Source organism: Xiphias gladius, chromosome 10, assembly GCF_016859285.1.
Source record: "Xiphias gladius isolate SHS-SW01 ecotype Sanya breed wild chromosome 10, ASM1685928v1, whole genome shotgun sequence".
In the NCBI taxonomy this organism is placed as follows: domain Eukaryota; kingdom Metazoa; phylum Chordata; class Actinopteri; order Istiophoriformes; family Xiphiidae; genus Xiphias; species Xiphias gladius.
The window spans coordinates 25567812-25711990 of NC_053409.1; the positions used below are offsets into that span (position 1 = coordinate 25567812).

At 42.2% G+C, this 144179-nt stretch overlaps 2 protein-coding genes and 1 pseudogene across 4 annotated transcripts in view; 2 read left to right on the forward strand and 1 right to left on the reverse strand.

Annotated features, from left to right (window-relative positions):
• Nucleotides 1-6549: 6549 nt before the first annotated feature.
• arhgap5 (Rho GTPase activating protein 5) lies at nt 6550-66033 on the forward strand. Of its 3 annotated transcripts, none has more exons than XM_040137266.1 (7): nt 6550-6593; nt 12228-16178; nt 18017-18170; nt 46962-47039; nt 51719-51850; nt 58668-58773; nt 60885-66033. In XM_040137266.1, the coding sequence occupies exons 2-7, from the start codon at nt 12444-12446 to the stop codon at nt 61201-61203; spliced, it is 4524 nt and encodes a 1507-aa protein (XP_039993200.1). In that variant the 5' UTR covers nt 6550-6593; nt 12228-12443; the 3' UTR covers nt 61204-66033. The 3 variants fall into 3 exon arrangements, with proteins under 3 accessions (XP_039993200.1, XP_039993201.1, XP_039993202.1); XM_040137267.1 differs by lacking the exon at nt 6550-6593 and adding an exon at nt 6616-6718; XM_040137268.1 differs by lacking the exon at nt 6550-6593 and adding an exon at nt 7348-7486.
• Nucleotides 66034-94612: 28579 nt separating this feature from the next.
• On the reverse strand, nt 94613-95266 carry LOC120795495 (annotated as a pseudogene).
• Nucleotides 95267-100560: 5294 nt separating this feature from the next.
• akap6 (A kinase (PRKA) anchor protein 6) overlaps nt 100561-144179 on the forward strand; it is a 190619-nt gene continuing 147000 nt past the window's right edge. The window contains exons 1-10 of the mRNA XM_040137439.1: nt 100561-100799; nt 101893-102064; nt 119680-119789; nt 120477-120618; nt 121088-121735; nt 122962-123318; nt 124282-124422; nt 124591-124734; nt 124846-125106; nt 138610-138732. Coding sequence (XP_039993373.1) covers nt 100561-100799; nt 101893-102064; nt 119680-119789; nt 120477-120618; nt 121088-121735; nt 122962-123318; nt 124282-124422; nt 124591-124734; nt 124846-125106; nt 138610-138732 — 2337 coding nt within the window. The remainder of the gene's footprint in view (nt 100800-101892; nt 102065-119679; nt 119790-120476; nt 120619-121087; nt 121736-122961; nt 123319-124281; nt 124423-124590; nt 124735-124845; nt 125107-138609; nt 138733-144179) is intronic.

The window sequence follows — 144179 nt, forward strand, 5'->3', positions numbered from 1 at the left end:
ACCAGAAAGGTGTGAAAGATGAAAGGCTGACAGAAAGTTAAAAATCTGCAGATTCCATTCGGAGGTGCTGATGGTGCAGGGCCTGCAGCAGGGGTCGCCTGTGGCAGCCACTGACTGCACCGCACACACTCTATAACCCCTCAAATAACACACACACACACACACACAAGTCAACCTCCTCAGCAAGTTCTACTTTTGAGTCGATTTATCAAATTTCCCAAGATGTGAATATCCCTGAGAAGGTGGGTTCACTTGTAACTCCAACCTTCGGACACCAAAGCTGCTCCAGAGCGGGCACCTTACCCGTGTGCTGCAACCCGGAGACGGGACCAGGGGAGACACAAAAGTACACACACTACAACAACATGCTACGCTCCATGGTTCCTGATTTGAGTCTCTGGTGAGGGCTCAGATTCTCTCCTGTGATGTGATTTCGCCCAGAACGCTTTATGGCCAGCGAGTTTTGTGGTTATCCTCCGAAGCGTTTGCTCAAATTGAGGTCGTTATTGTTGTAAAACGTACGTGCAAAACTGAACAGTAAACTATCATCAAGCAAATCAAATGTGTTTTACTACGCACACGCTTTCACTAAAGGCCTCTGGGTGTTACAAAGCCCATGATGCGGCGCATTCAGGGACCCTTTGCATCTTTTTAGTGGCTAAGAGAGTTCAAGTCGAAAGCAGCCCTGCGTTAATACGACAGGGGCCCGTGTTGTTTCAGGTACTGGTGAGGAGAGACATTAAACCTGATTCAGGAAGTCCACATTTGACTAACAGATCCATTCATTTGAAAGTTTATTCAGTGTCAAAACACTGCGCACGGGTGTTAGGCAGGAGTTCACATCTCTGGAAAGTTATCACTACACCAATTATTTTATCTTTTGTTACAACGATCGCCAAGTAAACACTAGAGTAACCTACCAGGAATGTTGGCTTGCGAGTATTTGGTGATGTGTTGTGGCCCGGCAACAGTTGAGTCAGGTTCCACTTTTCTCCATCGTTCCTCCTCCTCAACGTATCGGTTGTCCTGGTTGATGCAGATTCGGCAGGAAATGGTGGTTTCCAGTTCTTGTATTTTCTGTATTCGTCCCTTTTGTGATCAGACGCCACATCTGCTCGACCAGCCACAACTGCCAGCGCTGACACCGGCATATGAAAGTACGTTGAACCTGCAGCGCTCGAACAGGGCCCTCATGTCGTTCCAGGACCTTGTCCCCAAAAGCGGAACTGACCAGACTTCGTCACATTTCGTTGAATTCGTGCAGTGGAGCCGTCCGTCTACATAGCCTGTGTTAAACCTGAACACACGTGCAAAAGGAATGCATGACGACTTCTTTCGTCAGTCAGTTGAAGGCATTTCAGTACGTACACATGGGCCGGTAGGCAGCGTGACACCCTGCAGGCCGTCTGCGGCTGCAGCCGCTCGACCCAAACCCGTCTTCCAGCCGATCCGCATTCTCATCTCTGCTCCATTATAGAAACTGGTCTGTGTTGACACTTCTCTGATGGATTGGTCCCTGTGGGACTGGTTCATCATTGGTGCGAAATAGCGGCCCTAATTTGGTCTTTAATTCCGAAGGACTGAACAGAAAACCAGACACCAATCATCCGTGTTTAGATTACAGAAAGTTTTTTTGATGTCAGGGTCGAGTGAAGCTGGATATATTTAGAGGTGACCTCACCTCACCTCGTTTACATTTGGTCGGGTTGTCCAGAGGAAGAAGAACAATACACAAACCTACTGACTGGAGACAGACACGGAACATCTCCAGAATCTGTTTTGTTTTGTTTATTGTTATTTGTTTTAGGGGATTCTTCACTTTACGATCTCAGGAGGAAGGTCAGCTTTTCTTGGATTAAAAACGTTATCAGAGATTTTAAAGTATTTAATGCCCTATATGTCTTTTCATTTCATCTCGCACTGAGTTAATTTTAGATTTCTGACCCATCCCCACTGCGTCTCTTCGCTGCTTTCTGGGCGAGTGTAGTCTTTCTGAGCTCTGAGGCTCATTAACACACTATTGCACCCGGGGGAATCCACTGGAACCAGCAGCCCATATTGATCCCAGCCCAGAACAACTGAAATATAAATGAAGGATTTACACTGTGGACTCCTTTGTGCATCCATGGCCCACCATTATCTAACAGTGTTGGCAGTGTTTCTTTTCATTACTGTCGGTATTGTGACTGGAACATAAAGGAAATGTTGCGTATTAAGGAAAACGTTTAGGAAGGTATTTTTATAGGCGGTGTGAGATGAAGATCACAGGAAGCTAACCAGGACCCTGGAAGATATAATAGGAAATGGATTAGACACTTTCCTTGCTGGTCAAATGCTGTATTAATTCAAGATGTTTGGACAAATACAGCGTCTAAGGATACGTCATGATAATGATTACAGAGGAATAATGTATGCATCCACTCTCTGAACCTGCATTCCCTATTGAGCAAAATCTGCTCCATTCCTACCAGGCACATTATATAGTACATAATTAAACAATTTTCACAGGAAAAAAAGAAAAAGAAAAGAAAAACCTAACATAATCACATCACAAAGTAAATGCTAGAGCGAGAGCGAGATATGAATTCGTGTTTAGATGCTTTGGCAACAGGGTTCATCTAACATTCATGCCAATAAAGAGGATTATTGAAATGGATTAGAAAAGAGACAGAGACGCAAAGATGGAGAGAGAGAGAAAGACATATCTATGATACACTTATATAAACAGGAACGGAGAGACAGTCACGCAACGAGTGAGAGGGAGAAAAACACACAAGCAGGAACCACAGAACATCTTTTAATCTTTTAACCCACATTTAGCTGCGTTACAGGTCCATATAGACTCATGTAATATGTTAACACATATGTATGTAGGCTTACTTGTGTGGGTATTACATGCACGTAGGTAAGCGTTGCATGTCTGTTCGATTTTTTTCCAATGTTTGCTGCTCATATTTTTTTTTTTTTTTTTTAACTGAGCAGATTTTAGAATATCGTCTAACTTGATCCTCTATCTGCTATTTTGGCGGCACGTATGTTTTAACCTGCCAGTGGTGCCGATACAATTAGTCGACAGGTCCATTAGTCTGTTGATGGCTCGATGACAATTTTTACAGCACCGAGAGCCAGATCGCAAATAAAAAAGCAAGCAGCAAAAACAACGCTGAATAATTAAAGCAGATGTGAGGGTGAGAATGACTCTATATGTTCCAGTGTGTTGGAGGCCATTTAGGATTTAGGAGTTTAAAAACTGCTGCTGATTACAGCTTCTCATACTGAATATGAAGATTTTCCTCTTCGTGTAATTGTAAATTTGAGAAAACACAAGAGCAGGTTCATTACAGTAATGTGATCAAGTAATGTCTCACAACACTTCCTGCACGGTAATCCTGCAATACTAAAACATCTTACTGTACTTACATATCTATATATGTATATATATATTTATATATTTATATATTACAGTGTAATATACCCATTAGGTAATAACATGTGCATTGATATCCATGTATTACTGAACATCAATCTTAACTTAGGACATACATACACATACTGAGTTAAAACAGGCCTTTTTATCAGAAGACATTTTGATATCACAGTGGGAAAAGTACACGTGTAAATAATAAAAAATAATAAAAAATAAAATGCTTAGCTAATCAGCTTGATTAGCTGATTCCTTTTCAGGGTCCTGTTATTGTGCACGTTGACTCGCTATCACACTTTGATGGCTTAGTGACACATGCTTTTCCAAGTCAAAATGTGAAAAAAAGGCCCACGTGGAGCCAGATTTATAATATGTTTAACAAATACTTGGCCAATAAAGTTGATCTGGATTCAAAGACAAACAACCAGAAAAGAACAGGCTCCAGGTTCACCGTAATGCAATTAATATGTGGTCACTTAATTAACCGCAAATTTTGTTTGTTCGTTTTGTTTGCATAACTTGAATAAACTTGAGAAAACCTATACACTGTCTCACTTACTGCTGGTATATGTGTCGGTCTGCTCCACCTTCATCAGGTATTCTATATAAATATATGGCACATTATATACTCAGTAATATATTATAAACGTGATGCACCTGTCGCATATTCAGGTATCCAGGGATTTTTTTTCCCCCGATTTAATTCTGTATGCACCAACAAAGCATTTAAAAAACCTCCAAGACTCCACTTACACCACTTCAGATCTTAGCTGAGGGAGCTTTGCTATTTCCCTTTATCTTGTGCTTACAGCATATGTTGCATTTTTACTGCGTAAGTCTGTGTTTAATCGAGCTACCGCCTACTAATTAGTAATGACTAATCGATTCGTACACGATGCACAGAGCGTAGGGGTCAAAAGGCGAGTTTATTTGCATAGCTTCTTTCAGCAACGCAATTCAAAGTGTTTTTCGTAAGACATGAAAGTAAAATAAACACGAGGTGATATAAAAAGACGATATAAAAACAAGAATTTGACTGATTTAAAAGTGTGAAATAAAACAGAAGATAGAAATGAGCTAAAATAAAATTAAAAACGCGTTAGGGGGTTCATTTTTTGCCCTGGGGCCCCCTGGTGGTTTACGCTGGCTCTGCGTTCAGCAATAGGCAATTTGATGACTCTGTGAACTTATGAACTCTGTCGTGGGCATTTGTTATTATTTTTTTTAAATTTATACCAAATATTATTCACCGTTATGAGATACAGTCGTTACATGACACATTTCGATTAGGTTGAATGATGATATGTGGATGTCAGTTGTAGGACTGCGACAATTTATCCATTAGTCGATCCACAGAAAATTAATTGGCAGCTATTTTGATAATGGAATCATCATTTGAGTTTTTTTTCTGAGAAAAAAAAAAGCCAAACGTTTGCTGGTTCCAGCTTCTTAGATGTAAAAAATTTTATGCTTTTTCTTTGTCATACATGATGGAAAACTGAATTTCTTTGGGGTTGGGACTGTCGGTGGCGCAAAACAAGACATCTGAAGACATTACCTCGGGATGTGGGAAAAATATAAAAGGCACTTTTGTGACTTCTTATGGAAATAATGATTAGAAATATGATTAGTCGCGAAAACTATCAGGGGATTAATTGATGATGAAAATAATCATTGGTTGCATCACCAGTCAGTTGACGAACATTATATTCTATGTAACCTTTACTTTATATACACTACATATTTTAGGGATTTTTTAGGTTTAAAGTATCTTCAAGGCTGGATTACCGACTGGGCAAAGTTGATAACTGCTAACATAATTTGATTAAATGCTAATTTGTTAGAAATTTGTACCACTTGAAGTACGACATCAGATATGATCCTATGGTCCTCCATCCTCCATCTTGTGGCCATGGTCTCGTAGAATGATTCTGTGTCAAAATGTAGTGCTTAGACCTGAATTAATTTAGTTTATATTGAACCCAGGTGTCGTAAAAATTTCAAAAAGTTTTTAAAAAAATCACATTTCTTCCATTTTATCCTGTATTTCAAGTAATTAACACACAGAAAACCTTGGGCTATGTCGTATTATTCCATCGCAGAAAGTACTGTAAGGCTACAACCATCGATTATTTTCTTCATCAACATGCCAGACAATTTTTTTTCTTTAAAAATCAATCGATTGTTTTTTTGGAACAATGCCCATCATTATTCCCTGAGGCCCGAGTTAACAGATTCAAAGTGCTTTTGTTGTCTGAGCAACAGTCAAAAAACACAAATACACAGAGTTTACTATCATTGAAAACTAGAAAAACTAGCAAATATTCATATTTGAGAAGGCGATACCAGTGATTTTATTTTGCATTTTTTCATTTTTGCTTAAAAAAATGATGATAAATGATTGATCGGTTATCAAAAGTGTTGTCATGTAATTTTCCGTCTTTTGACTAATTGGTTAATCAGCTAATCATTTCAGCTCCAGAGTACTGGCTGGTTACGGGATGCCTGAGGAAAAAAAGGAAAAACTGCCATGTGTAGCGGGGATCAGCAGGGGCCCATCAACAAATTCCTGCCCCGGGCCCCCCTGGAGGAGATTTATCCGGCCCTGTGAATCTGATGTTCAGGACGTTGTTGTGTTTTAACAATCAAGTTGCTCACCGGTGGTGCAAGTTCTCGACTTCGTGCGATGCTTTGCATGTCGATAAAATGACTTTGCATCTGATGCCACATAATATGAATATGAGCAGAGAGAGGGAGATGAGTGAGTGAGTGAGTGAGTGTGAATGGAAAGGTAGAGGGACATAGACAGAGAGCGGGGAGTGAGGAGAGAGAGAGGGAGAGAGAGAGAGAGAGAGAGAGTCGCCATTACTGCCTGGCAGTGCTGCTGAGAGGGGAGGGAGCAGAGAGAGGCAGGTTTCGGCTTACAACGCATACCACACCAACAACACCAGAATACACTAAAATACGGGCTAACCGGCCGTTTGGGACTACAGGGGACTACACCGTCTACTAAACTTCATTTAGGATTTTGTCGGAGGGACTCCAATGCCCGCAGGTTGTGGATTGTAAAAAGGAGTTTTTTTTTTTTTTTTTTTTTTTGCCTTTTAATGTGGGAATGCTTTCTCCTCCTTTCCGTGGTATGTGGATCTGGGAGCGACCATGTTAATAGGTGGGTAAGGGAATGTATTTGTACTGGGATTGGGACTTCATTCGCTTAGCCACCACTCTTCTCTGTTGGCGAAACCTGGCTGCAGGCTTGCGCCGTTCCGGGTGGAAGGAAACCGGGGTGGGGATGTGAGTCTGGACTGTTAAATTAGCCCAGGTTGTGATTTAAAACCGCTTTCTCCCCGGCGTTAGGCTGGGGTTGGTGCTGCTAACGCTAGCTAGCTAACTCTCCGTCACCCTCTTGGCATGCTAGGCTAGCATTGCTGGGCTAATGTTAGCTAATCGGAATTGGAAAGGTGGGTTTTTTTCCTCGGTTTTCGTTTTTTTTCTGGAGTATCTGGGCCAAACCGGACCGAGTCGGGTTCGATTTTCTATTCCCAGGAGAAATTAATAACCGCCGTAGCAAACCCTTTGGTTGCGACTGTTAGTCACGGTGCATTGACGCATTAACATTATGTCTCTTGGTTTTAATTCGATCTTAACTAACTCATTAACTCCCATAGCGGACTCTCATCCCATTTTTTTCGTAGAGTTCGGTGTTTTAAGTGATAACCGCCCCTTTCAATAGATTTTATTACAGCGTAACAAGTGGGTTAAAACGAAAAATATCTTCTGAAATTACTTTGATCCATTAATTCATTTCTTGACGACTGTACTGGTGTCCGACTTCAGAGCCTTCATGTCGCGTTAGCTTTTTTATCGGTAATTTAATTGATTTATTTTTTTTCGGTTCTGTTTTTCACGTAGTCCGACTTCGTTTTGAAGTTGCGGGGTTGCCAGTTTTGCAACCTTAACGTCTTGCCTCTCGTTAACGTGAGCGCTATGGATGGATGGACGGAGGGTCGGGTCCAGGAGTGCCGCTGGGCAGATTTGTGAAGTTTTCCGACATTAACCGAGGTATTTTGACCCCTAATGTCACAGCTGTGATGAGGAGTTGTAACCGCACTTGTCATTAGCTGCTTTTTAACTTTTGTTTTGGGGGGGGGGTTAATTCTCTGTGCAGCAGGTCAGTGGGTTTGTCCTGCTGCTGCAGCTCTGCATGCCATTGGCGTCGACTCCGACTGCTGCAGCTCCCTTTGCCCTTTTCCCAAACTCTCGTTAAAGGGATAGTCCGGCCTTTATCTAAAGAGCCATCCTGGTGGTTTTTGTCCTGCCTTTTGCAGTTATTTCACTGTCCTCTTCCATTTAAAAAATTCCTCCAATGTTGCCTTATAGTGGTTGCTAAAAGGACTAATTATTAACGGGATCTATTTGTGTTGAAAAATAAGAAATTAGGTTCTTTGCTGTTTCCACTTACATGCCATTACCTTGTTCTACTGTCCATAAATCCACAAGGGCTCACTGAATGAGTAAGTAGGACTGTGTGTTTATCGTAATCATCGGAGTCAGTTTGTTCAGAGCCTTTCTCTTAAGCCCTTTCTCTTAAATGGGCTGTGTTTGGAGCCAAGCTGTTGATCACACTGACATAAAAATGGCATACAACTGAATGCTGTTTAGTTTTCTGATGGTTGCAAGGTCAATGTCTGTTTTTTAAACATAAGAAAACGACAAATAGTTTGACAGCATTCTTTCATTGTATAAAAGTGGTTGAACAATTAAAAAAATAAAGCATCTAGTTGGTAAATGTTGATTGATGGTAGTTGCTGTCGCCTGCAGACAAAACATTTCCCAACTAGATAATGTATAGGTGTATGTTTATTAAAAGAAAAAAAACCAAACATGTTTCTGTTTAATTGGAAGGCAGAGATGCCCTGATACATCAGAACTGATAGGTATGAATAGGCACATCTGAAAAGCTTTGCATCTGTGTCTGCGTTAGGACCGGAATAAAAATGCATATTGGTATTGTCATCATGCTAAAATGGTGGGAAATATTCACTATTACTGTCAGCATTTACAAACCAGTCAAGGGCATTGGTATTGACAAACCCTGTGAGTGATGGCAGGGTTGATCATATCAGTTGGCCTGTAAACTGTTGTTTTTACAACATCGACACCTTGGGAAGGGGAAGTCAGATGAGGGATGCTTGGTTTCAGGTCTGGACCTGACTCCGGAGGAGAGTGACACCGTTTTTTCTTTTTTCTTTTTTCTTTTTTTTTCTTGGATTGTGTTTTGAAACATCTGAGCCTCTTTGAAGGAAATCATTTTCCAACAAGCACCAGACTGGTGCCTTTCATGTAGTTTTGAATGAAAGTAATGAGTGTAATCAAAGCTTTATTTCAACTGGTAACTGGCAACAAAGATGTTTTGTGAAGCAATTCCATAGTGAATACAAAAATATAGTGCCCTAAGACAATAGAAGGATGGAGAGAAGCCTAGTTAAGACGAAATGATCCATAAGTCGCTTATAATAAGGTGGTCTGATCTCTTATTACACACCTGAAGTAGACTGACTGACTATCTCTAAAGCACATTGTTGGATTTTAGATGTATTTGACACTAACATTTGTGGAAGCAAAGTTATTGTAATTTCTGTTTTCTGGTGTTTTGCTTTGTATTACAACTGTAGTTTCTCTGATGATGAGGCAGCTGGCATTTAAAGCTGCATTATGCAACTTTGCACATTGGCAGCTGAAAAATGGCAGTGGCAGGTAATGGCTTAAAAATCTGAAGCTGAGTACCCAGAGAACCTGAGAGACTGGGTCAGTATTCTGCCAAAACCTTGGTTGGTTTGTCATGATGTTTTTCTTAGAGTTAGAAAGGAGAAGACGTAATGTTTGCAGGGTCCATTTCTTTTCTCTGGCAGCAGAGCTCACTCACTGGTTTTTAGGAGCCAGTTTTGATTTTTGCTCATAAGTTTTGATTCATCTCTGTTGTCTGTACCAGAGATCAGAACTTATTTTGGGGAAACAATGAGTTGAGCGGCGCCTCACTTAAACTATATGGGATGCTCTTCTCTGCTGGGGCCCGGCTTTGTGATTTAGGCTGAAAAAACAGAAGTTTATTTTTACCTAAAAATCCAGCCGGGTGCAGCTTTAACAGGTTTACCATCCTTGACAGTGTGCTCCGCTGTATTTCAGGGCTTAACAGCATTTAGTCATCTCCAAAAGCAGCTTGCCAAGTGATACCTTAATCCCCCCTGCAGCCTCACAGTGAATAGAATGATCATGATGTACAAGGCTACTTTTAGCCATTAGTGTGGCACAAATGCAATTTGGGCTCTGGTGTTGGCCATTTGCAGTAATAAGACCGTCACTGGCTCCATGCAGGTGTTTACAGTATACAGCTAACAGGCTAGCACTGCTGCCATTCCCGCTCTTCGTACATATTAACATTTATTCATCTCATCGGGTCTTATGTTGACCCTGTGTGTTGACAGCAGAGTGAATGTAGACTTTTGATATTGGCTGATAAAAATGTAAAACAGATGTTTGGATTTGGGTGAGTGATCTTCTAAAACATTGTGGTTTGGATGAGAATCTGGGGAGGAATGTAGGGCTGTAATAATCAGTTGGTTAGTCAATCAACAGGAAATTAATAGATTCCAGATTGTATAATTGATGGTTTTAGTCAGTTGCCAAGTAAAGGTTCCACATGTTTCTGATTTCAGTGTCACAGATATGAAGAATTGCTTACTTCAGCTTTTACTGTTTGATATCATAAATTGAATATTTAGGATTGTTTTGGCTGTTGTTTGGACTAAATACTCAAGGTGAACACATCATTTGGACTTTGCTAATTTCTAATTGGCATTTGGTAGTGTTTTTGCCATTTTCGAGGTGGCAATTATTTAAATCAGCAAAGAGATGATTGTAAGATTAATCAGTAGTAAAAATAGTTGTTAGTTTTAGCCCTGTAGGCACGAATACCTTGCTAACGTGCATTAGTGCCACCTCTAAGTGTATCTGCTGAAGTGTAGTGCTTCATCTGTTCATAAGCTCAGATGGACTTCTCCCTAGGTGCCTGCTACAGTCAGCTGTGGCACACATAACAGCACAGTAGCTGTTGTAGGGTCTATGGGTTAGGTTTATAAACCTGAAGGACCTTGGCCCCTGACGTCATGTAATGTTCTGTGTGTGTTTGAGGGGCAAGGAGCTCCTGATTTAAGGTGTCCAAACCGTAGATCTGGTCATATGGTGATAGAACATTTAAGGCATATTTTCTGTTTGTAACTGAACACATTTCTCCTGTGTGTTTGTAGGCCTGTAAACATGAAAATGGGTTTTGTAATGACTTTTATATGTTAGATAATTGAATTCATTGGGTAACATCCATGTATCCTACTTGTAGTGGACTGAATCAATTCCCCACCAATGTTGTTTGTTTCCTAAGATTGCTGTAGATTTGTTGAATTCCAAAAAAGGCTATTCTCTTACACAGCCCCCCGCACACAGTTGACATCATCACCTTGACCTCTGTAAACAGTCTGGGGAAACCTCATCGCTTCGTCTGAGTGGACAGGAATCCTACTCTGGTGCAGTTTCTCAGGCTCAGCATGCCATCGTGCTGCAGCTAGCAGTTCCAGCTCACGCAGGCAAATTCACTGGCTGATTGCCATCTCGCTGTAAAACACAACAATGACTGCAATTCTCTCTGCCATTATCAGTTATCAGCCTCTAGTTAGGTCATAGTAAGGTTCAGGCTTATTTGAATGTGACAATCCCAGATAATACTGACAGAAAGATTGCACTGTCAGTCAGATCTAGGCACTTGCCAATTTTCTAATTTCTACATTCTGTAATTGCTGAATATTTGCATTGTCAGTAGTGAAACATTTAATTTCACCTGGTTGTTTATTTTGAATAGACAAGCAGCAAGCAGCAGAATGATTTCGTTCCACAAATAATCAAGACTGCTAATCAGGATTAATGATTGTGACCAGAATGTCAGGAAAAATATATTATGAAAACTACAGGCAAAATAATCAGGATTATACATTTAGCCCTAATCATGTAGCCCTAGGTTGTGCTGATGATGATAACAAATCTGTGAACTGATTTCTTTTCTCTGTTTCATTCTCACAGTGAAGCAAATCATTTCTAGGTCAGTGGCTGTCAAAGGGCTGGAGTTGCATGCCATTTTTATCCTGCCTCGGCACAAATTGGTTGAAAGCACTTCTTTTTCTCTGCGAGGGGAAAAGTGACATTGCCGAACATGGTCCATGATTGAATTACTGTCGCTTTCTCTTATATAAGTTGTACTGTCACACTTTGGTTTTTGTCTCCTCAAAAGGCCATTTTGATATTGCATGTTTTTTGAATCAAAATTTCTCTTGGTTTTTGAAAAATGCAGGAGGCTTTTTCATCACAGTTTCACATTATAAACCTATTATGATGGAGTTTCAGGGCCAGCGTGTTTTATTACTGGTACATGTAAGGCCAAACAAAAAAACATAAGCTTTTACCATTTAGAGAAAGAGATTATTTTGTCCTGCACAAGTGTGATAATGTATTCCTCTGTCTAATTTTCTGATAACTCTGTGTAATGCCAGATTAACACATCTGATTTGTTGTTTTAAATCAATACACTGCACATGTATGTATGTACATGTGTGTCCCAGAGGGATATGCAGAGGAAAAAAGCTAATTATATTATTTGTGATAAGGAGACTAAGGTGCTCTGAGGACAAATCAGTTCAAATATGTTTTTGTTTGTTTGCCTTTATCTTTTCCTAATTGTGAATTCCATGTCTTGCAGGCAGGTGATAAAAGGACTAAGCCAGCTGCTCTATCCCAGCTTAAAGAAGACCCAGGATAGAAACTGAGAGAGAAACACTGAGTTGGAGGGGGATTCACCACTACCAAGGGAAAATCAGAATGAAAGTGCCTCTATACCACTGACAAGAAGAACTGGAATGATATCTTGATCTTTTTTCCTGGAAGTGACCAAGTTAGCGATGAGCGGGGGGATATAATGGCCAAGAACAAGGATGCCCGCCCCCCAACATTCGCCGTCAGTGTGGTTGGCCTCTCGGGGACGGAGAAAGAGAAGGGAAATTGTGGCGTGGGCAAGTCCTGCCTATGCAATCGGTATGTGCGTCCTGATGCGGACAGCTACTACTCTGAGCACACCTCAGTGCTGAGCACAATAGACTTTGGTGGACGTGTGGTTAACAATGACCACTTTCTTTACTGGGGGGAGGTGTCCCATCGAGGGGACGATGGGTTGGACTGTAAAATCCAAGTCATTGAGCAAACAGAGTTCATTGATGACCAGACGTTTCTTCCGCATCGGAGTACTAACCTGCAGCCGTATACCAAACGAGCGGCAGCAACCAAGCTCCAGTCAGCAGAGAAGCTTATGTACATCTGCACGGACCAGCTGGGCTTGGAGCAGGACTTTGACCAGAAGCAGATGCCCGATGGGAAGCTGAACATCGACGGCTTTGTGCTGTGCATCGATGTTAGCAAGGGTTGCAATAGGAAGTTTGATGACCAAATGAAGTTTGTCAACAGCCTTTATTCCCAAATTGTTAAATCAAAGAAGCCTATCATCGTTGCTGCCACAAAATGTGATGAGTGTGTGGACCAGCACCAGAGGGACCTGCAGGCCTTTGTTGCCAGCAAGAAGAACCTGCTGCTAATTGAGACATCAGCACGCTCCAACGTCAACGTGGAGCTCTGCTTCAATACCCTCCTCCAGCAGCTAGATAAAACAAGGGGGAAACCAAAAACTGTGCCATATCTGGAGGCCTATAAAATCCAACGGCAGCTTGTTACCTCAGTAACAGATAGATTTGACAAATTGATGGTGCACACAGTGAGAGATTACCATACCACGTGGAAAACAGTGATGAACAATATGAAGGGCCAACCTGACTATGATGACTTCATCACCTTGGAGGGCTCCAGGAAAGCACGCAACATGTTCACAAAGCACATTGCACAACTGAAACAGGAGCACATTAAAAGGAGGAGGGAAGAGTACCTGACAACACTACCAAAAACCCTTAATAACCTCCTCAGTAACCTGGAGGAGGTTGAACACCTCACATGGCCTGAGGCACAAAGTGTGATCCGGAACCGGCCTGATTTCCAGTACTGGTTTGTGGTTCTAGAACATACGCCATGGGATGAGACGGACCACATCAACAACAGTGACCGCAGGATACCCTTTGACCTCCTTGATACACCTGATGGTGAGAGAATCTACCGTAACCACGTCCAGCACCTGCTGTCAGAGAAGAGAAGGGTAGAGATGAAAGAGAGGTTCAAGAAGACACTGGACAGGGTTCATTTTATCAGTCCAGGGCAGCCATGGGAGGAAGTCATGTGCTTTGTTATGGAGGACGAGGCCTACAAATACATCACAGAATCAGATAGGAGGGATGTTTACTGTAGACACCAGCAGGAAATAGTTGAACGGGCCAAAGAGGATTTTCAGGAAATGCTTTTTGAGCACGCTGAGCTGTTCTATGACTTGGATCTGAACGCCACCCCCAGCGGCGACAAGATGAGCGAAATTCACAGTGTCCTGAATGAGGAGCCCAGATACAGAGCGCTGCAGAAACTTGCCCCAGATAGAGAGTCGCTCCTACTCAAACACATTGGGTTTGTTTACCATCCCACTAAGGAGACCTGCCTGAGTGGGCAGAACTGTGTTGATCTGAAAGTGGAGCAGGTTTTAGCAAACAGGCTGGTACAGCTCGACCATGGACGCTCTAATCTCTACTATAACAGTGCCAACATTGATAAGATCAACCTCTGCCTCCTGGGAAGGGAGGGTCTCTCACAGGAATTAGCCAATGAGATCCGAGCTCAGTCCACAGATGACGAGTACACCCTTGATGGTAAAATTTACGAACTGGAGCTTCTTCCCGTGGATGTCAACTCTACGCTGCTCTTCAGCCATACGTGGGTCACCACTTTCAAGCCACATGGCTGCTTTTGTGTATTCAACTCCATAGAGTCTCTCAACTGTATTGGAGATTGCATAGGCAGGATCAGAGCAGAGATAGCACAAAGTAGGAGAGAGAGATTTGCTCAGCCGCTACCATTCATTCTCATCCTGGCAAATCAGAGGGACAGTGTTTGTAAAAATATACCTATCCTGAGGCACCAGGGCCAACAGTTGGCAAATAAGTTGCAGTGCACCTTTGTGGACATCCCGTCTGGGGCCTTTCCACGTAAATTCACTGAGTTCCAAATTAAGCAGGGTCTCCGAGCAGTGCTGGAGGGGCTAAAGCATAACTTTGATGTCCTGGCCCCTCTGCCCTCTATCAAAGACATGTCAGAGACGGACCTTAGGATAGTCATGTGTGCTATGTGCTGGGATCCTTTCAGTGTTGACCTCATCCTCTCGCCTTTCCTGGACTCACATTGCTGTAGTGCAGGGCAGCCAGGCCAGAGCAACACACTGATACTGGACAAGATCATTGGTGACAGCAGGAGGAGGATCCAGGTCACTGTCCTCTCCTATCACTCTGCTATCGGTGTCCGCAAAGATGAACTGGTGCACGGCTACATTTTGGTGTATTCTGCCAAACGCAAGGCTTCCATGGCGACCCTGCGGGCATTCTTGGCTGAAGTCCAGGATGTAATCCCTGTCCAGATGGTGGCGATCACAGACAGCCAGGCAGACTTCTTCGAGAATGACGCCATCAAGGAGTTGATGACGGAGGGGGAGCACATTGCCACAGAGATTGCTGCCAAGTTTACAGCACTCTACTCACTGTCACAGTATCATCGGCAGACAGAGGTTTTTACACCCTTCTTCAATGAAGTGCTAGAGAAGAAGCCGAGCATTGAGAGTTCTTTCCTGTTTGACAGCTCATCACGTGAGTGCACCACTGGTGCAAGTGAAGATGTCTTCCCCACCTCACCACATAGCCATTCCCCAGCCTACAACACCTATTACCCAGAATCTGATGATGATAATGAAGCCCCCCCACCTTACAGTCCAATAGGTGATGACGTTCAGCTTCTCCCCACACCCAGTGAGCGGGCCAAGTACCGGATCGACCTAGAGGGAAATGAGTATCCAGTCCATAGCACGCCTGTGGGAGACCATGAACGCAACCACAAAGTGCCTCCGCCCGTCCGGCCCAAACCAGTGCTCCCCAAGCCTAACGTCAAAAAGCTGGACCCTAACCTACTCAAAACCATTGAGGCTGGCATGCGAAGTAATCGTAGAGTGCCGCGTGGCCCAATGACACACACTGAGGATGTAGAGGCATCAGACAACTATGCAGACCCAGTGGACACCTTGCTAAGGTCCAGGGGTTTCCACAATGATGACATATATGCTGTGCCCGATGACACACACAGCCGTCTGGTCAAAATAAGAAACTCTTTTGGCGGGTTACATGGTCTCCATGGAGGAGGAGAGGAAGAGAATGGATTCGACCGGAAGTCTCAGGCTGGACGCCGGCCGTCAAAATACAAACATCGTTCTAAAATCCTGTTTAGCAAGACAAAGGCCTACCAAAGAAGATTTCACTCTGACAGCGACGGGGAGGAGTCTGGCCCTGCCACGCAGAAAAAGAAAAAGGGAAGAGCCCACCGGGGAAGCGAGGAGGACCCACTGCTCTCCCCTGCCGACCCCTGGAAGGGTGGGATAGATAACCCCGCTATCACCTCCGACCCTGAGCAGGAGGACAAGAAGATGAAGAAGAAGAAGACGCCCAAAACACCAAAGGAACCAAAGAAGGTGAGTCTTACCTGTCATGAATCTTGAATTTTGTAGTTTTGAGTTCTTTATACAGCAACTAAGCTCAGTGTCTTCAAGACACTGAACCAAAGCTTTCTTATGTTTTTTGAGGGACTGAAAGAGCTTCAGTGCATTGAATATTACAGAGAGAATTAAAGTGTGTAGTAGTGTGTGAGCAGATGTGTGAGGGTGTGAGATCTGAGCTGATTTCTTTTTTTAATAGCCCTGGGGCTCAGGGTGAGAATAAACTAATTTGATAATTGATTGATCAGCCCCACTGCTGAAATGGTGTATGAGCCTCCCCACCTTACGGGCCCCAGACAACCGATTTTAAAAAGGCTTGATGAAAATATGTACTGTTAAAGACGGTAGGGCTCTTTCTGTATAATCTCTGTATTCTGTATAATTCGTATCCTCTCTAAAGGCTTGTCTGGGGCTGCTGAGCTGCATAAGCAAGTGCATTTGTATCTGCCACTATAATGTGCACGTACACTTTTGGCAATTGGCAAGGTAAAAGCAGGCACGAGCACACAGTGCATGTGCACACCCACACATACTACACTCATACATCAGTATATTAATTCCTCACAAATTACTTGCAGGTACATCTGCATTACAGATTCATAATAGACTGAAATCTAAAATGGCAATATAAACTTACTTCCATCTTCAAAGTCAGTGCTAGCTGCTCAAAATGGATCCTCAGTATTTTCCTTTCTTAGCCATTTTGTAAAGTCAAATTGAGCATTGTTAACACAAACTTATATTGAATTCAAAAACTGCATCTAAAGCAGCAACATCTGCTTTTGATTAAAAATGTTTATAATCACTTCAAAAATATAATACACAAAAATTGGGCGTTTGGCAGTCCTACCATTTAGCATTTGCAGCATTCAACAAAATAATCACAGCATGAAGATTTGTTTCCTGCAGCCTGAACACAAACGCACAATTGGACTTTGACAAACACACACATGCACGCGAGCGAGCACGCTGGCACGAATCAGATAATAGTGTGCAAATTAGTAGAGAAACAGCCGCTGGTGCTACATGGGCGTCATGAATGCAGGGCATTGTTGCAACATTCAAACTGTCTTTGATAATCAGAGAGGAGAGCGAAAGGAGAACCACAAGGTACAAAATGGAAGGTGTTTAGTCGCCGTCCTAGCCAATTAGAGGAGCCCGAACCGCTGTAGGCATGACAACACTTTGAAGAGCAGAGGAGTGTAGGAAATCAAAGCCACCTCGGCACCTCGTTACTCGTCCCAGCTTCATTCTTGAATAACGATTTTGTCTTTTGTTGCCTTCTTTCTTCTTGTCTTCCTCCACACGAACATCCCTTCGCTTTCTCCCTCTTTCTCTCTTCATCCCACTAACTTTCTTTCTGATCTATTCCCCGATTGCCCTCCTCCTCTTCATCTTCTTCTCTTCTGATATGTTCTGCTTCCTCTTCACCCTCTCTTCTCCTCCTCCATTTCTGCTCTCCCTTGTGTTTCTTTTTCTCAATTCCCTCTTCATTCATTTCTTTCCCCTTGTCTTTCCTTCTCCTCATTCTCTTCCTTTTCTCTTTAAAACTTATTTTTCCTGACTTCCCCGGCTCCCCTTTTCCTTTTTCCTCATTTCCATCCCCCTTTCTCCTCCTGTCCTCCCTCCTTCATCATATTTTTGTCTCTTCCTTCTCCCTTGCGTCTTCCTTCTTTCCTTACTTATCTTAACAATCTTACTCCCTCCATCCCTCCTGCCTTTTCCCTCTTTTGCAATCCCTCTTCTCTCCCTTTGTCTTGATTCTTACCATCTCATCTCATCCCTCTTTTTATTCTCTAATCCCCACCTTGTAGCCGAAATCCTCCAAGCCCCCCAAGCCTCTGTACCCCCCCACCCGGAGAACCTGGGAGAGCAACTACTTTGGCGTTCCCCTGCAGAACCTGGTGACCCTGGAGCGACCTATCCCACTCTTCATCGAGAAATGTGTCGACTACATCGAGCGCACAGGTGAGTCATGCGTCTTCATGCATTTCTTGCTCTTTCTCTGTCTTATCTCCAACTCTCTTCTGTTGTTTTTGTTCCTTTATTCTTTCTTTCTATCTTCTGTATGGGTGTTCAGGTACAACCAGGCTATCGCTAGAATTTTGTAGCTTTTTCAAGAAACAGCTGTTTCTTTTTTTTCTTTTACATGCAAACACTTTGTGGCTATTTGCTGTGAATCTGCCTCTCATGTTTTTCCAAATGATTGATTGAAAAGAAGGAAGGGTGGAGGGACAGGGCGATGATTTAAGAAGGGAAGCCAAAGCACATGAATCAAAAGGTTTAAATCTAAGGTTCACTTCTCAGCTCTGATATCACCTGCCAAACATGTATTGTCTGGTCTCCCCTCCAGGCTGCCAGTCAGTACGAGTCAGTTTCAATTCAGTGACCTCTGTTGGCCTTGCATTAGATGTGTTGACAAAGCACCGCTGGGATGGCTACAAAATAACATCGTCAAAGATGACACAGTCCAAAAAACTAATTAAGGAATAAAAGTAGAGAGATTTATACAGTTACATGCCATCTATTAATGAACCGTTCACTAGAAGGGAGAAAAGAAAAGGAGATGATACCAGTAAGACAGCGTAAGAGAAATTGCAGATGCGAAAGTGTTTAGTGCCTGTGGAGTGGAGGGCCTGATTACTGCTGAAGTGTCTTTGGATCAGACCTTTATTGTGGCTGAAAGTACAGCTGAAACAATTATGCAAAAAAAAAAAAAAAAAACTGTCAGCAAAAAAACCCTAAATATTCTCTGGTTCCAGCTTCTCAATTATGAGGATTTGTTGCTCTTAATTGCTTTACTATAATTGTAAATTGTATATCTTTGGGTTTTGGACTGTTAGTTGGACAAAACAAGCAACCTGAATATGTCACTTTGGCCTCTGACATTTTCTGACATTTTGTGGACAAAATTATTAATCGGGAAAATAATCAGCAGATTTATTGATAAAGAAAACATTCGTTAGGTGCAACCGAGGAGAGTAAGTCTGTAACACCGTTACTCTCTCCCATCAGCAAGACTCAAGGTCAAAGGTTGCTCCTTCAAATCTACAGACCACCTTGGGAAAGGTGGTTTTCCAGAGTTTTGAGATACTCGAGATAAAACTTTTAAAACTTTAGGGAAAACATCAAGATTGCTTTTGTTTGCTTGATTTTAATAGTGGTTAGAAAATGTGAATGACAAATCCTTTCCTCTACGCCACAAACTACTGTTGAAATGCCCGTGAGCAAGGCACATCACCCCATCGACTCCTGTGACGGTAGTGGTTGTATCAGAAGAGCAGACAAGCTCAGAGGACTTAGTCTGGATAAATAAAGGTTTAAAATACGACGGGTGGCCTGCTCGGGCATGTGTAACTCTAAGTAGTGATGCAGGCCCCCAGTGCATGCTGGGTATGTGTTTGGCTTCCTGCCCAGCTGTCGTAAAGAAGGTCTCTCCCAAAGTTTGAGAGATTCCTCAGTGAAGTCATGGATTAGTCTGATAGATATTTATACACTGTGTGGTGGAAAGTTGAGCCGAAGTATTTCTGAGCATTTTAAAGTTGTCTATTTTCTTTCTGGGGGCCAGCAGTGAGATTCAGACCCCCAACCAATACAGCTATTAATGCTCAGCCATACAACACATAAGACTTCCTTTTGCTTATAAAAAAAAAAACCCAAACTAGCTAGCCAAAGGTTTACTTGTTTTCCCTCTGACCAATGAAATAAATATTTCAAACATTTAACATATTCAATACTTTATGAGTTTGTTGCATAATGTATTTACACATGGTCCGGTACCCTTTTCCTTGTTTAATGCCTTTGAATGAGCTCCAAGAAGCAAAAGTGTCTCTTGCTGAATCACCTCAAAGTAACTTCTCCCCCAGTCAGATGCTGTAAAATTTCTGATGACGTAAAGTTTCCTGTTGAGTTTTTGCTGGTTTGTGTTTGTGTGTTTTGGGGGGGGGTTGGCTCAGGCTCAGGCTCAGGCTCAGGCTCAGTTTTTTTATTGTGTGCTCAATCCTGGATTGTGTCTAGTGTCTGTGCAAGTTGGAGGATGGCTCTTAAAGGTTTTAAGATTTTGTTTTGAGGACAGTTGTTTTGTAATCGTACCCACCGCGGCTAAATGAATGTAGGAACCCCTAAGCTGTAGACATAAAAATCACTTCAACACAAGACTGAAAACACATGTTTTATCACCTTACTCCCTTTTTCTCTCTTCCTCCTCCGTTTGAAGCCATATGTGAAGCAAATGTGTAGTATGTACATTAAAGGGAGGTATTTCCTGTCTTCCTACCCATATTCGCAGTGATTGAGCGAGTGTTTGGTTCTGTTTTGAAGGTAGTGTTTGTGTCTGAGCTCTTTTCGTTCTGGGGCTGTTAATTCCTGCCCTGAAAATCCCTTCCGAATATGTTTTGATATTCAGCTTAATGTACACGAGCCCGTTGGTGGCTGCCAACCAAATTTAGGATTAATCCCAGCGCTGTATGTGTGTGGCTGTGTGTGCATACGCCTGCCAGCTGACAGCAGTGTATCGGAGATTTCATGGCCAGTGCCGTGAAACCCTCTAAGTCCAGACGGTCTGTTGGGTGGATTTAACAGCTTTTCCCCTCCCTTCTTCTTCTGGAATATAATTTCTAACCAGACGCAGCGAGAACATCTTTGTGCTTTTTTTTTTTTAAAGCCTGCTGTTGTATAAGATGTTTCATATCCAGACAATTTAAGAGTTTTTACTTGATGAGACCTTTCAGGTTGTTCCCTTTTTAGGGACCTGGGAAGAGGCTTAGATAGTCTTCATATACAGCCTGTGTGCTTTGGTGGGGGTATAATCTGTGTGTACAACATGTTTTATTTTATGGCTCAGAGGGTGGGGTCATCCTGTGAATGTAGAGAGTTGTAAGGGATTATGGGTGCAGGCGTGATGGCTCAGTGGTTAGAGAGATCCTTCTTTTTTGGAAAAATGAGCTTAACCCCCCCCCCCCCTCTGCTGAGATCCACCCTGCTAATGTCTACTAATTTAAGATACTGAGCCTCTTCCAGATCCAGAACTTTTGCTCTGACTGACCTCTGACCTCTGAGCAGGGGAGGACGAAATAGACTCTCCCAGTGGGAATCATTAAAACATCACTTTTATATTGTGTTATTGCTGTTATTCCACTATACACCGGACACATTAATGGGGGTGAAAGTCAAAATGTTAAAGCACTCCTCCCCGATTACGGTGGACCATTTAATAATGTTTCTTTCTCTGGAAAAATACTCACAGTAAAGTATTTGTTTTGTTTTCTCATTGAGAGCGTCATCTACAGGAACTTAATAAGTTCCAAGGAAAACTATGCTACAACACATCCAACACTGTTTAACTGAAATGTTAAATCTGAGAAGTGCAGTGCAGAAAATACTCAGGTTTTAGCTGAAGCAAGGCCGGGTATCTAACCTTAGTTCTTTCTTAAGTAGTGACCATAGAATTGAAAGTGCTCAAATTTAATAGTGTAAAAAATGAATTACAAGAATAGGCCTGCAACTAACCATTATTTTCATTAGTAATGAATCAGAAAATCGTGTTTCAGTTAATTATTTGGTCTGTAACATGTCAGAAAATAGTGAAAAATGCACTTCACTATTTCCCAAAGACAAAGGTGACATATTGTTTCACTGAATTTATGACAGTTTTGCTGAAACAATAACAGTTACTAAAATTGTTCTCCTTTGTTTCTAGACTAATAGATGAATCCACTATTTGTTTAATCTCTACAGAAAAATATTCACAATATAAATTAACCTCAGACGCAGCCCTGGAATGGTCTCCGTTTCAGTTTTTTGGTTGTTGCGAGGAGCAGTAATCTCTTGGAGGCCAGACTGCTGTTGGTCGAGTCTAACCACATGTAATAAGCTGCCAGCCGTGAGGCACAGATGCAGAGAGGTGATGATAGCTATTTGTGGTGCCTGTGGTTTCAGACCAGAAAGTGTGATAGACGAAAAACTGTGACTTCATGTGTATTTGTGAGATGAAAGTGTACGTGAGACGGAGCGTGGCTGTAATTGTGACAGAGAGAGAGATGTGGAACTGTGGTTCTGTGTGTGACCTTTATTTGGTGGGTTTGTGTAAGTGATAAGACTGTGTCATGGGATTTGTACATCCACCCTTTTCAGTCTGGAAGATTGAATGCATATCTCATGGTTTTCTGGGGTTTTGTGTCGAAAACGCGACATAATATTTTCCAGGAATCGTCTAATTACGTTTAAATCTGTGTGAAGAGTTTTGTGCTAACTGTGCAGCATCAAAAGAACTGTTAAAGAAACTCTGTGTTTAAAATGCCACCATTAAATAAGGCTGATGTTTGTGCTGTGCTCACTGCCTCTCTGTTTCCTGTTAGGAGAGAACTGCTTGTTATCATTTTTAGTGCTTTCCAGTCACCACATTCTACTAATAATACAACTATGAGAGATCGCAAGGGCCTTGCAAGCCCTTAAAGATTTATGGATTTAAGGAAAATGAACCAAAGCCTTCAAGGTTTCTGAAACAGAACGGGGGGCCTTGATAACGCTGTTGTAAATTAAAACTCAGCACCTGTATTCGTCAACATGCGTCTCTGTGCCTGAGCTTCAAATCCATTGGAAAACCCTGGATGTTTTAACTGGACCTTTTGGCTTGACATGATCAAGAAATTAAGTTTAGACATCCATAACATGTTCTTGGTTCTTATCCCAGAAAATGACCTAGAAAAACACTAACCCTGAATTTGGCGGCCAAGGTGAGGCTAAGTTTATATGTATGACCTGGTGGAGAAAGCTCAGAGGGGTAATGTAATTCATGTCTTGCTGTGGTTTAAGATTCACTGAGTATTTCTAGCTGTATCTCTTGACTGTAGATTACAGCACTAGCCACAGGTAACATTGTTTTTGAAGTGAAACTTGGGGCTTCCCATTATTTACTATGTGATTCTTCTTCAGCTGACACTAAATCCTTTAGGATGTTTTTACCCATCAGGCATCCATGTGTGCTTGCATTCCTCTTTTTGTAGTCAAGGATTCATGGGTAGACATTGAGGAATGTACAAGAAGGCATGTGAGCACTTCCTCAAACAATTTAGGATTAGAAAATATTGTCACATGACGGTGGCCGATCCACTGGTAGGGAGCAATAGGTTAAAAGTCCGTATTTCCTACATAAAGTAATTTCTTTTGTTGTTGTCAAGGTATAAATGTATAGTCTAAGAGGATATGTTATGTTTTAAAGTAGAAAGATACTGAAAGATTCTAGGGTATGTTTTGATGGATCTGTACAGACTTTGTTAAGCCCAATCTCTTCCTGATCTTTTCCTGATGTCAAAAAGGCCTCATTGGATCAGGAAGCAATCAGGAACAAAAAGCTTGGAATGATTGGGATGTTGTTGAAAGTGTTGTGTGACCAAAATAAACGACTGTGTCACTGGTAAACAACTGGAAACACTTGTTATTCAAATCATGGGTTACTGTAGCATAATGTCTTAATGCTCATTTTTCAAATGTACAAATTCTCTCTTTCAAGTTGTACTCCACTGAAGCAGGAAGTCAAGTACCAAATCTTTTACAAAATAAAATTTTATTTTATAAAAAAATAAAACCAACCTGGGCTCATCAGCATGTTGTCAGCCTCATATGCACACGTACACGCACATACCATGTATTTGCTTGCATTTTCATAGGGAAACAGTAAATATAAATGCACCTGAAGGTGTGTCAGCGCAAGTCAGAATTATTATTATCAGAAAGAGAGTTTGCTTGTCTTTTTCTATCTAAGCCTGCCTCTGTCTTGGCCATCTCTTTGTGTGTGTGTGTGTGTGTGTGTGTGTGTGTGTGTGTGTGTGTGTGTGTGTGTGTGTGTGTGTGTGTGTGTGTGTGTGTGTGTGTGTGTGTGTGTGTGTGTGTGTGTGTGTGTGTGTGTGTGTCTGCGTGTCTGTGTCCTTTACAGCACAGGGATAAGTCCTGACCTTACATTTCTCCAAAAGGCAACAGTGAAGGGATCAGGCTTTTAGACGACCACGGTTATACCCAATTGCAGAAGGTCGCACACAAATCTCTACGCTGTATTTTCAACATTAAGCTCTTACAGTTATCCGTAATGACGTACAGAGAGCTCAACAGCAGGAAAAACTCACATTTCTACTAGCATGCAGTAGTAAGATGGTAAAGGGTCAGAGCTGCAGAGACCTGATAATACTCTGGAGAGAGAAGTGATGTGGAAAAGAATGAAAGCAAAGAAAAGCTAAAGGAGGTAAAAGGATTTTTTTTTTTTTTTTTAAAGAGAAGTGAGAGTTAACAGTAAGTGGAGAGAAGGTACACATGAGGTACTTCTTAAAGTTTTCAGCCAATGCACTCAGCAACCTTTTGCTGGATTATAAGTGAACTTTCACAGTTATTCAGGCAGTAATAGAAGCTTTTGAAAAATGACTGCTTCAGTGAGGGAAATGCAGCGTGTTAGTTGTCCTCCGGCAGAGTCTCGGGTGGCGGAACAGCTCATTGGTTACATGAGACGTTCCTATTAACAAAAAGTCACACTGTCCAACTTTCCTAGAGGAAGGCACAGGGACATCCTGCTTGCCCCTGGAGTGTTTTTTTTTTTAACTGTCGTCTTCAAGAGCTGTTAACCATAAAACAATTTCAGTAGTCGGTAAAGTTTAAAGAAGAGTATACATTAAGTGTCTCCTGATGTAGTAAATGCTTATTTCAGAGGCTGATGAGGATAAAATTGAAGGCAGAAACACTGATTATCTTAATTTTGGCAAAGTCGGAGCCGCCATTTAAACCTCTGATTTGAATAGTAATCATAAAACCGTTTTATGAATATACAGCAGAACAGTGCGTAATTAACTTTGAGTGCTCACTGATGCTTTTCACTGATGCATAGTCTATAGTTTATATGCCAACCATTTTGCCTTTTTAGCAGAACAACACCAGTTTTAAGTAACCAGATTACTGCAAAGGCCAGCTTCTTGAAAAACATCCTTTTTAAACAAACAGTGAGATGGAAATCAGTGATTTACCTGTTCTGTTTGTCCTAATGGTTAAATAAAATGCTTAAAAGAGAGTGAAAAAGGTATGTAAAGCAGTCAAAGTGATGCACTGGCTTGCTTGTTTTCTTATTCCAAAATGCTCTTTGTTCACCCAAAATTGCTGACATCTTGGTATTTTAAAATGGCTAAAACACACGCCCCAGGGTCTAGTCTGCACCAGTTCGAGCTGCATATATTTTAATCTGGTGTCAGTGAACTCCTGCTTAAATACCACATCCGTTATACCTTCCGGTGAATAAAATATCAGTTAAATGTAACTATCAGAGTCTCTGTTGAGCCCTTAGTAATCCCTGAAACTTCATTTTTGACAGCCTCTGGGCCTGAAGCCAAAATGTAAAAGGCACAATAGGGACGATTCTTGTCAGGTTTGCTTACATAAAAGTCCTCAAAACATCAGGTTGGCCTCTGAGAATAAAACCTTTTGACCAAGTCGGTCTGGAGAAGAAGCGTGGAGTCTTTTTAGATGACGGGCAGTCGGCTGTGACTGCATGAGCGAGGCCACACTGCTCTCTGCCACCAAACTCGATTAGAGAAGTTTTATTAAATGTTTCCTGCTCCCCAGAGACATGAAATGGTATTTGGCACGAAGGCTGGAGGAAGAAGAGGGAAAGAGAGAGGCAGAGCAATTATTAAATGGCTTTTTGATGTTTATGCATCTGGAAGTCCCATTGGTTGTTATCTTCCCCAGCACTTAGTATAATGTGAGGAGGGATGGATGCAGGGAGGAAATGAGTATCTGTTCTCTGCTCTTCAAAAGAACTTCCATTGGCTATTTGACTAATAAAACAAGTATTAAACAAAGTTTTCTTGTGGAAGAATTGCAGTTTTTAGACTTTTAAAATATTTTTTGTTGCAGCATTGTCAGTTTATGCAATTTATTGTTTTAGTTTTAAATTTTTTCCAAATTTCCTGGTTGTGTAATTATTTCTCATCAAAATCAAAATAATAGGGCTGAATTAAACAATTGGCAATATTAACAGTACAGAAGAAGTGTAATTTTACTTTAGAGAAGCTTTACTGGCATTACATACCAAAGAACGTATTGGTACAACAAGGGATCAACTGATGGTGAAACATTTACAAAAATGGCCAAATAAATTTCACACCCATTAATCATTGTAGAGATTTATGACACATTTTGCGTTCCACACATTTTTTTCTTTAAATGAACAAGTTTTAATTTACTTGAGATGCTTGTACTGGCATGCACTACCAATGAACATATTGTTCAAACAAAATGAAACAAAAAAGGAGAGATTGAGATAGATTTACTGAAATGCTCCAGTAAATTTCACATTTTTTAACCAATGTAGAGATTTTTCACCAAGCTTGCATACCATACTTTTTTTTTTCTTTTAATTTCCCTGCAATGTGAAAATTCTAAAAGTTGCTGCTTATTTTTGCACTTAATGATATAATATATTGATATTGGTAATATTGATTTAGGGAATATATTTAATTGTGTACCTTTTTAAAAATGAGATAACTTTACCTGAGTTTACTGTCGTTACACAGAGTGGACATTATAATCAGCCTGAATATCTGGTCCCTCGTATCAGTGACATTGTTTTGTACATGTAGATGTTTCAGAGGCTGTTGTAACGATGCCAGTTTTTTTTTTTTTTTACTGCTGTCCAGCTGGTATGGCTTTGGAAAAGGCAGAGAAACCCCAGGGGACTGGCTTTTCACAACTTTGAGCTCTCCTGGAGAATTATTCAGCAGCCATGTCAACTGGGCTTCATACAAAGCTGATTATTTGCTATTTTCGGCCTGCTTTGAAGTTTGTAGTGGAGTGTGTGAGTGTAGTGTTGAGGGATTTTCATTTGAGTGAAAATAGATTTTATAAAAATAATTCATAGATTTTTGAGTACACACAGGAATGTAGCCATTCAGTGGAACCAGAGGTTGGAAAGAGAGAGTTCAGGATGATATAAGAGGCTACAAAAACACAACAGACAGGAGATGAAAAAAATTTGAATATACTGTGTTTTTCTACCCTTTTCTGTTAATCATTTTCTCCACTTCTCTTTATTATATATCAGCCTCCAGCTCTCTGCTCCAGTGGAAAAGAGTAGAAATCAGCCAAAGTGAGAGTTCAAGTTGAAAATTGATTCGTGGCTGGCCTGGCTCCCATTCCCTACACTCCCATTACTTTCAGCGTGTGTGTGTGTGTGTGTGTGTGTGTTTGTTTGCGTTGTGATGTGATCATGTGTGAGCTGTTTTCATGCTTCCGGCTGGACTGACGTCATGTTCAATGGAAACACACTCACTGAGCTGTCTGTTCAATGCTCAGATCGGCCAGTGCTCCCAGCAGCCCGATGGGACTGGTCTAACTGTCTGACCTGTGGCTTCCTGATGTTACTGTCTGTCTGGGAGGAAAAATAACTCTCACTATCAACGCCTTTTAATAAATGACTTTCGTCAGAGAAACGATCCACAGCTACACATGAGTTGTAACGAAAAAAGAAAACAAAAAAAACCAGACTGAACAACCGATTACATGTTGCACAGATGTGCATTAAAAACATTTAGATAATTTTTATGATTTTCCAGACCTTGGCTAACGTATTCTGCTGGCCTTAGAGCTCTTTTACTAACTATTTACAAACCTAATAAATTCAAATTTCAGTTGACAGAGAATTGGCTGATGCTGACGTTTGGAGTCAGCTACCTCCATTGGTGGTATGCGATATATATGTAAAACTTAACTTGATTCCACTGTGTGCAACAGGATGGGTGCCGATGCTAAAGCCTTAAAGAATCGGCACATTTGGACTCTGTGGTTTATTTAATGAAGACTCGTAGTTCTGGTGGAGGCTCTGGTTGTAGTTAAAAGTAGTAATTCTGAATGTTTATTCGTAGACATTTCTATTTAGTTTGTCGTTATTAGGGTAAATATGTACAGTCCCCAGCAACAATCAGGAAGTAGGAGTTGTGTCCCATGATTTGCAGAGCTTTCTGCTGCTGTTAAATGATGATGATTTCTGGTCATATGACCTAGTTGGTTTTTTCTTTTTTGTTTATGGACGAAACAAATTGGAATATTTTCGCTTCACTGCACTTTGGCAGTCCATGCCACTGGTCAGAGCACGGGTCTCATTTAGATACTGTGTGTGTGGGGACACACACAAAACTAGTATTATCTGGTGTGTCCAGTGATTTGTGGTTACTGTTAAATTCACAGTGTTGTTAATCCTGTGTGAATCAGTCATGTGTATCATTTGTAAAATAAAGTCAAGTCAAACGATTTATTTTAGTTACAAGTTGTTTTTGTTGAAAAAAATATATATATATATATTTTTAGTTTCAGACATACATTTTCTGTACTTTCAAGTTTTTTTCTCCACTGAGTCAGGAAGTCACTGAGTACAAAATCTATGACCTTTTACAATTACATCTGGGTCACTGGTGAATTTCATTTTCTCACTTGAACGTGCTCAGTGAAACTCTGGAGTTTGTGATATTTCAGCCCCAGCAGGTGTTTTATGCATCACTGTTCATATGAAAAGACTCTGCAGTGATTGACTGATTGCCTTCCCGCTGGTCTCGGTGGAATAAATTCTTCTGGTAAGGCTCGCTTCTGTAACCTTTGATCTTTATACAGCAACGATCCAGTAACTGAGGCGTATTCCACTGTTTTCACTCTGAGTCACCGCTTTAGCTGGGCTTCCCAGTACTCTATGTATATGAGTCACTAAGTGGTATTTGATATTTCCCAGTTAGACTGAGGAACTGGAGGCTCAGTGGCCGATGGTTGGTTGAGTTTTTACCACATGTAATAAACCACCAGCTGAGAGGCAGAGAGGAGATGGGAGCTTTTTGTGTTGCCTGTGGTTTCTAAGCTGTGTGTGTGTGTGTGTGTGTGTGTGTGCGTGCGTACGTGCGTGTAGAGAGACAGGATGTATTTGTGGTAAGTGCGGTCACACTGAGGTAAGGCTGACTATGGGTTGTTGCCGGCAGTTACAGAAGATGCTACGGCTTAGACACCCATATATCACACACACATGCAGTACTGTTAGGGCTGCAACTAATGATTATTTTCATTGTCGGCAGCCTGTCGATTATTTTTAATTATTATTAATTGTTTGGTCAATGAAACCTCAATAAACAGTGACGGATGCCTGTGACAATATCCTACAGCGCCAAGACGACATCATTAAATGCCTTGTTTTGTCCAACCAATCAGTCAAAAACCTAAAAATATTCCATTTACTGTAATGTAAGAACAACAGCAAGCTGCAAATGATCACATTTGAGATGCTGGAACCATTAAAGTCTGGCATTTTTGCTTGATCGATTATCAGAATAGTTGCCAATTAAGCAACAAATCGTCGCAGCTCCAACACTTTGCAATAGTTTTTGGCACTTTTGAAAAAATGCTTCAAAGTGAGGATGTGTTCAAAAATGATAGCATGAATAGTGCTTATCAATCAACTTCATGCAAAGTGCAATAAACAGAAAAAACCTACATCAATCAATTTGCCATCACCCGGCCATTGCTTTTAAAACAACGCAACTCCTCCTCCATACACCTGCACATAGTTTCCTAGGTGCTCGGAAGGTTGGTTGTTCTAAACCTCTTGGAGAATTTGCCACAGTTCTTCTGTGGATTTAGGCTGTCTCAAGCTGCTTTCACATGCACTGCAACCACAAACCTTTCTAGACATTACCCAGAGGAGCTGTGTGTGTGTGTGTGTGAAAGCAAATGTCGAATTTGTATCGGGCAGGTAACTGTCAGGTAACTGAATTCACAGTGCAGTGAGCGAGTGTGCGTGTTGATGATGTTTCTATCCTGCCTCTGACACGTTCTGCCTGGGCTCCACCCCTCTCCTAAACCAAACATAGTATTTCCAGTAGGTCTGAACGCGTCTCACACGGATAGTCTCCGGATGTGTGCTGCATGTGTAAAAGGGCAGCTCTGGACAATGTCCGGACCTGATTCTCCAGACGTTGTTTGGAGTTCATATGCGAACACGGCTTCAACGTCTTCTGTGTCTTCATGTGATCCCAGACTGACTCCATGATGTTGAGATCAGTGTTCTGTGGGGGCCACACCACTTTTGGCAGGACTCCTGGTTCTTCTTGTCTCTGAAGACAGTTCTTTACGAATACGGTCCCACATTCTTTCTGCAGCAGGACAATAAGCCCAAACACACAGCCAATCAGATGCCTCCTGATGGGATTGCATGATGGCTAAGAATCTAAAGTGCCTAAAGTTGCTTTTTGCTGTACTGTGTTTTGTGTGTGTGCATGTGTGCGGGTGTGTGTGTGTGTGTGTTTTTGTTACCACTTTGGGACCTTTTGCAGTATAAACACTAACCTTGTCAGGACCGGATGTCCTCATATGGACTAAAGCCCGGTCCTAATGAGGCAAAATTTAATTTCTCAGGTCGTTTTTAAGGTTAGGAGTAGTCAATGCAATGTCCTTATAAAGATAGCTGCGCAAACGTGTGTGTGTGTCTGTGTGTGTGTGTGTGTGTGTGTGTGTGTGTGTGTGTGTGTGTGTGTGTGTGTGAGAAATGATAAGAAATGCGAATTAACAACAGTGTGCGCCTAAATTTTGACAGGAAAACTGAACCAAAAACTGAATCAAGCTGAAATTAGGTTAAGATGTAAGGGACAGACACCCATGTACGTACGTACCTACATGCACACACACATGCACACACACATGCACACACACACACACACACACACACACACACACACACACACACAGAACATTACATCCTGCTATGTAGCCTCTAGTCATAATCTCTTCCCTGTGGATTTCCTGGTCACCAACTCTGAGAACCCAAGAGATAGGAAAATGTGTGTGTGATGCCTGTGGCTGAATATTTGAACAGCCACTCCTCCATTAGACCTACCCCCCCATACTCTCTCCATTCCTTCTTTCACTTTTTTCCTGGTGAATACAGCAGGGACTCTAACCTCTTTCATCCAGGCGACCCCTCCCCCTGGGCAGACTGCTCCTTCTGCCCCTCTCACCCGCCCTCTGTATTTCTTTTCGTTTGTTTGTTCTCTCTGTGGGCTGATCATCCCCAGAGAAAGTGAGAGAGGGTAAAATGGCCGTGTTGCCGCAGTTTGTAGTTCAATTAATTGAATGTGATCGCCTGTTTTTGGCTTCAGCGGTATCCTAACCATGACATGCTCTCTATGACTATGTCCACAATAAGTAAGGTAAATGTTCAAATATATTTTTGTGTCTCTTTGTTTTGGCCTTTTGACACCCCAAAGTTGAGCTTTGCGAAAATATTCTCCAGATGGGATGAACATGAAAATGCTGGCCTCTTGTTCCGGTGAATAAACGGAGCTGTTGGTGAACGATGGCGTGAGCCTGCTCGTACGAGGTCGGGAGCTGTGCAGCAGGAAATTTAACTGAGCGACTTTCTGTCGTCAACCGTTGTCATTCATCTTAATTTTGTCAAACTTGTTTGTGATCATAAAGATTGATTTGATTGATATGATTATGCAGCACCAAAAATTTCCCATAATCTGTAAACTAAATACTAAACTAAAAATACTTTTTAAAAACAAAAATGGCCAAAATTTGCTGACTTACTTCTGATTGTGAATTTTCTGTTTTTCTTGGGGTTTCCTACTGTTTTTAGCCCAAGCCAGTCGTTTAAAGACGTCACCTTGAGCTTTGGGAAATTGTGGTGGCCATTTTTCACTGAGACTCAACAGCGTAACCAGATTGTTTATCTCACTGCTGAACGCATGTTGGTTGTGATGTTTTGTTTTGTTTTTTTTAATTTACAGAGTGAAACAGGAGGAGGAAGAAGATTTAGCTGTTTTCCTGTTGTTAAGACATTTCGGTGTGGATGTAGATCCTTTAGGAAAACAACCTATAGAGCTTTACTGTAGTGTGGATGCCCAGTGTTTGCAGATTTAGTTGGTTTATTGTGGGCATAGTCTGTCTCTTTCTCTCTCTTTCCTTCTCTCTTTATAGTGCTGAAAGTGAGAGGGCCAATGCAACTATTAGATTAAGGCGATTGGTTATGGCCCCCAGTGTGTTTTGTGTGTGTGTGTGTGTGTGTGTGTGTGTGTGTGTGTGTGTGTGTGTGTGTGTGTGTGTGTGTGTGTAGCAGAGTATTAGGGCCCTGTCCAATCACAACTAACCTGAAGGCAAGGGACAAACGAGGCCAGTTTGAGCTGGACCGGGGGCTACAACACTCTCTGGATGGATCGTGTGTGTGTGTGTATGTGTGTGGTGTTAAAATGAATTAGCATGCTACAAACTGTCTGTGGTTGTGTGTGTGTGTGTGTGTGTGTGTGTGTGTGTGTGTGTGTCTTGGGGCAGGTTGTGCAAAGAAAATGAGGAAAAAGGGTGAGAGAGAGGCTAGTGCTATGCCACCTGGCTCCAAGGCAGTCATCTGGTCTAATAGGGATTGTGTGTGCGTGTGTGTGTGTGTGTGTGTGTGTGTGTGTGCTTGCGTGTGTGCATGTGCTTGCGTGTGACAGAGTGAGTGTGACAGAGTGAGTGTGTCCTGTGGCTGTATTTGAGCAGTCCAGGCTTCCATTAGTTTGCCTTGAAAAGCCCTTATGCTGCCCTTCTCTGTCTTTTTTTTTTTTTTTTTTTTTTTAATCTTTCTCTCTCTCTCTCTCTCTCTCTCTATCATGTTTTCTGTCATGGTGCCGCCAGGGAACATGTGAGAGTGTTGAAAACAAAACTAGCAGGCGAGCAGCAAACTGGATATCAAGCAAGCGACAGAGAAAGTGACCACATTTTATTAAACTTTAGTGTGAGCAATACAAAGATAAAATATAAAGGGGAGCTTGAGACAAATCTGTGTGTTGTTCCCTCTGCCAACTCCATTAATATTATTTTAATCCAGACACCTTGAATTACATTACTGGCCATTTAACAAAACAACAAAAATAAAAACTGATAATCTTGGCTTTTATGGTGAGCACTTTTGTCTTTTAAGAGTTAGATCGCTGAAATGGAACTATTAAGATTAGTCGATTTAATTGATCAGTTGATCGACAGAAAAATAATCTGCAACTATGCTGATGATCGACTAATCTTTTAAGTAATTTTTCAAGCAAAAATACCATGAAAATTTCCTGGTTTTCTCTGTTTTATATCATTGTAAATTGAATATCTATGGGTTTTGGACTGTTGTTGGGACAAAGCGAGACATGTGAAGACCTCACCTTAGGCTCTGAGCAACTGGGAAGGACATTTTTCACAATTTTATATTGGCATTTTACAGACTTAATGATTATCCGATTATTCGAGAAAATATTGGGTAGATTAATCGTTAAAAAAAACTGTTAGTTGCAGCCCTACACTGAAATTACACAATACAAATGTATTTTCTCACCTCTGACCTCTACTAAGGTTATTTTCAGTCTCGTACAGGATAATATAGGCTAAACTCTAGACTCTAACTTTCAGAATTCTGAATACGAAATCAGAGTTTCTCTTAAGCCAACTTTAGTGAAAGTATATTGAATTTCTTTTCACAGCAAAAGGCATTTTGAATGTTAAATATAACAGGAATATGAATGTAACTGTAAATAATTACATCTGATACTGATGGATTACTGCATACCAGTAAAAGTTATTCAATAAGTGTTAATATAACTGATATTATGGTGAAACTTTGTACATGTTCAGTTCACTCTGTTTTGAAAAATACAAAAATTGTCTTTGTGTTGAATTTGACAGGATGTGTGCATTCAGTTTTATACTTTTTGGACATTCAGCAGAAATTAAAATACCCAAAATAAACTCTTAAATGCCACAATTACTCAGTTTCTTGCTGTTAACAAGACAGCAGTAAAAATGTCCCGGATCACTAGTATCGTCTGCCTCGTCTCAGCCGACCAGGGGGGAAATGTCGACTTGTTTTCAGCTGTAACTGCAGTTCTCATCGATCAGTGTCATTTTGAATGCTTTGAATGATCGTTCCCAACTTTGATCCAGATGGGATCAGCAGTGGGTGAGATCGTCTGTTGAACACAACCTTTTAGTCTCAGTGTGACTGGAGTTTCTGCTCAGCCCCTGACTGTTGCATTAGGGTACATGTGCTTTTTATCTCACATCCTGTTGGTAAATGATTAGAAAGAAACAATATGTATGTTTTACGACTGGAGCTGCAACGATAAATCGAGTTGTTGACCGACAGAAAATTAATGAGCAACTATATTGATAAATTAATGGTTTCAGTTATTTTTCAAACAGAAAGGCTAAAATTTCTCTGTGTTCAGCTTTTCTTTGTCATATATGACAGAAAATGGAACAACTTTGGGTTTTCAACTTTCTTTCGCATAAAAAAAGCAAATCGAAGACAGAATTTTTTTCACATGTATAGACTATTAATTGTTTAATTGAGAAAATAACAGGCAGAGTAATCGATAATGAAAATAACTGTTATTTGCAGTCCTACTTACGACTAGAACTGGCAGTTTTTTATGTTTTTAATTGGGTTACGATTGTGGCCTTACATAAGACACATCCGCAATTGCTTGAATTTTTTCCAAAATTTGTTCGTCAGCTTTTCAGGCACAGCGATGGAGTGTTTTCAGATCTAAATGGAAAAGGGGAAAGAAAAACACTGATTGAAAAACATCCAGAATTGCCTTTAAAGGGATTCAGAATGGAGAAACGAGCAAGGAAAGTGAAATAGTCCTTCAGCAGCTGAGCGGGAGCTGAAAATGGAATAGTGCTAAGTGGATTTTGAAGACCTGCTGTGACAGACATGCCGGTCTGTTGCCTTTCTGAGAAGAGACACTGACCTCACAGAGCACTTTGCTGCAGGCTTAACATGTAAACACGCGCACACACACTCAGCAGCATCGGTCATGTGTATTTCTGATGATGCTGTGTCTTTGATGAAGGTCTCTGGAGGGCGTTTAGTCGGCCATGTTATAGAACATAAGGTGCTGACTCTTTCGGTCTCTGTCCTCTTCTCTGTTTCCTCTTTATTCTGTCCTCTTTTTTTTCTTTGTCTTTCTCTTTTCACTTCTCTCCTTCATTATTTTCTCCTCTCCCTCATTGTCTCTTCTTCCGTCATCTCCTCCTCCTTTCTCCCTCACCTTAATTTCTCCCTCATCCTGCCAGTTTCCCTCCATCCCCGTCTTCCACCCTTATCCCTTCTTTCTCTCTTCATCATAGTATCCCTCTCTTTCTCCGACCCCCTTTTTTTCCTCTCCCTCCAGCCTCTCATTTCTTCCCTCTTCTTCCTCTCCTCCTCCTTTCTTCCTTCATCCTCTTCTTCCACCCCCCTCCTCTATTAGCCTCAGTTTTACCACATCTCTCTCCTCTTCTCTCTTTCTCTCTTCATCCTTCATTCCCTCTGTTTCTGAATCCTGTCTTTTCCTCTCTCTCCAGCCTCTCATATTTCTCTTCCATCGCCTCCTCCTCCTCCTCTCTGCCTTCGTCCTCTCTTCTTGCATCCTCCCCTCCTTTTCAGTCACCCACTTCATCATCTTATCCCTCTCTTTCTCCATTCTCTCTTCCAACCTCCCCACCTTGTCTCATTATCCTCTCTCCATCCTCTTCTCCCCTGTGTCGTCACTTAGCCATACCAAAAATAAAGGCTGAGAGTGTGTGTGTGTGTGTGTGTGTGTGTGTGTGTGTGTGTGTGTGTGTGTGTGTGTGTGTGTGTGTGTGTGTGTGTGTGTGTGTGTGTGTGTGTGTGTGTGTGTGTGTGTGTGTGTGTGTGTGGGATAGCGAGCACAATAAGCCACTAAAATTGCAGTGTGTGTGTTCAGTCGTGTGTGTGTATGTAACAGAATGCGACACCGAAGTAGTGACACGTGCGTGTTGTACAACTGACTCATTAATGTTGACACCGTTGAAAGGTCCCAACCTACGGTTGTAGTAGAACTTGTCGTGAAGCTGAAGGTTTTGTCACACCCCTTGTCATAACACCTTACTTTAAAGGAATAAGCCACCCTATTTTTATTTTGTTAAATGTCCGCTTGTTTGTTTGCTGCACTTCTGAGTCTATTTCTGTTTTTAAGTTTAGACCAAAGACTCATCTTTTCAGCCAATCTTTCTCATTTGATGTAGTCATTTTGCTTTTTTTTGTACATAAAGTTTCCTCAGGTTACCTGAAAGGTGCTTAAAATACAAAACTAACCGTTTGTGGCTATCTCGGCCAATGTGTTTGGTTGTTTTCTAGGTTCCTTATAAACAGTCCAATGATCAATTGTCACATGCTTTAACTTATATATGAACCATAAATAGAAAGTATATAAAACAACATTGCTGTCATCTTTTAAAATTGATTTTCAAATACCATGTTTACTCCAAGGGATTACAGAGATTTACAACAGAATAAGTGATCATATATACAAAATATACAATATTCTAACCAACTTTTCTGAAGTTATTTATTTTATTTATTTTTTTTTACCAAATACGGCCTTTCATATTAACCTCATCAGTGGATAAAAGGATCGCCTACAGAAACTTCAAAAAATAGATGACTGTAATTGCCATCATTTCCTTGCATATGTGAGTGTTTGTGTTAAAATATAATTTAGTAGGCCTTATTGTAGTTAATCATATCCTGCAGCAGGACAGAGAGATTATCAGAGGGAAAAAATTGAATTAAAAAGGACAAAACACGAAGTGAACAAGTGTGTGTGTGTGTTTCTGTTTGTGTATGTGAGTAAATAGAGCAGTAGCTAGGTAGCTGCAGCCCAACAGCTCTATTTATAATACTGGCCCATCTGTCTCTGTTACATTAGAAATTAGTGTGTGCGTGTGTGTGTGTTTGTGTGTGTGTGTGTGTGTGTGTGTGTGTGTGTGTGTGTGTGTGTGTGTGTGTGTGTGTGTGTGTGTGTGTGTGTGTGTGTGTGTGTGTGTGTTGTGGCTGCTTTTGTCGCGTCTTGAAAGCTGGACATCTGTCCTACTGTCAACACACACAGACAGACACAGACAGACACACACGGGAACACGTATAGACAGTCAGAGTTTACAACAGCTCAGACTGGGAACCTGGACTGTGGAGAGGTCAGTCGTGTAGTTGTGTGTGTCTGTGTCTGTGTGTGTGTCTGTGTGTGTGTCTTAATTTATTTAAGACGGCGTTGGAGATGCACAATATTAAATGTAAATGAGTCTAACAGCGATGTCAGACTTTCGTTTACATTTAAACAGCAGGTCGTCACTGTCAGAGATTTCTCTAATTCCATCTCTGGAAATTTTATTTAATTTTTGTATTATTTATCTTATATGTCACCTTTTATATCTTTTTTTTTTTTTTTAAGCAACTTGAAAAGTACTGAGATACTGGCTAAGAGTATCATCATTATTTACTAGTTAGAACTAATAACCAGTTATAAAATGTGCATTTACAATGAAGCCTAAATGGATGGTGATGACATTTAAACGTTATTGCTCTTCTGTGACATTTGCTTCTGAATGAAACCGTAACATGGTTTTATGCAAATGGACACAACATTAAGAAAAAGGTGGTTTTATAGACATGAAATGTTAGGCCACTTTGTAAAGCTGCTTTTGATAATAACAACTGTTAATAATGATGTGTTTTCATAATAATTAAAGTACAATTTATGATGAAACAACCACAGAAAGTATGACAGTGCAAGGGTAGCTAAGAGGCGCCGGGCTCGTCTCATGGTAAAGTTTATCTTAAAAGCAGATAAGCAGGTTTTGGTTTTGGCCTGTGTGCAAAAAGAATCATGCAGAGGTGAATGTCCCAACTGTACTGTATGAACACACACCTTACGAACAAAGTAGGGGTGATAGACACGACATAATTAGCTTTTCTTTAAAGTTCAGTCTTTTTTTTCTTCATATAACTAACATATCACCTTTGCTTTCTTTCTTTACTTTATTCATTATTTTCCATTGTATGTTTTGGCAACACACGTGCATTTACGTGTCATTATTACCTATAAAGCGAATTGAAACTGAAACTGACAATTGAGCTAATAGCAGATACCAAGAGACGAGGAGAGGGAGATGTGAAAGAGAGAGGAGGCACATACCAAATGAACAAGCACAGAGGGAGGTGATGAGAGAGGAGGAGGAGATGATGGTGTTTATGTTAATGGAGGGTTTAGCTGCTCAACTTCCTCCACCTCCTCCCTGCTGCAGGAGCCTGCTGACAGTCTCCTCTCCTCTCCTCGCCTCTCCTTCATTTCTCCCCAGGAATAAAACATAGACATGGAAAAAATGATGCTCACATTCAGGTAGACAAGATGTAAATGAGACATTTACACAGCAGAAGCAGAAAAAAATAGAAAACATATCGCTCCATATCATCTGCATAGCAGTCTGCCTTTAACTCTTTTTCTATTATTCCTTCTTTTCTGTCTTTTTGCCGATAAGTATTATGCTGGCTGACTTAAATACTGGCGAAAACAGATTTATTTCCTCTGCCTGCTTACAATATAGGTCCGCTAAGAAAATACTCTGTAGTTTTTGCTCCACTGCTTCTTGCTGTAACATTTGAATCAACATTTTCTGTCGTCTTTGCTACTGAAATGACTTTTTGATTTATTGTTTACTTTAATCATTTTTTATTTTAGTTATTTTAGTCACTTTGTTATAAACTAAATGTAACCTTTTCAGTAGCACTAGTTTTGTGTTGGAGTTTGTGTTCTTCTTCATTTTGACACCAAGATCTTCATTTTTATTGCAAATGCATATCAGTTGTTGGCCTCCTTTTTTTTTTTTTTACACTAATAATCGGTATCAAAAGCGGTCGTGAAAAAACCATATGTGTCGACCCCTAATTAGGATGTTTTTTTCAAAGTAGATGCTTGTTGTTTTTGGCCATTGGACAGACTATAGGTGGACTCTAGTGATCTAACATTACACTTCCATGAGGCTGGGGGATTCAGAAGAGAGGGATTAAGAAAAAAGGTCCAAAATCTATAAAGCAGACACAGATATCCTGGCTTTTAGTCCCTGGTCAAGCTTAAGAATTTTAGATCCTACAATTCCCACAATGCAACCTGATAGCTTTATTTTTCCAGACTCTCCCTGGCAGCTGAACCCATGTCTTTTAAACCCCTCTAATCCATTTTGTAATGCAGGTTTTCTGTTATAATTTTGTAGTCTCAGAGCCGGAGCCAAGATAACCCTGATTGACATGACTCACATTATTTTGACGTAGCTCCTCCAGAGCTACGGAAGACGTTACACAACTGTTTTCACAGGCTGAGTGATACTCCCTGTGACTAGTAAACTGATCTCGATGTGTACATTCAGGGGAATTTCCCTTTCAGTTGCCGTGCTGATCTTCCCTCCTCGTCTCAGACTTTCCTAGGCTGTCTTGTAGTCTCAGTGTTTGTGCAAGCTGATTTGTGTCTCTGGCCAATGTCAAGACAGAAATTACGATCCAGTAACATGAGACAGCATCTGCTGAAACTTGGCCTGCTGCACGTGCAGTCTACTTGCAGCCCTACTTGTTAGGTTTTCAATTTACGTTTCACTTTTGTAGCGTTAAAACACGACTCCAGAGAAACTGCTGTCTGCCTCTGAAAGCAGCGTAGAGAACCAGACACACACTTGTCATTCAGTACAAACACATAGAGAAATTGGAAATTTGATCAAATAGTGATTGAGCAGTGGGGATCTCAGTATTAACACACTCCGAGAGCTGCTGTCCTGTTGTAAAGATCTCAGTCTGAGCGCAGGCTGCAGCTGTGGGCCTGTTGTCTGCTGAGACTGTGTGTGTGTGTGTGTGTATGGATCTCATTACCCAAGGTGCCCAGATATTAAATCATACTCACGCACACACACACACACACTCACCCTCCTCTCAGCCTTTGTATTGATTTATATTGACTCATGGTTGTGCGGAGGGCCAGTCATTAAATTAACACACCGATGGAGAAACTGATGACTCCACCAGACCACAACCTCAATTGTGTGTGTGTGCGTGTGTGTGTGTGCGTGTGTGTGTGTGTGTGTGCGTGTGTGTGTGCGTGTGTGTGTGCGTGTGTGCGTGCGTGTGTGCGTGCGTGCGTGCTGCGTGCGTGCGTTGTCATGCAACCGTCAGAGAAAGACCACAGCTTTATATGTATGGAACTAATGACCTAAGGTGAGCACTTTCTTTGTGTTTTTTCCCCTCTCTCTCATTCACGTGCACACACACACACACACACACACACACACACACACACACACACACACACACACACACAGACTCTTTCTCTTTCTCTTTCTCTCTCTCTGTCTCGGTGGAGGAGAGTATCGGCAGCAGAATGACTTCCAGACCAGGGAGCTCAACTCGTTTCTCAGCCCGAGGATTGTGGGAATAGCCGCATTCTGTCTCCTCTGGGAAAACGAGCGCTTTTACCTGCACATTCATCTTCCTTATAGGAGTCAGAACATATCCAATGTATAATGAGTGGGATAAGACATAACTGTCGTGGATATGAGAAAGTGGAACATGTGGGCTGGGATCTGCTGATACCAAACCGGAGGAGCAGATCGTGTTTATTGTGGGGATGAACCAACACTGTCTAGTGCGTGCGTTTTCGGTGGGTTCAGAATTGACAAAATAACTCACTACTAACAGTTATTGCCATACGTTCAGTAAGATAAAGCAAATCTTTACTCTTTTGTTTTATTTATATTCAAGAGCCAAACCAAAATTCTTTCATCCAGAATAATGTTTATATTCAGAATATTAGAGGGGCAGCTCACTCAAAAACACAATAAACAAAGTTCTTTCATCTAGGACCCCTGAGTGCTATCTGTCTTTTCAGATAATTTAAAATTTATGTTGCAAAAACTCAACAGAAACATAACTTTATAAATAAAAAGCTAGTTACTTTGATTTATCTTAAGATCAAGATAAACTGCAGCAAAATTAATAGACAAAATATAATGACTGCAAGGCTGTGTATAGTTAAAATATTTCTCATTTCAGTGCCAACACGGTACGAAAAGGCTCAGTCTTTTCCTGAAACAGCTGGTCACTGGAGTTTTTAATCAAATAAACAGGAGAAAAAAGTGACTTGCTGGGGACTATTTTCAGTGGCGGATTAATCCATTCTTGCAAGTAGTTTTGGCAGCTCACTCACTGATGTTTTTAATAGTTTTTGGAAACAATGGAGCTCTATGGCGCAGAGGAATAAGATATATCAGGCTCTGAATACACACAGGATACATTTATTAGTTTGGGGATTTTCATAGGATTTGATGACAATGAGAAAACTATAGAACATCACCACATTTAACTGTGTCTAAATGAAATATACTCTAAAATTAAAGATTTAAAGTTTCCTAAATTTATATTAGGAAATATTCTGATCACAAAATTAAAAATATATAAGAATCAGACTAAGCATTTGATTCCAACCCTCTGTACTTTTGACACTCAATCCTGCAGACATATTTTGGTACACAGTACCAGTACGCAGTGCGAAACATCAAAGACTCCACATCATGTAGCGACACGGAGTGGACTGATTAAAAAACACTGGCAGGTTAACCTGTGATACAGTGAATTAACACTGTTGACTTGCAATATAAAGAAGTTTCTTGTTCCAGTGTGTAGGTAGACAGTCTGTGGGTGATCTGAAAATAACTGTTCACAACGCCACCATGTAAACTGTGTTTGTCGCGCTCAGCCGCTTTATCTTTAATTTGATTATCTCCGTGCTGTCAGGCCTGTCGTGTCAACACCTTGAAGTCATTATCTTAATGGGAATAACGTGTTTAACATCGAACATTTGTGCTCAGTTTGTCTAATTATGAGGACAAGTAAACTCCTCCCTCAGACATGTCATTATCTAACTGCTCAGGTCAAGAGTCACCAACACTCTAACACAGATGTTGGTTTGACAGAAATGGTGAACTGCTGCTTTTAGTTTTCAAATCTCTTTAAATGAGGCTCTAAACAACAGCAGGGTTTATTAAACTTTTTTTTAAAGAATGTGTTTAGATCTCATCCTCGAAGCAATGACTGTTTGCAGTTATCTCTATGTGTTGAACAATGTAGGATTTATGTATTTCATTTTTTTTTAGAAACAAGTCATACTTTATTTTTTATTTTTTTTGCATTATTGAAGGAATAAACTCAGAAAATGTTTTTGAGTTAAGACGCAGAATAGTTACAAGTTCCTTTTTTAAGGAATCGCAGAGCGGACATTTCTGCATTGTATGGATATTTTGGCTGGTCCAAGGACTGTTTATGCATATAGTTGTGATGGTTAAGGTTAGGGTTGTGGTTGGGGTTAGACATTTAGTTGTGATGGTTAGGGTTAGGGTTGTGGTTGGGGGTAGACATTTAGTTGTGATGGTTAAGGTTAGAGTTAGAGTTAGGGAATGAGTGGCCCTGACAGATACAGAGAGAAACACGTCTATCGGTGTGTGTGTTTACTTGTGCGTGTCCCTGACCGGTAAAATAAGAGTTATAAATAGCCGATGATTGATTTTCACTTACTGAACTGGAATCCTGTCCCCTCCCAAAGCAGACGGTTGTCATGGTGATAAAATAACTGTGGCAGTTGGCCAATGAGCAGAGAGACACAGACAGAGCGAGACACACAGACAGAAAGAAAGACTGAGAGGCAGTGAAACAGCTTTGAGATAAGATAGAGATAGAAAGATGGAGATTGATTGGAGAAACTGTGATACAATAACTTTGTGTGTGTGTGTGTGTGTGTGTCTATCAGGATATTAGATCATATCACCAACGAGTCTTATCAGATCCCAACATGCAAACATGAGCTCCACTGTTAACTTCCTTTCCCCTTAGGTCTGTTGTGTGTGTGTGTGTGTGTGTGTGTGTGTGTGTGTGTGTGTGTGTGTGTGTGTGTGTGTGTGTGTGTGTGTGTGTGTGTGTGTGTGTGTGTGTGTGTGTGTGTGTGCGTTACATCCTGTTGAGAGTCAGATGTCCTCACAAGGACAGCGAGATGTATAGGGTTGTGACATTTCGTTCAAATATGAACTGCTTGTGTTAAGCAACTGTTACCTGACCAGCTGGTACACACTGCGGGAAATGGGCTTCAATTGGTAAATAGTGGAAAATAACTCTACATAAACCTGAATGGTTTGTTCACTGATTGTTATCAGCTGATTTTTATAGACCAGCTTCTGCCAAGTCAAGGCTTTGAAGTTAAAAACAAGACTACTTCCTTAATGTGATATATTTCCCAGTGAAGCAGGTCAGTGTGGGGTCGATCTTCGGTTTTAAACAATGAGCTGCTAGTTATGGAGATAAAGGCAATTTGAGCAGGTAGAAGTACACGTTTGTGTCTGACTTTTTAGTTACACCCACTGACACTGAGCTGTTTTCCATGAAATAACAATTTTCCACTTTTTGAAGTGCCAACTTCATAATAATTCTCACCATATTTAACTTAAGATTTCCTCTTCTAACGCTCACAGTAGTTCATCGGGTTAGATTGGAAACTCACACAAGTCAACTCTGTTACTCATACCATAAAAAAAAAAAAGAAATACAAGAAACATTCAAGTGCAGCACAACACAGGGAGTGGAGCAGAGCAGAGACGAGGAAGAGGATGACATCTCGTCATGTTAAGTGCAATAAAAGCTTTCGAACAAGTGTTATAAATCTCTCTGAAACCAGAGATGGACAGACGTCGACCCGGAACGTCTGAAAGTCAGGCCCCGACGGGCAAAGAGGACAGGCTTTGACCCATCTTGGCTGTCGTAGAGGAAATACTCCTCCCGGCTCTACAAGACCGATGTTGGTGAGGTTAGGTGCAAAAGTAAATAGGAATGTACACTCTATTCAACTCAGCAACCAAGGATTGATTTGTCATTCTTGGATTGTTTCATTTGAAGACTATTTAAAGGCCTTAAGAGGTGAAAGTATCAAAAAACACATATACTGTAAAAGTATTAAGTTAAAGTTTCTCTTTTTTCTTTTTTTTTTTATAACCATCCGATTTATCTTAGGAGCCCTCTCCCAAGTTGGGAAACACTGACGTATATTGTCAGCTGTAGTTTATCCCTTATTGTACAATTAAATTCTACATAATAATAATAATATAATCGCCATCACTATTAATACCACAAATTCCATACTGTTATAACCTTAGTACAGAAAAAACAGTCCAGCTCTTATTTCTATTTGATCCATTTTCAGCTCATTTCGTGATCTCAACCATTAAAATTCCACATCAGGAATCGGCTTCGTGCTGGATGTTTCTGTGGTTTGTGGTTTGACGTCTCAGTGTTCAGTTTTTCTGTGCAACGTGAAACTCCGATGTGTCATTGCCGACTTCAGTTGTGCTAAGTGTGAAGAAGCAGATGAGGAGCAACCAGAGTCTGCAGAAAAGTTACATCGCTGTGACTCAGAGGCTCAGTCACAATGGGTTTGAATATTTGAACAAGGTGTTGCTTTGCCGTGTAATTATTGTGTTGTCAGTGTTTCATCAGGCTGAAGTTCAAAGCTCTGGGTTGTCAAGGGTGGAGATACAAGTAGGTCCTCACAAATATAGTAATCTAAACATATTTAATGTAGAACCACAGCGCTAAAGCTTTTCACCCACTCTGCTTTCTGACCTTAAATATTTTGCTGCCTGTGTGGGTCGCTGCCAGAACACACACACACACACACACACACACACACACACACACACACACACACACAAGCAATTTCACTGGGCGATCAATAAAGTTTGTCTGATTCTGATTCTGACGCACATGTGCTTGCACAAATTAGGTCAAGTGGGTTCCTGCTTCGACTGAGGTCACTTAGCGAAAACACTGCTTTCTTCAGATTTCTGTCAATTTTTTATACCTGACTCAACAACCAAACACACTCACGCACACAGACACACACACGTTCAAAAATGCACGTGAAGACACCAACAGGCACAGATAAACACACAGATACCAATGGGGACACACACACAAACACACATACAAGAACACACTATCCCTCACACTTGACACGATTTACTTGAATCCCTTAAAGCTAAATTTACATAATACTTTCTTTGCTTAACTGCCTCTGCAGGGACACAACACACACACACACACACATGCTAACACACGCTCACACACACGCTCACACACACGCTCACACACACACGCTCACACACGCTCACACACACACACCTATGCTGCAATGTGGATGACCTTGTGAAGCCTGAATGGTTAGATTGTTTGTGTGTGTTCTGTGTTCAACCCTGCAGCCAGAACACACACTATAGCTCTAATTAAGGCACTCTGTCTCCATATGTGCTGGTCTGAGATCAGCTGTCAGGTGCCAGCTGGTTGGGATATTTTTGGTCAGATTCCTAACAAATGCTGCTCTCAGACCTGCTTAAGACTGAAAACAAAACAATTGAATTGTTGATTTACTGTTTGTCTGTTGTCATTACTGTTGCTGTAGACAACTGTTGGCCTAAAACTGACAGTAGTTTCTCTGTGGATTAACCTTGATTTTTTTCGGTGACCTCTCAGACCTTTCTTGTAGCACCAGCATCAGGTCAAAATGTCCATTTGTACACAAGAAACAAATATTTAAAAAAAAAATGTTTTTTACAGCTCTGTTGATTGTTGAATTACCAGTAAATCTAAGCACATGTGCTGGAGAAACTCTAGTTGTTGTTGAGGCAAACCACTGCTATGTTTTGGACGAGATTCCGTTGGTATGTATGTTATTTTATGTGTGATACCTGCTAAAAAGAATTAAAATTGAAATTTATTTTGGTCTTTAAAAAAAAAAAAGACGCACCTGAGAGCTTAAACAGACACAAAGTAATGATTAAATGTCAAAAACAGATTATATTAATGACTGTAAAGGTGTAGGCTGAGATTTAGAGCGCTTGTTACACCTACCTGTCTCCGAATGCAACATTTACAAAATTTATTACCAAGCTTCAGAGTCCCGACAATAAATAAAAAGGTAGTTATGAATATACACACTCATGCAGACACATGCATATACACACATACATAAATATATACACAATATTTCTTGCTCCAGCAGAAGGAAGTTAGTCTTAAATGGTTACAGACATCCAACTACAGGAAAGCAATCATTTTTCTTTCAAGAACAAGGCAATTCACAGTGCCTCACATGAGACGTAAAAAGGAATTAAAACAAGATGTAAAATAAACACAAGGCAAAGTAAAACCACACGCATAAATAGCATTTAAAAAGAATAGAATAAAATGTTAGGTACATTTAAGCTAAAATGGTCTTTTGGTCTTTTGCCTTCGTCTTTCTGCTGTATGCTCTACCCTTAGTGGACAATCATAAGTGTATTATTTAGAGATATGTAAACATTTGCTCTCTACCTCTCAGTGATTGTGATGTAGATGTGTTGGTGCCTGGCGATGGTACCTTTCTTTTTGTTCCTCTGCTTAAAAAAAAGAAGTGGAATAAACATAAGTAATAAAAACATCATTTTTAGCATTTTTTTATGTTAGTTTTTGTATTCATGTTTGTATTCAGAATTTGTTGAGGAAAAAGCCCAAGTTAGCAATGATAAGCACTGAATACTGTTTTAGAGGCTGTTGAAACCTAGAAAGAGAAAGTCCTGAGAAATGCCTTGTTTTTCTGAAATTGACTGTATGGAAGTTGTGCAGCATTCAACCTAAAAAACCAATCCGAAAAAAAAATCTCAGCATGTGGTTAGAGAGAACCACATTAGATAAAACCTGTTACACTGCTCCTGTGTGCCCAGCTATTTTCATTCAGCACTTGAACGCACTTTTTTGTGTAACACTTCCTAAATTCCAGTTGAATGAAGTCGGTCAAAGCTGTAATTGAAGTCGTCTTTTGTTTGTGTTTGCAGGTCTGACGACAGAAGGCCTGTATCGCGTCAGTGGGAACAAGACGGACCAGGACAACATCCAGAAACAGTTTGATCAAGGTAAAACACTCAAGCAAACACCTGCACGGGCACATGCTCACAGCAGAACCTCATAAATACATAGTCAGCTACCTAGAAACCTGAGGAAAGACCACATGTGTAACTGGAGTTTCAAAGCACAGCGGCCGATGGTTCTCGTTATTTTCACAGATAGTGATTTTAAATTATTTTCCCATGAACGTGCTGTGTAAGAACTCAGGAGTTCCTTTGGAAACATGTTACCAATCAAGCAGCGTTTGTGTGATGCGTGCAATAAATTCTACCCACAGAGAAAACTCTAGCTGACTGAATCTAAATCTGACCACGCAGCAGAAGTGCTTAAAGAGAAACACATGGAGCAGAGTCAAACCTGCACATGATGGTTGGTCAGCTGCCAAACCGGCTGTTAGAATAAATAAAGTCACCACAGGCAGAAATCACTAGCACACGGTCAGCAGTACCAGTGATTTTACAGCCAGGCGCTGAAAAACCGAGACTAGACTGAAATGAGGTTGTTTGTTTTTTGTTGTTGTTGTTGTTGTTGTTGTTGTTGTTGTTGTTGTTGTTGTTGGGTTTTTTTTACAGTCTCATGTTGATTATTGATTGCATTATTTTTTCTCCTCCTCCTCTTTATTGTTGATCAGTTTGTGTCTTCACTTTCAAATAAACTTAACAAATAAACCGGAACACCCTGAAAATAAAGAGGGAACCATCTACCTTTACAAAATGGTGTGAAAGTGTATGATTTAATGCAAACGTTTGCACCGTATGTCTTAAATAGTAACAGTTACAGCTACACCCTTTCAATGTTTTTACCCCCAGCGCCCCCGTAAATTCACATCTTACCTCGTAATGATAAAATTCGAAAAAAAAAATTTCCACTATCAAGTGAAGAAACTGCTGGTTGCTCATTTAGCATGACTTCCCGTACTACATATTTGACAAAATGTAAACAAATCCAGTCTCAGCCCACAGCGAACTCACTGGCTCCATGGCAACACTGTGCTTAAGACGTTAAGCACAGGGGCCAAAGCCAAAGCTTAATGGGATCTCCAGCAAAACCTCCAACAGAACCTACTAAAATCAAACGGAAACAAGAAAAACAAACAGGAATGGAAAAATATTTCCGTGTTGGATGGTTGAGTAGCTTCAGAATGTCCCCATGGCGCATTAACACTCACCTCAAAATGATTCAACGCTCGAAATGAAGAGTCAACCTCGCTCGCTAAGTTTGGCAGAATAATGACGGCTACTTTTAAGGAGCTATTGAATAGTGCCGGCTTCCTCATTTACATATTAATGTATTCATTCGCTCATCATTTTCCTCTTTGGTCTATTGCGTTCGCGCAGAGTTTGATTTCAGTAACTGGGGAAACAAGTGCGGCTGTCTGCTTATGTATTTCCGCTCTTTTTGTTTACCCACATGCTCTATGTTACCACGGTTGTATGCAAAAGTCAGGCAAATTCCATCTTTTTATTTTTCATTTTTTGAAGTGAACAGAAGTAAATACATTCCCTGCAGCAAACATGCATTAAAAATAGCCCTTCTTCAAATGTTGATCTGTGTTACTTTTTATTTTGTAAACTTAATAATGGGAAAAAAAAAAAAAACAGTAATTTTGGCATGTGCAAAAGTTTGGGCACCACTAACTCAGTACTTACTAACCCAGAAGTAGCCCAAACAGTTAACAAAGAGAGACCTGTTGGTGATATGTCTTGGGTGTACCTTTCCTCCTCCTGTGGATCTAACGATGTAGACAACTAAATGTCATATCTATGGCTTTAGTGACCTTTTAATAAATGTCTTAAAGACTTCCCAGAAAACGCGCTCAACCACTGCAGTAGGTGGCAAGGAATGACTCAGACCCCTGAGCGTCGCTGAGCTCCCGGTTGACTCTGTGCAAGTGCTGAGCAAACCTGCGAAGTACATTCTGAGTTACTCCCCGGAGGGTTTCCACTCACGACTCACCGTGGGCGTCTTTGTCCGGTCATTAACTCCCGTTTAGACTCTGCACATGCATCTTGCTGCGGTTCTTTCACGCTGCAGCTCAACAACGTCTGTCCGTGAAACGCGCGTCATTAGAGCCAGTTAGCTCCTCCGTCGATAAGAGGGAGTAGTGGTTGGAGATTGAAATGAAGTTGCTTGGGGAACAGCACGGTTGCGGTGAATTTGGGGTCACTGTGGCTCCGCTTCATTAACAGTTTGGGCTGAAGCTTCATTTGTTGGTTGTTTATTAATAGGCTTTACTAAACAACAGCTCCTCTTTTTTTTTTTTTCTTCTTATTGCCCCTCCTTCCTCATCTATAGTTCTCTCTCTTGATTTTTACGTACCTCGTCTTCCTTGTTTATCAATCTTTTCTTCAATATCTTCTTTCTTTCCTCATTTCGTTCCCTTGTCTCCTCCCCTGTTTTCCCTGCTCCTCTGTCCTCTTTTTATTCACTCGTGCACTTCCTGTTGTTTCTATCTCCTTCCTCATTGCCTCCCCACCCATCTATTTACTTCCTTGAGAGTATTTCTGGGGGACTGCGTGTGTGTTGGCAGTCTGTCAGATTCAGTGTGACAGCTGTCGTGTTACCTCGGGGCTCTGTCCTCTTTCTCTCTCTTTTCTCCTCCCTCTTTCTCCTCCTTCCTGTCGTCATTTGGCCATTACAGTGTGTCAAAACAGGAAGCGATAAATATTTCTTTCTCATCCTCTATCTCTAGTAAGAGGTTTTTTTTTTTTTCTCTTTTATGAGCCATCATTATAAAGTATTTTTAGTTGGTATTTATGAGAAAGCTGACACCAGTTTGATATGTGAGTAAATATTTCCAGCTCCAGACTGAAGAGATGACCCAAACTGTTTCTGAGTTTTTTCTGGCTGAATAAAACCATAATATCTTTAAAAAAAAAAAAAAAAAAAAATGAAAACTCAGACTGAAGTGATGAAGCTGGAGCTTCCCTTCTCTCCCGACAGGAAAAACAGAGCAGAAAAATGGTTGTTTGAACTGGACGTGTATTGTGTTCCAGCCCTGCTGCTCCACCAGTGAAACACTCAGGCCTCTGTGCCCCCAGACAGACTGATGATAACCTCTGTTAGCTGTGATCAGAGAGGAGCTCTGTTCTCCTGCTCAGACACAAAGCTCAGCTGTGAGCTTCGCTGCCGCAACACAGCTATTCGCAAGCTCTTTGATATCCTTTCAGATTGAGGCATTATCATCTGGATGGATCGAAATGTGCTGTCGGTCCCAGATCTGAGACTCGGTTCCATACCTGGTCTTAACTTGGATGTAACAGGGCTTGGCGTCAGAGGCGGTTTATACTTTTCACATCTCCGTGGCTGTGAGGGTCTGTGTGGCGTAAATTTTATCGTCCGTCTCTGTCCGTGTGCACCGTATGTGGTCTAAGGAAGGATATTGTAGCCAAACTAACGCTCAGCTGTTAGCTCATCAGTTTGCTGGGTTCTCGCTCTGTCATTGGGCCGAGATGAGGCAGGGCTGCCGCGTAAGCTAGTTACTCCTCCTGGTCGTCACATTTTAAGAAGTTCACCTGAGATTTTTTGTTAAAATTGAGTCTTCATTCGTTTAATCCAGCTGTCTATCTCGCTTGTACTACATTAAAGCACAAGTGTCATGATGTTTGTATGCATTTGGAGTCAAATATTGGAATTCGCTGGGGCATGGCTTGAAATTTTGTTTCTTAAACCTGCATCGACTTATTTATTTATTTATTTATTTATTTATTCATTTATTTATTTAGGCCACTGCGGGGCAGCAGAAATAAGTTGTCAGCAAAACATTGACATATCATCATCTTCTAAGTCGATAAGGTGAACTTGTCAGCAAACAGTTGGCTATTTACACATCCAGCAGTTACGGAGCAACACGATCATTCGGAGTGGTGTTTGTTTCCGCCTGACCAATCTAAGTCCAATATTATTAATGTATTATTGTAAAAATTTGGATTATAGATGCTTTAAATTATGTTCAGGTTAAGAAATTGAATAGGGATTGAACGACTGGATTACATGAACAGAAGGAATAATATTTATCTTTATGGGATTGTTTTGTACAGGAGTGTGTTGTGCTGTTGGAAAAAGGTTGTTGAAAGCATTGACAAGCCATCTGTGTCCATGTTATTTGTTCATTTAAGAAGGGGTGTATGTAATACATTTTTCCTTGCCCCTGATCCTTTTTCTTTTACAGAATGAAAAATAAAGTTTATTTATATTGGAAAAGCTTTGTTTTACAGATCTGCAGTTTCTCAATAATTTTCCAGGAAGTTTCCTGCAAAGAATTACATCAAAGATAAGAATTATGTACTTATCATAGGGAAAGTAGGGATTTCCTTGAAAGAAAAGCTACATGTCTCCTGCCAGAAAGAATAACAAACACTGTTAAAGGAGAATTTGAGGAGTTTGGTTTTGGACTGGAGAATTATAGGTACGTGAGGTCCTGTAGAGAGAGTTTAGACACAGCGAGTTTGATCATATTTGTCCAGCAGCTCCGTCTGGGTGGAGCTGTTTTCCTGTTTTCTCTGCAGAGGATGAAACCAATGGCATACTGTAGCTGAAGCTGCCGCGAAACAGCAGATAACAAACGTGAAAAGTAACTGCAGGATTTAGCTTTAGGCAAATGTCAAAAACCAAGTGACCTTGTGAATCTGCTGCTGACTCCATTTCTCTTTCTCTCCCCCTCTTTTCTTTCTTCTTTTTCCTGTAGATCACAGTATCGACTTTGTGGCTATGGACGTGGCGGTGAATGCCGCTGCCGGAGCTCTGAAGGCTTTTTTTGCCGACCTGCCCGACCCGCTGATCCCCTACAGCCTGCACCCAGAGCTGGTGGAGGCCGCAAGTAAGAATAAACACGCACGCACACACACACACACACACACACACACACACACACCGTTTTGGCACACTCTTTTCAGGTGACGGAAAATAGCCGAGCCATGAGTTACTGATTTATGAGGATAAAATGAAAAAAATCCTCCTGGTACCTGCCAGGCTCAGTAGAAAAGGTCGGGAAGTCGATGAAAACACATTAAATTACACTTTTGGCACAAAGGCAACACGGAGAAGGTTATTTCCAAGTTCACTGGACCTTTAGTCAAAGCACTGGTCTAACACTTTGGGAAACGTGCTCCTTTGCTTTTCTTGCCGAGAGATAGATGAGACAAACAAAACCACTCTCACCTCCATATGCTAAATATAGTATATAGCTACAGCTATGCATAAAGACTGGAAACTGGCCTGGCTCTGTGCAAAAGTAACAAAATCCCCCTACAAGCTCAATTATTAACACATTATATCTCATTTGTCCAATCCATACAAAAACTGATATGTAAAAACTCCAATTTGTGGTTTTTCAGGGGGTTATGTGCTGGACTGTTTCCTGGCTGGGAGCAGTGACCAAAATGTTGAACGGTTTCTTTAACTAAAAGTTTGGAGATGTAGGCTTGACACCCATTGAATACTTAGACCAATGAAAAGTAAAGAGAGGATATTTTCAAAAATAATGCCATGAACACTTTATTTATCAGTTGACCTCCTACAAATTGCAGTAAATAGAAAAAACCTAAATCAGATCGGTATTTGCTGTGACCCGGCCGTTGCCTTTAAACCAGCACCGGGTCTCCTCGGTGCACCTGCACACAGTTTTCAGGTACTCGGCAGGTGGGTTGTTCCAGCGTCTTGGAGAACGCGCCACAGTTCCTCTGTGGGTTCAGTCCGTCTCAGTGTCTCCTGTCTCTTCATGTGAACCAAAACTGACTCCATGATGTTGAGACGAGGTCTTTGTGGGTGCCAGACCATCTGCCTCAGGACTCCTGGTTCTCCTGGTCTCTGAAGACAGTTCTTTATGACTCTGGCTGTGTGTCTGGGCTCGTTGTCGTGCTGCAGAATGAATCTGGGACCAGTCAGACGCCTCCTGATCGGTTTGATTATGGAGAAGAATCTAAACATTTCTACAGTTCTGTGTATAGAAACATAATTAAAAACACAAAAGGAAAAATACACACACACGTACTTTTGTCTATTATAACTGCTGTCTTCAATTCTGCAGAAATCTAGTCAAGTTAACGCAAGCACACGCACACACACACACACACAGTGGGAGGGCAGAGTTTAGATGTCTGACAGTATCCTGGGGCTGAAAAAAAGCCTCTTAAGAGTGTATGATGTGACAGAAAGCTCTGTGTGTGCGTGCGTGCGTGCGTGCGTGCGCGTGTGTGCGCGTGCATGTGTGTAGGTTGTATATTAGCGATACTGAATGCTGAAACCACCAGGCTGACGACAGCAGATTAATGAGCCAAAAATACAGACGAGACGTGTAAAAAGACATCACACTGTCCATGCACACACACACTTGAGTAAGTTTGTGAGACTGGGAGAGAGAAGCGTTGCTGGTTCCTCTTCTATGGAAAATGAATAAAATGCAGCAGGAACTCTCCTGCTTCCTCTCTTACTTTCCCTTTCTCTCTTTATCTTGTCTTGCCAGTGTCCTCTCCGTGTCCTTCGCTCGCTTTTTTTGTTTTCATCTTGCTTTAACCTTCACTTTCCTTCTCTCCATTCCTCTGCCTCTCTCCCTCTCTCAGCACATCTCCTCCGCCTCCTCCCTTCTATTTCTCTTTCCCTGCTGTGGTCTCTCTCCAGTCACCACAGCGCTACACTCTGTCTACTGTCACCGTTCGGTGTTTGACAGTCTCTTTCAGGCGTCAGTAAAAGCCCCGGTAGGACATCGGGGTTCTAACGTTTCGGCCGTAGCTAAATGAGAATACGCAGGTTTGACCTGTGTGCTGGTTTGTCACGTTAGCAGTCTCAGGTTCAGGCTTAACATGATGTGCTGACGAAAGATCTTTCAGATCTGTGCGTTAGGATGTTCGATACCGGAGTTGACCCTCCATCAGCTCTGAGCACGTGCCGCATCAGCGTCATCACGGGAGAAAAATGGATTTTTGTAGGTGAGACACTGTGTGTGTGAACTGCTGACGGGTTTTCATGCAGTGTTTTATATCGAATGCTGACTCCCCTCGCCTCAAACAAAGACCTCCTCAGCTAACACTGTAAAATATTGATACATTTCAAAGAAATCAAACATGGGCCTTCAGGAAAAAAAAAAAAAACTAAACTGTAGATGCCACATCTATAATGAATGTGGCTGTTCTTGAGGCCGCCATCTAACAAACTAAATTGGTGATGTGATGAGATACCTCAGCATGTCAGTGGTTTAACACCTCTGTTAAACAATGTCTTGGGGGAATCCTGGTGAATTGCAGGAAAAATGACATGAATTGCTGCTTTTCTTTTTTTTTTTTCCAGCTGCGCTCGCTCGTATTACTCGTATGAAATATTCATAAATCGCTCCACCGGGCTCCATGCCTCAAGTGAGTTCAGTACTAAATCTCTGAATTTTAAGACAATGGTCTCAAGATACGTTCCTGTATACGTCAGACCTCGGAGTCTGTGGGGTTTGACCAGAGAGACCTGATTGGAACGCCACGGGTGTTTAGAGACTGGATCCAACCAGGTGCGGATTGCTCTTAACCGAAAAGGTCAGAAGCTGCAAGGCCACCTGAGTGTTTTGGTCCCTGTAGTGTTTTTAAGCTGATTCCAGAATGTTTACCTTTGTAAAATATAAAGTATATAAAATGGGATATCAGCGATGGTGCTGTCTTCAAGTAGTCTGGACGTGGAGGTAAGGGAACCATAAAAAATTGAGAATTACACCGTGGTACATTTTTTAAATTTAACTAACTTTTACGTTAGATATGGTGTGACCCTGTGAAGACACGTTTTAATAGCAGAAGTGGTACTGTCGGAATTGTCTTTGATAATTTTTGGTTTTGTGGTTTAAATCTTCAGTCCCAGATAGGTAAAGCAATCTTTAACAGTCAATGCAGAAGAATAGTCTTTACTGTTGCAGTATTGAGAGATGTAACAGTGGATTTTAACCAGTTACTTTTATATCTAGAGATTTGTTTAAACTACTTAATAAGGTCTAATCTAAACCAGTGGTGGCACCACAGGGGTCGCAAAATAAGTCTTCGGGGTTTCAGGGGGATTAAGAAGACGGGGAAAAGAAACACACACATTTCTCCTACACAAATTAGGACTTTTTCCTAATCTTTGTTTCTTTACTGGCTAGTTTTAGTTCACTCAGCTTTTTGCTTTTTGTTTGTCTTTGACCTGCTGCACTTACCATAGTCGTGCACACACAAATTTACTATGTGATGGATGATTTCAATGCGCCGTTTGGGCGGGAACATCATCGTTTTCCATTCAGAATAAATAGGCATCGACGTCAGAGTTTTTTCTCATTTATTTAATTTTTCTTTCTGTAACAACACTCCCTGCGGTAGCTGCTTCCTCTCCCGGCCGGGATCATCGCAACTTAATCTAAACTCATCCTTTTGTATTTTTATCACCTTATTGAACCTATGGCATTGTGGGTCGCCAGTGTAGACAGCGGTGTGTTTTACCATCACACTGATATACATTTAAAAAAAGGGGGATTAAAGCGTTACATTGGTCCTGTGGTAAACTGTTTCTCCCTGTAATATTTCTTGGTAATGCGGAGATTTGGCAGCATGGATTAATGACCCCTGACCTCTTATAGTCATTAGAGGGTCAAAGGCTGCCGCTGGCTTCTCGTTAAAATGATGGATAGTGTACGTGACGATTAAATCTGCGTGCCGTTAGGTGTACAGCTGGAAACTTGAGCCTGAAAATGTAAAAGGCTTCCTGCCGGTCCTGGAACATCTGGAATATCCTGGATAATATTCAAAACAGGGAAAGAAGGTCAGGGTTGTGTTAAAGTAGCTTTGCTGTGACAGTCCAAAGGTAGAAACTCTTACTTCACATCTGCTCCTTAAATATTTAATAACCCAGTGGAGCGTTTCTGCTCCAACGAGCCAGCGCTGGCGGGAAAGCGCTGGGCTCTCTGGAGAGGACGTGGATTATCGAGGAACTTCATAGATGGTCTGCGCTTCAGGAATACAGCAAGATCTGTATTTAGTTTGCTTGTTTGGTTTTGTTTTTTTTTGCTTGCTTTCCTGAATTTTACATTCATTCATTTATATGTTCATTCAGTGGTAAGTTTCTATTCAGCATGTTTTTATTGATGCTGTCAGAGTTTTTTCTCATTTATTTAATTTTTCTTTCTGTAACAACACTCCCTGCGGTAGCTGCTTCCTCTCCCGGTCGGGATCATCGCAACTTAATCTAAACTCATCCTTTTGTATTTTTATCACCTTATTGAACCTATGGCATTGTGGGTCGCCAGTGTAGACAGCGGTGTGTTTTGCCATCACACTGATATACATTTAAAAAAAGGGGGATTAAAGCGTTACATTGGTCCTGTGGTAAACTGTTTCTCCCTGTAATATTTCTTGGTAATGCGGAGATTTGGCAGCATGGATTAATGACCCCTGACCTCTTATAGTCATTAGAGGGTCAAAGGCTGCCGCTGGCTTCTCGTTAAAATGATGGATAGTGTACGTGACGATTAAATCTGCGTGCCGTTAGGTGTACAGCTGGAAACTTGAGCCTGAAAATGTAAAAGGCTTCCTGCCGGTCCTGGAACATCTGGAATATCCTGGATAATATTCAAAACAGGGAAAGAAGGTCAGGGTTGTGTTAAAGTAGCTTTGCTGTGACAGTCCAAAGGTAGAAACTCTTACTTCACATCTGCTCCTTAAATATTTAATAACCCAGTGGAGCGTTTCTGCTCCAACGAGCCAGCGCTGGCGGGAAAGCGCTGGGCTCTCTGGAGAGGACGTGGATTATCGAGGAACTTCATAGATGGTCTGCGCTTCAGGAATACAGCAAGATCTGTATTTAGTTTGCTTGTTTGGTTTTGTTTTTTTTTTTTGCTTTCACTCAAGACTTTTCATGTTTTTTTTTAAAGATCAGATTATCCCCGTCTCAGCAGAAGCTTCTTTACCATTTTTATCGTTTCATTCTTCAGATTTCAGCATCAGTCACTTTTTTTTACTTAGTCAGGAAATCATTCAGAAGAGCTCTGACTATGTGTATTTTATCTTTTCTTATCTCACTCATAAATCCAGTAACCGATCCGTAGATTTGCAGAAAAAAGGTCTGAAGGTTGAGGTATGAAAGTTATTTATCTAGTAAAAAAATCTTTGCTAAATCCAGTCTTTCGAATGTGAGGATTTGCTGCGGTTCTCCATTTAATCATCACTTTAAATGAAATATATTCTCAGACAGAATATGCAGTTTGAAGACATGACTTAAGGCCCTGGGGGCTTTTCGTGTGCATTTGTCAGTGTTCTTGACAGTTTGGAGATTTGATGATTTGATTAGTTGATTGAAAAGAATCAATAAATTCTAAATTAAGGAAACAGCTGCAGTGTGAGGCACTTGGAAACATTTTAACTGATGTCATCAGCTTAGCTGGAGCGGGAGTAACAAACAACTTGAACAAGCCCATAAGGAAGAACAGTTTTTAGGTCATGGAAGTTCTGTGTTTAAATTCTGGAAAGTCTTTGAAAAGTCCTGGAATTTATGACATTCATGACCTCACGTTACAGGGTGATTAGATAGACAACATTTTGTGATCCCTGTCAAATCTGCATTAGGTCAAAATGTTTAGAGGTGAAAGTACATACATTGCAGAAACAGTAGTAATAGGAGCCCACAGACAGCAACACATCACGTATGTCAAATAGACGTATATCAAAAATAAAATTGTCACTTACATGAAAGGAAAAAAAAACATTAAAATATTGAACATCACAGAAAAAAAAAAAGCTATAAAAATACACGTGTACGATTTAAGGCAATACAACTGTTTTGGCATAAATTCTGCTTTATTAAATTCCTATAATCGTCATTGAGGTGTTAAATTCTGCCTTTTTTTTTCTTTCTTTTTTTCGCGCTGAGGGAAAAGTCAAGGATGGTGTTGTACTGGACTGCACCATGTATGTATACAGACAGGAAAAAGTCTAAATATATTGCTGTGACCTCAGTAATAAACATTAAATTTACACACGGCGTCAACAGGACTGAACATTATGAGCTTCGCAGGGTTTACGGCAGAACTGCACTATCAATAATGACGTGCCCGGTGGGTGCACATCGCCCCAAGCTGAAGGTCAGTAGAACAGTAAGGGTTCCTTGTGTTGTGTTTCTGGTCTGCTCAGGCCTGTAACTGAATAATAACAGCTCAGCCTACAATCACCTCCTTCATGCTGCTGTGGCTTTTTTAAAATCTCTACAATAAAATGCAAACGTGATTATTTTCATAGTCTGAAAAAACTGTTTTGTTTTCAACCAGTGCAGAGTAAGACGTGATGCAAGGTAGTATTGTTTCTGCCCACAAGGCTTAGTGCTGGTGTGTGTGTGCGTGTGCGTGTGCGTGTGTGTGTGTGTGTGTGTGTGTGTGTGTGTGTGTGTGTGTGTGTGTGTGTGTGTGTGTGTGTGTGTGTGTGTGTGTGTGTGCGTGCGTGTGCGCGTGCACGCGTACATACATACGTGTTTGTTTGTGCAGAGCGTGGGAGCTGCTCTTGGCAGCCATACAGCCTTTTGTTTTCCAGAGAGTATAATTTCCGTTCCCAAGAGAGAGTGTGTGTAAAATGTAAAACGCCTTCTGTCTTCTCTCCCTGTGTGTGTGTGTGTGTGTGTGTGTGTGTGTGTGTGTGTGTGTGTGTCAGAAATCGTGGACTACATGGAGCGTCTGCAGGTCCTCAGAGAAATCGTGAAGAAGTTTCCCCCTGTCAACTACCAGGTCTTCAAATACATCATCACACATCTCAACAGGTAAGACACAAACAAACAAACACACACACACACACACTCTTTGCACATATAAAGGATAAACATGTTGTTTATCCGTGTGTGTGTGTGTGTGTGTGTGTGTGTGTGTGTGTGTGTGTGTGTGTGTGTGTGTGTGTGTGTGTGTGTGTTTGTATATGTTGGAGTTAAATCCTCAGTATGAAGCTCCAGCAGCAAGTAAACACCTCAGCGCTCAAATGTACGTACACCTGTGGTGACAGTGAACACGTCGCAGACTTAAGAACGTCGCAGGATGTAAACGATGCAGTTTCTACATCAAGCAGACACATTCTTAGTGGTTGCCACAGCTGTGATTTTTTTACTCAACATTAGTACATTAGCACTGAGTTTTGAAGTACTCTGACTTCACTTGAGTATTTCCATTTTTTGCTACTTTATACTTCTATTTCTCTTCATTTCAGTCGAGGATATTTTGCTTTTTACTCCGCTACATTTATTTAATAGCTTTAGTTACTAGTTACTTTGCAGCTTCAGATTTATTAATACAAAATATAATCAACAAATAAAAGATGACATGTTATTAAAGGTTAAAGGTTCTTTGTTGATCCCCAGTGGGAGATTTGCAAGGTGCTGATGAAATATTCAGGTTCCTGTGCCGAAAAATGCTCATAAACTTATAACATCAGTAAATTGGCAGCCCTGACGATGACGATCTGGGAAAGAGACTTTAAATTTTGCATTGAGTCTGTTTTAGTTCCATATTTTGCTTTAGTATCATATTTGTACTCAAAATTCATTCAGATGAAGTCATTGTAAAGCTGAAGTCAAACAAGTGTGGCAGACTATCTTCACTTGACTGGTACGACAGGTCTGGACTGCTCCTACATTTCGTTTGTACCGAGGAGAAAACTCTTGAATACTGGAACAATGATGGATGCCTCAGCTGCAGTTTACTGATCTGGCTGTAATTTGTGGAAACGTTCCTGTGCCTCCTGAATTCATGAAATATACACGTGTCATAACGTCGCGCGTCACGCTGAGAGTGGCGCGGCGTTAAGTTGTCGCGTCGAAGCGGAAACCGAATCCCTCGTCGTGTTCAACAAATCAGCCGACAGGCTGTACGACGTGACAGTGTGACAGAATTAAACGACAGCTGCCACGAGTTTAATAAATGCCATGAAAATTTAATTAATATCCAGCCTAATCGTGATGTCACGCTCCATCAGTTAATAGTTTAATCAGAACATTACTCAGCTGCTGGATGTTTCCGTGTAAACTGACGCAGGCTGGAAACTGAGCAGCTGATGAAGCTCCGATAACACAAAAATCATTTTCCCTGCTCTGCACATGGAGCCCATCTTAGTTCCACATACAGATCAGTCATTTTAGTTTTAGTATTCATGCTGAAATTTCTTCATTTTTATACTTATTGATACAGGACATTTCTGACTTTCACCAGTCATATCGTGATGTGATGATCTCATTGTGTTGTCGCTCTACAAATTTCACTCCAAACTAATGATTCTCAGCGAACCGTAAATAAAGTCTAACCAGTTACTCTCTGATGAATCCTTCACGAAGCAGCATCAGACCCTTGGCAAACACTGCTGCTACTTCTGCCACAGCAGCTGCGAGGCTCATCGGCTCGTAATGGACAAGTGTCGATTTTAGACATCAACCATTTTTCATCGGTCATCCATCCATTTTCTGCCTCTCTCCCAGGTCCAGGCTGCATTAATTACATCAATTACATCGTGAGGAAGAGTTGTTATATATTGCTGCATCAGTTGGTCGGGTTATGATTAGGGTTAAAAAGAAGGTATTTCATTGTTTTCTATGTGGTAAAAGATCTTAAAACGTCTGAAGTCTGATTAAAAACCTGCGACAGACCTGGATTTTTTTTTTTAAAGATACATGAACCTTTTTTAAAAAAAAAAAGGTGCGTTTTAGCATTTTAGCTGCCATGGACAGTGTATAGTGAAAGAGAAAAAAATAGTAACGATTGACCGATTGGCGCCTGAAACCGGCTGCACGCCCCTTGATCTGCAGCGACCGTTGCCACCAGCAACAGCCGCTGCAGATGCTGCAATTTGTCCGTTCTTAAAACGTTTCGCCGCAACTGTCTCCTCCCGCAGGGTGAGCCAGCACAGCAAGACCACACTCATGACGGCCGACAACCTGTCCATCTGCTTCTGGCCCACGCTGATGCGGCCTGACTTCGAGAACAAGGACACGCTGTCCACCACCAAGCTGAACCAGGCCGTCATCGAGTCCTTCATCGTGCAGAGCGACTACTTCTTCCACGGCGGCGAGGTGGCCGAAAGCTCCAGCAGCGAGGGCACGCCGCCGCCGCACTGCCACAACATGGTGGAGGCCCTGCTGCCGCTGCAGCTGCCCCCGCCCCTGCAGCCGCAGCAGATCCAACACACCCTGCCCCCCGACCCGCTGATATAGGAGCCGGAGAAGCAGGCTGGGAAATGGAGTCAGGGCGTATTTGTCTGTGCTGCCAGCCGCTTCCGGCCAACAGTCACCTGGAGGTCGTCTTCTGCTCTACAAAACGCTGGTCGGCTGTTAAAATTTAAGAAAACAAAAACCTGGTTGGTGAGTTTTTTTTGTTTTGTTTTGTTTTTTTTAGGGAGTCAGCCGCTGCCGTTTGTCATCGACTTTGAGGTGAATGAGCTTTTGGTTTTAGAGACACGTCCACCGTTTGTTGGAACAAACCTAATCTGTGAGATCTGCTCACCCTGCGAGGTAAATCCTGGATTAGAGAATCACAATCGGACGCCACCTTTTGGAGCTAACATTTGGACCTGGCCGCCCCCCTTTTACGATACAGAGACTGAAAATAGTTGATAAATGAACCGATTGGATTTGGCACATAGAGACAACACTAATCGTTTAGCAGGGTTGGACTCCGGGGATTCGGAGGAACATCCGGGGCAGATAGATTAGAGATTACCCTCCTACCTTAACCCTGATGGAATAGCACACTGGGGTCCTGAGCAACTCCCTCTGAAGCCCCTGCTCCTCTCCCCTGCTCCGGTACAAGAGAAAAGGGAAGTTAAAACTTAGAGTCCCCGCGACTGCAACTTAAATCAACCTGATTTTGCCGACTGGTTGACTCCTTGGCCTATTTGACTGACTGGCTACCTGATTCGTTCACAGACTGTTTGCGGGCTGACAGTAATTCACGGAGTCTTCCTGCAGATCTCCGCGTTTCAGCACGGGAGAACGTTTCCTCAGTCAGTCAGCAAGAGGAGGCCAGGGATCATGCGCCAGACATCAAACAGGCTCACAGACAGTGGATGTGTGGTCTCGCTGCCTGGTAGAAATGTAAGAAACGTGGCTTATCTTTTGGTTTTCTTTTTGGGGGGGGGGGGCTGGTTTTAAGTACTAAAAGACAAAATGAATTGACCCACTACATGAACTTTGACTCCCTTACAGGACAGCACATGCACGACTTGTGTCAAAGGTCCCACAAGCCAATTTCATGTCCGTTTGTTAGTTTATGTTGTTATCATTTCGACAAGTTTCTTTTTTTTTTTTTATATATATTTTTTTGTAACGTTTGATTTCTACCCAGTTTGTGTGTTGGTGCGTGTTTGTGTGTGTGCGTGTGCGTGTGCGTGTGTGTGTGTGTGTGTGTGTGTGCTGATGACGATGATGCGTGTGGTGGTGTATCCGTGTGAACTGACCTGGGGTCTGTATTACAGCCAGTTTGTACCTTCTCTGCAGAGGGAAGGGGGGATTCAGGAGGTAAAAGGAATAAAAAAAATGTGGACCGACGGACTCGTAACGCTCCGTGCAAGAGAATCGGACTTTATGGACTTCGCTGCGAATCTTCCGCTAACTGTTTCGTCGCTTTAGAGCCTCTAACTCTCAATGCAATGGCTGATGTCTCCCGTTCTGAAGTGACGACCCCCCCTCCGACCCCTCAGCGACGGCACATGAGCGAGGAAACCACTATGTTGCGGTGCATTCTGGATCCGTTGGGTTCGAGGAGGCGTCTTCCGTGTTCGAATTACTTCCTTCGCTTTGCGGAGGACGCTCCCCGCTTTTTTTCATTTCTACTTTGGTTCTCCTGTTCTGTTGGTTTGATGGAAACGAAAAATTGCATGTCTCTGTTTTTGCCACTTAGTGAAAAAAAAAAAGAAAAGAAGTTTAAAGTTTAAAAAAAAAAAATGAAATGAAACATTTTGAAACTTTGGTTCAGATCTGCATCGTTTTAACTGAACCTTTTCGGTTTCAGGGGGAACATTCCCACAGAAAAACTCCAGGAGGGGGTTTCATTGTTTTGCATTTCTTTCCTTTCTGTCATGCAAGAAATCAGCTCTTAATATCATATTTTTGGTTATATGTTGAATAGTTTTCCCTAAATAGAGGAAAGAAGTATATATAAGTATATATATATAAAAATTTATCAGCAGCAGAGGTTGCTGATTTAGTGAAATACCACAGGGTACTGGACTATAATCTGTCAGAAGCTATAATCATATTTCTTTGTGGTTCTGATGGTGTAACTGAAACCCATCTTTTTTTTTCTTTTTTTTTTTTCTGATGGTGTGTGTGTGTGTGTGCGCGTGTACGTGTGTGAGGAGGGGAGGGAGTGTGATAAAAGATCGGCAGGTTAGAATTCCTCTCTGGCCCGTTTTGAAAGCGAAAAGGAAAAAACAAAAACAAAAAATCCCTCATCGCTTTCTTCTTCAGTGACACTTTTCAGGCAGAGCGAAGGCAAAACCCCCGAGTTTACACAGACATAAAACTCCACCTGGCTTCACCTTCAGCTTCTCCTCCCCCCACTTTGTTTTGTACATCTTTTTTTTCCCTTCGGCGCGACCCTCGGAGAAGCATTTTGTCATCGTGGTGCGGGATTTTCCAGAACCTTCGGACGCTCCTCTGTCAAACGTCTGCCTCGTGATATCATGGATTCTTAATCTGTTTCCCTCGATGGAACACAGATCATAGTCAGGAATTCTGTATTGGTAACGGCTGATTTTACAGGTCCGGGGTTTTACTAATGATTTCCATTAAGTTTTCCGGAGAGAACTTTGTCATTTTCAGTGGTGGGAAGTATTTACTCAGGCACTGTGCTTAAGTAGAATGTTGAGGTACTTGTACGTATGTTTGTTTGGAAGCTAATTTATACTTTTACTCCACTACATTTCAGAGGAAAACGTTGTACTTTTTACCCATCTACATTTATTTGAAATACTTTTGTTGCTACTTCTACCTGAGTAAAGGATCCACAGACTTCCACCACTGGTAACTTTGGTGTTAGTTACAGGGAAAATGGAGATGTGTGTTCGGTCGGCACGGTTCTGATCATTTAACTTCAGTCAACTGCTGACATAACCCAGAGAGTGTTTTAACCAGGACACCGCAGCCTTTCTTTAATATAAATAGAACAAATCTTTTTTTCCCTCTAGTAAGAACCAAACCAAATAGTTCTTCCTCATCGTCCTCCCTAGAAATCATCTGGAAAATTACAGATCTGTTAAATGAGGCGTTGCAACCAACGCATCTCCTTGTTCAACTTGTAACAAACTAAAAACTTGTTTTCACTCACATCGTCCATATTAATGTTACTTTCAGTTATTTGGTGCATTTCGACGCCAAAATGCGTCTCTATTGTTCTTGTGTTGTACAAAAAGCCCGGATGAATCTTTTTTTTTTTTTTCTCATGCAGCTGACGGAATAAATTTTGATCCGGATGGACAGAGGAGTCGTTTTATCTGTTCAGGAAAATAACTTCAAACCTGCGTTGAGTGCTGTTGTTAAGCGCCGACGGGATTTAACGTTCAGACCGTCAAAAACTGAGGCTGGTTCACGGGCGGGTACAAACCGCTCCTAGCACAGTTACACAGCCTAGGTGCTGAAGTCATGTTTCAGCAAGTAAAAAGGGTCCAGCAGGGACGAAATGCAGACTTTTTACTGTGTTGTCGCCGACAGTTAAGGATGAAATGGTGAATTCACTGGGAAGTTCCAGTACTTTGCCGTATTTTTACGCGTATTCGCACAAAACCGCTGCCCCGATGGTTTCAGACACTTTTTTTTTTTAAATCCAGATTTACCGTTTTCTTGAATGTCTCTCTGTGTACGTTTTTTTTGCGCTGCGGTTTCGAGCCGCTGCTAATTACACAGACTTGGGTTAACTTCCCCTCGCGACCTTCTGCGGTGCCACCACGTCATTCCCAGAACTCGGCATCCGTGAAACGGATCGGTTTGTGTTGCCACGGCCTAGCGAAGGCTGGAGGGGATCTGCCCGGCTCTCCTCAGAGAACGGACGGACAAACGGCGAATAACTTGAAACGCAACATTTGTTTCCCGCCGTTTCTAAAAAGTTCCAAAGAGAACCTGAAAAGTGTCAGCGATGTGGGATGAATCCATTTATAGAAAACTGTTGAGCGAAGGTCCGTCCCATTTCAGACATGTCTCCTGTGTCCTCACTCCTGATAAGGTCATTGAGATTTAAGCTTTTCCCTTTTCTTTGTTAATTTAGTTTTATTTAACTGTGGATATGAGTTTTACCTCAGAAAACCCAGTTTATTTTCCACTGCCACTGAACCAGTTGGTTCTACCGGTAATAAATGACCAGATTTTCATCGTTGAAATGATTGATTAAGCAAATTTACCAGACATTTGCTGGTTCTACCTCATCAATGTGAGGATTTGCCGCTTTTTGCTGTTTTATATAATATTAGATTTTAATAATTTGGGGGGTTGGACTGTTGTTTGGACAAACAAGCTATTGGAAGACGTCACCCTGGCCTCTGGGAACTTTTAATTTGCTAAATTAATGATAAATGGATGGTGAAAACAGCTGTCGGTTGTTTCCCTGCTTCCCACAACTTTGACTTGGAATTTTTTTTTTTTTTCCCAGAAAAAAAGGTTATCAGACGCAAACTTTGAAGGACAGAAAAGGAACGAGGCCAGCGCCCCAACGTAGAGAATAATTTTCGATGCTAATTCGAGGAAAAGGTCGTACTGAAGGGAAAGGAGTCTGTCTTAACATGGCCAGAAAATTAAATTTAGCGGAATCTAAAGGGCACTTTGAAGGGGACACATGTCTGGAACGGGACCCGCTGCAGACAAATGAGAGATCATTTTCCTCTGGGATGTGAATGAGGGGCTGAAGGGCGTGTTAGAGGGGATAAATATTCAGAATGGAACGTAGCCAAAAGCCCGTTTTAAGGTTTTATGCTGTTGGACTGAAGAGGACATTGAAGGGCGCGAACGGCAAGTGGAACAGAGCCAAGAGCATCCTGATGCACAAACTCAAGTTTTTGGGGGGGCGGGATGGGGGGGTGGGGGTGGGGGTGGGGGGGTGGGGGTGTTCAGCAGCTGCTAGATAATAAAAGATTAAGCTGTTTGTCTGTAGTTCTCCATCAATCAGTCTTGTTCTACTTCGTTTTTTATCATTTTGTTGATAAGATCTGCTCTCATCCAGTCACACCGGTGTACAAACCAACTGACTTCTAACGTCATCCGCTGTGTATTATAGTAAATAAAAATGATTTTCAGAAATGAAAAACTCTAAAACAAGTTTCTCTTTGTTTTGTTTTCTCTCCATAATGTTTCCAAATAAAGTTTCTTTTTTCCAAAGCTGCCATGAGTCTTTTTTTTCTTTTCTCCTCCTTTAACCGTATTTGATGGGTTTATAAATAAACCTGTTAGTTTTTCCATTGCTCACTGAACTGTGACATTTTTCTGCCTTACGAGGACTGACAGATGTTGCCCGCGCTCTTTAAAACAATAATTTCTACAGAGGGGTCAGAGGTCAAGAGCGGGACCAGAAACTTGCTCAAGGACACTTCAGCAGGGAGGAGATCAGAACTTTGATGTATTAAAGTCCTCGTACCAGCAGTCAGGGTGGAGAGAGTGTTGAGATCTTTAACTTGAGTAAAAGTAGCAAAACCCCTGTGTGATAAATTGATAATAATAATAATAATAACAAATGTATTTATATAGCACCAGAACCACAAGTTCCAGTGCACAAAGCAAAAAGAAAAATGACCAGAAAATGTTAAATAAAAGTAGGAATAATAACAAAGTGAGGTTAAAACATAATTTCTCTAAAACACAGAATAAAACCATAAAACTGTCCAAGAGAATTTTAGTCCTGAGACGTTTTTCCCCTTTTTAAACTTCCCGAGACTTAAGAGATAAAACCATCCAGTATGTCACAAGAAAAAGCTAAAAAAAAAAAAAAGAATATGATTGTGTGAATCCCATCAACCACATCACGACCCCTCAGATTTACCTGGTGACCCTTGGGAGGGGCCCCACCCCTAGGTTTCGAACCGCCAGCCTGAACTACCGTAGCCGCGTGCGAAGTGCTAGCTGCAACGGTAAAATGCCGATTACGCATCAGAGCATCAGTATTAACAATCTAACCATAACACTGAAGGAAGGGGGGGTTGGAATGCAGGACTAATACTAGTAATGGAGTATTTTTACCTTTGGTGTAATGGTGCTTTTGCAGAAGTGACAGTTGCACCAGGAAAAAAAAAATTCAATGTAAAATGTATTTCAAGCAGCAGAAGTAAGTAACATTACTATTATTATCATTATCATTAGATTGTTTTTATGCATTAATGTTTTAGAAGCAGTTTTATTAGAAGCACGAAATGGAGGAATCAAATAAACCTAAAGTGTCATTATGAAGAATGGCCCCATTTTACACGACAAGAGCATATTTAAGAAGTTTACATGCTGTTTAACAACACTGCGTTTTACACTGTACAAAATAAAATCTCGTGTGAAGTAACTAGTGACTTTATGAGTCAGATGACTGTAGTACTTAAACAAGCCGTACTTGATTACTTGATTACTTGATTACTGAGCAGGACGGTAGCACCGCCGGCTCCGGCCTGCAGCCGCTCGGACGGTGGGAAGGTGACGCGCCCCACCTGGCGGACAAACGCCGAACTGCACAGCACACGTTAAAAACCAAAACCCCGGAGCCGCAGGGAAACAGGCGGGGAAGCGCTGCTGCTGTTCGCTGCCTCACGGTCGCTCTCTCTCTCTCTCCCTCTGCACAGCGCGCCTCGCCGGCCTCCCTCCAGACCCCCGTCTCAAGATGTCCGCCCGCCGCTCCGCAGTGCGCGGAGACGCGCAGACTGGGTTCCTCGGCGCTCTGCTCGTAGCTTTCGCGTCTCGACACCCGCGGTCCGCGGACGCCGAGGACACTTTGTCAGCGGAGACGTCCCGACTTCCGTGGTCCGTATGTTCGTCGACAATCTGGGAAGACGCTCTCCAAAGTTTTGCGCACGCGTTTCCGAAACGTCGTCGGGCTGCAGGAGAACTGGAACCTGCCCGAGCTGTGGAGTTGGAGGCGTCGACGCAAACAGTAGAACCCCAACCGTAGTTTGTCCTCGTTCCTGAAGGGTTATTTTGATGTGTTTTTATATATGATCTTACTATGAGACTAAAAGAAAGTGGCTTGTGGTGCTTCTTAAACTCAGGTGCCGGTGCTGAACAGAGGTGTTACTCCGCGAGGAATGCACCCAAAGACACGTGGTTGTCTCTATAGGTGACAAACGACCCCTTCTATGGAGGCGGCAGGACAATTTGAAAAACCGTCCTTGGGTCCCGTGTAGTGTCTCGTCTTTTTCTACAGATAAGTCGTTAAATGGGGAGAGTCCATCATGTCCAGAGTGAATCGTCCGTACGAGGGAGGCACGTACCTGAGGAGTGACGGAGGTCTCGGCCAATAAGAAGATGACTGTGCCGACAATGTTATTTACTTTGTTTAAACCTGATACCTGCTGGACCAGGGAGAGACTAGACACTCAGACCTCGTGAACTGATGTGGATTCTGTAGGCTCGTCAGGGACGCAGAGTCTGGTCCAGAGCTCCGTGAGCAGCCTCAGTCTTTAAGACTCTGCTGTATTTTAATAAATAGATGTGAATTGAACCTTTTGCGTCCTGCATACTTCACTAAAGGAATGAGTCCTGGTGTTTTGAAGGATGGACTCAACATTACTTAAGTAACGTTCATGCAAAAATGGCCAAAAAGAAAAAAAAAATCCGTTACGTTGCCCCTCGGTTATTTTCTCTGTTTTGTGTCAAACTAAGCTGAGCATCGTTGGGTTTTGGACTGTTACTGGGACAAAACAGGACATTTCAAGACGTCGTCTTGGACCCTGAGAAACGGGGGTGGACACACAAATTTTACTGACTAAAAGATTAATTGAGAGAATAATCGGCAGGCAGGTGGAAATAGCAGTTCGCTAGTCGTTACGGCTTCACCACAAATCTTCACAGCGCTGCGACGACGCTTGGGACAGCGGGAACATACCCCTCCCACGCCCGTCTGCACGCCTGAGCCGAAGAGCGCTCGCGGGAGGCGGTGGCAGAGTTCGGCGAGGCAGCGTCTCTAGCGGAGAGCAGAGGTCACGCACAGGTGGTCGGTCCGACATAGGCCAACAGTAACGGGCCAGAGTCCAAGAACCAAAAAACACATGATCAGACACGAGGAAAATGCTGGAAAGTGGTGAACACATGAGACAAAAGGGGGGGGGGTGTTTCCAGTCAGTCCCACCTGTCGGGCAAGTTGACCGGGAACAGGTGCGTATGATCAGCGGCGGAGAGACGCACGAGGGCAGGGACTGAAACGACGGGACGGGTGAGGACATCAAAATAAAACAGGAGCGTTGCGCTGCGTCACTGAGACGCTTCGGTGGAGGAGGGACGCGATCCAAGGGCCTGGACTCCACAGGTCCAAGTGTCGGCTGGTCAGGGGACAGTTTTAAGTGCACTCGTTCAATGACGTCCACTCTGTCTCCACGCAGGTGCTGGGTGTGCCGCGTGTTCGTCAGCAGATGGCGCTGCAGCTCAGCTCTGACAGAGGGGACCACTACTCTGTCCCGTGCAGTGACTCAGTCAGGACTCAGCTGGCGCAGGGGGGGGATGGGGGTCCGAGGCGGGATCAGCCGAACCTGATCGAGCCACACCCAGGCAGACCAGATGAGATTTTGAGAGTTAGACTCCCAATAAATAAAAACCCCCCAAATGTTTTTCTTAAACCATGATTGCTCCTTATTTAGTGGTGAATATTTAAAAAATACTCGAGAGTTAAAACCAGAATTTAAGGGTCTTTCATTAAAAAAATAACAACACACACACTTTAGGGGCCACAACTAATGATTTTCATCAACGGTAAACCTGCGTTTAAACTATTTGTTTGCGTAGTGGGTTAATCACTTTGTCCATAAAATGCCAGAAAACATCTTCAGGCGTCTCGTTTTGTTTTGTCGGACCAACGGTCCGGAGCCCGAAGACGTTCGGTTGACATGTCACGTGTTGACAAAGAAAAGTATCGACTCCTCCTACGGGAGAAGCTCGGCGCGGAAAAGATGTTCGATCGTAACTGTTCCCTACTCATTCTCTGTCGATTAACCGATCGATGCATCGACTAACCGTCGCAGCTTTACGCTCACGGCTGTTCCCCAGTGCGTTACCTCTGGGAACAGAAGGTCAGACCCATGTTTCTGTTTTTGTTTTCCGACGGGACGGTTTTTTTAGTGGCGGGAAAAAAAAGAAGAAAAAAAAAATGTGAATTTTTGTTCAGTTATGTGATTTACAGATGATCGTGAAAATAACTGGAAAACGATTAACTGGAAGGGAACCAGTTCCACACTGGCTCATGGCCGATATCTTTACGATGTCGCAGTGTCGCGTTTCCCTTTCGCCCCTTTTAAGTTTTCTCATTCGGTATTTGTTGTGGCCGAGTTCAGGCCGCCAGCAACAGTGACGCAGCTCCCTGAAGGTTGACTTCAGAGGCTCAACCAAGCTCTCTCTTTCAACCTGCTGTAACATTTCGGCCTTCTCAGTGCATTGTGGGTAGCCACGCGGCCTTTGCTCTGAGCACAGTCATCGCGTTAGGTTCACCACTTATCGGTTTTTACGGAGGGAAAACGCACCACGCTCCCTCCAGCAACCTCCTACACGTTACAGACGGGAAATTATGAGGGAACTGTGGGTGAACTGAGACGTAAATGACACCACCGGACGAACGAAGGACCTGGTTCCTGCTCTTCTTGCGTCGCTGTTTGTAAATGGTTTGTGTTTCGTGCTGTTCCTCGTGTATTTTACCGTTGAGCTTGATGCATTTCAAAGGGCCGCCCCGTTAAAATGCATGAATAAATCCGGCCGTGAACGCCGCGGGATGTGACGTTCGTCCCCGTACAAAGATTAGACCAAGAAAACCCAATGAAAAGTTTGACAGATTTTACCACGGGAATCCATAAATGTGGGTCGCTACCACGGAGCGTTGCAGGTTCTGTCCTTCCCCTGCACTTCCGGGAGCCACCGGCCGGGGGCGCTGGCGGCTTCCCCTCGTCCCCGTGCGGCCTTTTCTCCTCTGGCACAGAAAAAGAGGGAGCAGCTGCTTCCCACATCCCAGCCTTTGCTCTGTCATCCTCCCCCTCCCCTGCCTCCCTCAGAGAGGGGAGCACCACACCCTGTCAGCCAATCAGAGCTCGACTCCACCCTCTCCGTCCACATCATCTCAGTTTCCAGGGTAACAGGGCGCCCCGCTCCCTGGCTCTCTCCCTCTCTCTCCATACTGAAAGGTGCCGCATCATCATCATCATCCCCGTCCCCCCTCATCCGTCCATCCCGCCGTCCCGTACTGAGAGCTGGCGGCTGCCTTAGCTTTAGCCTCCTCTCTGTTAGCGCCGTCTCTCTCTCTCTCTCTCTCTCTCTCTGCAGTGGGATTGCCACAACACCAAAGGCACCTCCCTCCCTCCCTCTCTCTCCCTCTCTCCCTCTCTCCGTCTCTCCGTCTCTCTGCATCCTCCAACATCCAACAGAAGAGAGGAAGAGAGGAAGGGAACGCGCTGGACTGAAGGAGAAGAAGAAGAAGAGAGATGTGGTACGTACTGCTGAAGGCTGCTCTCTGTATCCTCCCTTCTGTTTTGTATATATGAAAGGAGGGAGTGTGTGTGTGTGTGTGTGTGTGTGCGTGTGTGTATGTTCGTTTGTGTCTGCGTGTTTGAGTGTGTGTTTGTGTTTGTGTGTGTGTGTGTGTGTGTGTGTGTGGAGCCTAATCCTTCTTGGAATGCTGATTCAATGAGCTGTTTGATGCTAACGTTCCCACAATGATGCAAGGAGAGAAAGAGAGAAAGAGAGAGAGGGGGAAGCAGAGGGAGGTGACTCCCAGTCTCCCTCTCTCTCCCTCTCTCTCTCTCTCTGAGCTTTTGTTATGGAGGCCTGCTCTGCAGAAGAGAGCAGGCTCTGCCTGCTGCATACAGAAAGAGGCCAACACCTCTCCCCTCTGCTCCCAGTCTGCCGCCCTGCCTCGCGCTGGGCTGCTGGTCTGAGCCTCTTTCGCCGGGTTAAAAACCTCCGCTGCCGTTCCCGGGGCTGTGAGGGAAGAGCTGCTTCCTGCAGTGGCGCTCTCTGATCAGTGTTCACCGGCGAGTGTTTCTGACCCGACCTCAGCCTTGTTGTTGTTCAGAGCTCAGCCTTTGAGGAAAAGAGGGATGAAGCACAGGTTGTGGGACGTGATGTCCGCCCCCGTCTCTAGGTTTTGTGTGTTTACGGCTGCTTTTTAAGGGCCGCGCTCCGAGGTGGGGCCGCTGTTACCGGGGGGTCCAGATGCAGTCATCGTTCAGACTGGGATAACCGCACGCACTTTCAGACGGCGTGCGTGGCGTTGCACTCGTCTGCACGCTCAAAGAGTGACGGAGGAAGTGTGAAGAATAAAACCAAAACAACAGCGAGCTGGAAGGGAGAAGTTCAGCCCCTTGCCTCCTTTCTTAGCGCCGCACACCTGACCAGTCGACCTTTTGCACGTCACACGCTTTGGCTCGTCATAGTAGGAAAAGCACAGGTGAACCAACTTTCGACCCCGGACCCTGGAACCGGTTCGTCTAGCTCTTGTCCTCAGTTACACCTGTGCTTCTCTGGCTAGGACATGTCAAAACGTCTGCTGTAAAGTAAAACGTGAATAAAGTGTTGAATTGTCGGTTTTAGAAAGTTACAGAAACCGTTGGATGAAGCCCCCTCCCGATTCCTACGTCACACAGTGTGTGTGTGTGTGTGTGTGTGTGTGTGTGTGTGTGTGTGTGGGTTGTTCGCGTGGTGTCAGACGATCTCATAAGGACTTTGACTGAAACATTGTGACTCAGATCACTGGCGATGCCTGAGATCTGGGAACAGGGTGACGCCGCCGTTCGTCGACGCGCTGCTCTTATTGATCGCCATAGACTGAACCCTTGATGTGATCGCTGAGACGGATCCGACAGATCCCGATACCCCCCGTCCTGGGTACTTTTTCAGTTGTCCACTTAGTTTGCTGAGTCACGTAGCACACCTGCCCCTTTCTCCCCAAAGGTGAACGTTACATCCAACAAAGTGGTCATTACTTCCACCAACGTCGCTTTTCTAACCTGGAGGTTTGTGTCCAACCTGTCACATCGTCCCGCCGCTCGTGTTTCCTCGACCCACCAGAGGTCGGTTATCAGCGATGTCACCGTGGTCCCGGACCTCGGCCAGTAACTCGGCTGGACCAAAAATGATGGACACAAAAGTGCAACTCGAGCTGCAGTGAACCTGAATGATCCTTTGAAGTCCTTAGTCCTGGGTGAAGACGTTTGAGGGGGAACCTAGTTTCTGTCGCCCCGTGTTTACCAGTCGGTATTTCTGACCCGATTTGAGCTTCGTTGTTTGTTCAGAAGCTCAGATCCAAAGGAAAACAGTCTTAAATGATACTTCTGATGTTTGATGTACGGACGCTTTCGGCCTCGAGAGATGCATCCTGTTTGTCTCACCTCCCTGTTTCTTAGTAGCCTAGAGGAAGCAAGGAGGGGAAATGAGGAAATAAGTCGATGGCATTTGGGACAGCTCGCTTAAACGGTGATAAAAGTCTTCATCGGTCACGGACGAAATGCTTTTTCTCAGCTTTGGTTTAAAAGCTAATCATGAAAAAGATCAACTCTTTATTTGTTTCCAGATTGGAAATTGAATAATGAACTAAAAGAGGAAAAACGTGAGAAGTGAGTCAAACATTAGAAAAAGAACTGGGGCGTGTATTTTTACATTTTACAGCCTTGGTGTGTCTCTGTATTGGTGTCAGAGGCACATGTTCCTTTTCATCAGCCTTTCTATTGTTGCTCATCAGAGACTGGGTGGAGCAGGGTTTTGTGCACTAAGTCGGCCCTAATCAAAGTCTCTGTGATGAGGCGTTGGATGGGTCTGCTGTTAAAGAAACCGCTCGATGGGCAACTTCTGCGTTTCTCCGGACACAGCCTCCTAAAAGGAGGCTTCCCAAAATCGTTTCCTGCCTTTTTAGGACTGACTGTTCAGGTGGCAGCAGGGAAAAACCAAGCCTCCGACTTGCAGAGTAAAAGAGGACGAAGGGAATGAAAGACGGAGGCAGGCAAGGAGGGTTTTTAAAGAGAAACATGCCGACGGTCTCATCTTCATGTTGATCAGGAGGAGCAGGAAGTTGTTTCGGTGCAGTAAGAGTGGCCGGCACAGCTTAGCTCACTGGCTGCGTTTTCCACTCCACAGGATATGATGTAACTGCCTCCGGGGCTGTTAAAGCGGGGTGAGCGGCTGCAGAGCGGCACAGAAGCGTAGATGTCGGAGGAAAGGCGTGGAGGGTTAAAGTGGGTGTAGGCTTCTCCCGTTTCGGATGCAGAGAGGGAGGAAAACTGTCGGCGTCCTCTCCCTGGGGGCCGACGCTGAGGAGCGGTAGCCGGACCGAGGTTGATCTCGGCCGTTCAGCGGCTCGTAGCTGGTCCAGTGGACATGATGAGGCTGAGTGGGAGCCAGGATCCCACCCGCGCCCCGGTCAACTTAGCTTCCGTGCGGAGTCTCTGAGTCTCAGCCTGATGGTGTGTTTTTCATCGTAGCGGATCTTCTTTCATCAGTATTTCTGAAGAGGTGAAATGCGCCGTAGTCCTGGGGCTTTCTGTCCACAGTCTGACTTTCAGCAGATGAGCACCTGCTGCTGTCCCGGCCAGTAGAACTTCCCCGGGAGGGAAACCGTTTTTTTCCTCCATCTTGGCGCGTCGGTCGCTTCACAAACGCAGCTTCCCCGAGGCTTTGATAGCACAGCAACGACTCCTGCTTCTGGTGATGTTTTGGAGTTTGGCAGACAGCTCTAGGTGCATCACCTCCACCTCGTTGACTCCAGTCATCTAGCGAGTGGAGATGTGTATTTAGAGGACGTGGCTGAGTGTAAACTCAAGTATCAAATGCACACACACACACAGCCATGATAGTTTTGTTCTCAGGTACTTTGTCCTTTTATTCAGGTGAAGTTCTTGAGCGTCTGTCAGTATTAACACTTTGAATTTGGCTCATTTTTGGAATTAAAAAAAAAAAAGACTCCAGTTTGGTTTCGGCAGCCAAACTCTGGCATCGTACCAGTACTGAAATACACGATGCCGCCGTCCTCTCCTCCTCTGGGACACCTTTGGAGGAAGGCCTGCTGCGACTCCCATACGCAGCCTCCCCCCGTGTTGTTATAGAAACTGAGCTGAATGTGGACCAGGTGCCATTTCAGCCGGCGGCACGGGTCGGCCCGGGTTCGGCCGAGAAAACACACGGCGAGGTCGACGGTTCTCTCGTCGCTCGCTGTGTTTTGTTGACACGCCGCTGCCATTAGGGCAGGACGTCCGGCTCGAATGCAGGAGACAAACTCCACGCTCACTTGCGTAACCTTGTTAGAAGCAGGTGCAAGACTTAGGCTCTTAGCTCTACACCTCGTACTGTTATCCTCAAAGCTGCTACTCTCTCCTGCTGCTCACACCTGATAAAGCAGCTCAGGCCCACCTGCTTTTTACAGAAAGGGCCCAAACAAACAAAGTTCCTGGCTAACTTGCCCTTGACCACCCTCCAGCCTTTTCCCCCGGACCTTAGCAGCAACCTGTCACCTCCAACATTCATTCCCAGGTCTCCTGCCTCCCTACACTAACAGAGTCACACGCTGGAGAGGACTGACGAGTGAGAGTTCCACCGGATCTCCCTCAGGATCATCTGTAATTAGCCAGGAGCCGTTCGTGTTCAGAGAAGGCAGTTTAGGTCAAGTTCAAGGCTGCATAAAAAACACAACTATCAAAAAATGTTCTGCACGACTGTCACGGAGTGTAAACGAGCATCTCTCCTGGAGCAAAGTCTTTTCTGTCTTGTGTGTTCTGGGCGGTTGGCAAACACCTTGTGATGGTGCTGATCTTGATTTCTACTCCTCCCTCTGGTTTTCTCTCGGCCGGTGTGCCGGCGTACAGCCGCTGAAACGCGTAAAACAGAAACCAGAAATGGTCCTTTAACCTCTGATGTGGCGAGCCGCCTGTCGCCTCAGTGTCTCCACTGTGTCTCCCTGCAGAGGCGACGCCCTGCATCCCCGGCAGGGATAGTGCAGCGAGGGGAGAGGATGATACACGGGGGGGGGGGGGCACAGTTCAGGCAGGTTCACCATGTCACCTCCCGTTTCAGCGTCTGTTAGTCAGACGTTTGTTTCACGGCTGAAAAGAGCACAGAAGTCTTTTTTTTCAGCACAGACACTAATAGTTTTACCGATTTAACACAAGTAACCAGCTCGGAGAGTGGCGAAAGTAGGAGAGCAATCATTCCTTCATTGTAAATTATGCTCATCAGTCAGTTCTGCTGTCTGTATGAAAACAATTGGACCTGATGGCTTCGGCAGCAGGGATCAATATGAAATGCTTTAAAGTCGCACTAATCAAAGCGAACTGAAGGTGCTTTCCTCCTTCCTGCCAGGCTGGAAAAGCCCAACCGGGTTCTGATGCTACTGCTGCCGCACTGACAGGGTAACGTTACTCCAACTGTCACTGCCGCTGGGAGCGAAGCGGCAAACAAATTCTAAAAAGCACGGGAACGTTTTCATTGGCTTATTTCCCAAATCCGCTGCAGGAGATATTCAGTCTTCAGATGAACAGTCTCTGTTCAGTGGAAAATGACATTCCTCTTGTATTTTAATTTTCAAAACAGATTTCTGTTCCCTTTTCTTCAACTTTAAGGCGCATGGGGGGGTTTTAATGCACATACTCAGCCTTTGACTCCCGATCTGTTGTTTCTTACTCTGAATTGAGAAAGAAAAGTTAAAATCATTCCTGAATTGAATCAGCGGCATTAAATCTCCCTTTACTAAAACCTGGTAACTTAATGCTTCCTCTCCTCAACCAAGTGAACAAGAAACAGTTTGTGAAAATAAAATTCACTGAGCACTAAATAGAAGCTGTATTGTGTATTTTGAATTGGACATGTGCCGATCCGAACCCTGCTTTGTCCAGTGTCCTTTTACCACAAATTCCAACATGCACACAGAGACACATGTCCAATAGGACACGTGTAGCACACGCTGTCCTATGCTCACACCATTCGAACCCAGTGTGACGTGTTGATGAAGCTTTCAGTATGAAGGCTCAGAAAGACCCCTGATTCAAGACCAGAGGCCAGAGAGGCCCCCCGTCCTTCCTCAACACACAATAGTGCTGGGAACTGAGTCCGCCCTGTGTGTGTGTGTGTGTGTGTGTAACCCCCCCATGTTTAAACTGAACAAATCATCCACAGTGTGTTATTTTGTGTGTGTGGGAGTTTGGGATGGGTTCTGTATGATGAGGGTCAGGGTCCAGGGTTATCCTGCTCCTCTCTAGAGACTAGATCTCTATAACCCCAGACACACACACACACACACACACGATGGGTCAATTGTTCCACTTGAACCTGGGGGATGGCGGGCCGCTGCATTCGGGTTCATCTCACATTTCTCTCTAATTCTGCAGCAGGTGAAACAACCCGTGTGGACTGACTTAGCCCCAACACACTGCTGATTTTAACCGTGGCTCTCTGATACAAAGATGGTTTCAGAGCGTGTTGATGGTGCAGTCTTGGCTAATTTCTCACCTGGAGCGTTGAGAAACGCCGTGTAAACGTTTGATGTTGTCAGATGGAATTGGTGAGGGATCGGGACCGGTGATTGGGCCTGAGCTGGCCGACTTTGATCGGTTCTACGGGAGAACCACAGGTGCAAACGTCTTTAAAACCCACGCACGTAATTTGACGACTGCATTGAAGCTTCTGTGTGAGACTGAGCACAGAACTCGAGTTAACAGAATAGACAGAGACACTGGGGTTCGTTTAAATGTTTTTGTTTTTACTTGAACCACCTTTTTGACGAGTCATGCCCCAACTTGAATTTGATTATTTTTGATCCCAGTTTTGTGTCCTGGTAGTTGAGCTGGATGGCACCAGGCCCCTTTTTTGACCTCAGCACTCAGCACGTTACCCCACGAGCCGTTCATACAGATCTCCCTGCGCAGACCATAGAGGGAAATGTCAGAGATGGTCATCGGTTTTAGCCGTTACCCAGCCGTGGGTTACATCTTCAAAGATATTTTCTTGATCTCACAGACGTCTTCTCTCTGCTGAAACAATAAATAATTTTCCTGATGCAAAACCAAACATTTGAATGCAGCTTTTCCCCCAGTAAGGGAGTGCTGTTGTTTATATGTGGGACTAGATGTTATTTGTTAGCCTGCTCGTTAGCGAAACGTGTCTTCCGCTCGTTGTTGCCTGTCATTTGATGCGAGGCGAGGACACGCATTACAACTGTTGGGCCGGTTTTGCGTATGATTTGGGCTCACGACTGATGAGGCCAAGCCGGACCGGGTGTGTTCCAGTCCGGGTCAGCTGGCGTTGAGAGTCGGCAGATAAAATCATGCACTGTGCGTGACCGTTGGCGTTCTTGTGGGATTTGCTGGCCTCTCTACTGCCAGAACCTAAGTGCTTACTGATTGTCTACTCAGTTGAAAGGTTTATGCTCCTCCCCGACTGTCAGTGACTAAAAACACAGTCTCTCTGTTCAGTCTTTGCAGGTTTCAGCAGGTCTTCGGGTTGGTCCCAAGCTTTGGTTTTGTCATCATCCAGTCTCGCTCTTTTTGGTGGTTATTTATTATTATTTTGCCGTGTTGCTGGCCTACCTTTTAAACTCGATGTGTTTTCATCGTACCTGTGAGTGTAGATGCTCTGCGTCCCCTGGTGCAGATAATGTGGGAGGTGGCTGCGCTTCCAAATGCAGTGTTTTGAAAAATGAACTCCCTCTTTGTTCTTCCTTTCCTCCAGCCTCATGTGGATGTCCTCTCTGTATCCTCGCCTCTTGTCTCCTAACATCTTCTATTTTCACCCTGCATCTTCCCTTTCTCTTCCTCCTCCTCCCTTTTTTTTGTGGCCCCCTCTTGCCTCCTTCCTCATCTCCCTTTCACAACTTCATATTTCTTCACGTCTCCTCTCCGTTTTTCTACTCATATCCTCTTCCTTCTCTCCATTTTCTCTCGTTCGTTTTCTCTCCGAGCAGCAGCTGCTGCCGTTTCTCCTCCGCCCTCCTCCTCTTTCCCTGTATCGATAGCATCTGCTCAGACCTCAGGGTGTGGCAGTGGACGCTCAGTCCTGGGCTTCTGTTTCTGACCGCAGCACCCGGTGCATCAGCAGCACAGAAAGGCACCGTGGGGTTCATCGACGTTTGCTCAAATTTGAATTTCCTGGTTCCACGTACTGACAGAGGTTGTGGTGAAGAGGAAACGCGAACTGCGAGTGTCACAGACGCTGCAGCCGTGTTTTCCCGCTCTGTGCAGCAGCCTAATCCTGATCCAAATGCAGAACTATCACCTGACGCTGATTATATATGATATGTGGAGGTCTGAAGAACATGCCTCTCTGGGCTGCACATAGGAGTCGATCGCACAGCTTGTACAACGTGTTTATGGAAATACTTCGCTTACATATATAAATAAAGTTTTGTTTTGCTCTGATTTAAAACCCACCTCGATGTGCGGGTTGTTGAGGTTTTTTTGGGAGGTAAGAGCGCCGGCTCCTTTGTGAGTTACGATTACCCACAACGCACTTTTGGTCGGTCAGGTCTCTGTGACAGAGAGGCTGAGAGACCATTATCTGGAAAATAAATAATTGGACACACACACACACACGCAGTGCACGCACAGAAAACGAGGAGATACCTGAGGGACTGCGGCAGGCCAGCCGGCTCTGAGCAGCTGATACCAGGATGCTGAGTGGCTTCCTGCTTCCTTTTTAAGACAGTTGTGATCCATGTGACGCAGCGCAGCTCTGATCCCTCGCTGTTACCTGTTGTTAGATGAACAACACCCGTAGCTCGGCAACGAAGCTCTGCTGTTTGGCCTCCGTCACGGCAGTGTGGTGATGAGGGTCTTACATCCACACTTTCATTTTTCTGGAAATACAATTCAAAATAATATCTACGAGGTCTTTTTTTATGAAAACAAATGTGTTTTTAAAAAAAAATTCAGTCAAACATGTTTATAATGGGTTGAGGGGAAGAACCTCTGTAGCACCGACAACAAAAAATTTCGTTTTTTATCATTCAGTGTTCTCTGGCACACTTTTTATCACTGGAGGAAGACACTATTAATATCCACATCCAGAGATAGAAGAACACACAGAGCGCTCGGCCGTGCACCAGAACGTATCTGACCGCCTCCAGAAGACATGACTAATAATGAGAAGTACAATCTCTGCTGATACGTTGGTGCTAATTTTCCAAATCTGCAGTGTAACATCTCACCGTGACCACCCCCTGCCTTCCTCCTCCTTTCTTGTCTCTCCTTTACTTCTCTTACTCATCCAACTTGTCTGTAGGGCCGATAGATCCTGTCCCATCTATTTGCGACTTGCGGTGCTGATACGTCAGCCGGGTCTCCGGCGGTAAAGATATTTTTCTCTCTGCGGGGCTCGCAAAAGGTTGATTTATCTACAAGAAGGGATAAAAGGAAATAAAATCATATCAGTCAGTGAGTAATTGACTAAATTTAGCCACTAAGACACACAAATTGGAAGTCTCTAGGATGTGAATTTCACAATAATGTAAAATGTACCTTTAAAAGTTTAAGAGTTTGTGTTGAGGTGTGACGCAAACTGAGGGTCGATGGGTGATGTTTGTATACTTGGAGAAACCTTATTAAAAAACAGAGATGCTCAGTAATGCCGGCATTAGTAACAGGGAACAGGATCCTGGACCTGGTTGATCATGAGTCGCGTTAATCTGTGCTCCTTTTATTATTTCTGAGGCGCGTTGAGCAGCGTTGCCCATGGAAACCACTCTCACCATTCATCATATCAGAGCTGTCAGGGTCTAGAAAGGACCCGCGTTTCCTCTGAAACACTGCGCGGAAAAGAATGTGAGCGCAGCGATGACTCAGATTCTGTGTGACCTGTTTCGCTTCGTCACTGTGAAGTCGGCGTTTGTTCCCAGAAACAGAGAGACATCAGAGAGACGGGAGAAAGGAGCTACTGTCACCCTCTGTGTGTCTGTGCCTGATGAAGCTTTTGCTTCCCCTGGACTATACCAGTCTGTTATGGTTTCAACAGTTCATCCGTCTCTGCTCCTTTAAACAAATGAGACACGTGTGGAGACGACTGGTAGTGTCAATGATTGTGCTTCTTGAATGTGAGACAACATTTCCCATCAGCCCCGTTTCTCCTTGCCAGCTTTTTCTTTCTCTCTGAAGCGGATAAAACTTTGCATCAAAACAGTCATTCACTCATCTCTCCCTTTGTCCATCTTCTCACATTAACTTTTAGTTTTTTATCTGTCGATGAAAATCTCAACAGGTTTTGCAATAGTTTTTATGTAGATTTTGTTGTTGTGGTGAAAAACAAAGATATTTGTTTCTTTAATGCCCCTGAGGATGTAGTGGATGAAGTAAACTCACATTATTTACCAATCCGTGCTACGGCTGCTGGAGCAGAAGCAAAAGCCATCCGTGTACGAGCCACGCGTTACGTTGCAAAAATCGCCTCCGTGTCATCGATCGGGTTGGGAGCAAGCCAATCAAATGGCAGACCGTTACCGTCACCCGACTGTAATGTGGTCACGTGTCGACCCCAAACCGGGTTACTGGAGTAATGGCTCACAAACCTCTCTCTCTCTCTCTCCCTCTCTTTCTTTTCACTCAGTTTCTGGAGGAACTGAACGCGTCAGATGATTGAAACTGCTCTTGCAGAACGTGTGCGGCTCCGATTTTGTCAGATCGCGTCGGCACTCTGTAAAGAAATACTGTGCTGTGATAATACCCACAATTACCGGGGAGAGGAAAAAACCCTCCACACACTAATGGTCGGGTCTGGTTCCAGTGGGAGCCCAGCTTTGAAAGCGGAGAGTGGTAATGTAGTATAAACTCATGTCCGGGCCAACCTGTGCATAGGAATGGATATAACCTCGGCAATCGTGTGAAAGTGTGGTAATAAATGATTACTGATTAAATAAGGTGTCTGTAAATACACATATAGGTTAAAAAATAAATAACATTGATTATTAGTCGCATATTTAAACTTCCCGCCTGTTGTTAATTGTAAATTTTAGGTGAGACTCAAACTTGGACACAGTAAAAGATGTTGACAGATGAGTTCAGGAAAATACATGATGATGCACATCAGTAAAGATGAAATAATTCAACCCTATAGACTGTGGAGAGAAAATCTAGGCATATACTGTGTGTCTATATGTATATACACATACTGTGTACGACACTTTTTACAGTCCGCTGTGTTATTTTTATATTTAGAGGATTAAGACTTGCACTAAAATCTCACAGTTGCATAGTCCCGACAACATTAGACTGATATGATATGAGAAAAACACGACACAGAATGTATGTCAACAAACGATAAATTAAAACCAAGGTCACATTGGATAAGGTCACCAAATCCAGTAATGATAACAGGGTAGCACCCTGAAAGTGAGGAATATTTCAAATTAGTCACATTTATCTTAGAAATCACATATATAACAGGAATATAAAGTACGTGTGGCTCAGTGTGAATTCACTGAACCCTGCCGGACGGGTTCACCCGCTCACTCAGCTTTGCGCTGCTGTCAGTCTAGAGGCCTCAGCGTCACTCCGCCCTCAGATTTTGGGTGAAAGTTAGTGGAAATGATAAACTGCCTAAACTCCTTTTGGAGTTGGAGCCCCTCCATTTTTTTTTGTAATGTCAGACAAAGTCCTTTTGACGAGGAGTCAGACCAACAATTTGGATTTTTAGCACTTCAAACCAGGTCTGATTGGATTTCACACTAACTGACACACCTCCCGCCCGCTTCCTTTTTTCTCGTTTACATTTTCACCTTTTGCATAAGTCTTGGCCACAACATGTGACCGACTTTGATTATTTTTTTGTTCCTCTTCTTTTTGGTCAGAAACATAATACAGAGAGAGAGACAGAAGGAAAGATTAACGACCAGGAACAGAAGATCCTCCAACACATCTTCCTCCCCTGTGATACATTATTCATACTGGGGCTCGGCTGGTGGACCCCTGGGACACACCCAAACCCACACAGACACACACGCCCTGTTATTTCTCTGGTGCCTGCAGTCTGTCTCTTGGCTGTATTTTCTATCTCCACATCCACCTCTCCACCGTTCACTTTAAGCCCCGGTGTCACGGCGACACACCCTCCTCCCGACTTTTACAGTAACACGCGCGGCGTTTCGGTTGGTTGTAAATAATTTGTAGCACAAAGTGGCCTGAGCGCCAAGCTCACCCCCCCCCCCCGTCTGAGGGTGTGGCACGAGCTGTGGGTGTGGCCGGTCGACGGGGAGCTGGTTGTGGCCGTGAGGGTGAGGCTGGCAGCATAACCAGAAGGGGTGGGGGGAGGGGAGAGATGCACCGTCACGGACGGAGATAAACAGTTCACGCAACTAGCTGCATCACAGAAGAGCATCTCCTGTTTGTTGAAATATTAATGACAACCTGTGTTTTTAGCCCACGAGAGCGAGCGTAGAGCACCAAAGAGTTCAACATCCAACAGTGAATTTACAATCAGACGGTCGTATTTGCGACACAAATCGGTCTCAGATGGCTAAATGAAATCAACAAATCAACGATCACAAAATAGGTCAAATAAAAGTAGTACCAAGAGATAATACTCTGACAAGGGCATTTGACGAATAGAGAAAAGATGCTGGTCAGTGTTTGGGTGGCCACAGGTCTGACTCTGAAAATGTTGGTCCGACTGCAGTTGTCAGACTGGCAGGAGAGGGACCGACTGAAACCAGCTGCTGGTGGCAGGATGCTCCGGGCCTGACTCCCGGAAGATAAGAAACCTCCGCAGGACAGTTAGTGCACCAGCGAGTATGTGTATTTGATTTCCATGGAACAGTCGTCTTCGTCCAGCTCTGAACATTTTCACGTTCGACAACAGATCACGATGAGCTGGGTGACATCTTCAGGTTATTTTGTTTCAGTTGAGGATAAAGTTTTGGTTGGATAATTTACACCAGAAAATAAGTAAAGTGTAAAAATGTGCCGGAGGACCAAACGACACTCAGTGTTTTTATATAATTACTAATCTGCAACTAGGCCTGCAACTAACGGTTATTTTCCAATATCGATAAATTTGCAGTTTATTTTCTTGAGCAATCAATCATAATTGATCGGTTATAAGTTCCTCGTTTTATCCAACCAATGCTCCCAAACCAAAGGTTATTTAGCTTATTATCATATAGGACTTAGAAAAGCTGCAAATCATCACGTTGGAGAAGCTGCTACCAGCCAATGTTTGGCATTTTGGCTTGAAAAATTCCCTCGAAACGATTAATCGATTATTAGAAAAGTTGCAGCTAGTTGGGGTTAGGACGATTCTAAGGGCTGGTGACTCACAGGGGCCCTGAAAAAATATTAGAACGCCAGGTTCTCAGGTTCTAATGTTCTACTAGAATATTTTATTGACAAGGTACTAATAACGCCAACGGTTTGTTTTTCTGGTTCTTGTTTTTGACAAAAAAGTGAACGTCTAGAGAGCCTTTGTATTGCGCCCCCCCCCCGAAACCAATTTACTTGGAATGGTTCGGTCCTGCCCCGGCGCGAAAGGGCACCTGCTAGCGGTGAGCCGTGAGAGAGGAGAGCCGGCGGAGAGCCATGTCTCAGTTCCCTCAGGAGAAACCTGGCTTCCAAAAAAAAAAAGGAAAAGAAAGAAAAGAAAGAGAGGAGAGAGAAGAAAGGGCGACAATGTGTCACCCAATTTTACATAAAGAAGCGTGGGTGTCGTGCGGAAGTGGTGGAAATGAACCTGTTAGCTTAGCCCTCAGTGACGGCAGCCACTGAACATCTTTCAGAGACGATGCCGAGTGTTTACATTAAATCCGGGCGGGCAAGCCTTTGGCGAGCTGCTCATCCTGAACCACTCGTCCCGGCCCTTACCTGGTGCCAGGCCCGACAGATGCGGCTTCAGGCTCAGCAACGAGCCCCGTCTCCCCGTCCGCACCCACCCCCAACCGGTGAACCGGCCAAACTCCCAGGTGAGCGGCCTTGTGTCGAGTGACATGTCAACTGCCATAATGGCGGGGGGTTAGTGGGAAATTATTTTTTTATTATTATGAAGAAAAATGATTGAATTCTTTTCAATTATAATCATTCACTGTAGTTATTTTTCCCACATAATGATCCTTACATGAAAAAAAATATGGATATATCACAGGCTGAGAACCAAATGGCTGGATTGTCATAAAATCTGTCCTGCACAGTCAAGACCTCAAGTGGAAGAAACCCATTGATTTGGTGACTACGTGACCTTTCCTCTAGCGCCACCATCAGGCCTTTTCGGTGCAATTTTTCATGTTGTTTTGCACTTTCCGTTTACACTTTTACAGCTGCTTATTTTCTAGTTGGTATGTATTTCACTAGATTATAGTAAATAATTGATTTTAATTGAACAGGTTAATGTATATTTAAGTTATATTTATCTCAAGTTAACCATTAATGTCAAGATAATTTTCCATTCAAGAACATTAAAACCTGAAAAAAATGGCCTTTAGCACATTTCTTATAGATGCTATCAGTGTTGCATCAAATAGTGAATTACACTGAATGCAGAATGTTGCATGCATGTCTGCATAGTGTTATCGTTTCAGGATCGACGTGGCCTGTGGTGGTGGGGCCCAATGTGATATCTTTTCATGGGGCCCACATTCCCCGGTGGCGCCCCTGATTGAACACAATCAAGGTGGCAATTATATTTCCTCCAGAATGTATTTGACGAAACCAGATGCCGTATGTACGAGACGGGATTGTAAAAAGGGATTTGGCATTTTTACTCAGCGACTCTGTACGTTGTATAGCTCCCAAAACTATCCCCGCGGATGTTAGAGGTTACATCACATTCACTGTGACATTATCAGTCAGCAAATGTACTCTTACTTATATTTGATTTGTACAATATTAAGGCACAGTACTTTTTAATTACTAAATTACAAATTTGCCAGAAAATCAGTCTCAGTTGGGAAAAGCACCAATGGAAGTAGGGCTTGGCCCTTCAAAATAAAATAAAATCGTACATTTAAGCGTCAGTTTAGGATCATTTGTAAAATCTACAGCATCTCTATTAAAGTGGCAGAAGCCCTTTTCTCTGCTTCAGCCTCACTCTGTGGTTTCAGCTGATAAAACCGCTGCTGTGTTACATAAATATCTTCCACAGTAGTGTGGCTCTAATCCTGGCTTTAATCTCACAAAGGACAGATGAATCAGATCCCGTGTAAACGTTCTCCTGTCAGACTCCAGACTGCTGATTCACAAACAGCCGCGGTGCCTCGAAATCACGAGATCAGTGAGGATTAGACGTCAGAGAGGCTGTTAAACACGGTGATTTCTGTAACCTGTGCATGTCTCGAAACTGAGATATGTTTAAAAAAAAAAAGCTCAGCTGAGCTCACACAGATTAAAGAAGTGTATGTTTGTGATTGACTGAGGCACTCAATGACATAAGAGGGTCAGACGGTAAAAATCTTAGCTGAGGATGCAGGGCTGAAGATTTTTGGACATTTTTTTGATACAAGTTCAAATACAAGTAGTTTGTTGTCATACTAATACCAAAACTGTTTGTTTTTATTATTTTCCTTCAAAACCTTTTTTCCGATTTAACAAAGTCGTCAAATGCTAAAAGTTGTTTAAACACTAAAAGCCAGGTACCGGTCAAAGTGACAGAATGATGAGGCTGATTTATTTTCAGAGGGAGTGAATGCCGAGGCACTTAACTTTGTTTAGTCTCTAAGTAAAGAGGAGTCAGCTAAGTTAAAACAGTCCATCGAGATTTATTGAGGTTTTGTCGGCTTTATTTTTTGGGGGCGTAAAGCTTGTCTGAATTTTTTTTTTTTTAAATTCTATATATTTTTTGGCATAAATTACTTTGTTGTTGATTTATGAGCGGATATTGGTGAAAGGAACTATTATTTCCAATTTGAAACAAGAAAACACTACAAACAGAAAAAAAAACAAACATCCAGTTTAGCTTTGGCACCTCAGCGTGAGCTTCCATTTGTCCGAGGATGTCTGTACACTTTACATGTGTGTGTATATGCTTGTTTGGTAATGCACTCACGTGTCCAGCCTGTGTCCCTGTTGGCATCTCTGCAGGAAAATGACCCATTTACTGTACGCTGTCTAATTAAGTCATTACCACGTGGCTGTGTTTTCTGAGTGCAGTTGGGGGGTGTAGATGTCATACCCTTGCTTTTTCAACTTCTGTTGCCGTTGAGGGTATGAAAAACTCCTTCAGTATTATCAATCCAAATTTAACGGACGTTCATTTATATGTAAAAGTCCTGGAGCTGTAATACCTTGTCTTGGCAAAGCTGTTTTCAATGAGCCCCATATTTTCCTAGAATTTCCTTCAGAGGGCGAGACATGTAACTTTAGGTAGGACTGTTCCAGCAAAGGACTACGGACGACTAATTATAGGAAGCATCTGAGCTGAACACGTGCAAAAGTTTCAGCTCTGTAGAAAAATCATTCTTAATTGATGCGGAAATATTTGAAAAGCAAATTTTGGCAAAACAAGCTTAGAGAGCACTGTAAACGAACAATAAAAAAGAAAATAAAACAGAAGCAGTGTCTAGCAGAGGTCAAAATAAAAACATCAGACTATTAGAATAGTAATTTTATTTTTACATATATGAATGAGTTTTAAGACATGATTTAAATTATATTATAGATGTATTTAATTATGTCTGAGTCACAGGGTCTTAAAACTTCTATTAAATTCCAGTAAAGGACAGTAATGATAGGAAGGATAAGTGATCTGAGTCATGTGATCATCATAATTGCTTTCACTGTTCTCAGTTATCATCTCATCTCGGCTCCCTTCCGTCCCTGTTGTTCCCCCCCCCACATCCCTGCTCTTGTCTCCATCGCCAACACCCACCCCTCCCTCTCTGGTGTCATGTGGGCTGATGAGGTCATTCATGGTGATGCTGGTGACGTCGTATCTATCCCTGCCCACTGACACACCTCACAGACAGGAAGGGCTTTTTCTCATGCCAGGTATAATGTTTCTGGGGAAGAGAGAGTTTGTTTCTAAAGAGAGAACAGTAGGTTTTAAGGATGGTAAGTAAATAATTAAAGTATTATTTAGCATCAGTTACACAACAAAGGTAACACTTTAACTCCCCTTATTAGCAATTATAAGCAGTGTGTAAACATTTAATAAATAGTTTATTAAAGACTATAATATTGTTGTAAGCAGCTATAATGACATTTTAAAATGTCTATAAATGTACAGTATTTAACAGTTATAACTTCTCCCATGGAAATATATTGTATATTATTACAGCTGTGTTTTACTGTACTGTCACAGATTCATTATCTGTTTATACAGCAGCCTCCACTGATGTGTGTCCACAGGAGTTAGGATTGTTAACAAATACATTAATAAACACTTCATATATCTGCCCGTGACGACATAATAGTGTGTTACAAACCATTTATTAAATGTTTATTTACTACTTGTGAATGCTGAATAGGGGAACTTAAAGTTTTAACAAAAAAATAGAATAAATGCAGGGAAAAAAACGACTAAAATTTGATAAACATGATAAGTGAGTAAGGAAGGAAAAAAAAAAGCGGTTCACAAGCTGTGAGTTAAGACCCTCCAAAGATTCTCAGGAAAAAATCTAAGGGGTCACAGCATGATTAAATGTATGATAATAATAAATACACAACATTCTGTTTATTTTTGTCCAATATTTCTCTCATCACTTTTTACTCATGAGATACAGGATGGTTTCACTTCTAAAATTTATTTAGATGAATTTGTCTAATAGGGGAGAAGATCTCACGGCTAATAGGCGTAATGTAAACTACACTGAGGGGTCGCAACTAGACTTTGTTTTAAGGCGTCACAAGCCAAAAAGAAAACAATAAAAAAAAATAAAAAATAAATTATGTAAGTGATGTTCTTTAGTGATAGTGTGTTCAGGGCAAAAATATTATCTTTTGGCACTTTGGATTCTCCATAAGTAATTGTATATTTATATACAATTCATAATATTTGACTTCTTAAGATAAATAAATGATTTGCCTGGTTTCCACAGGGCAGCGATATAAGGAAAGTTCAAATGTGATGTGAGGTTTTCACCGATGCTGACAGTTTGTGAATTCCATTTTATTGTATTTATTATACTATATAAATGTTAGTTGTTATCTGTACAGGGACAAGTATCTAACGTAAACAGATGCCACATATCACTGGATTTACAGCCTGTGCTAATTTGCAGTGCCCATCCCCAGATTGGCCTTTTCAAGTTTATAAAACTGTGGATGTTTCGTCGGCGACCTCGAGCTTCTCCATGTTTAGTGAAACTTTGAACGAATGAGAGCGAATCTGCTGTGTTTTTCATGGAAATTAATGATTTTTTAAGCCCGAGCGGTTTGTCCACATTGAATGTCAGTGAGCAGCTCCGCCCAGAGTTTATGAACATAAATGACGGTGTCTTAACGGCGAAGGGGGCTCATAACAGCTCAGGGTCTTTCCGATTTGGGAAAACTAGAGCTTAAGTGCTTTTTGACTTTCATTAAAATTCAAAGGACCAGTTACCAGTAGAGATGTCCCGGGCCAATCCTAAGGGTGGACCGGTATCGGCTAAAATAAAGCCGACCAAAAGCCGATGCTTTCCTTGTTGTGCTCCTCTGTGATTTTTCTACCTCAGCCTGCTGCCGTTGCAGTGCTCTTCTCCTCTATGACAACCTAGAGCGTGAGCATTTCGCTGTCATATGTAAGTGAAAATTAGTGTGAGAATGGGAATAAATATCTGGGTGCACCGGTGACTTAATTGATGTCCCCCGTTGTAAAATACACAGATCTGCAACGCTGCGACTCAAACGCTGTCTTTCTATTCAAAGATCAGTGTATCAACACTCAGGTAGCAGCCTCTCTTTTTTTAGACGGCGATGACCGTTGCTTTTAAGCATGAAACGTTTGAGACAGCGAGTCACGTTAATTCTGTGAATAACTTTACAACAGGCCAAAATGATTCGTCTCGGTAACGTGCTCTCTGCAAGCCAGAGTCTGTACTCAGCCATAGGTTATTTTTTGTAAGGTTTTTTTTTTTTTTTTAACTTGTACAATCACGAGTAGACGATTAGAGTTCTTTTCTAGTCCCAACAGCTCCAACGGAGTGAGACATCTTATCTCTGGCGGATCGCGTCACAGTAGTTTCAGGAGTCCTTGATCTTGATCATCGAAATCGTCAGCAGCTTGTTCCTGCTTCACTTAGAAAATCTGGTGGGGGAAAAAAGTTACAGCCTCATGCTCTCGCCTGTTCTCAGTTTAACTGGTTACCATCATTGATCCTGTGAAGCAGACTGAGTTTATCAACGACTGGTTTTTGTGCTGCTGCACTTCTGACATAATTTCTCTGCCTCACTGCTTTTTCTGGTCCTGATGCTGATCAATGCAGAGCCTGCATTGCATCACACTGACTGCTGCTGCTTGTTACCGTGTGTGTGTGTGTGTGTGTGTGTGTGTGTGTGTGTGTGTGTGTGTGTGTGTGTGTGTGTGTGTGTGTGTGTGTGTGTGTGTGTGTGTGTGTGTGTAATAGACAGATAAAAAGATTTCACACACTTGACACAGGAAGGTAAAAATGCCAACACATTGCATTTTTTGAAGGCGAGGGCATAATACTTTTTGTCATTGAATTTCATAGTAAGTCTGAGTTAACAACGACCATTTTTATTTTTTTTTGTGTGTGTGAATGTTAAACCTTTGAAGATCAAAAGTCCAGGCTGCAGACACATACTGACTTAAATTTGATTTATATTTTGGCAACATGGTTTTATAGCTAACAATAATGAACATCTTCAACTTTTAATATGTTGATGAAAATGCCATAAATTACTCAATTAATTTTCAGTTAAGTTATGAATTTTTATTTTCATTAAAAGTAAAGCAAAAGAAAATTAAAGAATAACTGATGATTAATTATTGTAGATCAGTTAATGAAAATGGAGTATTATAGGCAAAGTACATATTTTTCTGTTTAGTCTCTATTTAACATTTATACTGAAGCCACATTCCATTCATTAGTCTATTTCAGTAGAAAAAAACAGATTATAATAACAGATAAAATAACACTCCAGCCCTTCTAGGTAAATGTACCAAACATGTATTTGTTCACAAAATTCCTGTTTTGAATCTGAACCATTTGTTGTACAACTGATATTTATCTTAACTTTTTGCTTCAGGAAATAAACAGGACAGATTTCTTTTCTTAGTGTTATGTTGCCCTGGAATTGCTCTCTGTGTAATGTTTGTACATTGGTATTAACATCACGCTGAAACCTGCAGACAGGCTGAAGTGGGAGCTGGATGCATATTTTGTTCAGAGAAAAGAGAATATGAATAAAACATTTTATTTGTCTGTTCTCTGCGTCTGGTGGTGCTTAAAGGGATTTAAAACCACAGCGGAGATGAAGGGGAGGACACACATGGGCAGTGTGTGTGCGGTGCCGTGCTGTGACAGCCCGATTGTCTGAGAGAGAGCGAGCGAGAGAGCGAATGAAAGTGTGAGAGAAAAAAAACTAGTGAGTGGGAGGAAAAACAAAGAAGGGAGAGGTTTTGTCCCCTTCATGGAAGAGTGGAGAGGAGGATAAACAGTGACAGAAAAAAGAGGAAGAGAGGTTGTCATCCAACCACATGTCTGATCTTCCGCCTCCACATATGGAACCGTCTGGATTACGCCACCTGGTTTATAAAATATGGAATTACCATGTCTGTACATGCAGGCAAAATGGAGAGGTACGGTGTGAATGTGTGCGCTTTTTTCCCCCTCTTTTTTTATGTATTTTGCATTTGTATTTTGCAAGAACCAGTTTTAGTTTTAGACCTGCAAAGTGAAAACGTTTTGGAAAGCGAGGACTTTTTTACTTCCCTCTAATAGAAGGCAAAAAGTCTACAGCTATGTTTACACATTAGGCACATGGGTAGTGTAGCCAATGAAATCCCACAATCCTCGACATAAAATTAGAGACAACGGCAAAAATTAGAAAACAACAGAGGCTGCTGCACACACAATGTGAGCAGGCTTTAAATTGTCTAACGCGGTGACAGACCAGTAGTGTGAAGATTTAAAAAGTCAGCATTGTGTTTTGACAGACCGAACGGTAATGACGGTAGCCTACTGACGTGAGCTGTCGATACGTGAGACTAAGCCAGATAACATTAATGTTTGCCAAAGCTGTTTGGGGAGCATTTCTACAACAGAGGGCAGCCGTTGCGATTCACAGCCAATAACAGAAGCATTTCAGGATATGAACATTTTGATGACATGTTGTTAATGTACAGCTAATAGCTGAAAACCACTCCCCCTGAATTTCTGTGTACAGACAAAGAGGTGCTTAGATGAGCTAAATAGATTGAGGTGTTTCCTCCTTTCGATCGAAATGCTCTGTGACACCGTTTGCATACTGGCTTTCCCTAATGATCTGCCTCAACCGCGTCAATTGCCGCCGCCAGTCCATGTGTTGTTGATATTGTTATTGTGTCGGCCTTCCTCCTCCTCCTTCCCTTTTGTACCATCACCTTTTCCAGAAGTTTGACATCGACTTAATACCGAAGTACCGGTTCTCGTTCCATCCCTAAAACTAACACTTAATGTCTCCTACCAACAAGTATTGTGTGTATCCAAAGCCTGATAACTCTTATTGCTCTTTGCAATATAGAGCTCAGTTGTTGTATTAAAGACGCATCAGTGAGACACACTGTTGCACTGGGTGACATGTTCCTTTATTATCAACACGCTGCAGTTTGTTTTGGGTCAATTTGAGCCAACATTCAGCATCCTGCTGCTCCAAGCAACTCACTTTATATGATATAGAACAACACCAGCCTTATCCTTTAAATGGTGTACAAGGAGGTAGATGTTCAGGCCTCAACTTCTAATTCCACTGTTTTATAAGTATATTTTTTCATGGTCTCAGCCTCCTTTTTTTCTGATCTTGTCACATTTTCTAACTCTAACTCAACACTTACTCCATGTTTACCTGCCGTCTTGATAAATACAGGATTGTATACATTTTCATTGCATTACTTGACAAAACCATACTGCTACTCTGAGTTTCTGACAGACAGACTGTTCACTCACTAATTACTTTGTCATTTTATCGTTCTTTCATTTAAACTCTCAACTTTTTGCTCAGATCTTTCACAATAAAAGCCCACCAGTGGCTCAAATGGCAATCTCTTCTTTTCCTGGTAGGGTTTTAATTATTCTCTTGGTGCTAGAAGCAGAATGTTGTGTAACATCAAGTAAATTAAAGCTCATAAAAATATGGGTTGTGACCATTTTTATTTAATTTTTTTTCATTTGTTTGTATGATTTGGATGCAGTATTTGCAGGATCCACGTCGTTGGATGGGTCATTACAATTTCCAGTTTCTAGTCCAAATTCTACATGTTTAACATGTCAGCATTAGTCTTCTGTTGTATAATACTCTAAATTTTATTTACTTTAAATTTTATTGCAATATTGCAAATATCACTTTTACAACATACGTTACACTCAAGTCTTAGTCACGCTTTGCCATGATGGTGATGATGATGATGAAACTATAGTCAGTAAGTCTGAGGTCAGTACATTTACAGATCAGCTTATTCTTTATTTTCTTTATTTTCTCCATCCCGTATATATAACCACAGGAACCATAATAGTAGGCGTATATAATAAACAGCAGTGTAAAGTTAGTATACAACCGTACAGAAAGATCTAGTTCCCTCGTCACCAAAAAGGTTTGAAGTCTAAATCTTAAAACTCCACATTTAGATAAATTGACACCTGATCACAGAAATAATTAACAGAGAAGAAGGAATATAGTCGTACTTTGGAAAGAAACACTAGATATTACTTTGGTCACTAAATAAAAGACACTTTAGCAGAGCTTAAAAAAAAACACCTAATTAGAAAAATATGAGTCAATATGTAAATATCTGAATATTCATAAAATTAATTTGAACATTTGAACAGTGTATACTACATTCATGCATTTCATTTTTGATTTGACTCTATCTTTAGCCTTCCTTGCTGTGCTGCTATGTTAATTATTGGAGCTGTCCCATCATTATAAATCTGATCACTGGGATCCTCTAAATTCTCTGATTTTGTCCATTTACGGGCACTTTCACTCTGGCAGTCCATTATGTTCATATGCAAATTCATGGGATGCAAAATAAATTTGATCTGATTGCATGTCATCTAGTTTCAAGTTGGTAAATTACAAGTTGTGATCAGGCCTGAGCCGTATTCTTTCAGTTGAGGGAGCAACATATTGTGGACAATTTGGCTCATAGTTGAGTCCAAAGGAATTCCTCTTTACGCTTGTGACGATCCGTTTTGGCTCGAGAGTTAATGGCATCCTGGACCGCTCTGGATAGGCTGTCCTCCGGTGGCGACTGTCGGTTCTGGAACAGTGTTTGGGGGTCCAGAGTGTCAGTTACCTCCGTCATCCTGCCCTTCATGTTGAAGGGCAGGTTGTTCAGGTGTTTGTCCAGGTGTTTGTCCATGTCTATCATAGCTTCTTGGACTGGCTGTGGATCATTTAACTGGGAACAATGGACAATTTTCATTCTTTATCTCTCTGCTTAGAGCCTCACTCTGCCTCTTCATCATCTGAGTCTTCTGCTGCTTTTCCTGCCTCAGTGCAACAATTCTTACCTGCTCTTCCTTTTGGAGAAAGCATCATCAAAAAGACGTCCGTAATCTGCTTTTCTGTGACTTGTGCCTGAACCTCAATTTCTCTTGCTGTTTGATCAAATTTTCCTTTAATGTCATTGAAGATCTCCAGTTCCTCCTGTAGGGGCTTCTGGAGTTCCTGAAGTTTACTCTTTGTAATCCCGAGCAGCTTCATCAATGGGACTGAAGCTGTGGTTTTTGCGTGTTTCTGAGTGCAGACAGACGACACACCGGCTGCTGATGGTCCAGACAGAAGAATTTGAGTTCCTCAGAGTGCAGACTGCAGAGACTCACAGAGCTGCTGGAGGTCTCTAATTTCTCTCCATTAAAAAAGTCTCACACAAATTCCTTAGTGCCAAGTTTTTAGGTGGATCGCATAATGAAGATCTTCTCTTACAGACTGGACACTATGTCGGCTTCCTTGACCACCACCGCTGCCAACAGATCCAGGACAGGATCTTTTAAGAAATTGTGGCAGATAGGACAGTATAGATTCTCCTCTGACCGAGAAGCCATTTTCTCTCTACACGGGAAGCTAAAAATACAGCAGGCAAATAGCTCAAACAGTTCAGGCAAGTGGATGATGCATCCAACCCCCTCCTCTAGAAAGTTTTCCGACAGTTCTGAAAGTGTGTTGACTCAGCAGCTGGTTAAAGTAGCAGTATTCCCGTATTCCCAGGATTTCCTCTGTTCCCGTCTGTAGCTGTTCTCTCTTTGTGGGTTTAACTTTTACAGTCTGCTCTTGTATATTTGGGAATCCTTTTAAAAGGAAGAGAGACTGTGTTTCTTGTTTGCCATCATGCATCATTGCTGGGCCATAAATTCTGAACCATGAACTGTTATAGGGCTGGGGTGTGTTTTATTGCAAGAGATAAGAACTGTAAACTAATAACAACAACATTTAACAATTAAATAATCTACACGCTCCACCTATACTAATAATTATGCTGCCGTCATGTAAACTTGGCATCAATTTCAAAATCACAGAATCTACCATTGTTTTGTTTTTTTTGTCCATGTCGTCACTGTATTTGTTGCACTGGTGGTCAATTATGACATCTTATCTGGTTTCAATGAAACCATAATAAGCCAAAAGGCAACAAGCAGATGACCTAAACTGTGTGTGAAATGCTCAAAGCATTGTTTTCCAGCAAGAAACTCCACCTTTGTACGAGTAGTTTAACATTCATCATCAAAGACAGTATAATTTTCACTGCTGTAACAGTTCTGTATGAATTAAAGTATTTTTTCCAGTAAACTTTTTTTTTTAAATGATTTATCTGAATGTGAGTCTTCATAATATATACACACACAGGCTAGCTAACTATACTGAGGGAGGTTCAAACAGTACTCCACCAATTTAGCATTGCACTCCCGTAACAGTTTCAGAGTCACAACGAAAAAAAAAGGAACAAAATTGATGCAGCAGAGCAACAGATATCTTCTTTTTAATTCCTTGCATTCTTCTTTGTCAAAACCTGGTAATTACATTACCCACAGTGCTTTACTGCCGTCAGTTCAGTTGCAGATTTGGGTGTGTTATGCTAGTGGCTAACGTGGCCTGGAGCCTCAAGCATGTGGCCAAGTTTTCAGGGGGTAACCCTAGTACTCGCCAACCTCAGTAACTTTGACTCTGTAGCTGTATGTTGCTGTATGTCTACAGTTGGTACATTGGTTGTAAACAAACAGGCAAAACAATCCAGTGATCAAATTAAATTTACATTCAGCATGAAAACACCTTAAATTGCTGAAAATGGTTTCTATTTTCGAAGTAAAAAATTGTTGTTCTTTCAACCTGCTTTGTGTTTTTGCAATTTTTATTTTTTGTTGCTGTCTGTGGAAAGACTAATAATGAAGCTCCAGATTAACTAAGTAAATTCAAACCACTTATTTGGAATTGAAAACAAAAGTACATTGTCCACTATAACTGCACAAACAAACTGCAACTATTGTAAGTGAATTCAAAGTAGAGATGCTCAAAGCGGACTATGCCAGGCAGTATTGACCTTTCAAAGCAGAAGTAGAGTGGCCCGATGTTTCGATGCCACGCTCAATATGTCACACTTGTATCAGAGAGGTGTCACGCTCACAGTACTTCAACACAAAGCTGTAAACTCTGTCTATCTAACATTCATACAACATCCCAATAGCATCCATACTAATGCAGTACCAAGGATTTGCCCAACAGTTGTTGCTATTTTTGACTGAATCAGATGCTTCAAAACAGTGAACCACTTTCACCACAGCTGCTTGGTGATTGCTTTGGTTTTGGCCCTGGGAAATTGCTAGCCAAAGTTACATGTTACTAGTGAATTAATACACCTCTGAACAACTTCAACACTGTCTTATTAAACAAATTAAGCATTATATTTATTATTTATGTTACATAAATCGTATCTTGTTAGCTAGCAACCTAGCTGGGTTTTGTTGATGGACTCATTAGTACCTGACAACGCCACTATGAGGACAGGGCTGTTGACATCCTGTGTATAATCACTGCGTCAAGTTTTGGTCAACAAATAGGTCCAACGCTAACATCTGCTGACAACGCACTATTGTTTCTTCTTTATTTCTTCATTTCTTCATTCATTCATTCATGCATCCATCAATCCATCCATCCATCCATCCTGTTAAGGGGTCTGGAGACTATTCTTTTAACAATACAGGTGGTTGTTTTTATGATATCTAGCCATGCTTTTGGTTTGGGTTTTGATATATTACTCTCTGAGACTTTTGCCTCGGAGTTGTCTTGGTTGGTTAATTGAAAACTTCTTATAATCAAGCATACTTTAAAGGAAAAGGATGAATGGGTGAAGGAGACACAGGTGTCCATGTGAAAAGTACATAAATGGCTGACATGGAAGTAGAACAAAAGAATTGCTGAAACCTGAAGGGAAGACTTTGTGGATATGGTGGAGGAAAAAGGAGGAGGAGAGAGAGAAGGCAGGAAGATAGCAGAAGAGCAGTTGAGAAGAAGGAAATTGCAGAGCAAGAATAATGAGATTAAACTGCCGAGGAGGAGAGTGAAGACACAGGAGAGGGAAGGTATTTACTCCAGCTCGGCTGAATGTGTTTTTGCTTTTGATTCTCTCTGTATCGGTCTTTTTATTCCTACATTTTGTTAATTATGCATTCTCCCATCAATTAATTGTTCTACGCTACATAATTATGGGGAAAAAGCAGATTGACTTATAGAGAATTCTCTTATTTTTATACTCTGTGATCTTATAGGTGTGTCAGGTTTTGGGATGCTCACAGACTAACCTAGCCCTGTTTACTTTCCGTTTCTCTTTTCTGTTTTTCTGGCTCATTTTCTCTCCTCCTCTGTTTGTGCGTGACACTGAACAGATGTGTCATCACTTCATCTGCTGTATATGAAGGGTCAGAATGGGATTTATGTTTGTGTTTGTGTATTTCTACAGTTGGACACCAGATATCTGACTGAAAGGTCAGGCAGTAATAGAGCTCTCTAATTGGGTCATCACTCACTCCTTGTTGTCTTCTTATTGGCCAGGAGGCTTTGTGTAGTGGAAATAATGCAGCAGACTGAATACTGATAGAAAGATATAAAGTAACACTTGGTCAGCTTTGTGTGCTCGCTAGCTTGTTCATATATCATCTGCTGAAATCTGATATTTCCGACATGACTTAAAGGGCTACACTGTTGTTATTATTTGTTATAAGACTTTATTGATCTTCAGATGGAGGGAGTAGACATATTTCTACATTAATGCTGGGGTTGGGTTCTGTTGTGGATGCAGTTCAGATTGCATTGTAACTAATCAGCGTTAATGCTGTAAGTAACTTGCCAAAAGGTCTAAATGAAACTTGGCTGTTGTCTGATTAATACGGGTTTAAAGCTAAACCCCAATGGACTCAGTAAGGGATCGGATACTGCATATACATTCAATGAAATGCCCAATGACCAGTTCCCTACTGTTCATGTATTATTATTTCAATGATGTTTTCTGTAAATTACAGAATATCTCCGTGCATGATGGTCTAATTTGTCATATTTTAAGATATTTATGCAGTAAATGGCATAAACAGCCTTGAGGAAAATGCGAAGTGTTACTGTAACTGTAGAATGTAAACTCCTTCCAAAATTACTGAACCCTCAAAATGACCAGAAATACTACAAAGGTGGTGACCTTAGTGTCTCTGCAGTCCTGTTTACTGCTGACCACTCTCCAAAGATTTAAGGTTTTCCAGTGTTTCAAGAGTGATCTCCTGCTCAACAAACTTCTCAGGTTTGCCTCTAATCTCTACACTGCTGTGTTTGTCTGTGTTTTTGGAGGTAGGATTGCGTCTGTGTGAGCTTCTGTTCTTGGATGTAGGACAGTGCCTGTGTGTCCGTGCGTGCGTTTGTGCGTGTGTGTGTGTGTGTGTGTGTGCGCGTGTGCGCGTGTACGCGACCAGAGCCTGAAGGACAGTATCGGTACTGTCTCCCTGCAGCGCATTAATTTCCAGCTTGTGTTTCCTGCAGTCTAGATAATGGACTGTTACAATACACAAGTGTTGGTAGTTCTATACTTGTGTGGACCCTGTCTGACATAATGCACTCTGTAGCCCATATCCCTAACCTCAACCATCACTACTACACGCCCAAGCACTTTTTACAGTGTCATTTTCTGATTAAATTCAATTCATTTCAAGGTAATTGGCTAATCACACTGTCAGTGGATTTGGTGGTGAAGGCAAAGCACATCTCTGCAGTGCTGAACGCTGGTGAACTTAAACACAATTTTTTGACGCTGACTGGTGGCAAAACTGTCCATCCAAGTTTATATAAATCTGCTCTGCTGAATGAGAAGCAATGCCAGTAGAGCATGTCCACTTTATCTGCTGCGTCCAGACACTAACCCCAAATCCATACCCCAACGAGACCAAATTCGCACTGTAACCCTAAAACCATTAATCACACAGCTGGCGGATCGATCCCCAGCTCCTCCTGTTCGCACATTGACGTGTCCTTGAGCAAGGCATTGAATCCCAAATGTATCCTGATGTCATGCCAGTGCCTTGCATGGTCGCTCTGCAGCCATCGGTGTGTGTGTGTGCATGTGAATGGGTGAAAGAAAGCTGTAAAGTGCTTTGATTAAAAGTGCTATACAAATGCATTCATTTTCTAAAATATCCTTATTCCTCAAATATTCTCTGAATTTCATCGGATAACGTAGAAGGAGATGAGGGAAGATGTAGAAAATGGCAGGTTTTTCTACTGAGAAACAGTAAAAACTGTCGTACTGAAACAGAGTCCCTTTTATTGGCCTTAAACAGCCAATAAGACTCGTTTGTGGCCCTTTCAGTGTGACTTTCTTTGCCTGCTATTTTCCAGCCTGCTGTATTAATTATTTGTTCCTTCGTTCTTTCATTTCTTTTTTCATTCGTGGTCATTTCAATGATTTTCAATAATTTGTTTGTTCATTCGTTCTTTCCTTGCATCTGTCCTATCTTCCTTCCATATTTCTTCCCTTCTTTCCTCATTCCACCCATTTATTATTCCCGTTAGTCATTACTTACCTTATGCTACTGTCTTTGATAACTTCCCTTCCTTCCTTCCTTTCCTCTGCCCATCTTTCCTATTTGTTTCTTCCTTCTTTTCTTTCCTCTTTTGACCTCCCTTCCCCTCCGTTCTCCTTTGACTCTTGTTTTCTTTCTTAATCTGCTCTGTCTCTGACTATTTGTGTTTTGATTGACCTGTAGCTATTTCTCTCTTTCCTTTGCCCTCTCTCTCTCTCCAGTTTATTCCAATGAAGCTCGTCCACCCACATTAGGAATCCTGTACCTCTCTCTTCGTCTCTCACACCATGAGCATCGTAGCTCTCTCACCCGTGGCCCCTGAGCCGCCGTCCCCCATGGTCACCTCCATCACGCCTGTCACCCCAACCCCGGACCACGACAGCTCCAGCTCCCCCACCACTGTCACCGCCCCGCCCCTCGGCCTGGATCTGGACCATGAGTCCCAGGATGGGGTCTCTTTGCAGGGCACCAGCTGTGTCATCCTAACCGGGGGAGGCCCTCACCTGGGTCGAGACCCCTCCCAAAGGTAACAAATCAGCCACGATGATGATTAGGACGGTGTTTCCAAATTTGGGGGTTGGGACCCCCTAAGGGGTTGCAAAATGAATCTCAGGGGTCATTAGATGATTAATAGGATAGTATTAAGATTTTTAAAAAAAGGTGATGATTTCTGCTACTCACATTACGTTTCTTTTTTCCTAAATGTCTGAATTTTCTAATGTTAGATTTTATATCATGAGATACTGATAGTTTAACCTCTTTAGGCCTCAAAAAAAAAAATTTGGATGAAAGAATCCGAGAAGGGAACACGACTGTGACAAAAGAGTCGTGAGAAGACGTTTTCTCATTTTTAAAGGATCTCAAGTAAAAATGATTAGGGCCTGCTGCTCTAACACATTCAGTCAAACTCTGTTAGTTTGGGCCTTGGGAAAAGTCTATAAACACGTCTACTAAAGCTAAAATTATAGCTTTTGTTGGACTTGTTAAACTAAAAATATGGAAAAAAAATCCTTCACTTTAAGTTTCACTTATAGCTCCTTAAATTATGGCTTTGCCACTAGATTTTAGCAGAACTTCCCAGTAAGTTGACAGACACACAGACCTGACATGTTATCACTTTATAAATTTGTTTTGTCTAAAGTTTTTGCAGACTTACCTACATTTACAAATCCAGCAGACACAGAGCAACATGATCATCCCACTGGCGTTTCAATTAATCTAATTCCGGTAATCCCTGTCTTTTACCTCTGTTTTTGGCCTCCACCAGCTAATGAGGGAAATACCTGGCTCTTTTAGCTGCTAAATGCTCCACAGTGTTCACCAGCTGGTCTCTAACCGTGTCCGTCTGCCGTTCCATGCTGAGTGGGTGGTGGACGGTGGCTTTATCAGAGCTAGAAGTGAGGTTGATGAGAGTGGTGAGGCTAAACTACAACAGTAAAGTTGTAGGCAGTAAAACAAAACACTTAGCTAAAAGATGCCCAAACTCTCCATAGAACAGAGAGGAACTGAGTCTGTGATGAATTTCTTTGGGTCATTTGGCCTATTGTTAATGTAAAAACACTGATTAGTGCAGCATTAAGTCTTTACGTCTATCTTATGCGCAGTGTGTGTTGTTGCAGGTCAAAGAAACCTCCGCCCCTCCACACTGGAGCCGACTGGAAGGTCGTCCTCCACCTACCAGAGATCGAGACGTGGCTCAGAGCGACCAGCGACAGAGTCACGCAGCTCTCGCACTCCGTGGGACAAGACAGTGACAACAGACACGTGGATGTCCACCTGGTGCAGCTCAAGGTAAAGGTGGACACCTGGTGTATGTCTTTTTGACAGTGCTGGTCCTTTGTTATGCACATTTGATTCAAGTAACGAGGCATTTGACATCCTCTGGTTTGTTCAGAATCCCACAATGCAGTTTGCAGACACATTGTCGTCCACTCTTGTCTATTCAAACATTTGTCTACCCTTTACCATTGTCTGCTAGTCGGTGTGCCGATGTCCTTTTGCCTTGAGTTTTACTTTTTCTTGTTAAGTTTTGTTTTATTGAAGTGTTAGCAACAACTGTTTAACCTCGAGGCAACGTCTGAGTGTGTAATGCAAGGTGTCCGGGGGTGGGTGTCCCTTCTGCCCTGATAGTTGGGATTTTACTTTCCATTTCATGGACAATCCCTGTGCAAATATATACTAATTATCTTGTACTAAAGCTGTTGACATTATTGAACTGGGCCCTGCTTTAATGAACTTAAAAGCTTGTGAAGCTTGACGTCCCACTAAAACAGAAGGTCATAGGCATCAAATACAGCCACAGTATTGTGTGTAAGGTGCCTGTAAATGCAGGTGCAAAAAATCAGTACGTAAAAAAATAAAACAAAAAAAAAACAAAACTCAGGAAATATGATTATTTTAATCTTAAAAAAGAAGCCGGTGATCGGTAACCAGAGAGTCAAGGCTTCTTAACCTTCTTTGGGATCCAAACAAGATCTTAATTAACTTGGAACTGACTTGGTCCGAACTAGAGTCCTGAATGAAAGGAAATTTCCATGTCTGCAGCAGAACAGTCAGGTCGAGTGTTATCGTTCCTCCTCCAGCAGCCTCTCCGTGTGACCTTTGTGTGTCCGAAAGCAGGACAACGGTTGCTAACATACACGCAGTCACGCATTGATACCTTTTAGCTGCTTCGTGTTGAATTAATGACGACAGTAGAACATCAGTCGATTCAACTGTCTGACCTCAGGCGGTTAAGTTTCCCATAATGCCCTTCCTCTTTCCACAATCCTTGGTGTTACGTAACTACTGGCTTCCACGGGTCACGCAGTTGACCGTTCATTTATTTATGTAACTCCAGTCAGTGTGCATCCTTCCAGACCCTGAACAGTCGACCTCTGATACTTCGTCAGCAAACTTAACTCCTCCTCTTCGTCGCTGAGTGGATTTTAGAGGGGAAGAGGAGAAAGAAAAGTTTGATGAGTCTCCATTCCGATTCAGTTTGGTTCATGGACAGAACCCGTTCCTCCTCATGTTTAAATCACTTCATCTGCGAGGAATTTCAATCCCTTAAAAGCCGAGCATCTCTTTTAACCTCTTTGCAAAGGAGAAATACCCCTGAAATACAACAACAGAACTCAGACTGAAAAATTACAGTTTGGACACATGAAAGTGACACAGACGTGGATTATTTTGTGTATTTTGTGCTGCAGCTATTTCATTCACTCATTCATTTGTTCTATTTGTGCAACTTCTGTACATGTGCTTTTGCAAGAATTTGTACATCCGTTGACCTCTGAAGTTCTTTTTTCAATTATATTTCCACTTCAATTTCTTCACGTTTAGAATTTAGAGAATCTGTATCTCGCATCCTACCCGTTCTCAGTGTCATGTATGTTATTTTATCACACATGACATCTTTGGTATCTTTAGAGACTTTGGGATCTCCACCAGAATTTACATTGTGACACATTATTGTTGTCACATGGATAAAACTGCGACGGTAGGTTAATTAGTCGATCAACAGAAAGTCAGGTAGCAACTATTTTTGATAACCGATTAATCGCTCCGAGGCATTTTTTAAGAAAGAATGCCAAAATACTGCAGTTCAAGCTTCTCAAATGTGTATTTTCTGCTTCTTCTTAGTATTTGAGTTTTGGACCATTGGTTGGACAAAATTAGACGTGTGAAGACATCGCCTTGGGCGCCATGAATTTGTGAGGGGTATTTAATTTTTATTTTTTTATAACATTTTCTGACATTTTATAAACAAACCGCTAATTAATTAATCAAGAAAATGATCAACTGATTAATCGATAATGAAAATAATGCCCCACAGGTGGCTGACCTCTGTTTGGTCTGATTTCTTTTTCCCCTCGCTCATTCGCTCATTTCCGCTTCTATCAAGCCAATGCCAATCACCTTTCACTGGGGAGGAGTCAGCAGCAGTGACTGTTAAGCTGCAGCCGCACCTTCAGCAGCTGGAGCCCGGTTCGTTCAGTCAGTCATTCATTCACTCGTTCATTCATAAAGATGCTGTTTTGTCCTGTTCAGATTCAGTCAACATGAGGGATCTTTAATTGATGAGTGTGTATTTTTAACTACAGTGACTCAGATGTTTCCTCTTAATCAGGCCTCTGCTGCTACTCAGAGGGTTTCCTAAGTGTCTTTGTATTTTAAGAGACCTCCCCTCTCCTCTTTTCCCCTATCCTCTCCTCTTCTCTCCTGTTATTTTGCGCCCATCTTCTTTTTTTTCTCCTTTCTTTCTTCTCTCCGCTCTGCTGTTTTTAGCTCTCCTCTCTTCCCTGCATCACTCTGCTCTGTGTGCGTTTATGTTGTGTGTGTTTGGGCTTTCTGAATAAAACATGGCAGCAGCAGCCATCCAGTATAACAGCTCTAGACACTGTGATACTCAACACACTGAGGGGAAAGTGAGGAGAGAGAAGACGGTGTGTGTGTGTGTGTGTGTGTGTGTGTGTTTGTGTGTGTGTGTGTTAGAGCGAGAGAGAGGTGGTTTCTATTTCCTGTCAGAGATCTCGTCTGTAGCTGAGTCACTCTGTGCCATGGACGCACGCTCAGGCAGAATTTCATACTCGCGTCATCTCTTCTATCCCTTTTCCACTGCAAAAGCTTCTTAGGAAATCTGAAATCTGCAACCTTACCTGTGTTAACACGGGAGGAAGCAGTGTCTAAATTTAGTTCCTCGGCTACAGCTCCGGTCACAACTCACTGTTTCATCATAAGTGTGAATTGTTTCTTAAACAACTGTTTTTTTTTAATTTGTTGTTGGCCTTCACTGTTCTAAAGATGCAGTGGACATGCAAACAGGAATGGGGCTTGTTACTACCTACAACTATTTGGTCGAAAATAGTTATATACATATTTTGTCTGTGATAGGAAATAAGTAACTCTGGTAACTAGCTGAAAACTTAATATTTCACTTTATATTGTCCCACTTCACCTAAAATCTATCTCTCGAGTGTCAGACGCTCGCCTTCAGTAGGAGGTAAAAGGTTTGCAGTTTGCCAATGAGCGAACTAGGACAGAGCAGGTCAGATCAGTGGAGGATATACTGAAATATTATTGTCCAAAATGTATGTTATTCACCAACTACTAAACTACGTCGCTACGCAGGCTTTTTGTTTAACTTGAGGTTGTTGTAAACGTTGGTGCGTTTATGCATGTGGCTCAAACCTGTAACACATCTCAATAACATTAACAGTTGCGTTTAACTGGCATTAGTCATAAATTATGTGTCATTCATTTTGTCCCACAGAATTATTGTTTTCAGTGGAATTTATTGGACTTTCAGGGATAATTTGTGTTTTCTGATATTCAACGTCAGCACTCACATACGTGTCTCCGGCCTTTTCTAAGAACTGTGTTTTTACTGAACTCATGAGGACCCTCACTAAAACAAATTAACCCTCACACGACCCATTTGAAGAAATGAGAACCAGACTTTTAAATCTTATCTTTTTTTTCTTTTCTTTTTTTTTTTACTACTACCACTTTAACTTCAGTCCTCAAAGATACAAGAAGAGAAAGCAAACACACACGAAGAATGTCAATCTGAGAGCATCAGTATCTGTTGGTTTTCAGATTACTCAGCTTCGAGGGCTTTATAATGTGTGTGTGGGTGTGTGTGTGAGAGAGAGAGAGACAGTAACAACTACAGCTTTGTGGTGTGGGTGACTGATTTCATTCTGACCCTGTGTGCGAGTCCTGATCTGTGCGTGTGTGTGTGTGTGTGTGTGTTCCTTCTGTTCCTTGATTCCTCACCAGAGCCAGAACAAAATTTTACTTTCCAACTGAATTTCGCAAAAAAAACAAAAAACAAACCAAAACCAAAAAAAAAAACAGACATATATTTCTCTTTGTAAAGCCATAACTTAACCGCGCACCTGGAGTACACCTGCACATCTCTGCGGCAAGGTGGGAATTAAACAATGGTGGTCGGTTGTTTAGTCACTCTTTAAGCAGTGGATCACATGTTTGCACCCTCTGGTGGCGAGAGCACCTCAGAATAGGCTACAACTACTAGAAAGTGAAGGAAAATGGAGAGGAAAGACACACAAAGAAACAAATAGTGAAATAATCTTCACCTGGGTTTTGTGTTTGTGTAAATGCCACTCAATGCTGTGATTTCTTTTTTTGATAGTTGTATAAACTCTGGTTTTACTCTCTCATGAGTTCTGATCAGTACGAACTGCAAAAGCTGCGCTGAGGCGTATCTCTTCAATTTGGATAGAGAGTTGAATCCGAAGACATTCAAGTGACATGAAACTTCTTCCATTGCCCAGTCTTTGTCAGTGTTGTCATGACGATAACTGAGTCTTCTGTCCTTTATCTGCCATTGGGATTTGGCAGCTTGTCAGAGCTCTGTCAACAGACAAAGAGGACAATAAAACACAACAAAGGAAGGACAGATAAAAGCTCGATGTAAATTTGTAGAGACGCTTCAGTCCTGGCAAAGGGAAAGTCACAAACAAAAGCAGATGTGACGCCTTCTGTTTTTGTTCCCGCTGCACGTATTCTGACACCTCTGTCAGTTTGTATTGGTGTCACATCTGAGCTGCAGCCCGGCAGAAAATCTCAGCGTTCACACAGTTCAGTCATAGTCAATCAGTGAAGTTCAACGGTAAAACAGGAGAGATAGTTTGTCACTTGAGCTGGAGGTCGGTCCAGATGTTCCCTGTCATTCTCTTTCTACTCCTGACCGTTGTTGCTGGTATCTGAGTAATAAAACTAGTGTGATCTTATTCAAAACTTGTCCAGCCGCAGAGAACAGGATACAGTGTGATCTGAAGAGCAAGGCTGATGGTGGCCGTGTGTTGTGGATGTTTTGGTTTGTCTGATTCCTCTGATGTAGACTTGGATTTTCCTGCTGTGGGTGGGACCAAACTGCAGCTGTACCACCATAGGTTTTGCACTTAAATGGTGAAGTGACATTTACTGTGCAATGGAACCATTTGTACATGGGACCCAAAACAAGTTGAGCGCCATATGGAAAGAGCGACAGCATAAAAGAAAGCAAGCACTGGCACTTTTTGTAAAACGGGAGGAAACTCTAGTTTGAAAAGAAGAAAATAACATTTTTACCAGACTTTAATCATTACATAGTGAACTGTACATTTCCTTTTCCACTTATTTTGATTTTCTTTTACATTCTATCTGGAAACACCAGAGCAGGTGGATGCTGCGTGAGCTACGTGTTGATCGCTGAAGGACGGAGTGCTCATTCCCTGGCCGACAGCTCCATCTGTTGGTGAATCTTTTGTATTGCAAACACAGTGAAGAAACATCAGCACTGTCTGAAATTAAAACACTTGTATCACAATATAAGGCTTAAGGTGGAAGGAATGACAATTTAGAGAAAAGTCATTTGAACACACCTGTCCAATGTTTTATTGATTTATGGTGTTTCTTTTATTCAGGTCAACACGTAGTTGACTTGATAATATTTCACATGCTGTGTTAAAATAGTTAGAAAATGCAATCTAGCTAAACAGTAGCGGCAAAAATCAGTTAGAGTAAACGATATCAGTAGTAAATATAAAATAGATAACCTGTACGTACCGTACAAACACCGAATACCTGCGTTACAATGTTTTGTAGATTTGGCCATTTTGTCTTAGTTTTCCAGTGTGTCAGTTGACCCGATCTACAGCACAGACAGTACAGTCCACATACAGTATTTCTACCATGACCATGGTACTGGCTGCCGATTGGCTGACAGAGACCTCAAGCCTGGCTCCATCAAAAGAGAAAGGAATACACTTACAAACCCTTCTAAAGCTCACTGATAACATGTTGTATCTCATTTACTTAATCCAGAAATGTCAAATGAAAGTTTTTAGTGGGAGTTACGAGGCCCGGTACCTCTAGACGCATCTCAGGCTATAGCCTGAGTTGCCAGATATGGTTGGTGAGCACAGGTGTTTGTTTTGTGTCTCTACAGGCACAACTGGACCAAACCTGGCAACTTAACTCTTAAACAAGACTCTGGAAAGTCACCGCATCCAGCTGTTCTGTAGTTTCAGCACATAATTACCCCAGAAAACCAGGATTAACCACACTAGATGGGTTTGTTTTTTAGCTTTGGGCATAGCCAGGCAAACGGTTCCCCCTGCTTCCAGTCTTTATGCTAAGCTAAGCTAACCATGTCCTACCTACAGCTCTTTACTTAACACACAGACGTGAGATTAATATAATAATTATCTTCCTGAATTGCTCTATTACTTAGTGTATTTCTGAAAATGTGAAAGTGTTCTTTTATCCTACATTGTGAAATGAAGCTTTATATTATTCTTTAAAGGCTGGAGACCAGTCCTACCTGAGAGCCACAAATGCTACGTGTCAGACCGGTCTGTGAGCTGTGCAGCATTGCTGCCTGCTACAGATGTTTCTATGGTTACAGCTGAGCTGAACAGCTTGTTTGGAAGCTGGTAAATGATTGTGTTTTTGCATTTAAGTTCTTTGGTACCATCAGCCGCTGATGTCTGCGTTTAGATAATGAGCTTCCTCGGGCCCAGCACACCTTGCCTCAGCCTGTCGGGGCTCGTAGCTGCACACTGTGCGTCTGATTGGACGTTACCTCGACACGGAGCATCTGGGTTGGACTCTGCCCAAGCTTTATTTGACTTAATTGCGGGCGTGGCGTTCGGCAGATAGGAGCAGACAGATCGCCAGACTGCTGTTTGAAATTGGATTCACGCCTCCGGTGATCTCTCTTTTTCTTCATCCCGTCCTCGCTGCTCTTTTCTCACTTTGTCTCCTTCTTTTCCTCTCTCATATTCATAATGCAGTTGCCTGCAGGGCATTTTTCCATAACTTGACCTTGCCAGGGAGCGACTGTAGGACATGATTATAGTGATGCAACCACTGCGCCTGTGTGCGCGAACGTGTGTGTGTGTGTGTGTGTGTGTGTGTGTGTGTGTGTGTGTGTGTGTGTTTGTGCGCGCGTGCGTGCGTGTGCGTGCGTGCGTGTGTGTTGGTATGCCAGCCTCTCAGCCATTCTTACCATCCGGCTGCAGGCGCTGTCTAGCAGCTGCATGGAGAATGTCCTGGGCTGCTCTGAGTGGGAGAGGCTGCTGGTGTGAACACACAGTGCATTAACGCTCCAACACACACACTCGTGCGCGTGCGCACGCGCACACACTCGCTCACGTGTTCCTTCAGCAGACACAGATGCAGCAGCAATTTATAGTGATTCAGTCGGCGTCATCATACCAACCTAATAATGTCATCCAAAAGTGCAATGGAGATTTTTTATGAAAACCCTAATTAGGAAAAGTATAAAGGAGATTTTAGAATATTAAAAAAATGACATTGTCATTTCTTTGATGCAGCACAGTTCATTTACACCTGCACCAACACTCTGTATGTATTAGTCTACATTTATTACAACACTTCATCATTGAAAAAATCATTTCGGACTCCTTCCTCCTATTTAATCCTCATTGTTGTTGGTGAGAGCTCATTGCTGGGGTGTCACCAGACAATCAGATAACGTGGGCAGGAGTGGACTATCCTCTTTGCACCTTTATTTGTAGATCCAGTTTGAGTGGTAGTTTTGGATGCTGGACTTCCACCCCCTTATCCTACTGGCTTTACTTTGCAGAAACTCTGAGAGCGTCAGCTCTGTTTGCTCCGAATGAACAACGCCGTCCCAATCTGACCTTGTAAATCATACTGTAAAGTTATAGAGAAGAGTTTAAATTAAAATCACACACATCATCATGCAGCTTTGCACCACGGTCGGCTTTTTACAGTAAGCAAGATCTTTGTGTCCCTGATTCAGACCCACAAAGCTTTATTTAAACACAGTCCAGAAGCTGCAGAGTCTGGCCTGCTGTCTCCCAGCTGTCATGGTATTTCTGTCTCCTGATGTCACTGTTGCCGCTACGCCAGGAATCCTGGGAACTCAACATGGAGGGGTAGATATTAATGTAATAGGAAAAGAGGGAGGTAGGAAGGAAGGAAAGAGGCAAAGGAAAGTACGGTTACAGACAATACAACTGTCTGTCAGTTCATACAAAGACACACTATCAAGCTATAAATTTGAGACTCCAATACTTGGACTTGAAAGAAAAACTTCCCAAATATTTAATTATGAGGCCTATAGAAAGCCGACGTGCAGTTTGCTTATGAAGACTTGGCTGTCCTCCAGCATGGCCGACATGTAGAGCAGCAGCACAACGCCGGCAGATTGCAATGTAGACAAACCGGAAGAAACTACAGCATCTCAGTTTGTTTGTATGTTAATGCGATTCCCGAGACGGGCGATATAAGAAAACGACAGCATGGGCCGAACTAACTTACAAGGGGTCTCTAGCATCCTGTGGCTCTTGTCTGTCAGAAGCTTATTAACACCATGCAACATTGGCTTCTTTCTGCTAACCATGAAAACAATCTTTTCTTAACCGTAACCAAGTAGTTTTAGTTGCCTGAGCCCAACCAGCCCTTAACCACAGAGGCAGCAGATCAGATATCAGTCTTGTGCCATTAAACAGAATGAATAAAACAGCTGAAGTTAAAGGGAAAGGGTCTCTCAGTTTTCAGGCTTTAACCCTGTACAACCGGACATTTATTATTATTTTAATGATGAAACACCTTTTCTTTCCAGGAAATAGCTTTAACCTTCACTTCTCTCTTTCTCTCTCTCTCTCTCTCTCTCTCTGGCTTTTGCCCTACTCACAACTGTCACAATTGGCAGCTTTTGCACTGCAGATGAATAAGGTGTGTGTGTGTGTGTGTGTGTGTGTGTGTGTGTGTGTGTGTGTGTGTGTGTGTGTGTGTGTGTGTGTGTGAGGACAGAGAGAGAGGATGTTGGTACTCTATTGGTTTTTGTTTGCCCCTTTTCTTCTGCTTCTGTCTTTAAGCTTTAAACCTTCAGAGTGAGGACATTTTTGTAAAGTGAGGACATTTGGTCTGGTCCTTATGTCTTCAAAGAGCTGTTTGAGGGTCAAGATGTAGCTTTAGGGGGTTAAAGCTCCAGGCTTAAGGGTTAAGAAATGTATTATGTTAGTAAGGACCCAAGATACAAACTTCTGTGTGTTTACAATACAGCACAACACAATGTGATTGTCTGCCATAGTGGAAATGTGTGTTTGACTGCACCTCTGCAGAATAAAACATTATACAGACATGGAACATTAGAGACTATCAATTTTTGTATTAAAACATACAGGCGTTGCTGACATGTAAACCTGTTTGTGTTGTTTTGTTTGTGTGAGCCCTCGTGTACTCAGATGCAGTAAAGTTGCTGACATGTTTATGTACTGAGTGTCATGTCTGGAACTTTTCTGTCCACACTGAGACCTCAAAACGAAAAGAGAAGCAAAACGTCTTCTTCCTGGCCGGTTAGTCTCAGGTTGTTTCTAAAGCAACAAGATGCTGTTGTGATGACAACCGCACCAGTATAAAAAGATATCAAATCACAGTTTTAAGCTCTCTTCACAACATGAAACGCGAAGCATGAAACATTCCTGGCTTTACCCGACTGTGAAAGAGCCCAGATGCTTGCGAGACGTTTGGCACCTGGTGTGCGACGGGGAGCAGAGAGAGACAGAGGCGGCGAGTTACAAATGTTACAAGGCTGCATCGCTGATGGATCATAAAACTAATTTTGCCGTCGAATCCTTAGTTAATGACCATCATAAGGGCGGGTTTGCTTGCCCCATTTCTCACAGTGAATCCACTGATAGATTTTCACATCGGTTTCATCATTGAATGTGATTAGATAGCAAATTCTGCTGCCCGTTTTATAAAATCCAACGGTGCACGAGCACTGAATGACGGGACGTTGAATCGGGACTCTCATTTAATTCCTATTTGCACCCATGCTGCATCTTAAGTGTTTTTCTGGATATTCATTTATTCATCCATTAATTTTCATTAATGGAAATTAAAACTACAGGAAGAGACCGTTGCTCAGATTATTACTGTGGTTGTATGAGGTTTTTCTTTTTCTGCCCATGTTTCACTGTGAGGAGAAAACAGTCTTTACAGACTGATATGATAAGAATCTCCTCACCAACTTAGATGTGTCTCATCATACTGATCATAGTTTATTAAACTCTTTTTTCTTTCTTTGTGCATAAGAGATGATTATTGAGATTATGTAGTCTTTGAAGTGACGTTGGAAGGTGGTACAAGACGCACACTTAATCTCACTCTGCATGTTTGACCTGCTGCAGCCTTAGTGTTAATCTGCCGGTATACAAATCAGGCTTGTCGTGTTGCGAGTGTCGTGGAAACGTTACTGGGTCCGAGTAAGATTGCTGTGGTGACTTTTGTGTGTAAGTGACTCGTACGCTTATTCAGACGCGAGACCTAAATCGCCATTAAATGAACGTAAAGCGCTGCAGATCTGGGAGCAGCTTTAAACTGCAAACACCTACATAAAAACACCCGGACCGGCGGTGAACAGTCACAGGTCGGCATCTTCGGAAAGTTGTCTGTGGAGACTGCAGGTTTGCTGTTGATGGAAAGAGAAAAATGAATGTGTGTTAGTGTGTGCTAAATACTTTGTTTGTGTAAAATATGTGTATTATGATCTATTAAAGTGAGTGTCTTTGTGTGTATGTGTGTGTGTGCCTGTGAGAGAGAGAAAGAGAGAAAAAGGGGGAGAAGGGCAAGTACAACAGAGTGGTGTGTCATTCTTACCGCTTAAAACACAAGTGGTAAGAATGACAACCAGAATGTACAGCTACTGTGTGTGTGTGTGTGTGTGTGTGTGTGTGTGTGTGTGTGTGTGTGTGTGTGTGTGTGTGTGTGTGTGTGTGTGTGTGTGTGTGTGTGAGGGGGCTGGGTGAGGTTGTGCCTAAAATAACCTGCCCAGCTGTTGTCACCCCTCCTCTCCCCAACACCAACACCCCCGTGAAGAAGCAGGTCAACACACACACACACGCACACACACACACACACACACACACACACACGCCCACTCACACGTACACACACCATGTCAGTCGGTCACCATTTCCCACATGGGAGCAGCAGTGTGTCTGGTGCTTTGGACAGAAGAACCTCATGCTGCTTTAGCTGCAGACAAACTTTATCTTCTTGGCGTTTGTTTATTTTGTCGCACTCTCGTCTGAGGAACATTTTGTAAAGAGCGGTTTCAGATTGAAGAATTACGAAGGTTCAAAAAAACATAATCGATCTGAAAAAAGTTTGTCAAACGGTGTGAAAAAGGTAAGAATCTCTGCTTTTGTTCTCTGACCTCTGACCTGCTCAGTGTTGGTCGCTTTTGAATTTTGAGGTCACTCTCGCCCAAATGGAGAAAGTAAAGATTAAAGGGTGGTTGATTACCCTGCTGCATAAACACAGTTTGGTTAAGCTTCCGAGTGCAGTTTTGATCTCTCATCTTTGTTTCCAAGATTTCATAGGATCGCTTTCTAGGGACTAAAACATAAATATCTCATTGTTAAAAAGCTTGCTGCTGTTGAAATCACATGGAAGGTTGACAGGGCTCTGGTGATGCAGTTTAACTTCAATTCAACACGATCCGGAAGTTTTCAGAGGAAATTGAGATTTTAAAACACAACACAAAATCTTTCAGACACATATGGGCCACAGTCGGCTTAACACAAAATTATGTTTGGTACTAAATTAAGTGATCTAAATATTGAACTAGAGAAATTAGAATTAGAGGAAAAAGGCTTTCTGATTCTGAAGTCACAAAGAAACAGCATTTTGTCAGTGTTTAGCTTCTGTAGTTTGACTTTCAATAGCAACGGGAAAGTTTTGGTAGGATTTACTTTGTGGTTTTTCATCTTTTTCTATTCAGGAATTTAAAAAGTTTAAAGCAGATTAATCCTTTGTGGCAAATCAGTTTTGAAAAGCTGATTTTTAAAATGTATTTATTGCCCTACCACGTGTGAACATGGTACGGCAATAAATAGTCATCTGTGATGATCTTTTTGTGGAGGGCTGTATTTACTAAAGCCTGAACCCCCCCAAATGTGCAGTTTTATACCATGCAAAAGTTATGGGTTTACTGTTAAACACCACAACAATCATTAAGTCATTTTTAGTTTACTGTGAGTTTAAACAGAGGAGTGTCACAGAATGTGAAGGGAACAAGTCCAGAGGATCGGTAATTGATGTCAGGCCAAGTAAAAATCCAAAGAAGAAGAGGCAGTGACACTACCAGCTTTTCTTTCCTGATGATTTCCTTTCAATTTTACCAAGTCCTGGGTTCAGCGGTTACCATGTTAAAATCAAAACTTGTAGCTATTGTGTTTTGACGACATTAAAGCAAGATAAAGAAGAGTCAAACTGAATTTGACTCTGCCCGGTGAAACACAAGGTGACATTATTTCTAAGCCCTCATGCACGTTCACAAGCAGTGGGGGTCTGCTAACATAGCTGTGTTGTAATAAATGTGGATGTTGCCAATAGTTGCGCTGGCTATTGTTTAAAGTGTTGGTACTTGACAGTTTTTATTTGTCAGTACACAAAAAAGATTGATAGAGTAGTATTCGCAGTAAAAGGCAGAACTTAAAGGAAAGCAGTATGTAAACTTAGAAATGTTTTCAATCCTACAAATGTTCTAAACAAAGAAAAAATAGGAGACAAAATTTGTAAAATCAGCCGTTCTTCTGTTTGCTTTAATCCGGTTTTTCTCAAAGCTGCCAAATGTCTTTTCTTGCTCAACAAATCACCCGTTACGTTTTCTGAGATGTTGTTGGTGTTGCGTCTGGCTCCCCTATGAACTGTGGTTATTGGGAAGCTCTTTTCCGACTCCATTGCACATGTTTGCAGGAGACTGTGATTCCCATCTTCATGAGTCTCTGACTTGCTCTTTGGGCCCAACAGAGTTCAAGTTGTTAAACTGTCCAACAGCAGAGAAACCACTGCAGATAACCCACTCAGAAATTGCCAGCTGTGAACGCCAGCCTGAGACGAAAAGGCAGAGTTTGGAGTCTTTTCGCAGAACTTACCACTTTGAAAAAATTACTGTAACAAGTCTTTGTATCGCAGCAGCGGGTCTCAGTCGTCTTTGAAGCCGCTTAATTTGAATACTCCAGGGGGAGAAGGAGCACAGAGTATTTGATCTCCAAGGTAAAACACGCGGCGCTGATGGGCTGAAGCGGAGGAGTTGAAGGATATTAGATCGAATGGGCGCGGATGAGGCCGAGCTGTCGCAGGCGGTTTGGACGCGGCCGCTCTGAAGCCCTTGATGTCGGCGGTGATGAGGGCGAGATGGGATTGGAGCTGAAGCCCGGCTCAACTCGCTTCGGATAGATTTAGGCAATTAGAAACTCTGCTGAACGTATGGACTCTCTGATTGACAGGTCATGTCTTGACTCTACGTGACTGGGGAGCGAGAAAATGTGTGTGTGTGTGTGTGTGTGTGTGTGTGTGTGTGTGTGTGTGTGTGTGTGTGTGTGTGTGTGTGTGTGTGAGATATTGAAATATTGAATGTATATAATAGAATTCAGAATTAGCAAGCTAGTATAAATGTATTACAGTAAACCATACACATTCAAACACAGACATGCACACAAGGGTTTATATAGATTCACGCTTAGGGCAAACGAGCCCTTCAAAGTTCACCAACTGTCAAATTAAAAGTGAAAGTGCTGAAATGCCCGCGAAGTTCTCGTCCTTTTCTCAGTTTGCTCCCTTTATGAGTTGTGTAATTTTCAGGTGACTGTGTGTTGAACCTTTCACATGGGGGCGACGCATTAATCAGGTTTGCTGTTTGTCGTCTACCATGTGACTAGGCCTGGGCTTTATGGCCATAAAAGGCAATTCACGATTTTAATCTTTTTTTTTTCTTTGCAAAATGCAAGCTAATATAACCAGCTATCACTTAAATTACTTTTTGGATTGAGAGTAACCTTTCTAAGCACATTGTAATAACTTTTTTTACACACATTTTACACATGGTGCAGTAACAAAAGTTTGGATATTTTGATTAAATATAATAAATACATGACTTCCTTCTCAATCCTCATGCACAAAGCTGTTAAACTAGCCTGCTGCTGTTTCATAGGTCAGAACTGCTCAGTCGTAGTTCGCTCTTTGGCTGCTGTTACGAACCCTTTGCACTGTTTGTGGTATTTATCACTGAATATTTACATATATATTGTGACATTGATACATGTTGTGGTGTGGATATTCAATTGAGCAACCATTCAGAGATAAAATAACCCAACGTGAATGTTTGTTTTTAACTGATGCGGTATGACAAACTTTTCAAAAGTTGGAAAACTTGTATTGTCTAACGGTGTATATCGTCATATTTAGGAAATATTCGGAAAATACTTGGCGTAAAAAAATGGAGAGAGGAGAAGGTAATTATGGCAGGAAAAGGTTTTATAGATTTTTGTTGAACCGAATGTCTTGTTAGGACAAATAATTTCGTAATGTGTACGACTATTATTTACTAGAAAATTCACAAATGGAAAACTTCTTGGTTAACTAAAACCTAAACCAACACATACAGCAAAAATCGGGTGACTGGAAGTGAAAACGTTTGTCAGAAGAAATGTACACTGGTTAGTAGTTAAGAGACGTGCACACACACAAACACATGGCGGGGTCTCATTAGCTCCCAGCAGTTTGACTGGACTGGAGATCTTCTAACAAATGACTTCAGATGGAAACGACAGACTTGGTGTTAATTCAATCAGATGGGGCCTCTGTTGAGAGCTCTCTGTGTGTGTGTGTGCATGTGTGTTTGTGTGTGTGTGTGTGTGCCTGTATTAGCATTTGAAAGCTGTGTGTGAATTATTAAAGACACCGGTGACATTTTCACCACTGTTTTAGAATGACATGACAGCACTTTGATGATGAAACTGTACGTGTGTGTGTGTGTGTGTGTGTGTGTGCGTGTGTGTGTGTGTGTGTGTGTGTGTGTGTGTGTGTGTGCGCGCGCCCCCCAGAGCTGTGTCTTCTGTTGTGAGATAAGTGTTGTATAAACCATACACTTTACACCAGATATCCTGATCGAGAAAGCCGTGACGAACTCTCGGTAATGTCTCCAGGAGTGCGACTACAAGTACAGAAACGTGCTCATAACTTCTACCGATGAGAACGAGTCCTTCCTTGGAATGCACTTGATTTCAGTTTTAGTGTCTGAACACTAAACACATCATAGTTGAATGCAAACAGTGGCATACTTACACATCTGTCAAGCACAGAGCCGTGCGTAGATTCGGAGTTGTGTTTTTGTTTACCAAATGTATGTAAGTTAAATATTCACCCTTTGTTTAGCTCTGGTTTTGTCTCTGCCAACTCTCTTCTAGCTGCTAAATGCTCCACTTCCTTCACCAGCTGGTGTCCGACTGTGTCTGTCTGCTGTTTGGGGCTGGGCGGGTAGTGGACAGTGTGGGTTTATCAGAACTTGTTTGATGAAAACATGATGCTGCTGGAAACCCAGTTGGCGAGAGCGCTGAGACCATTACAGGAGTCTAACATCATTTACTATCATAAAAAATTAACATCAGTTTCAGTATTAAGCTACCTGGCCAGAATGGTGCAGGATGACACCCCATTTTTGGTTGGCCTCTGCTGAGGTACTTACAGAGGTAGCTGAAATGTTTTGGCGCGACAGCATCCTAAAGACAGCACGCCGCATCTACAGACTCGTGCCAGACTCGTGATGAATGACCAGTAAACCGGCCCCTGAGCTGCTGACCCAAATCAGCCCGAATCCGCAGTCGCAACTTGCAGCTAAATCTTTCAGACACATATGGGCCACAGTCGGCTCACATTTGGTCAGCTGGAGCCTGAGCACAAACAAGTGTGCTGACGCTCAGCCACATTCAGTCCGACTCAGCTCGCCACCTGTGTACTGAGCGCTGCGCCGATACAGGCGACACGATGAGCTCAGTGCACTCTGCTGCGTGTACCTGAGCGTTCATGCCTACATTGACTACATGCAGGCAGCATGTTCCAGCGGGGCTGCAGCCCTTCTTACAGTAGTGATTAATTTATTTTGGAACGGTGCTCAGCAGGTCACACCGTTGGCCAAGCTAGCGTGAGCCAGGCTGGCAGCGCGTGTGACCTACATTCTCACATGCCGGGCGACAGCAGAGCGGGAGGTTTTGTGTTGTTTAGGCAGGTCACCATGGAGCAGCAGGGTGACTCAGCGACCTCAGCTGGATGTAAAGTATCCGTCAGAGGTTCAAAGCCAGGTCAGCTGCCTTTTCAAAGGTCACCTAATTTTAGTTTGAATTAGCTAAGTTCGTTTGCTCAAAAAAAAAAAGTAAAAAAACACATTAATAAAAGTCTTTTATTAATGTTTTCTCAATATTTAATGCAGATAAAGCCCACTTTTAATTTAATTTAGAATTTTGAATCTGCCGCCCTAATTGTTTGCAGTTTTGTTGCGTTGTTATTTTAATATCAGTGTTACATTAAGTGGCTTTCTGTTCTTTTTTTGTGGGCAAGCACCAAAACAAACATATTTTTATTTTGAAAAGGTGCCAAAGAACATTATAGATACAGTTTGAAGATGTGATAATTCTCACATTTAGAACGTGATGTATACAGGTCAGGATAGAGGGTTAAATACTTTATGGTGCAGCTGATTAGTGAATGATGACAATAAAATGAACGCAAACTTTATCATGTTATGATGTTGCTGAAAGCAATAAGCCTATTTCCCAAAATGTTAAACTACTCCTTTAATCAAACAGTTTTCCCATTGTAGTTGTAGTTTACCAGTTATTCTCCCTGCCTTATTTATGTAAATGGCACTAACAAAACATTAGGAGCATCTCATCACAATGCAGACCACTAACTATGACCTCGTTATAGTTTAATTAACACCTCTGTGACAGCTTCAGCAAAAATCTGAATGTTAAAAACAATTTGTTAAGGTAGGATTTGTTGCGGAACCGTTGTATTAGATTGCATTAAATTGTACAGATGTACCTAATAAAGTGGCCACTGAGTGCAATCTGCGTGTCCTCCACGAGGGTAAACTCCAGTTAAAAACTGACTTCGTCTCGCAGCAACTGTTATTTTTGCTTGGTTGTCCCCTGCTGGAGTCCGTCCGTCTGTCTGTGTGTCTGCGTGGTTTTACAGCATCTGAATTTAGTGCGGTAAACTCAGTCCGTAATAAGTGTTATGGAGACAATGTCGAGCGCCGGCAGAAAGGCATGACGTGTTCTCCGTATTTTTACATATAAACCTGGAACTGATCCCACATGAAACTGACTCATGTTTAAAACTGGAAGCGGTTCATCGGTTCTGCTTTTCCTGTAGAACTCTGCAGATGTTTTTGTTCTCTACTGGCTTTTATAGACTTAAACACACGGCTGAAACAGGCATCCGGTAGGGTTTTGTTGCTCATTATTTGTGATGTTTTATCACTTTTGTAATTTTGCTAATCTTTTCCATGCATCTGTCTGTCTTTGTGTGTGTGTGTGTGTGTGTGTGTGTGTGTGTGTGTGTGACTTTAGGACATCTGTGAGGACATCTCAGACCATGTGGAGCAGATTCATGCCCTGTTGGAGACAGAGTTCTCCCTGAAACTCCTTTCCTACTCCGTCAACATCATTGTTGACATTAGGTGAGTCTCCGCGAGATGAGATGAGATACACTTTCCGTTTTGGTGCTTATCATGCTACCATGCTTCATGCTATAGTTCCAGCACTGGTTCTGTCTTCTGTGATACTTTAAGGTTTTTTTAAAAGGTAGTTTCTTGTGGGTTTATCTTTGAATCTCCTTGACTTCAGTAGAAAATCCACTAAAAGAAAAACAAAACATTACCCATTTATTCTTTATCGTTTTGTACATTGATAAAATTTGCATACTTTAACTTCAGCGATCACGTTTAAATGGACTGTGTCTCTACATATCCAGCACTTGATAAGCTACAAACATTGTACATTTAGATGATTTCCAAAGCTTTTAGTGCACCTCGAAAGCTTTTTCATATCAATGCATGCCAATTCATTTTTTAATAAGTGTGGAGTCGGAGACAAATAATATTATGACCTTGCTATCAAAAAATAATCATGAGATATGGAATTAATACATAAAGCAATAAATTATAAAGTAAAAGATTAGATACTTTTGAGATTGGAGATCCATAAACATTCCTACAGTGCAAAACAGTTTAGAGAATCTAACAGTCAGCTGCAGTTACTGTAATTTCATGTTAGTCGGGTTTGATATCCAATAGATATAGTAATATTTAATAACTACATTGACAAGCTGTCCTTAAAAGCCGGTGTCATTGGGTCTCGTGGTTCAGGACGGTGCAGCTGCTTTGGCACCAGCTGAGAGTGTCGGTCCTTGTCCTGAAGGAACGTCTGCTGCAGAGTCTACAGGACTCCAACGGAAACTACACCCGCCAGACTGACATCCTGCAGGCCTTCAGCCAGGACCAGCACCAGGTAACACACACACACACACACACACACACACACACACACACACACACACACACACACACACACACATACATACACACCCATAAAACTGTTGTTTCATATGTGGTCACATTTCTTTAAGAAGATAACTTGCTTCACCTCGTGTCTTTGATTTTGATTGATTTGATCGATTTTACTTAAAACCAGAGGAATGATGAAACTGCTGACACAATTTTGGTGCGAAATCACATCATGCGATCAACGTTACACTACAGTGCAATTTGAATAGGTTTGAATTGGTCATTTGAAGCAAAAGTAATAGTATACTGAAATATGTAAGAAGGTAAGACAGAAAAACTTATTTTTTGGAAGCAAAGAAGGCTAAAATATATTTTTTCTGTTTTATTTTGACTCTAACCACTGACCTAAACCTCATTGTCAGCGATTGTATTTAACACAACAGATATTAGAGTGATGAATTCTCCCTCTCCAGACTCGTCTGGACGCTCTGACAGAGGTGGACGACTGTGGTCAACTGACCATTCGCTGCAGCCAGGATTACTTCTCTTTAGACTGTGGTATCACTGCCTTTGAGTTGAGCGACTACAGCCCAGGTGACGAGCCCGAGACCCAGGGAACGGAACCAGACGGCCAGGACCCTTCCGAGGAACAGGAGCTTGATCGAGCCCAAAGCCCAAACCCAGAACTGGGGTCAGTGGAGAGTGAAGGCCCCTGCTTCTCAAACCACGAACTCTGTAACAGTTTACCTGAACTCACCGAGCCCGGTGACTTATCAAACCACAACCATTCTCCATCAATATTACCCACAATGCAATGTGGCATGCCCAACCACAGTGAAAGTGCGAAGCGTCCGCTGCACGGTGTGAGCCACAGCACTGAGGTGTCACCCACACAGCCATCAATGCCCAAGAGAGCCGCCCTGTTCTCAGACGGAGGAACCGGGATGGAGGACTCAAGGGGAGGTCTGGGCAAGGTTAGCCCGCTGTCTGGGCTCCAGTTCCAGGCCGAGCTGAGCCGAAGCACCCCCTCTCTCATGGATCCTCCAGATCGTTCCAAGTTCTGGTTGGAGCTGGACTCGGTTTATCCAGAAAATGTCTCACAGTCCTACGAGAGCCTGCAGGTTTGTCCTCTTTTTCTGAACATGTCTTTTATTTTTCTCACATGGATGAGACCCTAAAAATAACCAAACTGGGTGCAACTTGCTTGCTGCAACAGAGGCAAGTGTCTTTTTTTCGCCTAATTTGAAACACCTGATTGAAATTCAATTAAAATCTAATTGACTGAAGATTTCCCCAGACAGATAATGTTTTGGTGGGTGCTAAGCTTCATTTGCCCAATTTGTATGGAGCGAAACAACAATTTTACTTAATTTACACTCAACCAAATGACTCCAGTTTAAACCAGTTAACTTTCAGACTCTGGGTCAATTTTTGGAAGAATTCAGCAACTAAGATGTGGTCTTTTGTTTCCAGCTGCAACAACAAAGCATCGTGAATTTCCTACAGCTTTGATTTGCACCTGTGACTGGCTTCTTCTCCACAGCAACAGTAATCAAGACTCATGGGTATCATAGTAGTTAACACTGTTTGCCACGCCAAGCTGGCAGGAAAAGTACGACTGCTTAGAAACAAAGTTGAAATAATTCAAACAGATGGTGATAACATAAACAGAAATGTTAAATTATTCAGAGGACTCCTGTGTTTCTGTGTTGAGGAACATTAAGGATATAATTAAAAGAAAACTTTTAAATGAAGAAAAAGTTCTTTAGGAAAAAGCAGCTTCTCCCATTTCACAGCTCTTATAGACAGATTGCCAGCTAAACACTAGTGCATGTGGAGTTTAAACATGCTACCTTAACTAACAGTAGAATTAGCTCTAGTTATTTCAGTATGAAATCTGATTTAATTTACACGTTAGTGATGAAAGAACTACACTAATACACTTTCAAAACATACACCCATTCTAATTTATTTATAGATAGACTGAATTGCAGTCGCAGTGGTTGCATGTGCTTCAGTTCATGTTACCTACAGGTGAATGGACCAACTGCCGAAGAGGAAGGGGTAGAATCCATCTGGATTAGTAGAGGTGGAGACTCAGACCGTACTACATGGTCCAGAGTACAGAGGGAGGTTTCAGTAGTTGTCAGGGAAATAGGGTTTTTAAAAGTACCCGAAACAAGATATTTTGCATTCAGACTTAGTACAGAGAGGACAATTCGTTGTATAGTATTTGTTGTTTTTTAAAGAAATATCGCATGAATAAATTGAAAACTAAATATGTTTTGTCAGACAAGACCCTCCTCGAAAATGTCACCCTTAACCCGCATTCCCTTTAACTGAACAGGTCATGAACGGGCGAAACCTGCAGAGAAACCATGTGAGCTCCAGACACGGTGGATGCTCAGAGGGGCGCGTACAAAGACCGCTGACCACCCAGAGGAGCTCATCTTCAGCCAGACCGACCGCCAACGCCCCCCTGCCTCTCCAGGAACCGGTGTCTCAGGATGAAACATCAAAACAAACGCAGAGGACACAGAAGGAGACACATGCACACAGCGAGGGGGACTCTGACTCCTCGTTGCCCTCGCCCATGAGGGAGCATTTCCTCTTCTCCGACATGGACGCATCTGGAGAGGAGTCGGACCCCCGACCACCTCCCGGCAAGACGGCGGTCTGGATCGTGAAGCGCCAGGGGCAGAAGGTGAAGGTGTATTTGTTTTGTGGAGGAGAGTTTGGAGAGTTGAGGTTGTTTTAAAGTATGATATTGTGAATGTGAGGGAGACGTACACGGGTTGTGGGTAGACAGGGAAACGCAAATTAATTCTGATTGCAGACAGATGGAAAAGTGACCACAACAGATTTGTGCTTCAGGTAGGATTTCTCTTACAGAAATGATGTAATTAATCAAAATTATAGGACATCTATAGTTTTTGTTCAATCAGAAGGTTTGTTCGAGTTTTCCTCAAAGCGGGAACTTCTGCCGCTCATTTTTATTTTAATGTATTGATGGACATGTTTTGAAGCAGTGGCAAATATCAGGCATCTTTAAAGGACCATATGCATGTAGTTTAGACCTTACCCCTCAATGCACATTCACCTGAGTCTAAACGGTGTAGAAACACCCAGTGAGACTCGATTTACCAAAGTTAATTCGCCTTTGTGAAAATGTCCAGAGCAACTTTTGCAAAAATTAATGTGAATTCAACAGTAAGCATTACCATTTTACATCCATAACAAATCTCCGCCCAAAACGTACATCAAATATAACTCAAAGGAATTGAGAGCATTTCAATAAAATGTACTACGTATTTGTCAGGGTGGAAAACTGAAATGGAAACGTAACATAGCCTGTTTGACCCTGCCTTTATGGATGGAATGAATCAAATACTGATTTTGATTTTGTCTTTAAGGAAATGAGCTGTAAAAGACCATTACCTACATAAAATACAGTCTTAAATTACCAAATTTTGGTTTAAATCAATAAATATCTGATCAAAGAACACAAATCTGATCAAGCAACCGGTGCCAACTTTCAGTAACCAACAACACCAATGTACAGTCTGACATTCATGAGGCCGCTTTTCGTGTTCAGTGTGCTGTTTTTCCTGTTTTTTATCAGATAATCACTTATGAATTGTTTATATCCTCTGTTCTCATCCAGCAGGGGGCCCAGCTTTCATCAAAAGCCAGTCCAGACCGGGAGCACTGGTATGGGTCAGAAGAGTTCCTGGCTCTCCCCGCTCAGCTCCATAAGACTGAGATGCTCACTATGAAACTGGAAAGTCTGGCCCAGTCCATCCCACTGGTTAGTTGACAGTTTAGATTAACTCTTCTATTTCTGCATCTGATCATAAAACTATAAAAAGATACCCGTGAATGGAATTTTAACCTGAGCTAATGAAGACATCTTCATTTTTGCACATTAACATAACGACACCGATGTTTTTGTTAAAACTTTAACTTTCTCCTGCAGAGGCCTGGTGACTCTAACCAGGAGGCTCTGCAGGATGTGGATGACTGGGATTTGACGGAGCTCAACCCTGACTGGGACACAGGGGACAATGTGAGCAGCATAGGGGAGAGTGGGGACGACGTTCCTTCTCCTCTGCCACCCCTGGTATATAACAGCATATTTGATCTTTTCACGTTTTTGTCTCCATAAATGCTGACAAACACTTGTTGATCCAGAATTTAATCCCACGGCATTCTCTCGATCTCCTTCCCCCAGCTTCCTTACAGACGAAACCTGGTCAGCCGCTTTAGCCCCACTTCCTCCAGTGACATAGCGCCCTCAGTCGGTGAAAGCATAGAGTCCGGCCACTTAAGCGACCTGCAGTCCGAAGAGGACGAGGGTCGGAGGTCTTTGGACCGCCACCTGCAGCTGACAGAGCCTGTGGTGGACAGACGTGGATGTGGGTCCCTGGTGCAACAGCTGCTGGAGGACATTCAGAGTCAGGACAAAGACCCCGATATCTGGAAGAAGATAGAGGTATGGACAGCCTCTGTGTCTATCTGTCTGTTTTCTTGCTTCGATGTGCCTGTGTCTCTTTCTCTCCGTTGGGAATTATAAGTGTTTTTAGCTTATTTCTTTCCCCAAGGAAACTTGTTAGTGGAGGTTGGTCTGCTTGTTTTCCCCAAAGTTTAGTTTCATTCTTCTAACGCTAGAGGAGGTAGTCTTCATTTTGGGTGAGTTAGCCCACTCTACTAAAAACAAGTCCCCCAAACTAAATGACGACGTGACCTTGTTTGTCAATGCCTTCCAAAACAGTGGGCGTTCTCTGATGATGATTTATATGACTATTTTCTGAACTGCCAGCGCTGTAGTTGAGGTTAGGGGACGTTTGCTGTCATGGTCAAAAGACACCAGTGCTGACTGCTCTTGAATGTTGTCTCTTCGTACCCCCAAACCTCCCACTCCAACCTCAACTCATTACTGCAGAAACTTACTAAAACTTTTCCAACTACTTCTTCCTCCTCCTCCACATGTTTGTTGATGATGCCGTGTGATATTGTGATTTTCTATTCTGACAAAGGGAACACGGTACGCTAAAGAAAGAAACCTCAATTGTCTGACAGTCAGACTGATCATTATTCAGTCTGACATCTTGTTCATGTTAAATGTTGTCTGCGTGCTCCAACCAATCAGTAGTGACTGATGTATCTGAGCAGCACCCCTGTCCCTTAAGGGTTAAGAAGGCCACTGTGAACTGCGATGTTCAAAGTCCAACCTTTGCTGCATCGCTCTCTCCCTCGTTTCCTGTCGTCTCTCTACTGTCTGTATAAAAACTACACATCTTACAGACACACCCAGCTGCTTATTGCTGATGTTCCTCCAACACTGGACCTCCAGTATGGCTGTGCATTACATCGCTTCAGACCTCTAACTGTACACTAACCGTTTTAGCTGCTTTAGCTATGGCTGGCGTCAGCGTGTTTCTGCAGCAAAACCATGAGAGAAAAATCCCTACACTTGAATTCCGACAAAGGACAAAAAGTTGAACCGAAATCACCACAACACCGATGATTTTCTTCCTTCACTGCAGCTGTTTTGATGGATTGGAGGTCTGGTATCGGATCGTCCCGTGGCCCCGCTAATTCATCACCTCACTTCTAAAGGTCACGTTTGATTGGCAGGCGGATTATTGATGAGGCTGCCCGGTGAACTAATCAGTCATATCTGTCATATTGAATATGGTGAAATGTCAATAGCTCTGGGGATTCGTTCTCCTCACTGCTGCTCTTTTAATTAGCGCTATAAAGAAGCTCCGCTGCCTCTAATATTTTTTATTGTCTTATTCTATTCGGATTTTTTTACTCTCTGCTTTATTGCATTAATATTCTATTCCCGAATACCTTTTACTTCCCCAGAAACATTTTACTTTGCTGTTGTAAAGTCCCAGTCTCCCCCTTGGGATCAATGAAGTTCAGCATTTCTGTCTTATCGGGTGAGAAGCCCACATACAGAAGTAGACCACATTAATACGATTATCTGTGAGAGTGGTCAGGATATTCTAGGATCAATCCGTGAATTAAAGGCCTGGCTGTGTGAGGGGACGTCCTTGGAACTGGGGATAAGTGACCCGGCAGTTTGCGGGTCAATCCCCACATCAAACTGTCTTTCATATTCCCAAATTTAAATTAGATCCCCTGCATTAATATTCAGAATGAATGATGATTTAAGTGATGAAATGTCAAAGCTGTCCTATGATCTTTCTCCATCTCTCTGCTTTTTTTCGTGCGGTTGTGTTTCGAAACAGTCTGACAAACAGCAGTCCACGAGGGAACTCTCAGCTAACCATTTATTTAACGTCTGAACTTTCATTTTAGTGTTTTTCTTAAGAAGTATAAGTTCCGGAAAACACTTCCTTTGCTTGGAAGATGCTGTTAGTTTGGGCAAGTTGATAGAATCATAATGTCATCTACAAGATTATTGTTTAATCTGTTAACTCTTCCCACTGGTTCATCGTTAGAAACACTTATGCAGACAAGCTGTATTCAGATCCACAACACTTTGTGTCAAAATTCTAGTGGAGGGCCCAAAGATCCAAAAGATACCAGATATGTCAGACTGAACTTTTGGGAAATGTGGATAAAATAATTTCAGTCGGAGACACTTGTCTCTGGACATTGTCTTGCAGGATTTGGATTTGATGGAAAAGGTCCTGCTCTGTAAGGGAGATCTAAAACAATTCAAGCCACAACGAGGATTCACATCGGAAGGAGAGACCGCTATGTGCACCTGCATGAAAATGATTGGCCGACTCGTAGCCGATGAATGAGCTAATGATGATGATCTCTGTGCTCTGATGCATTCACATTTGAAGATCATCATACAAGTGTTGAAAGTGGATGGTGTGGAGGTTGGCTGAGCATCAAAACCTTCCATCCTGGTGTTATATTCTTTACTAACATACCTGTACACTGGGCATGACTCAAATTCATCCTTTCCTCTGAGTTTATCCTCTCTCTCCTTCACCTACGTAGTACTGATTATTATTTAATTTAAACCTTAAACATGCTTATTCTAATTTTCTTGGATTCTGAGAGAACCTTTATTACTGTGCTCATGCTGTATTCGGACTTTCCTTTCATATCACCAGTGACACAAAAATATTAGTGTGCATCACAGTTAAGTAATAGTCCTTTACCTTCTCCCTATCGGTAACAACAAACATCATGACTGGCACTAAAACAAGTCTGGAGCATCACCAGCAGCAGAAACAGCTCTAGGTGCTAACCACAAGCAAAAAATGGATTTCTCTTATAAAAACGGTGTCTCTGTTTTGCTGCACCTACCCTCGTGGTATGGACTGAACTTCTCACACTCTTTATTCCCTGGCATGTTCAGGGTCCTGTCCAGCTTCCCCTGAATCATTCAGACACCCTCTGGCACTCAGTCTTTCAGCTCTGAGTTCATGCGGTCTGCGGTTAAAAAAAACCCTGTTCACGTATATATATATATATATATATATATATATATATATATATATATATATATATATATATATATATATATATAAAAAATATATATATATATATATATATATAAATATATAAAAATATGTAAATGCAGGTTACAGAACTGAGTGTCTGAGCTGGCAAAACTGTTCTTAAACCGCGGTCTTGTAAAAATATTTAACTCTAAAGGCTTAGGGAAATAAACACACATTCATAAATGAGTGTTGACAGGTAATGAACATTCCTAAAAAACCCACATCCTGAAATATCAAACAAAACATATAAAAACTACTGCAGAATTATGCTCTGCTGTCTTGCACGTGACATCTTGCGTTAACCACACACACACACACACACACACACACAAACACAAACACAAACACACACACACACACACACACACACACACTCCTCGTTCCTCTCTGCTCCTGGGTAATTAGCTGATTAGCTGCTTAATTAGCAGCATGTAATCATGGCGATGGATGAGCTGCCTAATTGAGGAAGTGAAGAGAGGAGAAGAAGTGTGGAGGATGACATTCTGTCTCTCCGCAGAGTCTCTACTGAATACAACAGAGCAGAATAAAATAGAAAGAAAAATCATCCGTCCGGGGAAGACAAACTATCTGTCTAGGAACTCTCGTCTCCTCGAGGGAGAAGGACTCGGTTGCGTTTGTTGTTGGAGTTGAGTAGTTTTTAGATGTTGAGAAGAACTTAAGAGAAAGTAATAGAATCTCATGTCTGAACTTGTCTCTTAATGGGAGAGGAAATCAGTTACATCAAAATTTTCTCCCAGGTTCATTTTCAAAACAATGTTTTCTACTGGAACAAAGAAACAAAGAAGCAAATCCTGAACTAGATTTAGCTGCTAAACTGAACTGTTAGAAAAGTGAAAATCTTGTGTTGTTGTAGCATAATCTTTTCATGGTGGAGCTGTGCGATCTTAAAAAGTAAATTAAGACTATATTCACTCTTTTGAAGTTATCAACCTTTTTGTTTCATGGTACCAGTCTATAGTATTCATTGCAAATGCAATCCTTTGCCCTTTTCCAGAGAAAACAATTTCTGTCCTTTCAACAAAAAATAGCCAGTGAAAAATCTGTAAACTTTTCTCGTAATCCAGGCACCTTGAAGTGTAAAGAAACTTCATGTTTGCTCTGATCTCTGATCTTGATTCGATTTTTAAATTCAAAACACTTTGAAACGGGATGTTAAATAACTCTTTGAAGGGTTGGTTCACCCAAATTACAAGAGAAAACCCATTAAAGAAAACAAGCCAACAAAAGCCAACCTCTTCTAGTGATATCTCCAGTGGTTTCTGCCTCCACCTCAATATGATGAAGGTGAATTGACTTTATTTTTTCAATGTAACAGCATTGAAAATTAACATTTAAAATAATAAAAAATGTGTCCTTCAACAGATGGTGTTGTGGTTAGTCTGGATAATTCATAGACCTCAATTTAAACAGTTTTCCATGGAACTACTTCTATTCAATTACCGCTTTTCTGCGTGGACACCGACATGTGCAGTTTGTTTTCATATGAAACAACTTGTTCATTAATCCGAACAACGATCTATATCGTACAAACGTGAGTCAAAAAAATATTAGCTACAAATAAATGAGATCAGAAGTTTTGCTACTGTGGTTTTGTAATATATAAAAGCATCTTCCATCCCCCCTTCGATTTTTTTATTACAACTGAGTGCACAATGGGTAAATCAAAGGCCATTTAAAGACATTTAAATCTCTTTGGACATTTTCTCTCACCACCCAAAAAATAATTTCCTATAACAGTAACAGGAAAAAACAGAGTTTTCACTGTGAATATATGCCCATACAAGACTGTTGACGCATAAGGAGATCACTGGAAGAATTTTTTATGTTGACCAAAAATAGGGAATAAATGTACATTCCTACCCTGATTTTGAAGCTTAAGGTGTCCAGAAAATGATTCTGTGCCTGTATTTCCCCTGCAGTTCTTGGTTTTCTCCATAGTTACTCAACTGTGACTATGAAAGGCACCGACAGTTTGCTCTGGGGATCATCCAGATTAACAGGTACACTGTTTCTAGAAATACATGGTCGCACAGTATTTCTTCGATCAACATGAAAAAACATGGGGTTAACTGCCCCCTGCAACTGTTACCACAGTGTCTGTGCCGACTCAAGATGACCTTGAGAGCACACGGGGAATAACTGATCGGTAACAGTTACCCCAGATACCCCCTCTTAAACGTTCAGTGTCTACACGTTCTACAACAAACTTTATTTGTTTTAAAAGATAATCAGCAACATTTGTTTTGGTTAAAGTATTTCTTGCATTAACCCCATTAGACCTTTTTACTTTTTTTTAAAAAACTTTTTTCCGATTTCTCTTTTCTTCATGCTGCCTCTGCTGTTGGACATGAATGTTTTATCCAAGACTCTTTTTTCTCCTTTGACCGTCTAGACGCTGTTGTCTCGACCTTGACCTCCTCATCGTTTGTAATGTTGAAACCGATCGTCACATAATTTGGGTCCACATCACGTAAATCTGTGGCTTGTTTCATGAAAGTTTATGAGACCGACACGGGAAATATGCACACACAGAAATGTGAAGTTCCTAGTTGCGCCGAATGGGCTACCGTGCTGAAGTGCATTGAAATTCCCTGAAAAGAAAAAGAAACTAAAGAAAAGCAGAAAGAGAAACAGTCCATTAGATAAGTGTCCTACACGTCATGTGATCACATTGTATGTGCTGTCTGGGCCGGCGTCGGCATCCTCAGTGTGAGGTGTCTGTGTGTTTGGTGGCCCTGCGGCACGGCGGCCTATCTGCGAGCAGTGGGAGACAGACAGACAACAGACTCACATCAACACTCGTCTGATTGGCCCGGCGGGAGGGCGGGGACGCCCACCGACAGCAGAGAGGATAGGAAAATAAGAGAGAGATGAAAGGGGAAGGGGGGTTCTTTTGTGTTTCTATAGATAAACAGGTTAAGGAGGAGGTGGAGGTAAAGCAGACAGACAGCGAGTTAAGACAGACGGAGATGGAAAAAGTAAATTTGTTTTTCAGAGTTGTCCATTGGAGTCCAAGAGTCTGAGTCTACCAAAAAGTCTCCAAGTTTATCAAAAACCTTTTTTGTTTTCAAATGTATTAACGTTATTGACTGATGAGGTAAATACTTATTCACAAATTTACTACTAATAGCTGATTAAAAAAAAATCAAAAATGTTACGAGCAATGCTCATATAAAAGATGTATGCTATTAAGGGCTCTAGAAGGCAAATAACAATATTTATGCATTTAAACTGTTGGTTCTATAAAGTGACCTTTTTGGTGCAGAAACACTGCAGTCAGAGTTTACAGAGTTAAACGTTTCAGAAAAAGGATTTAATCTATGGAGCGTATGGCACACCGCCCTAAAATCCTCCACAGAAGTCTGCCTCATGAAATTCTTTAAAGCACCTCTTAAAAGTAAAGTCGCCGCGACATTTTTGTTGGTAGCCACGGTGGCGGCGTGGCTCTAGGGATGGCACTGCCCCTGTGCCGGTTGGACTAGCGTTGTCACTGTGAGCATGTCAGCGTTGCACTCTAAGCACTGCTGTGACTATGAACAGCATCGCAGAGCGGCCAGCGCGGATGTAGCCTCCTGAGCTGTTTAGGCTGTACATTACCGCCTTCACAGGCTAAATCCCATTTAGGCTCCTTTTATGTTGATTTTGGTGTAACAACACTGACACTGTCAAAATGTAATCTCAACCAGCCACACGTCCATATTTTTGTGCCATTTTCTTGCGCAGTTTCAAGCTTTTTCTCTTGTCCTCGTTCACTAACTTGTAGCAAAACAAATTAAAGAAGATAAGATGTTTGAGGAAGAAGATACTTAAACCTGATTCTTTTGATAAAAGCTGCTGCTTCTTTTGATAAAATTCAATTATCTGAAAAAATACACAAATAGATTGTTTTTATTAAAATACAATTTTAAATTAAAATTGTTAAAATCGATTATTTTGGAATGGAAGTTTTGCACTGTGACATGCATCCTGTCTCTCTGGTCCGACCATCAAACATGCAGATACACTATAATAATCAGTTAACACCTGTCACGTTGATTGACATGAAACTCCAACAGTAACACAAAACAGTATCAGAAGCTGTGTGTGTGTGTGTGTGTGTGTGTGTGTGTGTGTGTGTGTGTGTGTGTGTGTGTGTGTGTGTGTGTGTGAGTGTGAGTGTGAGTGTGAGTGTGTGTGAGAGATTGATTGGATTAACATTGTGGGGCCTCAGAGGTGACTTTATCCCCATGGCAACAGACAGCTGGAGGGGTCTCCCAGGGACAATCTCAGAGACACAGTCAGGTGTTATGGACGGCCTTCTCTCTTTCTCCCTTTTCTCTTTCTGTCCATCTTTCTCTCTTTCCTTTTCTTTCTTTCTCTTTATCTTTTTATCACTGTCTTCTGACCCTACCCACTTTCATTCCAGTTTGTTTATTTGTTTCTTTCAGCATTACTTTGCACAAACACACTCAAAATGAAATTCCTAACAGAAAAGGACATAATGTGCTTGCTTGACGCCACCGCAACACGGAGGCAGCCGCCTCATCGATCCTGTCTCGTCCAGATTCTACACAGAAATCAGCTTCACGGGTTCCATGTTTTCCATTAAAAATAATTTTAATGAATTTCTAATCAAACTTTCCTCCCCTTGAGTTCTTTCAGTTTAGCCCAGCAGTGCACAACGTTTGGTGTGACATGTTCACGTAGTCAAACTAATAACTTAGCCTGCTGTGAAAATTAGCTGTCTCAACTCAAACCTCCAAAATGTTTGTGTCTGCACAGAAATGTCATCATTTTAAATTTTGCTCTGGTCTTTTCCCTTTGCCAGGTGCTCGGACGTTTTTGAACTGGTTCACTCAGTCCTTCGAAAGCTGTTAGCATTCCCCACTAAAACGTACAGGTTCTGTTAGCCTCAAGCAAATCCATTAGCTCACTGCTAGCAGCTAGCATGATAGTAATACCAGCATGTGAGGTGAATTAGCATGTAAAGCCTTCTCCTTGTTAAAGTGAAGAGAAATATTTCTGCTTTGGACAGATTACAGCAAACATCTGTGGCCTGTCCGGACTTAGTCGGACTTGAATAAACTGTCGGGGGCAACCAAATTGAGATTAAGGTAAAGGTCACTTTGTTGTCTCCAGCGGGAGAAAATTACAGTAAGAACTCGTTAAATACACATCCCCTGACAATAACACACCTCTCACTTTACGCACATATCTGCTCACACGCAGTTGATAAAACCTGCAGGTATCTAAGACCCCCCCCCCCCCCGTGTTCTGACTGTCCCGCAGGAGTTGCCTATTGAAAAGTTTAACTGACAGAGGTAAGAATGAATGATCACAGAGCTCATTAGGTCACAGTCAGAGTCCAGCACACTGGAAGGGTCAGAATAGTGGACTGCTCAAAAACGTCTCGAGGAGTTCGAGGTGTGAGGCTCGTGGGCCTTCCCATAAACCTCCATGACTTTTTAACCTGATTAAATATTTGAGCTCTAAGCCTGACCGTTTATTAACAAATAAAGATGTTTATCGATTTTAAGCACCACAAAATCACAATAAAAAGTTGCATATTATTATTATTATTATTATTATTATTATTTAGTGCAAAATGAAAACGTACTCCGTGTTTACGTGTTGTCTTGATGAACTCAGTACAGTGTAAAGCCCATCAGTTGAGTAATACTCACCACTCTGCTGCTCTCAGTCCCTCTGCTCACACAAAAATTGTTAAATTGTTTTCATGTACAAATTATTTCCAGTTACTTCCATTTTTGCTTTTTTTTTTTTTTTTTTTTTTTTTTTGATCAGTCAATAAAACACAACACTTTGTGCTCGGATGTTCCACATCAAAAGTTTTCCATCAGCTATTTTAAATGAGCGTCAGCGCTAGGCTTTTAAAGTGAAAAATCAGCAGGCGGGGTTAACTTACACCGACAGTAGTTTAACAGTTAAAAAGAACTAAATGTGAGAGTAATTAGAGTAAAAAAACAAACAAAACCCCCCCCTGAAAAATCTGTTGGTGGTGGTGAATATGAAATGCCCCTTGATGTGCTAATAAAATTACTGCTGTGGAAATTTAGTCATTAAATTTATTAGTGATTAATGTTAATGATTAATGATTATTTTATTACTATTATTTGAGCTTGATTTTGGGAATTTACGGTAATGAGGTTATTAAACCGTCAGATTATAAACATCTGAACAAAGCAGGGCCGCTCTCGCTTTCTGTAAAATCCTCATAGTAAGTTTGTCTTGTGCTCTGGTTGCCCGCGTAGAAATCGGACCTATTGCCTGTAACATATTAATCATCGAAGCCAAACATCATCTGTCGGGAGTTTGAGTCCAAATCTATCAGCGTCGTCCTTCAGAAAGCCCCGTCAGCTGAACGGTAATTATCCAGTGGTGAAGAGCTGAACCACAGGAGGAAGAGATGAAGCAGATATCAGAGCGGTTATCCAGGCGGCAGAGGATCAGATCAGGCATTTCAGCTCCCAGCAGGCCTTTCTGCCCCTCAGGAGCCTCACTGGTTTAGAGACATCAAAGCAGCTGTAAGCAGCCCAGTGCATGCTGGTCGATATCCAAACCAACGGCGCTCCCTCTGCTGCTATTCACGCCTTCATCCTCTTCCTCCTCTGTCCTTCTCGTTCCTCTTTTCTCTCTCATTCACCTCCTTTCTCCTCTTCTTTTTCCCATCTGTACTTCTCACGGCACATTCTCATATTCTCATACTCAGTGTCTGCCATTAATCTGCTCCTCTCCTTGACTCCTTCATCCTTTATGTTCTTATGTTTCTTTCCCTTTCCTTCTTTCGTCTTTCCTTTCCTTTCCTTTCCTTTCTTCCTCTCCTCTCATCTCATCAATACTTTTGATTTCCATCTCTCCTCCATAACGAGCGGCGGAGAGATGGACGGAATCATATCGATGTTTTTAAAAAATTTTTTTAAGGGTCACGGTTGTAATTAACATACCGCCGCTCAATCGGTCAAGGTTTGTATCTCACGCACGCACGCACACTTTATTTCCACACACGGAGACCTAGACACCAACGGAGCGGGGTGCACACAACACACACATTTCATCACTACAGCCGAGCAGACACACCTTTCCCCATATGAAGACACACACACACACGCGCGCGCGCGCTCATAGATTCGATACGGCGATTTGTAGGCAAGGTGTGAGCGTGTATGCGCACGTGGCAGCTCAAGTAATTTCCATCAGATTTACCTTCTCGCCGCAGCCTCCGTCACTCTGCCATTAGTTTTCTAGATAGCTCTCAGAGAAAGATATGAAAACAACACTCGATGTATAAGATATTAGAATTGTCTTCTCGATGATCTGCAGTCACAGTTACACTTGTTATTCAGACGGGATGTTTGAGGTCTGACTGGAAAGAATAAATTTCAGAGCTCACGTTGCTGTATGTCTTCAGTTTTATGTAAATTACTTTGCTGTTCTCGCTCCCTCTCTCTGCCTCTTTGTGTTTCTCGTATGTTCTCCGTCGCTGGATTGTATCCAGGCTTCATAAAATTCAGGTTGCAGCTCCACGCTGACCTTTGTGCGGTAGTGTTCGCAGTTCTTTTCTCTGTGGAGGTATCTCTGCCTGCAGCGGTCCACCTGAAACCACAGACTGGTGGAATATACATTAGATGCAACTTTCAACGGTCTGCGCGGCTGCTCATACAAGTGCTAATGACATGATTTTCCAAAATATTAATGTTTTTGTGAAAGTGTTATAATGTGTTGTTGTCATCCATATCGTCAAGACAGTCTCACAGTTACGGTTCTTATCAGTTGAGAGAAAGCCCCAAAAATGTGTAGAAGCAGAGGAGAAAAGAGACTTAAAAAAAAAAAAAAAAAATAAAAATATATATATATATATATATATGTATATTTATATGTGTGTATATATATATATATATGTATATTAAAATTTTTTTCTCTATATATAAATATATATTTAAAAAAAATTATATATATAAAAATATATATATATATAAAATATATAAAAGAAATAAATAATAGTATAAATAAATGCGTACATACATTGGCTCAGTTTTCTGACTTAGTAGCAGATTGTTCATGATTATCCATTAATCAACACTGTAACATGATTCATCCATTTCATTCATCTTTTTTCATGCAATCCAAACGCTCTCACTTCTTAATCTAAAGCCCCAGGATTTATTTCTCTATTTGTCTCTACACATTACCTGAGCTGGTCAGGGATTTTAATTCTGTCGGAGCACGTAGGTGCCACCCCCCCATGGTAACAATTACAGCCACTATAAATATTTTGTAACTATACAGGTGCGTTCACGAAGAACAGTTCAACATCGTGTTGATTAAAAAATGTAATCCAGGCGGTGCTACTTTTACATTACGGAGTCTGAGGAGTCTCCCTCTTGCAAAAATGTTTGTCTGCAGTCTCTCTACAATTACTGTAGCTGTCCCACACAGATCGATAAATCTTAAAACCCCACCGTGAGGACCGGACTTTTGAGATGCGGCTGCGCCCACCGGTTTTTTTCTGTTGATTAACAAGTAGCTCGACTGCGAACTGCTCCAGAAACCATGATGTCTTGTTTTTACATTTTTGGTCCCTCATTGTGTTGTGTAAAAAACAAAAAAAAGATAGACTGAATATGCTGGACGAATGGAAGTTTTGGGAAGATGTTCTTTATCTATTTTGACCGAGCTACTTCACCGAACCTGACCTGAAACACACGAAGTTGCAGCAGGTGTGGGTTTCACATTTTGGAAGGTGTACAGACAAAACTCCTGCTGCTGTTAAAATGAATTGGAACATTTAATAGTGGTTTCTTGTCTTTATCTGACCTTTGCTTCAAGTGTTAACTCCTCTCTTCGCCTCCACCTCCCGTTTAAAGAATGAAGGTTTAAACTCCTATATCGTTCTTCTTCACCTCCATCTCTTCTCCATGACTGAGGGCTTAAACTCCTCCTTTAAGCTGTCTTCTATGCTTCTCTTCAGGAGCGAAGTGGAGAAATCAATAGTGGATCAGATACTATTTCAAATGGATTCTACCAGTCTTTTTCTGATTCTTCTTTACTTTACACCAAATAGAAAAAGGAATCAGGAGAAGAAGCTCCTCTGTTGATGTAACTGAACATAATTTAAGTTCTTTCTGGCTCTTTTTCGGTCGATTACTAAATTCCAGGTTTTGAGTTCTGGCCTGAAATCTCTTTGCGAGTTCTCCTCTGAGCCAGTAGATGGCAGTAGCTCTCCACCAAGGGACGAGCGGTCTTCTTCTCTCCCTCTGTTGTTTTTCCTCTCTTCGTCGTCTTCTCTGTCCATCTGCCTGTGTGCTCTCATGAAGGGCAACGTGCCAGCGATGGAGACATACATGTTCAACTCTCTAGTGTCATTGATACCTCTCCATCTCTTTGTATTTCATTTTCCTTTTCTTCCCTTGCTTTATCTCTTTGTCTCTTCATCTCTATTTCTTTCTTTCTTTCTGTTTTTGTTTTTTGTAAACATTTTTTTTGGTTTCATTTATTCCTCCTCTCTCCCTCTTGTTTTCCGTCTCACCGCCTTGTCGTATCTTCCATCTCTTTATCTGGCAGCTGTATCTCTAATTTTCTCTTCTTCTCTTTCATTTTATATCTTTGCAGTTTCTTCTCAGATTCTCTATTCCTCTCATTACTCTTTTAATAGCTGAGTTTATGTCTTTTTCAATCCCCTTCCTCTAGTTTTTGGTTCTTTTTCTGTCTCCTGCTACCTCTCCTTTCCTCCTCTTTTCCTTCTGTATTTTTATTCCTCTATTTCTTTTTCCAGAATGTTTTTTTTAGTCTGCCCCCCCACTCTCTAACTCAGTCCGTCTCTTCCCTTTTCTTTATTTCCACTTTGCACCATCTTTCACTCCTTTTTTCCAACCGCCTCCTGTATTTTCCTCCGTCGGCCTCTGCCTCTATCTCTCTTTTTTCCTTCTCTCTGTATTTATTCTAATGTGTGTTTACCTGTTACGTCCTGCGGGTCTCGTTTTTGTTCTCTTTCTGTCCTTGAATTAATTCATCTGGAATCCGCTCTGAAACACCGTCCAGCCGCACCCCCCTCCTCTCCTCTCCTCCCCTGTCCTCTCCTCTCCTCTCATGTCCTCTCCACAGTTTTATCCTTTTCTTATTCTCTCATCCTCTCCTTCTTCCAATCTGTTGCCTTTTTCCTCTCTTACCCTGTTGCACGCCATTACCTGTTGGATTTCTGTCTTTACCTGTTTTTCCTTTGACTTTCTTTGGCTATCCTTTTATTTTGCTCTATTTGTCTGTTCTTTTCTCTTTCTACTTGTCTCTTTTTTTGTACTCTTTCTCTCATCCCTATAACCTCTGCGGTGTTTTGTATGTATCGTGTTGTTTTGATGTGAGTCCGGCAGGCTCTGGACAGCAGTGGTTATACATATTATTACTATTTATTTATTTATTTTAAATGATTGGACTCAATTCTCTCTCTCTCTCTCTCTCTCTCTCTCTGCCTCTCTCGTCCCCAGTGTTTCGTGCAGCAGTTGGACAGGTTCATCTCGTGGCTGCAGGAGGCGCTGGACAGCACGGAGAACTGGACGCAGCCCAGACAGGAGCTGGACAGCCTGAGGGTGTACCTGGACACACACTTGGTGAGAGCACGCACACACACACACACACACACACACACACACACACACACACACACACACACACACCTTTTTTTTTTTTTTTTACTGCTATATAGGTGAGGACCCTCACTGACAAAACACCTGGTTGACACATACAGACTCAAACACTAGAGACACAGCAGGATGCCATTCACTGTGAATTAAGTGTCAGAAAACAAGCTGGCACTGCACACCGCCACCGAAAGACGCGCCCGGTGGTCCAACCGGTTCAGGTTGAGCAAGGTTCAACTTGCAACATGCAAATATGCAAATATGCACTGACATGGCGGATTAACAACATGGCGCGAGTTTAAAAATGTTGTTGTCAACAACTTCTGCATTCTTTACAATATAACAGTAACCAGCTACTGGCGCTGGGAGTGTGTACGTGTGATCAGATTTCAATTTCAAACCAAGCCAGAGTCTCAACCTTCAACACCCTTAATGTCTCTTTCAAGATGTGAGGACCAGACGAAATGTCCTTATCTTCCAAATATTTCTTCACTCATTAAAAAAGTTCTCACTCTCAAGTTCTCAAACACTGGTCCTCAGAAAGATACAAGATACAATAGCGCGCGCGCACACACACGCATGCACACACACGCACGCACACCTGTCTGTGGCATTCGACCTACCACTGCTACCCGTTTGTTGACTCTTTATTTTAAACAGTTGCTCCACTGACGCCATTTGTGCAGATTCATCCCTAAGAGAAACACTGTTGCTCACCTGAAGTCAACACGGCCGATGTGTTGTTTTAATCAATGTGATGCTTCGGGTTTCGGATTCAGATTTACTAACTCGGGACCATGTTAATACGTAGGTAGTGCAGACTGCACAGTACAATGGAGAGGAATATGAAGTACTTTTTCACGTCTTCATTTCACTTCACAAGCAAACCTAGCCCATTTCAACACAGTTTTTTTCGACCTGGAAATCACACAAATCGCCGCTCGCTGGTCTCCCCTACCACATGATATGAACCAAGCGTAAGTGTGTGAATGTAAGAAGATTGAAAAGCTCAGAATCTTTTAAGCAGGCTGTGATGGCACGTTGTAACATGTAATGTGATTAGATTACTGACAGTCATCCCCTTTTTAAATGCAAAATAGTTTTATTAAATTCGAATCAGATGAAAGGAAAATTGTCATCGTGTCATCAGAGAAAAATCTACACACACTGCTCGTGAGCCAATGAATGTACAACTGAATTTGTTCTCGTCAGCTTCATTCATGCTGTATTTCCTCTTGAATGGATCCAGGCTCACTGTATTATCCCTATTTTAACATTACCGTGAATTATGTGTCATTCTCAAAAGCACAGGCCTCTGAGGCCGTTAGCACAGACGCTGGACTTTGACCACAGAGTTAGATTCAGGAAGACGCGTATCAACCGTCTTTGTCCACCAGTAATTTATGAAGAACAAGATAAACTCATCTGTTTAATCACTACATTCTGAACAAGTCAGCACGTTTGAACCACGAGCTTATCAAGTGTTTTATTGAAAAAAATAGTTGAGAAGTTGTGGAGAAAACTGGCAGTTTAACAAGCCACTACGTGCGTGTAATTGTCATGCAAAACAGTAATTCGTTTTGTTTTCGTTAAGGACGTAGTGGTTGTGTTAAGTGCACTTAATAATACCAGCAGCAGAATGGGGTGACTCGATTTTTGGAGGGTGGTGCTCGTGGACTTTGAAGGAAGAGATTCCTGGTGGCTGGGAAGAAATGGGGGGAAAAAAGAAAAAAATGTGGGGTGGCTGAGTGATGATCCAGCGATATTAATTCGATTCTTAGCAGTCTTCAGTCTTGAATCCCTTCCTGTTAGTCCAAAACATGACAGTAAGGTCTCACATGCTAACTGGCACGACGGCAAAATAGTGCCGTCAACGGTTGGGACCAGTGTTGACAGCGCCGTTATGCGGTACGGAAAGCTCTTCTCCTTTGCAGACGATGTCATTTCCTGCTCGTTCCCGATTGTGTGGGACCAGCGGACCGGTCCAAATTAGAATCAGGAGATGAAAAATTATATTTACGGGTCATCATTACAACAAAAGCAGTGATATGAACCGTACGTGTTTTGTTGATTACCGCAGAGTAGCCAGCTTCTCTCCCTCTTCTTTTTGTCTGTCTCTGCATCTATCTCGGCCTTTCTCTCTTTTCTTCTGAGTTGTCTTTCTCTGTATGTTTTTCTCTCCACCCCTCTCTCTGAAAAAAAAAAAAACATGTTTAAAATTTACTAATGGTGTTTTATAAATAGGAAAAGGTTGCGAGAGAGCACTTTAAATAAAACCAGGCGCTGAAACAGCTAACCTCTCAGTTCGGGCTCATAGTGCACTGGTCTCTAGCTGCCGTTCACAGTGACCGGTCCCGAGTTTGATGGTAGAAATTGGGCGATCAAAGGTCAGGATTTACTGCGTCCTGTAAACACAGAGAGATGATGTTAGAGAGGGATGATGGGAAAATAACAATGAGCTGTGGGATGAAGACAGACGCACACTGGAATGAACACAGACTGTCTCTCATTTCATCTTCACTGCTTTCATCCGGGTTCCTCTCTTTTTGTTCCAATTTGTTTTCATCTGCATCTCTTTGTCTTCTTCCTCCTCTTTTACTGTCTCTGCTCTCCCTTTCTTTCTCTTCCCATTTTATCCTTGTATTTTCTGACCATCTGCCCTCCCCTTTCCCTCTTTTTTCTTTTTTCATATCTCTCCCTTTATCTCGCTGTCTTCATTTGTTTATTCTACCAAATAGAAAAAAACTCAAATACCTCTCCCTGTGTTTCTCTAATTTACACACACACACCAAGCATCCAAGCCCCTATAGATCAGTGAGTGCTGCATCACCATATATTAACACACACACATGCATGCGCGCACAGACACGGATACACACACACAGATGAACAACACTTTGGCAATTACTCACACTCTTTATGGCAAACATATGGGCTTCACACATGCACTCACAAACACACACACACACACACACACACACACACACACACACCGTACAAGGGAACACAATATGAACACACACACACACACACACACACACACACACACACACACACACACACACACACACACACACACACACACACACACATATCGATTCAAAAAACGAAGTGATGCACAATGCTGAATGCGTGGGCACACATACACACACAAACAAACAGATTGTATTTGCATATAAGTGTACAAATGCCAACATATATGCACAACAGTGTTTTAGGTGCACACACACACACACACGCACACACAAGCACACACTGCTATTTGCATACATTTGCATGTTCCTAGACAGATTTCCAAATCAACATCTCCATATCCGTCCCTGCAGAACGGCATCATGCAAGATCCACACACACACACCAAGTTGTCTTATCTAGATATTTATTTCTGCTGTGTGTGTGTGTGTGTGTGTGTGTTTGTTGGTTGGTTTGTTTACACGTGTCGACTTTGTTGTGGGTGCCAGCAGCGCTAACATTAGCGGCGGTTAGCTTCAATTAGAATTCCAGGCTCTTAATTGGCATGTCTCGTTAAATAAAGCAGAAGAGGATGAAATAGCATCGCTAATAGGACTTTGAACTGCTACACTGTTGATAGCGTGTTAGCTAACCGACTCTGTGTTTGTGTGTGTGTCGATAGTCACACTTGCACTTTGTAGTTATTAGTGTGTATTTGGGTATATAATTGTGTGTGTTTTATTGATGACTGCAGAGTAGCCAGGTTCTCTCTCTCCCCTCTCGTTCTGTCTCTACATCTTTCTGTTTCTCACTCTTTTTTTTCTGTTTCTTCTGAGATTTTGCTCTTTGTAGACGAAGTCAAAGCACAAGACTTAGACACTGGAGACTGGGGTTCACGTCCTGCGCCCCACGTGTCGTGAGGTTCGGGCTACTAAAACACTTTGGCTTAGCTTAGGAAAATCGAAACTGAGATGTAAAAGTCAACGCATCCCATCTTGTGCTTCAACTCACGAGTAACTTTTTCAGTATTTAACCATGACCACAATCTTTCCCTAATCTTAACCAAACCTTTAGTAGCCTAAACGTAACCATGCATATAACCAAACACAAATAAGGCGGGTGTTATCCTCTATCATGGAGCCTCTGCCAAACGAATAAATGTAAAGATTGTGTAAAAGTAAACAAATCCCATGAAAAGTCCAAACCCCAGTCACGTGTTAGCCTGTCTCTCGATACATTCTGACCCCATCTCCAGCTGGTATTAACATCCAATGTGTATCTGGATATATCATCAGGGTAAAGAAAAACATACATCAAACCAGGTGTAAACAGACACAGAACACAATTCAACAAGAATGACATCAGGTTAGCCAAAGTGGGGATCAAACCTCAGCCAGGTGTCAGCGACATGTCTGGTCAGGCCAAAATCTTGCTCAGCGTGTTGAAAGGTCACCTACTTCTTCCTCTCTGTGCTATCTCAAGTTGTCCTTCAAAAGGCTGCAGACGAGTCCTTCCTCTGCAAATGATAAGCAAGCTCATACAGCAGCATTATCTTTAGGAAACTCTTGAGGGGCCGCCACGATGTGCAAGTCAAGGTTCATGTGACAGATGTGGGGAGTCGAGCTAGTCGTACTGCTAGTGCGCTTCACCACCGTCTTTAATTAGCTACTTACGATGTAAGTAACATTAGCAAGGCAACAGAAAACAGATGCATTCGGCTGTCTGTCTATCACGTGAAGCTTGCCTTCAATGTGGAGCATCACGTTCAGGACTTGAGACAAGACCCGAGGCACTCTGTTTGTCGACAAGTCTGCCCACTTAATTCACATACTGATATCTGAATCAAGATAATGAGGAGGCTTTATAAGGCTCCAGAGTCAGATGTCATTATCCAGATAATGAATCTAGATACAGATCACATGCTAATACCAGGTGGAGATCTGACTTCCCTACCCTGTCTGGGGCCTCTCAGTCCAAAGCCCATTTGTTCCAACTAAAGATTTACATCTTTTAATATGGCGCACAAATATATCAGTTTCATTAAAAAAGAAAAAGATTCATTAATTTCCGAAAACAGCTGGTCACTGTAGTTTTTATCAAACACAGAGGAGGAAATAGTTCATTTGTTGGGGACTATTTTAAGAGGTGGATTAATCCACATTTGGTGCTCTAGGGGGTATTTGGGGCAGCAGGATGGTGTGTGTGTGGGACTGAGTCGAAATAAACTTCAGCGTGTGTGTGTTCATGGCGATGAAGGAACATGCCACCCAGTGCAACAGTGTGGCTCACTGATGTGTTTTTAATAGTTTCTGGACAACAATGGAGCTCTGTGGCTCAGGGGAATAAGAGCCATCAGGCTTTGGATACACACACGATACTTGTTAGTAGGATCAATACATGGTTGTTTTTTCTCTTTTTGTGTGATTTGTTGACAATAAGAAAAATATAGACTATCTCCAGACTTA

Bases quoted from the DNA above. Each gene is read 5' to 3' on its own strand.
- arhgap5 (XM_040137266.1), top strand. From the start codon at position 12,444: ATGGCCAAGAACAAGGATGCCCGCCCCCCAACATTCGCCGTCAGTGTG. The intron at 47,040-51,718 runs GTAAAACACTCA...TTTTTCCTGTAG, and splicing joins CCAGAAACAGTTTGATCAAG to ATCACAGTATCGACTTTGTG. The intron at 58,774-60,884 runs GTAAGACACAAA...CTCCTCCCGCAG, and splicing joins ATCATCACACATCTCAACAG to GGTGAGCCAGCACAGCAAGA.